The sequence below is a fragment of the Elgaria multicarinata genome, chromosome 17 (assembly GCF_023053635.1).
Source record: "Elgaria multicarinata webbii isolate HBS135686 ecotype San Diego chromosome 17, rElgMul1.1.pri, whole genome shotgun sequence".
Lineage (NCBI taxonomy): Eukaryota > Metazoa > Chordata > Lepidosauria > Squamata > Anguidae > Elgaria > Elgaria multicarinata.
The window spans coordinates 13,904,359-14,048,096 of NC_086187.1; the positions used below are offsets into that span (position 1 = coordinate 13,904,359).

At 46.1% G+C, this 143,738-nt stretch overlaps 3 protein-coding genes across 3 annotated transcripts in view; all 3 read right to left on the bottom strand.

The window, feature by feature from the left end:
* Positions 1 to 9,507: 9,507 nt before the first annotated feature.
* ABCA3 (ATP binding cassette subfamily A member 3) lies at positions 9,508 to 85,963 on the bottom strand. Its single transcript, XM_063143558.1, has 31 exons — positions 85,860 to 85,963; positions 56,733 to 56,825; positions 48,754 to 49,012; positions 46,332 to 46,459; positions 43,496 to 43,661; positions 42,898 to 43,157; positions 41,198 to 41,314; positions 40,754 to 40,874; positions 38,757 to 38,930; positions 38,295 to 38,476; positions 37,582 to 37,728; positions 36,626 to 36,755; positions 35,841 to 35,995; positions 34,772 to 34,927; positions 32,975 to 33,185; positions 30,585 to 30,735; positions 30,020 to 30,118; positions 28,072 to 28,264; positions 27,443 to 27,746; positions 26,047 to 26,320; positions 25,026 to 25,230; positions 23,548 to 23,767; positions 22,021 to 22,179; positions 20,670 to 20,842; positions 18,542 to 18,676; positions 17,542 to 17,736; positions 16,734 to 16,921; positions 15,335 to 15,505; positions 13,841 to 14,028; positions 12,621 to 12,694; positions 9,508 to 10,012 (listed from the first exon to the last, which is right to left on the bottom strand). The coding sequence occupies exons 2-31, from the start codon at positions 56,784 to 56,786 to the stop codon at positions 9,881 to 9,883; spliced, it is 5,121 nt and encodes a 1,706-aa protein (XP_062999628.1). The 5' UTR covers positions 56,787 to 56,825; positions 85,860 to 85,963; the 3' UTR covers positions 9,508 to 9,880.
* Positions 85,964 to 93,560: 7,597 nt separating this feature from the next.
* VRK3 (VRK serine/threonine kinase 3) lies at positions 93,561 to 116,789 on the bottom strand. Its single transcript, XM_063143340.1, has 14 exons — positions 116,526 to 116,789; positions 112,883 to 113,013; positions 110,580 to 110,729; positions 109,103 to 109,249; positions 107,037 to 107,089; positions 105,645 to 105,711; positions 102,983 to 103,067; positions 102,211 to 102,313; positions 101,486 to 101,578; positions 99,925 to 100,057; positions 99,082 to 99,202; positions 98,002 to 98,060; positions 96,230 to 96,378; positions 93,561 to 93,984 (listed from the first exon to the last, which is right to left on the bottom strand). The coding sequence occupies exons 1-13, from the start codon at positions 116,621 to 116,623 to the stop codon at positions 96,230 to 96,232; spliced, it is 1,389 nt and encodes a 462-aa protein (XP_062999410.1). The 5' UTR covers positions 116,624 to 116,789; the 3' UTR covers positions 93,561 to 93,984.
* A 2,901-nt stretch (positions 116,790 to 119,690) lies between these two features.
* The window catches only part of CCNF (cyclin F), a 24,920-nt gene continuing 872 nt past the window's right edge, over positions 119,691 to 143,738 (bottom strand). Inside the window, exons 2-17 of the mRNA XM_063142959.1 lie at positions 139,292 to 139,446; positions 138,395 to 138,501; positions 137,559 to 137,626; positions 136,239 to 136,432; positions 135,197 to 135,250; positions 133,437 to 133,541; positions 132,397 to 132,474; positions 131,574 to 131,725; positions 131,057 to 131,221; positions 129,207 to 129,330; positions 128,283 to 128,463; positions 127,832 to 127,919; positions 125,260 to 125,359; positions 124,287 to 124,411; positions 122,454 to 122,623; positions 119,691 to 120,660 (exon numbers count right to left, since the gene is read on the bottom strand). Of these exons, the coding sequence (XP_062999029.1) occupies positions 120,206 to 120,660; positions 122,454 to 122,623; positions 124,287 to 124,411; positions 125,260 to 125,359; positions 127,832 to 127,919; positions 128,283 to 128,463; positions 129,207 to 129,330; positions 131,057 to 131,221; positions 131,574 to 131,725; positions 132,397 to 132,474; positions 133,437 to 133,541; positions 135,197 to 135,250; positions 136,239 to 136,432; positions 137,559 to 137,626; positions 138,395 to 138,501; positions 139,292 to 139,446 (2,321 nt within the window). The 3' untranslated portion in view covers positions 119,691 to 120,205. The remainder of the gene's footprint in view (positions 120,661 to 122,453; positions 122,624 to 124,286; positions 124,412 to 125,259; positions 125,360 to 127,831; positions 127,920 to 128,282; positions 128,464 to 129,206; positions 129,331 to 131,056; positions 131,222 to 131,573; positions 131,726 to 132,396; positions 132,475 to 133,436; positions 133,542 to 135,196; positions 135,251 to 136,238; positions 136,433 to 137,558; positions 137,627 to 138,394; positions 138,502 to 139,291; positions 139,447 to 143,738) is intronic.

A 143,738-nucleotide genomic window follows, 5' to 3' on the forward strand; every position in this document is an offset into this window, starting at 1 on the left:
GAAGTTTAGAAACCGCTGAGCTAAGCGCTTGGGTGAGGGTGCCAAGTTGGAGACGGCTGCTTCGACGCCTGCCCCACCACCTTACAACCACACAGACGGAGGTGTGGGATCTGTGTCCCCTCTCCTTCCCACCCCACCAATTGCTGCTAAGAGCACCATACCATCACCCTGGAGCTGAGCTAATTCCTGAGTCTGCGTGTGGCCGAACTGCGCTTGGCAGCCTCCAATGGCTCTAACAAAGCTGAGCGTTGGCATTGCGTGCCCTTCTCGCTGCCCTCACCCACATGCTGCTGCCCTGGAAACACCAACCTCCGTCCAGAAGAAGTGATGGCCCAGACTCTTCCGTGCAATGCTGAGTCACCGCCGCTCCAGAATCTTAAGGTTTGCGTTCACTTGGCAAAGGCCTAGCGCTGAAAGAAGAGGCGGCACACCAGCTGCCTGGAGCGGCTCTCCCATGTCCTTCCTCCGTCCTTCAATTTAGGCCAAGAGTGCAAACGGCCCAGTCTTTTGAGTAGCTATTTCACTCTTCTATCAGCATTCAGCTCCAGCAAGCAGAAAGGAGCCTTTGCATTTCAAAAGCAACGTCCGGATTTGATCAAGTTGTGTACGGTTTGAAGTCACTTGAGCATCCTTGATGGGATAGGGCTTTCTGGCAAAAAAAAATCTGAGGATGAGCACCTAGGCACACGTCCCTGCCACCACAATTATTATTATTATTATTATTATTTATTTATTTATTTATTTATTTATTTATTTATTTATATAGCACCATCAATGTACATGGTGCTGTACAGAGTAAAACAGTAAATAGCAAGGCCCTGCTGCATAGTACACAAGAAACACACAACACACAAACTGGTTCAAACATTCCTTACTTGGAATTCCACACCTTCAGATCTGACCATAAGTTTTCAGCTTTTGAATTCTGGCAAAAATATACGTAATCGTTTTGGCTGCTACAAATTAAATGCCTCCACAGAGGGAAAGTCATTTGCGTGTAAAAGTTAAGTTGCTTGGCCCCAGGCGCTTCAGCGAGTTTCTCTTGATAGGGAACCCGGAAAGTGAGTGAATGGCTTCAGATTAGCTGTTGATAAACAGTCTTGGAACCGAGGCTTAGGGTTACCATCAGGACCTGTACATGAATGTCTGTACGAGGGGCCAGGGCTCAGTGGAAGAGCACCTGCTTTGCATGCAGAAGGTCTCAGGTTCGATCTCTGGCATCTCCAGGCGGGACTGGAAAAATTCCTGGCTGTAACCCTGGAGAGCTGCTGCCAGCCAGTGTTGACAACACTGGGATAGATGGAACAAGGGCCTGACTTAGTATAAGGCAGCTTCCTATGTTCCTAAAAAAGCATACCAGCTCAGATGTTGCTCTAGCGCAGGGATGGGGAACCTCTTTCAGCCCCAAGGCTAAATTCAATGGGGGGGGGAGGGGCATTTCAGTGGCAAAGGCAGGGGCATATGTTGTAGCTTAAACCTCTTATTGCCAGCAATGAAGCTTTAGGAGAGGAATTTCAACCTTTTAGCACGGGGGGGGGAATGTACAAGAGCTGGAAACCATCAAACAACCAGGCCACGTTGGGACCCCAGGAAGGCCAAATTTAGCTTCTGGGACCCTGGTTCTCCACCCCTCCAGTGGTGTTTTTCAAGAAACGAGGCTGAAACAAAACACAACGTTGACACTACCCTCACCCACAATGTGTATACACACAGCACACGCCAACCAGCTTAGTACATAAAGACCCCTGGAGTCACCATTTTGAAAATCCAGTTTATTTTTTTTGAATGGAGAAAAATGTTACTACAGCTGACTGCCGTACATCACATTGCGGACGGACGGACGGACACGCACTTTTTGGAGACATGGTCTACCCCTGCGCCCCTTCCTTTCAGAACAACCTGTATCCTCCTAATCTTTTAAAAATAGCCATTTTCATATGCAGACACACGCGCATACAGAAAACCAACGGCAAAAAATAAAAGCAAAATATGGAAAGTATCATAAAGAGGGCACATACATTGGAGGACACGGTTAACGAACAGGGTTTTCGTGGCTTAATTAGTGGTCCAGTTAGCAATTCAGGGCCAAGAGCAGCAAAAGATGGTCCTCTGGTTACGTTTGCCTTCTCAACGAAAACATGGTAATATAGTCATGCGGGGATGGGTGGGGATGCGACGACAAACCTGAGAAATTTCAGAGCACAAACTGGATTCATACACACACACACACACACACACTGTGCAAAAATGCAGTGACTTGTGCAAGAGGAAGTTGTGGAGTAAGCCAAAGTACGAAATCAACAATGACGATAAATTGCAACCTTGGGACGTGGGAGTGCAGTGGTTTTCATACTTCTTACCCTGGGGGAATCTTTTGACTGCCTGTTATGGAGTGCAGAAGTTCCTGGGATGCATGCAAAGAGGCACTTTTGAGTTGGTACTGAGCAAAAAAAGAGTCCAACTAAGCCAACCTGTGTAACAAGTGAACGTGCACCCCGGAAGACTTCTAAATAGGGTCGCCGGTCTCCCCGCCCCACATTGTTATTTTTTTCTGCCCCAGTTTTTCTGCCTGTCACACAGCAACCCGGACATGCAGAAGTTAAGCTGGTGAAGAGCTTTCTCCACTCCGGTGGGGGGGGGGACCTTAAATTGTTGCATCTCGAGCTGTTGAGAAAAGGTGCACCAGCAGTTAGTTGAAGAAAAGAGGGGGAACTCTGCACCTTAAATCCCCCTGGGACGGCACAGGAATATCTTTAATGACAGGCAACCTGTCCTTCAAGGAAGCTTGGCTGCCATTTTCTAACATTCTCATTGAAGAACCCTTACTAGGTTTCCAAGGGATCTCGTGAAGTTTAAAAACCACTTCTCTAGAGCTTGGGTGAGTGGACAGCAGGGTCTTGGAGGTCCGCTGGGAAAATCCATTTCCTCCCAGCTATTGTGAGGACTGTGGCTAAACTCAGAGGGAAGCAGATGACATTGGCATCCGTGCGAATAAAAAAGTGCCGGGACAATGTCCCTGTGGGTTGTGGCTTCACCACACCACTGTTTGGAGAAGAACAGCTGTTTAACGCAGCCGTCTTCAACTGGTGGGTCGTGACCCAAAAGCGGCTCACAAGATCAGTCCAGATGGGTGGCAGCAAAGCTGTAGCCGCCATGATGGGCGTGGAGAAAATTGTGGAAGCAGGAGCCATGTTCCAGCTTGGGAATCCAAGACGGATTTCAGGGTCTGGGCCAGTTAAAGGCTGCTGGTTTGGTGCACAGTACAGCAAAGGCTGGAGCAATCAAATATACTCTTCGACCTTCCTTTCCCCAAAAACACACTTTAAAAGCAACACTCGAAGCCATGCACCAGTGAGATATGATTGGCCACAGTGCCCTGGCGCACACCCACTGTGCGTTTAAAGAATGTGCGTCTGCCTGCAAAGTGGGGAAGAAGGAGCGTTCACTGCTGCCTAAAGATTAAAGGGCTCCATCAGTCCCAAACCATTCCCACCTAACCTGCTCAAAGCAGCAGAGATTGTTTTCTTTGCAGGTGAGCAGCTGGGGGGGGGAAACATGTTATTAGTGAAATCAATAGCACCCAGCAGCTAAAAAAAAAAGCCTGAGGCTCCCTGAAACAGGAGGACGGGAGGCAACAGAAGAATCACAGCGTTTTTATCTTCCCTCTCCCTGAATGCAAAAGGGTGGCGCCTTTTCTGGCAAACCTGAACATGATAGTTGAGGCCTGCGCTGATCGATGAACAGCCAAACACAGAGCTGATCGTCCTTTGGGGCAAAGCGAGTTGCCGGATCCAAAGAGGTTCTGAACCCTTTCAAGGAAGGCAGAGTGGGAGAGAAAGAGAAGGATCAAGCAGCTCTATTTTAGCCGAGCTCGTGCAGAACTTTCTGGTGCCCGGTGTTATAATTCATGGACGCGCCACTTTAGGCCTGCCCCCACCCCAGCTAAGCAGGGCGGGATGTGACCATCAACAACAGAAAATAAAAAAGACAAAGCAAGAAACTGACCACACAAAAAAGGACAGCAGGAAAGTGCTTCAAAACAAAACCAAAATGTAGAAGGAACAAGCACCGTACACAATTCGTTGTGCTGCCGCTTTGAGTGGAGGGCGCTGTAAGCGGAAAGCAGGGGTGGTGGCGGCTAAGAGGGGGACCTGTTGATTGTGTCCGACTTCTACACCAGCGCGGGGGCTGCTCGCTTGCGTCGGACTGCACAGACCATCGTTCCCAGCCAGCTGGGGGATTCTGGGACTTGTAGTCCAGCACATCTATAGGGCGCCAGGTTGGGAAACGCAGCTCCGGCCTATTTGTTCACAGGCAGCTTAGAACGACACAGGATTGGACCGCGTGGACCAGAGTACCTCATGGACAGAAGTCTTGGATGGGAGTGGGACGGTTTGAGTTACCCCGGGGGCGACTCGGAGGCATCCCTTGGAAAATGCACAGTTGGCTTATTTCTAGGAATGTAAGAAGAGCCCTGCTGGACGAGGTCAAAGGTCCAACTAGCCCAGTGTCTTGTAGCCCACAGTGGCCAGTCAGATGACTCTGGGGAGCCCACAAGAACCGCACAGAGGCGCTCGCAGAATTGCTGCCACTTCCCAGCAGTGGATATGGAGGAGATTTCTGCCTCCGGACATGGAGGTTCCATACATGACTAAGAGCCTCCATGCAGCAGAGGCTGGTGTCTCCGATGTCAATGGGGCGGCAAATCCGCTCCAGGTTTCTGTAGGAATTGCCTGTAACAAAGGACAAGAGGGCACCAGTGGAGGCTGGTGGTGCCGATGTCAGCGGAGCAGTGAATCCACTCCGGGTTTCAGTCAAAACTCTAAAGTATGTATGGTGCACCTTGGAGTGGTTTCACCGCCCCACTGACATCAGAGACACCAGCCTCCACAACAAATCGCAACGGAAAAGAGCACGTATTTACCTAATCTCCGTGCAAACGCATCACCACGTCCAGGGGCAGCGAGTTTCGTAAATAAATTAAGAATTTCAATTAATAATCAATTAATTACTTTCTCAGGTCCGGCTTGAATCTCCAGCCCGTTGATTTCATCACCCAAAGCCCCTGTTCATTTCCTTGCTCATTTCTGTCCCTTCCCCACTGCGAGGATATCATTTTTGACGCAGGGCCGCACACTCAGCCGCACCGCAGACGTGTAAGGAAGAAAAGGTTGCTCTAGGGCAACTAGAGAAGCGTTAAAACAAAGCAAAGCAAAATGGCAGACAGCTGTCGGACGGAAAAGCAAATTCCTAGCTCTCCTTAACTCCAGAGTCGGAATCAAGAACTGGGAGCTGCATGCATACCAGAGCATGAATCACATCCATGTGGGGGCTATGCTGTCCCCATGCAGCGCATTTAAAAAACAAAGTTAGCATTGAACAGGAAGCACAAAGCTCGACTCTTCCTCCGTTTTCCTCCAGAACACATATAGTAGGACGGGCCGTTAAGCCTTTTTCAGCCGAATCCCGTTTCGGAAACCCTCTCAAGCACCACATTCCAGTGGTGGGCGGAGCCCAACCAAGGCAAAAAGGAGCAGGCCTAAGAATGCCACTGTATTTTAGCTTAAATCTCTGACTGCCAGTAACTTGCCCTTAAGAAAAGCATTTCGACCTTTTAAAACAAGGGAGAAAAATTGCACCCAAGCTGCAAAACCACCAAAACGCTTCGGTGAAAGGGGGGGGGGGGGGACGGCTATCGGAGGAACTTCTTTGAAGATTTGTAATCCGCGTGTCAGTAACAACCAGAAGCCGTATTTCCTTTGGTCCCCAGAACTCTCGACAATTCAAGCGGTGATCAGGATTAAGCCCCAAACCCAAAGTTGCTTAAGCAGAGCAGAGCTTGAGCCCTTGGTACAAGCCGGGGGGCAGACGGACCATACCCCTCCCCTCCGCCCGAACCACCAAAACTCTGTGCCAAGGCAAGCTGTGATTCACAATCTAGGTCGGCTATGCAAATTCGCACCTGGTTCCTCGTTTGCATAAACCGTTCCAATTCTTTCTAAATCAAGTGGAGGGATGAATGACACAGGATGCTGGAAACACCACTCCCTGAGTCCTGGGAGGCCTGCCCGGCGCACCACACGCCTTCTGAGATTTCACCAACGTTTTCAAGCTTATTTCCCCAGCCCTACGGACCAGAAGCTCGAAGAAAACAAAAAGAAGTGAAAGCGGAGATATTGCAGGTGCAACGCTGCACCCCAGACACCAAATTCTACGCATTGGCAAAGCAGCTGCAGATGTTAAGGAATTACATAACTCAACAGGATGACCAGTTTTCCACAGGCAAGAAGGAGCTTCCTGCCCGGGCCGCCAAAAACATCCCGCTCGGCCCATCAAGCAATCATGGCCAGGGCTGGTTCCAGTCCTCTGAGACCCTTTGGGCGAGACACCGTCAACACCCCCCTCCCTCTGTGAATCTACCTCCTCATTGCCTGATCTTGCTCCTCCTCTTCCTCGGCGTTGCTCCCACTTGCTCGCTGGACAGGCAGAGAGCAAAGCAGCCAAGGCATCTCCTCTCTTCCTTCTCGCCACCACTGTGGTCAGAGCCAAAGCGAGAGGCAGGTGAACAAGCAGGGCGCGATTGTGAAGTGGAAGAGCAAGTCCAGTCCGAGTCTCCGTCGGTGGGTCCCAGCTGGAGAACAGACTGCCCAACCACACCTACTCTGGACGCTGGCCCTGGACACACCATCTCACCGAAACCTTGAGCACCAAGGCCACAAACAATGCACCAATGGGATGCATTAGGATGGGACAACATAGAAGGCCATTTTTCAATATATATATTTTTTGCTAGGTTCATCCTCCAACATGGGCTCCGTCTCATTTTTGGTGATCTAGCAAGCAGCATACGCAGGGCTCAGTGCAGAGCAGATGCTGAGTTAGCAGGTGCGATTCAAGTTTGACAGAGGCACACCGTGGAGCCCACGTGTACCTGGAAATGGGGGGGGGGCAGGTGGTCCACAGGACAGCTGGCCCTACAAAAGCTAGTCGCCAGAGCTTTCCTTTTCCAGCCCAGAATCCAGCCTTACTAAAAGCCTACCCTCCATTCCTCAATCATTTTTCTGGAACGTAATATCAGAGCATGCGTGGGGAACCTCTTTCCCTTTGGGAGAAGGTCTTGGGGGCCACACTCCACCGGTGGGCAGAACCAAAGCCCAAGATACAGCAAATACCAGCAGCATTTTAAAGCTCTTATTGCCGGTAACTTAGTCTTAGGAAAGATGTTTCAACCTTTTAGAGTGGGGGAAAAGCTACACACGAACAAAAATTTTCAGTGGCTGAAGAAAGGGAGTATGACCATCTGGTAGGCAGAATCCTGGCGGGGCAGATTTGTCCCCAGGCACTGAGGTTCCCCCCCTGCGTTCTAGAGGGTGAATTTTTCGAAAAAGCAGAACTGTGGAGTCGGAGTCATGGAGTCGGAAGCAATTCTTGGGTTACTGGAGTCAGAGTCAGTAAAAATGTACCGACTCCGACTCCTAATAAATTTAAATTGTATATAGAGTTGTGATATGTATATTCCCTTGAATTTTATATTCAAATGATACTTGAATCTCGAAAAAGGTTTATGTTACTTATGTACCTAACGGAGTTCATTTCTTTTAAAATGGTCATTTGTTAAGTTGTTTTAGGTGTTCAATTGTTTTTTTACTTTTTTGTAGTTTTGACTTTGATATCAAAGTATATACTTTAGATTTTTGAACTAGTAGAGAAAGTTGTTCCTGATTTTCTTTTATAGTTTCATATCCTATTACTTTATACTCTATAGTCTTTTGATAAACCACCCAGAGAACTTCGACTATGGGGCGATATAAATGCAATTAAATAAATAAATAAAAATATAACCTCATCGTTTTCATTTTTGGGCTTCTTTAATAAATAAAATAAAAAAACCAGAATGTCTTAGCTATAGCCTTCAGACCCGGGCTTTAACAGGTTAGGGTTCTAAAAAGTTGCATGCTTGCAGTTGATGTAGGAAATATATAGGAAATTTATTTCCTATATCAATATATAATTAAAGGAGTCGGAGGTGCCATGAATAAAGGAGTTGGAGGTTTTATATGCTGATTCCACAGCCCTGCGAAAAAGCACCACTTTAAGTCCCCCCAGGATTCTTGCATGGTGACTTATTCCTCCTAAAGGCACCCTGACGTGCTAAAACAGGGAATAAGCGTGGAAATAACTCCCCCCATAGGTTAAACCCTTAGTCTACCAGATGGGGGGCAATCTATACAAATAAAAAGTCATGCAGTCCAAAGAGGAAGAACTCATTTTAGGTATCCCTTAGTTACTTTTCTTAAGCTATATGACAACCCACTCTAAGGCAATAGAAACATCTTCATTTTGAGGATGAGGGCCTAGCCTTAAAGGGGAGAGGTCACCTGCTCTGTTGCCAGGGCAACAGAGATCATCCTACAGGATCCTCTCATTTTGATCACAAGTGCTGGACTACAACGCCCATCGGCCCAAGCCGCAGGGTGCTAGTTGGCAGATGCCGGCAAGCCCCTTGAAGCCCGGGGTGGACATTCCCTCACTCAGACGGGGGCTTTTTCTGGTGGGATTTAAGACCAGCTTAATACACAGGGCAGTTATCTCTTCGTCACTTCCATTCAGTTCCCAACAAGTTCCAGGAGAGAAAAAGGCAAGGCGGACACATTCCTAGGCGAATAACTCCCTTGTGCGGGGGTGACGCGGCCCCACAGTGTGCAGAACGATGCACCAACTTAAGGATGTGCCCCTGGTGCCGAATGGTGCGCCCACTTGGGTCTGGAATGCGTTGCGACATCGAATGGTTACCGTGGGCGCCGAGTTCTCAAAGATGGATGGCTGAGCCACTATGAGCGGCAGACGGAAAAGCAGTCCTGTCCAACAGGCACGGCCCTCTCTTTGCAGCTAGCTTGGCTTGCTTGCCGAGAGTATTCTCAGCGATTCCTAGCCAACGGAAGCTTTTGGCTCTACGTTGTCAAGCAAGGCCTCTTTAAGCTAAACCAAAACCATCTACGGAACTACACCACGTAGGAACACGGTCCTGGTGCTAATGACTTTCGTTAAGAGGAGAAAGGGGGAGAGGGACGTGAAGGTAAGGATACAGGGCACCCCACCGCCAACCCAAAATGGCGCCCGTGGAATTCCTACGAGAACGGCTACAACTCTACACTCAGCCTCATCCTTTTCTGAAAAGCCAACGGCAACTCGCTCCCACCTGCCACATCTGAGCCAGCCCCAGAGTTGGGAAACTGGCCCGCAGGCGTGTTCCTTTGGCCCTCCTCTTGCTCTCTGCCACCCTTAGGGCCTGGACGGAGAAAGACGAGCCCAGCTGGACGGTTATGTCATGGGGAAGAGGATTTGCACAGACAGACGTGGGTCGCAGCCATACTTAAGTGTGCGTTGCTCATGCCCCCGCCCCCGACAGGAGCATGCGGGGGGGGCGACATCATGGACCCCCATCCCGTGGAAGCTCTAGGGAAGAGGATGCAAACGGACGGCGTCCGAGCATACAATACACCGAGTCCTGCCTGCCATCGCGGCACCAGGAGTTGACTACCGGCCCCTGGCCCTCTTCTGTTGGCTTGAAGGTGGAGTGAGAGAGCTGGTAGGATGGGCAGGCCACCTTGAAAGGCCTTCATTCCTTTTGCCCGAGCCGCGCCCATGCCAAGGTACACCGGCACACACGTGTGTGTCCCCCCTCACCCTCCTGATCCCAGTGCCACGGCATGAGCGGGAGCCTCCCCCCCCTCTGTGTCCTCGCCCGCCAGCCGTGAACGTCCATCCTCGGATGCACTGTCGAAAGACATGGTTGATAATATAAATTACTGTCTCTATGTATACTATGTATAGGCAGGTCAGTCCGTGGAGCAGGCGGGGGGGGGGGCGGCCCCCCAGCTCATTTCCCTCGGTCCTCCATGTAGTGCTGGAAACGGGTGAAGCTCATGAAGACTTGCTCCAACGATATTTGGCTGACGGAATAATCCTCCACGTAGTACTTCTCTTTGGCTTTCTCGAGCGCCCCAAAGACCTGCAGGACAGAAAAAACCGGGGGGGGGGGGGGAGAGAGAGAAGGGAAGCAGTTGATGAATGAGGAGCTCCTTCCTTCAAGCAGCACAACCCAAGTGCAGCGGAGGCTGCTGGCTCAGACGTCAGTGAACCGGGCCAGCCCTACCGTTAGGCACTGTCAGGATCAGGCCCATTCCCCATAGTGTGGGGGACTGGGTTTTAGAACCTGAATCGGACTCAGAGGCTGAAGGGGAAGAAGCACACATACACCAGTCTGGACAGGGAGCAGGGGAGGAAATTCTCCAAGACACTTCAGGAGTCAAGGAGGAATCTTCCCAGGAGCTTATCAGACAGGAGGCCCAGGCTCAGAGATAATCCTCCCCCTCGCCCCTGCGAACTCAGTCTCTGTCTGAGGGGAAGGGAACATCAGACCCCAGATCCCGCCACAGGGTTAAGCGGGTGGTGTTGAGAGGAGGTGGGAGGCGCTCCGCTAGGTTGGCCACTTGGCCGAGGCTTCGTCTTAAAGACTCTCCACAAAGGTATTGACTGGTATTGACATTTAAAGCCCTAAACTGTTTGGGGCCAGGTTATTTGAAGGAACACCTCCTCCCATATGTACCTGCCCGGACCTTAAGATCATCTACAGGGGCCCTTTTCTGCGAGCCCCTGCCAAAGGAAGTGAGGCAGGTGGCTACTAGGAGGAGGGCTTTCTCCGCTGTGGCACCCCGGTTGTGGAATGAGCTCCCCAGAGAGGTCCGCCTGGCGCCTACACCGTACTCCTTTCATCGCCAGCTGAAGACCTTTTTATTCTCTCAGTATTTTAACACTTAATTTTAACTTAAACTTAAATTTTACTGTTTTAACTCTGTATTTTAATCTTATATCCATTTTTGCTGCATGGTTTTTATCCCGGTTGTGCTTTTTATACTGTATTTTGTATTTGTGCTTTTAACCTGTTGGTTGTTTTATTATGGTTTTAATTTTTGTGAACCGCCCAGAGCGCTTCGGCTATTGAGCGGTATAAAAATGTAATAAATAAATAAATAAATAAGCCTGTTTGAGGACTGCGGGAAACCATCCAGTCAGTTGATAGGCACCTGCCACCTCTGTTTTACTTTCACCAACAGGCAAATCCTCTTTTCATTCACCTATGACTTTGGCAGGGGTCCCCAGACTTTTTTAGTCATTGAGGCACATTGGGGCTTTGAGACGAGGTCGTGGGTCCTCTCACAAAATGGCTGCCATGGGTAGGGGTTTGCTATTTATGAAGTGACTGTCATGGTGGGCAAGGCCAGTCACAAGAAACGAATATCCCGGAAGGTAAACGTCAGTGGGGCGGTGAATAGGGACGGCCCTACCGTTAGGCAGAGGGACTAAAAGAACCTGAGTACAAGGCAGAAGTCAGGTGTGAGCTCCAAACCACACAAAAAATGCTTTTGAACGCCAACGAAGGTAGTGCTAATGGGCAGCTCTTCACTCTGTGGCATGCAGGTTAAGGGAGGGGGAAGATTTAAAGCATTTTAGGAAATGAAATTAAAATCAGGAGGGGCATGGAAGCTGACGACCACACAGGGAAGCATCTCTGGGCATCATAGAAACTAGTCTGCTGCTGACGGGGATTTTATCTGGCTGGGTGCCGCGTCTTTCTTTCCTTGGCATGTTTTTAAATTCCAATTTTCATTTATTTGCTTTCATGTCACGATTGAATAAAGGCCTTGTTTGCTTTGAGCGCCATTTTGGGGAGGAAAGACGGGATGAAAATAAAGTAAAATAAAATAAAACAATTCATAGCACAATCCTATGCATATGGGGTCGTTGCTTTTTTTAAAAAAAAATGCTTTCATGTTGTGTTTTAATTAAGGTTGTGTTTTTAACTTGTATTTTATGGTTAGCCTGCCTTGATGGGGAGTAAATAAATAAAGTAAAATAAATAAAGTAAAATAACATAAAACAATTCAGGGCACAATCCTATGCATATTTAGATAGAAGTGCTGGGAGGTGGAGGACTTTTTCCCGTCTAAACATACATACGATTGCACCCAAAATAACAAACTAAGAAACAAATTGCTTCCTAGCTCTTCCAGGACTTTCTCCTCCTCCTCCCCAAAAGTCACTTCTTCTTCTTCTTCCCATTATTTACTCCTATATCTCACCACCCATGCACATGCCGCTTGCCTGAGCACCAGGAGCCAAAGGAACTGATTGGTGGCTGATCCAGGACAAATAAAAGGAAGGACTTCTTCACACAGCGCAGAGTTAAATTATGGAACTCACTACCACAAGATGTAGTGATGGCCACCAATCTGGATGGCTTCAAAAGGGGGTTGGATAAATTCCTGGAGGCGAAGGCTATCCAGGGCTACTAGCCCTGATGGTTGTGTGCTACCTCCAGTATCCGAGGCAGTAAGCCTGTGTGCACCAGTTGCTGGGGAACATGGGCGGGAGGGTGCTGTTGCACCATGTCCTGCTTGTTCATCCCTGGCCGATGGCTGGTTGACCACAGCGTGAATAGAGTGCTGGACTAGGTGGATCCTTGGTCTGATCCAGCATGGCCCTTCATATGTCCTTATGAGAGCAGATGGTGGGTTGGCCAGGAGCTCTCCTTTAGCTGACAACGCCTGGCTCCTTACCTGTGCCCAGCTGAGGTTCTTATTGGTGAGGTGATAATGGACCATGCTCTGGTGTTCATGCTTCAGGACACTCCCTGAAAGAGGAGAAGCAAAGAATTGGCCACATCGGTCAACGGCGATGGGAAAGAACCACAGGCTGCAGCAAGCCAAAGTTCGTTTCATTTCTGTTCTGCATCCGGCTTTTTAATGTTAGAGTCCGCATGGAAATTCATGCGCATTTTTGGTGTGGACGGAAATCCGTGTGCCTCTGTAAACCAGTTGCTGGGAAGCAGAGGAGCAGGAGGGCACTGATGCCCTCGTGCCGGACTGGCGGGCTGCCCACACGCAGCTGTTTGGCCACTGTGGGACCAGAATGCCTCTTCTTACATGTGCATTTCTGTACACCACTTACTTGGGCCGTAGCTAGACGGGGCTTTATCCCCGGGATCGTCCCTGTGCGCCCACATGACGCACAGCAGATCCCGGGATCAGGGAGGGATCATCCCTCCCTTGCCCCGGGATCTCGCCCTACCCTTTGGCCCCAGTTTTTCCGCGGTCCTGGGCTGAACCCAAGACCGCGGAACGTGTGGCCTGGTGCTGCGGGTTGACCCAGCTCTGCACAATTCCTCTCAAGGAGCTGGACCCATCGGGGGTAGGGTGGGGGGAGCAGGGAAAGTAATTTAAATTTAAAAACCTACTTACCTCATGCGCACGAGTGTTCGTGCGCTGCTGGCCCTTTAATAAAAAAATGGCAGGCGCAACGCCTCTCCTTTTGAAGTTGTCACACAGCGCGTGTCAACAGAGAAGGGATCTCGCGTTAAACACAACATGAGACCTTCCCTCCTCCGTCACGGGCTAACAGGTAGGTCTAGCTAAGGCCTTAGTATACACACGTGGTTTTTATTTTTGCAAGCTCTTCCCCATAACGTATGCATTTTTGATTGCAATTTCCCCTAACGTACGGACTTTTTGATCAGAGAACTATATCGCAAAAATCCTGAGAACCGTGAAAACCGAAGGACAGTCACGTTACAGTGGCCCTATTCAGACACAGCTTGGGGAAGGGTGGTGAGGCGAACCACAGGGCATGGTGGTTACCGCTAACCACGCCGTGTGGTTCCACCACACGTGCACGGAACCACAGCCCGCAGGTTTCGGCCGTGGAGCTTCCTGTGTTAAAAGAGGAAGAAAAAGGTTCCCAGGCCGGACACCCGGGTCTTGTGAGCCCGACCCCCACGTACCTGGGAAAGTTTTCTCCACAAACGCCTTGAAGGCCTGCAGGTTGTCCTCGTCGTCGCTGTGGGTTTTTGCCAGCAGGGTGTACCCGCTGCCGAATTTGCTCTTCAGGTGCTGAGGGCTGCCCAGGCATTTGAACTGCCCGTTTACCATGATGGCCAGCCTGGTGCACAAGGCCTCACACTCCTCCATGCTGCCGGAAAGAGACAAGAAGTAAAACACAAACAGCCCAGCCGCCCCGGAACGCAAGAAGCGGCCACAGACCCTGCGGGAGACAAGCGGAGCATCTTAGGACAGCAGGAAGACAAAAAGCTGGTTCTGGGACAACCTGCGAGTTATAAGCAATGATGAAGACACAGTGGTGTTTGGGGGAGACTCAGGGAGGACTAGAATGATGGTCTTCCGACACAACCCGCAAGGAACGAACTGCTTCACATCCTAATTCTCAACCCTAGATCCAACAGCTGGCCAGATTCTACAGAAGCGGGGACAGACTACGGGGCCTGTTCAGACAACACGCTAAGCCACAGTTAGGCTTAGCCACAGTTAGTGAGCGCGTTTAAACAGTGGTTATGTAGCCACCAGGGTTAGAAATGGTTCACATGACCCACTAAGCCATAACGTTTAGCTCAAAACACTTAATCCCTGTGGCTTAGCGTGTCGTCTGAACAGGGCCTATAAGGGCATGTCTAAACTACAGATTTAAACTGGTTTCTACTCCAATTAATTGCCCTCCGCTCTCATGCTGTTAGATTTGAATGAATGGCTTCAAAGCTGGCAGGACTGGAACGCGAGACACCTCTCTTTAAAAGTCAAGTCATTTGCATAGCACCGCCTCCAAAGCAAGTGGGAGGAGCAACCCATCCATGGATGACGTCCGCCGCTGAAGGGGAAATCTATACGGTATACACTGGGAAAGTGCATAATTTCGCCAGGGAGCCTCACATTGGAATACAGTATCCCAATTCATGCATACAGGCATGTTATTTATTTAATAGGTGCACTGATTTCCATGTGTTTTTAAATTTGGGTGCGTGTGTCTGCGTTGTGCGTACTTTTAACAGTTTTTGCAAAGGATTCAAGTAGCAGAGGGGGGAAAACGGAGAGAGTTTGTGAGCATCAGAAAGCACAAGGTGTGGAAAGATTTGGCTTTTGGGGAGAATTACGGAAGGCAAAGGGACTCCACTCACTGGCACCTTCAGCCAGGTGACCCCTGACCCTCTATGCCTCTTGCTCTTGGGGGAACTTACTAGCTTTATACAAGATGTTGCACCAAATGGGAATTAAGGCAAGAGCGCTCCACTTCCCCATCTATGCTGCGCTTTTCATTCGTGGTCCATCTTTTATTTGCGTTTGGCCTCACAACAACCCCGTAAGGTAGATCGCTACCATTCCCAGTTTACATACGGGAGAAGAGAGTCTGGGAGAAGCCAAACCAGGAGGGGGAAAACCCTCCTCCCTCTTCCCACCCTGGTAGAGGACAGGGAAACGGTCCCGACCTGTGAGACGTAATAATGATGGACTTCCCACATTCCCGCGTCCTGGCGACTGCATCCCACAACAGGCGCCTGGCCACAGGGTCCATGCCAGTGGACGGCTCGTCAAGGAAGATGACCGGGGGCCCACCGATCAGGGCTATCCCGGCGCTCAGCTTCCGCTTGTTGCCGCCACTGTGAAAGGAGAAGAGGTAGCCGTGACAAAAGCAATTATGGGGGGAAATACGACGGATGTTGCAACACGTCGTTTTGCATTGTAACATGTATGAGGCATGCAGACAGAAGTTAATCTTTCCATTATGAACAGTCTTTTCTGGATGTAACCCCACAATGTTGCTACTAATTTGTTTAAGGGATGTGTCCTTCCATATTACTGAAAGGGTCTCTAAGGCCATAGCTAGACCTAAGGTTTATCCCTGGATCGTCCAGGGGTCAAACCTGTTCACCTAGGTGACACACAGGGGATCCAGTGCTCAGGCAGGGGCGAACCCTGGAGGATCCCAGGAGAAACCTTAGGTCTAGCTGTGGCCTATGTTTCTTATGACCTCAATGCAAATTAGAGAAATAACGTTGCAATCCTCCTGTGAGAAGGAACTTCACAAGTTTTTATGTCATTTTTTATCTGTCCCTTGTATGTTTTATCTTGATTTTGCTGGTCTGCGACCGTAAAAAATAATAATTAAATTGCAATTCCTGTACGACAGGGCTGGGCGAATGTCAGGCTTACAGCACCTCCATTTTCTTTTGGCTAAACCCCCAAGGTCCTCCAAATGGACCCAAATGTAAAATTAAAATGTGGCTTACAGAGGCAGACAGACACTTCAGTTTAATGAACAGGATATCCTCTGGGCGTATGCTTCAAATTAATGAACAAATTAATCCTCTGGGCACCTGCTCAGCCCAGGAAATGTGTTTTCAGTACCAGAATTAAGGCCACGGTTCCTTCAGACACAAACCCAGCCCTGGTTTCCTTCCACGTTCCCTTAGTTTCTGTGACCTAAATAGGGGGGTTGTAGGAGCCCTTTTCGTTTGTTGCTACTGTTAAACAATTGAGGGTCAGAAATCCTAGCTGATCTACTGCAAATAGGCCAGGTATCAACGTTTTAGAATGGGGGGGGGGGGAACTGCCCCAAACTTGGAAACCACTGATCATTTGGTAAGTATGGGGGGGGGGGGGGAAGGGGGCGGACCTGGGGAAAAGGGGTGGAGCCCTCTGGGGAACCCGAGGTCCAGATTTGGTCCCCGGGGCTGAGTTTCCCCACCCTTGTTGTACAGGTTGCAGTTTGGAGAAAATGAAAATCTCTCAAAACGCTGCACTGCGCCCACGCAATCGCGTAGCAATGACCCTCTAACCATCAGCCCACCCAAGCGGCTTAAGAGGCCGGCCGCATTTCCGCCTCACCTGTACGTCCTGACCAGCTTGTTCGCGTGCGGCTCCAGGAGCAACCCTCGCAGCATGTTCTCCACGCAGCTGCCGATGTACCGCTCGGGGATGCCCCGCAACCGGGCGTACATGCTCAAGGTCTCCCTCCCGGTCATGTGATCCAAAAGGGCATCAAACTGAGGGCAGTAGCCAATCCGCTGCTGGACCTGGAGGCCGACGACAGAGCGAGGGGGCGAAGTCACAAAGTGAGCGGCCAACCTACCGACTCGAGCCGGAAGTGTCCCGTCCAACTCTAAGGGCAGCACCCGACGGGGTTCACTCTGCAAACCCTAGCGTAGCTCCGCGGAAGCAAGTGGTTGCAGAGAAGTTATGCGCAACGGGTCGCACAAGAGTTATGCGCAACGCCTCGCCCAAACACAATGCCAAATCGCTTGCGCAAACGTGCACTTAGTTGGACTTCTCTTGCACACTGGTTCAGAACCTGGTTTCCGCCAGCACCAACGTTCTTTTTTTAGTGAATTCAAGGGGGAGTGGGGGGCCGCCTTGGGGGCCGGCAGAGGGCTCAGGTTGCCCACCCCTGTTTTATGCTGCCCACCTTGTAAAGTGCCGCCAGGGGGCTTTTCCTTGAAAGGAAAATACTTGAAGGGCGCAATCCTATGCATGTTTAGACAGGGAATAAAAGTCCTACAACTCCCAGCATGCCTCAGCCAGCATGCTGGGAATTATAGGACTTTTTTTTCTTTTTCTTTCTAAACATGCCTAGGACTGTGCCTTAAATCAATAATAAAAAAATTGTTTCTAAAGCACCGCTCCAGACGTTGGCTACCTTTTTGATATTGGCCAGAATGCTGTGCCCGTCCACATAGGCGTCTCCCGACGTGATGCTCTCGTCCCCCGTCAGCATCTTGAAAGTGGTGGTCTTGCCTGCCCCGTTGAAGCCAAGGAGGCCAAAGCACTCGCCCTTGCTGACCGCCAGGGAGATTCTGTCCACCGCCAAGCACGAGTCCCGGCTGCTGTACACCTGGAAGGGCAAACCACTGGGGTGTGAGGTGGCTGGCCAGGGCTCCTCCAAAAGATGTGGCAACAGAGCCCCTTCCTGGGGACTGGACCTCCTCCAGGATCTGGGAGCTGGGGCTCAGACGAGGTGCTCTCAATCCACAAGAGGTGGGGCGCATCCATTCTCTCACACTGCCTCCAAAATAGCAGCAGGACTGGGACACTGGAGATTTGAGGTCTAGTCCCTCTTCAGCCATAAAGCTCACTGGGTGACTTTGGGGCCATCACTGACTCCGCCTAGCCTACCGCACAGGGTTGTTGTGAGGATCATATGGACCTCGTAGAACACGGGACTGCCCGATAAGAAGAACTCCTAGCTCTCCACAAAACAGGCTGGTTGCCTGCTGGCCAATCCAACTCGCCGTAGGAGAGTAGGTGATGATCTACTTACACGCCGGCTTTAAGTCACCTTCCACTTGGCAGGCGCTTCAAGCTTAACTAGTGGGGTAGCCTAGAACCAATTCTGTCCCAGGGCAACTTCATGCACTGAATATATCTGAGCAAATGAACATCTAATGCTGCCCGTGGTCCATCTGGCCCAGTATTGACTACTTTGATTGGTGCTCCAGAAGCTCCAGCAGAGGGCCTTCCCATCATCTGCAGTCAGACCGTTTATTAGGGACTAATCTTGGGCCCTTCTACATGCAAAGCACATGCTCTGCCACTGAGTTACATGCCCTCTCCAAGGAAGCACAGCTCAACGAGTCCCAAGGGACAGGCCGCCCTGGAACCCAGCTTTTGAACCCCCAGAGGCAGGTCGGAGGCTTCACCTTGGTAAGTTCCTTGATGACTAGGGGACTGTTCAGCGACGAAATCGACGACGTTGGCGACTCCAAAACCTTCTTCCTCTCGTCTGCGACGTCTCGGTCTTCTGGCAGCACAGGGACTCTGTTCAGCAGCAGCATCTGTTGTGGGAAAAGCCAACCGAAAGTAAACAACAGCCCTGCAGAGCTGAGCAACACATTGCAATGGGAAGACGAGGAATTGCATTGGGGCAACATGTAGTCCGTTTATCCGTTCAATGAACTGATCCAAAACCTTTCTGAGATAAAGAAAAGATGCCTCCAAGAACGTAAGAGCAGCCACGCTGGATCAGACCGAGGACCCATCTAGTCCAGCATTCTGTTCACATAGTACAGGAACCCACAAGCAGGACACAAGTGAAACACCACCCTCCCACCCATGTTCCCCAACAACTGGTGTATGCAGGCTTACTGCCTCTGCTACTGGAGCTATCAGGATTAACAGCCACAGACTCTCCAGGAATTTGTCCAACCCAATTTGAAAGCCATCCAAATTAGTGGCCATCACTACTACATCTTACGGCAGCGAATTCCATAGTTTAACGCTGCGCTGTGTGAAGAAGTCCTTCCTTTGATCTGTCCTGAATCTCCCACCCATCAACTTCACTGGGCTCTAATACTATGGGAGAGGGAGAAAAATGTCTCCCTCTCTGCAGCCTCCACCCCATGTGTAATTTCATACACCTCTAGCCTCCTTTTTCACAAGCTAAACAATCCCATCTGTTGTAACCCTTCCTCAGAGGGGAGACGCACAAGTAATTTTAGTTGCCCTTTTCTGCAGTTTTCTGATTAACCAGGCAACATTTTTTAAAAAAATAATTATTGGCTTTTTCTTTTTACAGAATGGTCGCTTTATTCATATGTGAATTATAAAAGTTTGGTCAATCAACGAAACCAGACTTCCCCAACATGGTGCCTTTTCTGGATGTGCTGGGACTACAACCCCCATCATCCCCAGTGAGAAGGCCCATTGGGTGCACTGGATATGGATGCTAGGAGCTGTAATGCAAAACAAGCAGGAGGGGCCCATATTGGCAGGATACTGAATTAAATCAATAGAAAGCCATACGAAGAGCCGGCTAAGATTTATTCATTTATTCAGCAACTCCTTTGGTTCCCGAAACTTCACAAGACCTTGCTCTCACCACTTCAAATCTCTCTTTGCATCCATAAGGGCCAGAAACTTGCTTTGTTTCAATGAAATGAAAGCAGGGATTCCATAGGAAGTCGAACCCTGCGTCCACTTCCACATTGCAGACTTGCAGGGTCTGTCGCCTACAGACAGAGATGATTTATTTATTTATTTATTTATTTATTTATTTAGAATATTTATATACCGCTCTCCCCATTGAAAAATTTCAGAGCGGTGTACAAGGTAAAATGAAAATAAAAACTGAATAAAACAGTTAAAACAGATCTTAAAAGAAGCAGATACAGTGACCCCTGGCTGGACATTAAGGAAAGGCTTCCTGGAATAATGATGATTTCAGGAGGCGCCGAAAAGAGTATAAAGTTGGCGCCTGCCTGACCTCCAGAGGCAGGGAGTTCCATGGGAGGGGGGCCACCACGCTGAAGGCTCTTTCCCTGGTGGACTCCAATCGGAGGATGGATCTATGTGGGACCACCAGGAGCAGGCCCTCGGATGACCTCAGTGACCGGGCAGGTTGGTAGGGGAGAAGGCGCTCTCTCAGGTATCCTGGTCCCAAGTGGTTTAGGGCTTTGTACACAAGTACAAGAACCTTAAACCTGGCCGGTAGCGAATAGGCAGCCAGTGCAGTTCCCTCAGCAGAGGAGTTACATGCTGGAAAGGGGCAGCTCCAGACAACAGCCGAGCTGCAGCGTTCTGCACTAGCTCCAGCTTCCGGAGCAGCTTCAAGGGCAGCCCCACAGAGAGCGCGTTGCAGTAATCCAATCTTGGGGTTACCAATGCCTGTACCATCATGGCCAAGCTATCCCTGTCCAGGAGAGGCCGTAGTTGGCGAACCAACCGAAGATGGTAAAAGGCACTCCGAGCCGTGGCGGCTACTTGAGCCTCCAATGACAGGAGGAGTTTTAGCTCATCGGCCTCTCAGATTTCCTTCTGTTCAGTCCTTACCCACTTCCGCCTCCGCCGCATGCCGCAGACTATGGTCCTCACTCTCCAAAGGAGGTTGGTCTCGATGAGGAAGAGGAGGAGGAGGAAGAAGAGCCCTTGCACGGCCATGGCGGTCAAGTATTTGCCAATCCCGGGGCTCTCCCAGGCAAAGTAATTGGGTTGGTAGGTGATATCTGGAAGGTGGGAGAGAAAAGGTGGGAAGAGGAGGTCCGAGATAAAACAGACAAGTTACTTCATCCATATCAGAGCTCTTAAGAACTACGGGAGCAATCCTATGCATGTTTAGACAGAGTCCTATCGTTCCTAGTATTTGCGTACATCACCCTTGAATCCTGTAGGTGAAGGGCTACAATCCTATGCATGTTCAGACAGAAAGCCTAGAATCCCATGCATGTTTAGGCTACAATCTTATGCATGTTCAGGCTACGATCTTATTCATGTTTAGACAGAAAAAATGTCCTACTGCTCCCAGCATGCTCCAGCCGGGGAGTTGTGGGACTTTTCTCTGTCTAAACATGCACAGGATTGTGCTCTAAGAGTAGTATCTAGTAGTGGCACAGCACTAATGGTGTTGCGTTAGTACAAAGGGGGAAAGCAGAGATTAGCCACCCCAAATTTTTGTGGCAAATCTCCATTTCCCCCCTTTGCACTAGTAAGCGCCAGTGACACCACGCTAGCGTTGGTTTATGCCAGCGCAGTGTCATTACCACTAGCGCCATTCGATACTACTCTAAAGACACAACCCAGCCCAAAACAAGCAGGGTTTTTTAAAAGTCCCAATAACTTCAATGAGAAAAAGTTAAGCGTATCTTGTGCTCCCCGCTATGGAAATCAATAGGACTTAAAATGCTTAAGTGTGGCTAGACTGTGTCCTAACATATTAGTGCTAGAAGATTATTTTATAGCAAGGGGGGATTGAGAAAAATGGGGAGAAATTATTTTTATTTTTTTTTATTTTTACATTTATAGCCCCACCTTCCTTTCCTTCTTAAGGAACCCAAGGCAGCGTACATAATCCTCCTCTCCACTTTTATCCTCACAACAACCTTGTGAGGTAGGATGGGTAGGAGACTTGTGACTGGCCCAAAGTTACCCAGTGAGCTTCCCTGGCCGAGTGGGGACTAGAACCAGGATCTTCGGACTCCCCAAACAGCGTAATGGTGCACACTAAAAAAGAAGAAAACCCACCCCCTAGATAGAGTGGATAAAAGTGAACTGGGTAAAGCAAAGGGTTTAAGCCCGTAATTAATGACCAATTAATAGAATTTCCTTCCAACAAATTTCTGTAAATTCAAGGGGAAAGTTCTGACCTGCCACACAGAAGTTAAAGATGATGATACTGGATACTCACTAAATGCTTTGCAGATGAAAGAAGCTTTCAAAGAAGAGGTGCAGAACTGAATGAATTCGTAATTCTGGTAGAAGTCGCTGATGCTTTGTCCCAGGCAATAGTTGGGCAGGATGAGAAAGACTTTATCCAACGTCGCCGAGAGATCCACCAACCCAAGCTCTAGAAGACAAAGGGCATGTCTACACCAGCACTATATCCCGGGGTCATCCCGGGATCGTTGCTGTGCATCCAAATGATACACAGGGGATCCCGGGAGCAGGCAGGGACAACCCCTCCATTTTCCTGGGATAACCCTTAGGTGTAGAAAAGGCCAAAGTGGGGAAGTCAAGGAGCCAGCCTTCATGTGTCAATCTAGAGGAGATGTATATTTATGCACCCATCTGCCCTGTTCCTATCTAGAGTATGGCGACCATATGAAAAGGAGGACAGGGCTCCTGTATCTTTAACAGTTGTATGGAATTTCAGCAGGTGTCATTTGTATATATGGAGAACCTGGTGAAATTCCCTCTTCCTCACAACAGTTAAAGCTGCAGGTGCCCTGCCCTCTTTTAAATCTGGTCACTCTTTAAATCTGGTCACTCCTGCACCTTTAACTGTTGTGATGAAGAGGGAATTTCACCAGGTTCTCCATATATACAAATGACACCTGCTGAAATTCCCTTTTCTATGCAACTGTTAAAGATACAGGAGGACCCTGTCCTCCTTTTCATAGGGTCACCCTAGTTTAACAGCCCATTTAAAAGCAAAGGAAGAAAGGTACTAGTGTAACTTCCTTACAAGGAGAGTTCCACAGGTAGGTGAGGTGTTGCCGCAGGTAAGCCCTATGCCGCGTTCTCTTTAACCTAGCCTCTCTTGAGAGTTGGATATACAGAAGGGCCTGTGAAGATCTTAGACTACACGCAGGTTCATAAGGGGTGAGATGATCTTTCAGATATTCAGAGCGCCAGTGCAGTTGATACAAGAGGGGTGTAATATGGTCAGCAAAGTGTTTACCCCATTTTTCACTAGCCTGACTTTCCAAATACTCTTCAAGAGCAGGCCCACATAGAGGGCGTTGCAGTCATCTAAACAGGAGGTGATTAAGGTGTGGATCATTCACTCTTACGCCAAGGTGGGCGGGCTCTGCATCACCACTCCGACACAAAGTGGACGGCACTAGGGATAGGACCTTTTTTGTGGTGGCACCCAAACTCTAGAATTCCCCTCTAGAGCTTTCATTTGCTTCCCTCCCAATTTTTTCCTCGCAGTTACCAGTGCAAAATTATTCTAACTGCCCGAGCTATTTAAGAGGAAGGCTTTGGGGATGTCTCTATATATTTTTGTCTGCTGCTATCTTAGGCATAATATGTATCGAATTTTAGCCTTGGTTGGGCCTTTTCGTTTTGCTCCGTAACGTCGCATTGCGGCGACGTTCACAGACCGTGGGAATATAAAAACACTGCAAATAAATCAACGAACAACGGACGTGAAACTGAAGCAATGAGGACGGCGTTGACCAGGAAACCTTCTCCACGAACAGACCCTTACCTGGGAAGCTCATGATCGTGACCGCCAGGAAGGTGGCGGTGCCTGAGAAGATGTTGAAGATGGTGAGGCGTGTGTAGGCCGTGGCTGCTACGGAGAAGAAGAAGCTGAGCAGGTACATGAGAGGGATGATGGCCCAACTGTAGAGGAGAAAGATCTGCATCACATCGACCAGGTGGTTGTCCTCGGTGAAAGCTTTCACGCTGAAGGCCTGGAATATCACCTGGAGGGGCAAGCGATAGAACTACAGTTAAGAACACCGAAAGCTGCCTTGTACTACAGCAGATGTATTCATTTATTCATCCATTTATAGCATTCCTACCCCTGCCCTTTAGCCAAAAAGGCTGCCAGAGCAGCTTACAAAGGCAAGTAGCATGACCAGGGCTGGGCAGAGGGTAGAGGGCGGGGGGCAGTGGGGCCAGTTGGCATGGGCCTACGATTTTGAGGGGGGCCTACTCCGAGTCCCCCTGGGAAAAGTTGCTTGATTTCTCTGTTGTTCATGATGAAGTTGCCCAAAGAAAAGCACGTAAAGCATTTCTGAATGTGAAGAAGCGATGTCTTATATACATCTTGAATAAAAGTGCTTGCCATGACCTTTTTTTAATAAATCGTTCTAGTTCATATGTATTTAGAACTGATTAAAAATACTTAATGAGCAGTTTGAAACGGGGCCTACATTTCCCACCTGGCCTGGGCCTACTACCAGCTTTGCCCGGCCGTGAGCATGACGGTCCCTGCCCTCAGGCTTACAATATCAATTAAGACATGACGCACAAGGAAGGAGGGATAAGGAGGATGTAGATAATTAAAAATGTTTTTAAAAGCCTCTTTAAAGAGACGGTCATGGTGGTCATTTACTCCCTCTCCCTCTCCTGCAAAAAGAGCAGTTGGTTAGGAAGGCCTCTGGGAGAGGAGGAGGGGATATTTATTTGTCCAATTAACACTGCAATGAGAATGTCAACACTGGCTGATTAGTGGTTCTCCAGCAGGGCCGGCCCTACCCTTAGGCTGAGTGAAGTGGCCGCCTCAGGCAGCAGATGCGGTGGGGCAGCAGCGAGGCAACACCGCTTGCCCCTACACCCCCTAATCTATCTTACTGTCCTTAGTTGCGATGGAAGTAGCTGTGCCATTGCCATGGTTGAAGTAAGATTCAACTATCACTCTGGTGAACTTCTGCGTGCGGGACAGAGGGCGGCCATTTTATCCTTCACTTCAGGCTGCAAAATGTCTTCAGCCAGCTCTGTTTCCCAGGGACTCAGGCAGAGAAGGGTCTTTTTCCCATCACCTGCTACCTGACCTTTTTAGCTAGACCTGCCGGGACGTTGTGTTAAGAAAGAACATTCCAGTCTCCTTCTCCAAATTTTCAACATTCTTTTCAACAAAACTGGATCTCTAGAATTCTTCTATTTATGGAGATACCAGGAAAACACTTTCAGCCAGTTTCTAACCCAATTGCTGACGTTGTTATGACACTGACTTACCAGTATGAGGATGCAAGGAGTGAGGAAGTTGATGAGGTCCCACAGGAGAGCTGAGAGCCAGAAATTGATGACGTAGACCCCGCTGACGAACTGCACGTGCTTGGCCTTGATGGCCCTTTCGCTGACTAACAAGAGCGCAAAGGTGCTGGACAGGGAAGCCATTCCGTAGAGCAAGTTGATCGCAATGGCAAATCCCGTCTGGCCTCTGGCGGGACACGAAAAAAGACAGCCGGGTCAGACGGATATTTGTGGTTTATTTTGACCTGTTCAAAGAGCTCGGGGTGGGTGTCAATAATAGAAAGGAAAGAGCCAATCAGAGTGATATCGAGTCCAGGGGTTTATAATGCAGAATGCGAAGATCGCAGGAACTCCTACGCTAGCCAGCCTTGTATCCAACAATTCGCAGAGTTGCCAGAGGCGACCAAATATTCCACGTAGGCGAGTGAGCAGGCTGGTGGGATGGATTATTCCATCTCTCCTCTGACAGTCTCTTCCAACAGAAGGCTTTTAAAAAACCAACCAAAAAACACACTTGTCTGCTAAGAGGTTAGTAAGACGGTGTTTCCATGCTCAGGACATGTTTTGAATTTTGAGAGATTTCACTAATTTGCAGTATCTGCTAAACGAGGTAGCTGTATGTTTGGATGTATGAAGCAAAAAAACGAAAACACTTGAGAGATCTCATTCATTTGCAGTATCTATTAAATGTGCTAGCTATATGTTTGGATTCATGAAGCAAATAAATAAATACTGCAGCTTTGAGAGATCTCATTCATTTGCAGTACCTGCTCAATGAGCTAGCTATATGTTTGGATCCACGAAGAAAGGGAATACTGCAATGGCTTTTTAGTAAACAGGCATTCCTTTCTTTATTGGAAATACAAGGCCTGTGCAGTTGCAAATTTCCATCGCGTAATTTAACACACTGCGATATGTACTATTTGTGTTACGTCTATATTTTGGAAAGAGAAGATGAATTTGTATTTTGAAGAGGGGGGAAAATGCGGACGCTTGGACTCACTCCATGAGCTGGTCCTTCGCCGTCTCCGTCACGTTGCGGGGCTGTGGATAGTTAGCAACTGTGATGGAAGCGTTCGGGCCGGCCAGGAACTTCAGCAAGGCGTTGTCTGCCAGCAGCAGCGCTGCCGCGGAGGAATGATATGCCTGGTTGTTGAAGAGAGCCATGACCCGTATTCGGTCCTCCGTTTCCTCGAAAGAAGCTGCTGCAATGTAGTGCTCATTAAAGGCACCGCCCTCTTCGGATGCGCGAGAAATCAGGTATTCCTGGAGGTTACCTGCAATGACACCAGTTTCATGTATACGTCTTATTCCTTCCATGGAAAGAAGAGAGGTGGGTGCCTATTAAGAAGAGGGCCTTTTCTGTTGTGCCCCCCCCCCACAGTTGTGGAATGAGCTTCCCAGAGAGGCTTGCCAGGCACCTATGCTGTGGTCTTTTCAGCACCAGGTGAAAACCTTCTTATTTTCCTAGGCATTATAGGATGCAATCCTATCAGGACGGCCATAAGCCCCTGAACGTGGAAGCTTATGGCCACCCTACGCAGAGTGGGAGGAGCAGTGGAGGCAATGACCACCTCTATCCTCTTCCTGCTCTGTGTTTTGGGTAGATGGGCATCTTTGGCTAGATGGGCTCTGTATTTTGGCTAGATGGGCTCTGTATTTTGGCTAGATGGGCTCTGTGTTTTGGCTAGATGGGCTCTGTGTTTTGGCTAGATGGGCTCAATGGAGGGAAGGAAGCTGGGGAGGCCTGGGGACACACTGTAATCCAGCCTCCCCAGCCCCCTTCCCTCCCCCCTGCCGGCATGTATCCATTCCCTCCTCTTCAAGGTGCCTTTGTGTGCTGACTGCAAGAGGGAAGAGGAGTGAGTGGGGAGCTTGGATTCTTGGCTCTGAGGTTAGAATGCTGACTCCGATCTCGGATCTAGGAATCCGAACTATCCTATGTCCTCCGCCCTCAACAAGACTCTGTCTAGGGGCCACAGGACTGCTAACTTAGTCTTAGTTGTGCCAGGACACAGAATAATGGGCTCAAGTGACAGGAAGACAGATTCCAGCTGGACATCAGGAAAAACTTCCTGACTGTTAGAGCAGTACAACAATGGAACCAATGACCTAGGGAGGTCGTGGGCTCTCCCACCCTAGAAGGCTTCAAGAGGCAGCTGGACAAGCATCTGTCAGGGATGCTTTAAGGTGGATCCCTGCATTGAGCAAGGGGTTAGACTTGATGGCCTTAGAGACCCCTTCCAACTCTACTATTCTATGAGTCTATGATTCAGTTTCTCTGTTTTAAATCCATTACTGTATTTTAACTCTTGGCCCTGCAGCTAGGTTCCATTTCGGTTTTTAATTTCATTTTCTTTCTCTGCTTAGTGTCACCTCACCCTGGTCCCAAAACTCACCCACCACCTCCAACGGCTTTTGGTGCTGAGCGGCAATCACATCCTTATACTGTGCCGCCAACCTCTGAGCCGCGCTGGGTCCTTGGGAGACCGAGAACGGCACCGTCGTCTGGCCGTACGGATTCAACGTCAGCTTCAGCAGCAAAGAGTCCCGAGGGCCCGGAAAGGTCTTGGCCACGACCAAGGCGAAGGCGGTGAAAATCAGAGGAACCAGGAACTGGCCAGCCACCATCTTCCAGTTGCGCCAGCTGTACATGGCCCTCTTCATGAACATGGCATAGAACTGCTGGCAGCAGAGGTAGAACTGTGGAACGAGAGGGCAGGCAAAGGATACAGGATGAAGGGCGCGGGCCATGGACAGACCATGTACGTTTTGGAGTGTTTGCGAGTTCTTTTCATTCATTCATTCATTAATTCATTAAATCTAGGGCTCATTCCTATGCATGTTTAGACAGAGAAGAAGTCCTACAACTGTCCACCCATGGCAGGAGAAGAGACACGTGTCTGCATGACTTGTCTCTGGGTGGTCTTGAGAGGAAGAACGGTTTGCCTTTTTTGGGTGTGTGGGGGGCGTTGCTATGTTTGCAGACCCTGCCAGCTTCCACCCCGGACCCCCGCTCAGAGCTCACCCCCGTGTTCAGCTTAATGTTGGAGCAATCTTCCGTGATCAGAGCCCCGCTGTCGTCCGTCATGTCCGTCATTCCGCTCAGGCTGCTGGAGTCGTCCACGGCCCAGTCGTTGGACCGCCGTTCGTGCTGGTACTGCAAAGCTGGCAGCTGGATGGCTTGAATGTCCATGCTGGAATCGACCAGCTTGCCGACTCTGGAAGAAATTGACTGAAGCCGTTGAAGTGAACAGTGGCCATGCTGGCTTTGAAAATATACATAATCAAGCCACCCCAGAGGATGAAGCCTTGGCGTGTTGAGGACCATCTTTCACTTAAAACACCTCTGTTGTAGATGTGTCTGTACAGAGCCTTATTTGTTTGTTCATTTATTACATTTCTGCACCGCCCAATAGCTAAAGCTCTCTGGTGGTTCACAAAAATTTAAACTATAAAATAGAACATGATAAAACATCTTATAAAACCATTATTATTATTATTATTATTAATAATAATAATCTCTCTTTTCTCACTCGTGGTGGTTTTTCTAGACAGGCATGACGGGCTTTGCCAAGTCATGCTGTCCTTTACTGGCTCAGAAACTTCCTGTTATTGAACGTGTTTTAAGTACGCCTGGTTTCTGGATGTTGGTGTGGATGTATTTTGATAGGTTTCTGAAGGTTTTCTGTATAGTTTTTTGATGTGATCCCAGTGACTGCTGTTGTTGCTATTTTTTATTATTATTATTATTATTATTATTATTATTATTATTATCATCATCATCATCATCATTATTATTACCCCCTTTCTTAAAAATGACCAAGGCATCTTAAAGCAACATTATTAAAAACGTACAAAATACAAAAGGGCTAAAAACAATTTTCAGTAAAAGATCCCAACATGGGAGGCCCACTAACAGTACAGACTTACGATGGTTAGACAGAAAAACGTCTTCAACTGGAGCATGATAGGAACTGTAGAATTCTTTCTCTGTCTAAACATGCATAGGATTGCACAGTAAGCAATGTCAACTGGGGCATACTGAGAGTTGTAGGATTTAGTGTGTGTGTGTGCCTAAACGTGCATCCAAAGCGATGCTGGCTGGGGCATGCTGGGAGTTGTAGGTTTCCCCGGCCCCCTGTCTAAACAAAAAGGGTGGGTTCCTGCATTGAGCAGGGGGTTGGACTTGATGGCCTTATAGGCCCCTTCCAACTTGACTATTCTATAATTCTAAGGTTAGGGTTGTTCTCTAAGCAATGCTGGCTGGGGCGTACATGGAGCTGTAGGACATTGGATAAGCGATGCTGACTGTGGCATGCTGAGAGTTGTAGGACTTTTTTCCTGCCTAAACACGCGCAGGCTTGTGGTCTAAAACATCGGAATCATAAACGTTAAATCTTTAAAACAAAATAAAACCAGAATAAAAAGCCAGAGTAAAACCCAGCAGCAGTGTAAAGATCTAAAAACGCAATAACCCATTTAAAATCAAAATTAATCCTTAATTAATGGCTCTCGAACCCCAGCCATGGCTCTCTTCTCCTCATTCATAAGACACTCACGGCCCTTGAGTTCTGTCCCTCCCTTATTAGTTAACTTGTATTAAATGAGCCGTGTAACAGCTTTTAAATCTCGGGGGGCCTCAATAGGAGCATAAACACTCATTTTATCAAAAGCTCATTTCAAATATTTTATTACCTCAGTTTTAGACTTTTTAAAAGTAACGTTTTAAGATTCATGCATCTCTGTTTCGTTTTTAACACAGGTGTGAAATGGTCTGAAGACTTATTCAATAAACTTTTGATCGCTAGTTAAACTTATTTTTCAAACCGCCCTTCCTCTTAGACACGCACAATTTCACCCTGGCCTCTTGCACCCATTTTATTCGCCCAAGAGCCCTGTCAAGGACGTCTGATGTAAGAGCGGTCAGCTTGACATCGTCCGGCAAGCTTCCCTGTTTTTCCCCGGAGACTTACCTGAGGAACACCTCCTCCATAGTAGTGACCGAGGCTCCGTAACTGGCAATGCCCAGTTCTTCCCGCCGTAATTCCAGCTCTGTGAACAGGGCCTCAAACCTGGAAGAGGAAGGACGTTGAGACAACTTGGAAACAAGGAAGATCAGCAGAGCCCTACCTTTCACTGCAGTGTGCACCGGCAGTGCTACCAACCCTATGGGTGAAGGCAGGGGCGCAGAACCGAGGCCCTAGGGGGAAAATGTGGCCTGCCTCGGTCCCAATCTGCTTTAGGGTGGATTCCTGCATTGAGCAGGGGGTTGGACTCAATGGCCTTGTAGGCCCCTTCCAACTCTGCTATTCTATGATTCTATGATTCAATCCGGTCCTCCAAGAGACCCCAGACAGTCACACCCCTTTCCCTGTACACAACTAAAACTTTAAATAATCTGAGACTTCCCCCCCATAACTTTTAAAACTTTACGAACAATTTAAAACTTTTTTTTTATTTTTCTATTTTTAAATTAAAAGCATAGTCAAGTGCAGGTGAGCCTCACGCATCTCCAGGGGTTACAGGGGGCGACCTTACCTGTGTGTGCTCTCTTTGGGCAGGATGAAGGAGAGCTCTGCTCCAGCATTGCTTTCCAGGGTGGCTTTGGGCACGTAATGGTGAATGAGACGGGAGATTTCCTCAAGGTTGCAGCATAGCTCCTTCACCATCACCATGTGGTATCCTGCACCTGGAGCATTGGGGAGAAGATAAAGAAGACTCTCGCTCACCAAGATCGGAAGCTGGCTTATATGAAGTCCAATCAATGGTCCATCTAGCTCGTCACTGCCTAGACTGCCTGACATCGCATCTGCAGGGTTTGAGACAGAGATCCTTGCCAAAACTACCTGGAGATGCTGGATATTGAACCTGCGACCTCATGGGTACAAAACCTGTGGCTTGCTGCTGAGTTATGGACTTCCCCTGAGAAGCACCCGACCTGCTGTGTGCAAGCAGGTCATGGCAATTGCAAGATTAACGTTGCCAAATCTGACAATAGCTCTCTAAGGTCTCAGACACAGACCTTTCCTAGTCCTATCTGGAGATGCCAAGGACTGAACCTAGAATCTTCTGCCTGCAAAGCAGGTGCTCCACCACTGAACTACAGCCCTTCCCCAACTGTTAAGAGCTTAGGCTCAGGACTGCAATACCTGGCAGAACAACGCTCCAGCCCTAAATCTCCCTGGACAGTACGATCAACATCTGAGGCCTTCCACCGAGTGCCACCTCCAAGGGAGGCTCGGAAAGTGGCAACAAAGGACAGGGCCTTCTCAGTGGTGGCCCCCCTTGACTGTGGAATGAGCTCCCCAGTGAGGCCCACCTGGTACCGGCACCATCATCTTTTCAGCGCCAGGTAAAGACCATCCTCTACTCCCAGGCATTTCATGGTATATGATGAGGCATCTATCTATGCCTTCTATTTTAGAACAGGTCTATTAGAAAAAAACACTGTTTATTCAAATTGTATTTAGCTGTTTACATTGTTTTAATTTTTTGTGTTAAAATTTTAAAATATTTTTATTCTAAAGTATTTAGAATACAGAGTATTAAATACAGAGTATTTTGGATTTTTATGAATTGTCATAAACTACCCGGAGATTTTTGTCTACGGTAGTAATACAGAAATAAAATGAAATGAAGTCAATAAACAGAAAGCTGACTTACACTGAAGTCAGACCATTAGTCCATTGAGCTACGGGGTCCCATCCTACCCCTTCACTCGCACTCAGGGGCAGGAACAGGCTTCTCTGTGTTACCATGAAGGGCAGTACAAAGCCAGACTGGGGAGGGATGATGGCCATGTGGCACGCCTACCCAGCCGAATTTGAAGATGTCTGGCTGTTACTATAATAATGTATTTGTTTTATATGTTTTAATCAGTTTTATGTATTTTATAATATTTTTGTATTCAATGTTGTTCAGAGGGAGAGATGGGTTATTATTATTATTATTATTATTATTATTATTAATTAATTAATTATTATTATTATTATTTATTTATTACATTTTTATACCACCCAATAGCCGAAGTTCCGAAAATGATATAGGTTTAAATACTGATTTAAAACAGCAAAGTTTAAATTTAAGTTAAATTAGGTGTTAAAATACTGAGAAAATAAAAAGGTCTTCAACTGGCGACAGAAGGAATACAGTGTAGGCGCCAGGCGGACCTCTCTGGGGAGCTCATTCCACAGCCGGGGTGCCACAGCAGAGAAAGCCCTCCTCCTAGTAGCCACCTGCCTCACTTCCTTTGGCAGGGGCTCGCAGAGAAGGACTCCTGTGGATGATCTTAAGGTCCAGGCAGGTACATATGGGAGGAGGCGTTCCTTCAAATAACCTGGCCCCAAGCCGTTTAGGGCTTTGAATGTTAGTACCAGCACTTTGAATCGAGCCCGGACCTGGACTGGCAACCAATGAAGTTGTAAAAGGACTGGCGTGATGTGGTCTCACTGGCCAGTCCCTGTTAGTAAACATGCTGCCCTGTTTTCTACCAGCTGAAGTTTCCAGACCGTTTTCAAAGGCAGACCCACGTATAACGCATTGCAGTAATCCAAACGAGAGGTTATCAGAGTGTGGATAACTGTAGCTAAGCTATCTCTGTCCAGATAAGGGCGCAGTTAGTATCTCAGCCTAAGCTGATAAAAGGTGCTCTTTGCCACTGAGTTCTGGATCAGTTCTGGATCCAAGAGCACCCCCAAACTACGGACCCGATCCTTTAGGGAGAGTGCAACCCCATCCAGGACAGGGTGAACATCACCTCGCTGAAATCCTGCTCAACCATTAAGGGTCCAAGAGTCCTGTCCTCTTCTGCAGATGGCCACCCTTCTTGCGTGTCAGCCAACAAGGCCGCCATCTCCGCCTGCCTGCCTTTTCTACGTAGGTCGTCTCTAGCCGAGGGCCGTCATTGGCTCCGGGAGGATCCTCCTTACCGTATTTGTGCTTGAGGAAGAGCGACGACCCGCAGCACTGCAGCTCCCCGTTCGCCATAATGGCAATGCGGTCCCCCAGCAGATCCGCCTCGTCCATGAAGTGCGTTGTGAGCAGGATGGTGCGGCTGCTGCGCTGCTGCTGCAAGAGCTCCCAGGTGGCTCGGCGAGAAACGGGGTCCATGCCGGAGGTCGGCTCGTCCAGCATCACCACCTGCGTGGGGCAGACGACAGGGCCTCAGGGCTTTGCAGGCGATGGGAATGGCGCCAGGGCTAGGCAGGGCCGGGCACTGGCCCAGGGCTCACACCTCAGCAGGGGTCCATTGACAAGAGCCCCCTGGAACGGCTCCTCTTCACCATCGCAACCTGCTAGTTTATTTTATTTATTTATTACTTGAGACTGCACAGAGATCTATTTGAATAGAAACACTGTAGACCCTCTCCTTAAAGACCTCTTCGCTGTGAGCTAAATTTAAAGCAGCCGCACTCCGGAGCTGGCTAAGAGCTATCCGTGTAATTTCCCACAATGCCCCTAATGCTTGAGGTAGCTTCACTCCTGGGAATTGTGGGAAATTAAACGGCTGCTCAAAGCCCCCGCTGGTTGACAAGGGGAGAGCAGGGCTGGGGCGTCGGCAGCTGCTTGAGGAAGCCAGGAAGTCCAGAGCTTCAACGACCCCGTTCAGACGACACACTAAACCACGGTGGTTAAGTGTTTTGAGCTAAACACGACAGCTTAGTGTGCTGTGTGAACCATGACTTAGCATGTCGCGTGAACCATTCCTGATCCTGGTGGCTACCGAACCACGGTTTAAACATGCTTGCTAACCATTTGCTGCAAAAGGGTTTTAGCTGCCTAACCATGGCTTAGCTAGGGTGACCATATGACCGGATTTGCCCGGGCTTTTGATGACAGATCCGGGAGAGGGAGGGGAAATCCGGATTTTTCCAAAGAGCAGCTCTGATGGGAATTAACAAAAATGCTTATAACTCCGTCATTTTTTAAGATAAAGACATGAAACTTGGCACGATGGTAGCTCTTTGGAAGGGCTTTAGTTATACCAAATTTGAAACAGATGCGTTCATCCATTGATATTTTAGAAATTTTTTAAAAATTGAGGTTTTAAAATGATTATTTTTAAAATCATCATTTTTAAAGATAAAGAGCTGAAAGTTGGCACCATTATAGCTTTTAGGTAGAGCTTTAGCCATACCAAATTTGAAACAGATCTGTTCATCCATTGACTTTTAGGAATTTTTAAAAATTTGAGGATTTTTTTAAAAAAAATAAATGTTATTTTTAAAGATAAAGAGATGAAACGGCACCATGATTGCTCTTAACAAGGACTTTAGCTATGCTAAGTCTGAAAAAGATCTGTCCATCCATTGAGTTTTAGGATTTTTTTTAAAGTTTGAGGTTTTAAAATTATTTTTTAAAAATAATTTTAACATGGCGACCATGTTGTCCTCCTTTTTGGTTTCCAAAATATGGTCACCTTAGCTTAGCGTGTCATCTGAACAGGCCCACTGTCACACGTAAACAGAAGGAGCCCTCCACACAGCAACCTAACATTTCCCTGCAGCTTCCAACTACAGGAGAAAATTGTCAGGGACAGACAAGCAGTCTTTCAGGGGCCTTTCTCTGTCATGACTTATCCTCTCATTGAACTATCTCCCTCGTTGACCAGAATGCAGGAAAGGTGCTTTTTTCTAATGCGGTCTATTTGTCCATCATCTCCGGTATTGTCTATGCTAGCCGTTGGGAGTATAACGAAGAAACACAGACATATTACTCAAACTTGCCTTGGAGTCCCCAATGAGTGCAATGCCAATAGAGAGTTTCCGCTTCATGCCTCCGGACAAGGCCTTTGACAAACAAACGCGTTTCTCCTGTAGATTGAGGATGTAAAGGATGCGGTTGATCTCCTCTGGGTATTTCTCGACGGGGAAACCTTTCAGCTGAAACAGAACAGAAATTGGGAGGGGGGGGAAGAGTTCACACAAGATCTGGCTTTTTGGCTGCTTGAATTTAAATGCTTAAAAAGAAAACCAGGTTTCTAGCCCTCATTGTCGGGATTTTAAAAAACACAGAGAAGAACCCACCCACCCCTGCAAAAAATCCACAACTATGAGAGGGGTATTGAGATCCTTTCAGCCCGAAGACCGAATCCCATTTTGGAGAAGCTCGTGGGAGTGGTATTCTGTTGGTGGGCGGGGCAAATTGCAAAAGTGGCGGAGCCCAAAAGTCCAGCATATTTTGGGAGGGGAATTCTAACATTGGGGGGATGGACTGGACAAAAGCCAAGAAACTATCACAAATTGGTGATCTGGATTGGAGCCACCTGCGGGTCCCAGGAGGGCCGGATCGGGACCCCAGTTGTGCCGGATCTTGCCCCTGGGGCACCTCTACCCCCAACATATATTACCCATATCGTCCATCATCCACAGAACGGAAAGGCTCACATGTGTTCACAGCCCGAGGAGGTGCGTCTACTCGTAGCCCACAGTCCTCCAAGGTGAGAGGTTAAGTCTAAATTTGAATCTGCCCGGCATTCACTTTTTAAGCAATTTAGGATGCGACCCTCTGCATGTTCAGGCAGGAAAAAAGTCCTACAACTTCCAGCATTTCCCAGCCAGCCACGACATTTTTCCTGTCTAAACTTGCGCGGAATTGCGTCCTTAATTGTCATTACCCATGGAAGGTCTACTCGTTACCCACCCTACGCAAGAAGAACATTCGCTAAACACTCATACGAACCCACGCGTACCTTGCCTCTCCAGGGCTTGCAGGCAAGCAGCAGCTAGCAGAACAAACGGACGCGGACAGAACCGAGCGACAGAAAGGCTGCAACAGCGATCAAAAATGACTCACCCCAGAGTAGAAGTGCAGGTGCTCTTCCACCGACATGTGGTCGAAGAGGACGTCATGCTGAGGGCAAAGGCCAAGACTTTTCCGGATCAGGACCATGTCCTGGGAGATCTCGTAGCCGTTGATGTAGGCCTGGCCACTTGTGGGAGGATACAGCCCTGGAGAAGGACATCCAAAATAAATATATATATATAAAAAAAGACACCCAAGGTATTTTGCTGCTAGAGCCAGAATAGCAGATGGGGCTTCCCCACCCACCCAGGCCAGGTTCGCATGACCCGCCAGCCCACCATGGCTTTATTTACCCGTGGGGGCTGTCATCTTGTGCCAGACACTCATGGGTATCTGGTTTGGCGGGTCATGCGAATTCTGGCTGTTTGAGGGTTAGACAACTCTCAAATAACCCATGGCTTGTTTTAGGGTTATCTGAGGGTTGTCTAACTGTCATAGAACCTTTGCCGCGCCAGCGGGTGCTCAGCACAACTCAACAGCCCCCATGGGTAAATTAAGCCTCAACGGGCTGTCATGATGTAGGAACACAACCTAGGACTATGGGGGTTTGGGGATGGGTATCTGATGCTAGTTTAGTCCAGGCTCAAATTAAAGCCAAGCCTAGTTCCAACAGCCCAGAGAAGCCAAGCGTAGGGAAGATGTGGCCCTCCATATTCTGCTGGACTACAACTCCCATAGTCCTTCACCATTGGCTATGCTGGCTAGAGCCGATGGGAATTGCAGTCCAAGATCTGGAGGGCCACCTGTTTCCTATCTCTGCAATAGCCCAACCTCACCTGTGAGCATGGACAACGTGGTTGTTTTTCCCGCCCCGTTGTGTCCCAGAAGAACCGTGATCTGCCCCTCGTACATGTTCAGAGTCAGGTCCCGAACGGCTTCCCTGGTCTTGTTCCCTACTTTGAACACCTGCGGACGGGATAGAGGAAACCAGACACTTAGATGCTCTTTCTATAGGTGCTTTTACAAGAGCCATTCAGAAGCTCCAAGCCAAACTAGAGGCCAGATTAAAACAGAAAATAAAACGGAGGACCCGCCTCCTGCATTCATGTCCTCTGAACCCTAGACAGTGGTTCATCTTAACTTGGTTAGTGAAAACAACCCTGCTTCGTAAACTGAACTTTGCGGCTGGCTTGTTTCCAGTAACCATAGTTAAGATTAAAAACAGTTTGTGTAACTCTAGTTGTTGGAGAAGTGGCTGTTCAGCCATGAAGTCAGCAGCTTTCAAGGGAGAGGTAAGCTCAGCCAGTCAGGGCTCTGGTCGGTTTGATGGGGGCGGGGCCAAAAGGGCAGACCAGAGTGAGAACTTTCTCCTTTGCTCTTACTGTGGTCTGCCTGAGGCCTATATATTTATTTATTTATTTTTATTTATTTATTACACTTCTATACCGCTTCCATAGCCAGGGCTCTCTCTCTCTCTCTCTGCTGTCACCAATATTTCCTCCTAATGTCGTGGATCAAAGAACAATTAAACAAATGAGGAACCAAAATAGCAAAAGCACAAGTGGTACATCGAGGAAGGCTTCTTGAAAGAAAGATGTCTTCAGCAGATGCCCAAAACAACACAATGTTGGTGCCTGCCTGATCTCCAGAGGAAGGGAGTTCCACAGAGAGGGAGCCACCACACTGAAGGCTCTGCTCCGGGTGGGCTCCATGTGGAACTCCCAAGAGCATCCCAGCTGATGACCTCAGTGACCAGGCTCTTTTAGGAAGGTAGTAGCTTGAAGGGACCTACCTTGGACAGGTGCTTGATTTTAATTCCTGACACCAGATCTGATGGCTCTTCTTCTATGTACTGGCTTTTTAGGGCCTTCTCTGGGTCTTCCTCCTCCTCTTTCTCTTTTCCCAAAACTGTCTGAGGACTGCTACACCAGTATGATGGCTAAAGAGAGAAACAGAAAGGTATTATTATCATCATCATCATCACTTCTTCCTACAGAATGTTGTTGTTTGCAACCAATTTAATTCCTGTTCATGAACGTTCCGGGGGGAAGTCATTAAGGTTGCAATCCTATGCATGTTTAAACAGAAAAAAGTTGCACAACTGGCATAGGATTGTCTGCTTATAGATTATATCCCACAACAACCCCAAACCCAGAGACGGCTGAGAGAACGTGTGCATGGCTCAAAGATTTAAACATTGCTCCCAAAAAAGAGTGTTACATTGAAAATCTATAATAATAAGGGAGGATGTATGTGCGTACGTCTGTCAGTGCCTTAGTTCCAAAATTGTGAAATTGAGACACCTGAAATTTCGCACGCCTACTAAGATGACTCTCAGGATATGCACAACCCATAGTTAAACCATACTGCGGGGTTCGCACAGAGCAACAAGCCAGGATTCAACAATAACCACCAATTCAACAACCACCCATGCTCAACCTGTAGTCTGGGTTGTTGTTACGTGTGAACAGGACCATAGGCTGACCAGTGGCTTTCTGGACTCACCAATAAGAAGAAGTACCAGGGCTGTGGGATGCCATACTCTCCCGGGAACACGGCCTCCACGTACCAAGCCACCAAGCCGTAAAGCACAGAGTCCAGCAGTAACATCCCCAGCACATGACCCACAGTGAAGTTATCGTCCACGCTGACCGGCTTCATCAAGTCCCTCCATTGCACCCCAGTGCCTGGAAAACAGAAAATCCTGTTTTACTTCTGACAATGGGCAGCAGACCACACTGCCGCCCCTGCGAAGCTGCTAATGCATTAAGTTCTTAAAATACGACCATATATTCTTCCCCTGCCCATCCCTGTCTCCACACACACACAGAGCCATGCTTAAAGCTACACACAGCCCCAAATCCAGGGCAACTCGACAGCAAAACAAGCAACCGGCCAAGAGGTTGAAATCCTGGCCAGGCCCCCGAAGAAATCGAGCAACGGAAGAAAAACGAAGAGCCAACTCACCTTTGCCTTCAAACATGCCGATCAACTGGGCTCCCATGGCCATGGCGACGTTGGAGAGGAGGCAGGACGAAAGCTTCTGGTCGTGGGTCATGAGGTCATAGCGTGGAGAGATGAAGAAGTAGGGGATGTAGGAGAAAAAATAGAGGAATCCCCCGGCAGCGGCAGCCACATTTGCTGTGAAGGCAAAGGAAATTGTGGGAATGGAGAAACAACATTCAGAGAAAAACAGTGACTTTAAAAGTTAAAGCAGGCAAACCTATGCATGTTTAGATGGGGTATGCTGCGAGTTGCAGGCCTTTTTTCGGTCGAAACGTGCAGAGGATGATGCCTTAAGAAACGTATTGTGAACTCTGGTTTACTGAAACCACAATCGCGGCCCAAAAACCAGCACACGAGGCTAGATGAGGAGGGGGCAGGGCTAGGGAGGAAGGCGCCCCATATCTGAAACAGGCCATTGCATGCCCAGAGTTTTGCACGTTCTTGCAAGTCTCCTGGGTTCTGCAGCGCCCAAGAGGGGCTTGTGGCAAATGACCCGGTCAATCCCCAGCCCTCCTTTACTAGAAGCACGGCTGGGTCCAAGTAGGGAACAAAAGCCGTGAGCTCTCATCTCCTGTGCATACAGTACAGACGGAAGCTGCAACAAAATGTCGCACTGTGTGGAATGCTGAAGGGTTCCAGCCAGCCATGCCCTTTTCGAGGATGCTCCATTACATTTCCCACCCACCCCCAGTATTCCATTTCTTTCTTTTTTTAATATAATTTTTATTATTTAACAACAACACATAATAAATCATATACAAACATAACATTCCTCTTATTCCTTAGCGATACATTCTACTTCTTAACTAACTCACATTAATAAGTGCCCCCCCCCACCCTCGGGATCTTATTCTAGTTTCCATAATTGCATCGAATCTTCTGGCGGTGTTCCTCTCCCTTTTAACAATACATGTTCTAGGAAAAATGTCCATGTCTCTTCAAAATCATTGTTTTTTATTATTCCCCTTCTAAATCTAATATTACATGTTAATTTATCATTTATAGCAATATCCCATATTTCTTTATACCAATCTTCTATATCATAATCTCCTTGAACCTTCCAATTTCTGGATATCATTAACCTTGCAGCTGTTAACAGGTAGTATTCCATTTCTGTCCCCTCCAACAGACGGTCAGCAAGCCGTGACCAGTGAGCATGCTCAGTCCTCTTTGGGGTGTTTCTCTCTCCCCTTTAGGGCACAATCCTGTGCATGTTTAGACAGCAAAAAAAACCCAAGCCCTACAACTCATAGAATCATAGAATCACAGAATAGCAGAGTTGGAAGGGGCCTACAAGGCCATCGAGTCCAACCCCCTGAGCCCACAACCTCCCTAGGTCACCGGTTCCATTGTCGTACTGCTCTAACAGTCAGGAAGTTTTTCCTGATGTCCAGCTGAAATCTGGCTTCCTTTAACTTGAGCCCGTTATTCTGTGTCCTGCACTTTGGGAGGATTGAGAAGAGATCCTCGCCCTCCTCTGTGTGATAACCTTTTAGGTATTTGAAGAGTGCTATCCTGTCTCGCCTCAATCTTCTCTTCTCCAGGCTAAACATGCCCAGTTCTTTCAGTCTCTCTTCATAGGGCTTTGTTTCCAGACCCCTGATCATCCTGGTTGCCCTCCTCTGAACACGCTCCAGCTTGTCTGCGTCCTTCTTGAATTGTGGAGCCCAGAACTGGACGCAATACTCTAGACCAGCCTTCCTCAACCTGGGGCGCTCCAGATGTGTTGGACTACAACTCCCAGAATGGGGCATTCTGGGAGATGCAGTCCAACACATCTGGAGCGCCCCAGGTTGAGGAAGGCTGCTCTAGACTGTTGTTCCCCGCCAGCCTAAGCTCAGGAACAATCATTCAGGCAGACCATTTGCCACGAGAAGCGAATGCAAACAAGCAAATATGAAGCTGATTGGTTTCGAGAACTGACGGCTCTTTTGCCCAGGCAAGGAAACACTGCTCACCTTTGGAGAAGAAGGTGCTGACCATGAAGCTGAAGGAGATGGTGGAGATGGAGAAGACTGCCAGGAAGGTGAAAACCAGAGTTGGGTCGCTGTTGGTGAGCACCGCTCCCTGCTCGCTCACCTGCAAAATCAAAGCTCTTCCATCAGCCCTGTTATTCGCTCATCGCTCATCAACAGCGTACAGTGAGAAGAAACCAAAAGACGGAGGGAGAACAGCAAGCATGGTGAAGTCCCTCCTCCATGTTGTGAATGTGTACAAAATGCATACCTTTTGTTGAAGTACGTATGGAAATATGCATGAATTCTCGTGAGAACTTGAAATTCGCAAACTGACGCCGAAACAGAACGGAGTAAACTTAAGAGGGGGGAAATGAGAACCTGGGCGGAACTGAACTTGACAGATTTGTCCATTCCTAGTTTTAGCACCCACTGGGAGATGCTCACCTTGACGGAGAAGAGCACAGTGACAAAGAAGATGGACACCAAGAGGAAGAGGAAGAACATGAGGAACCAGGCACTCCAGTGCAACCAGTTGCTGAGACCCATCATCCGCATGTACTCCTGCGGACACAAAATCGAACATGACACCATGAGAAAGCAGATCTAAGCCACCGTTCTCCTTACAAGGACTCCTTCTCGGCGTTACTCATCTCTTGAATCCCGTAATACTTGTAGCTCATCCAAGAGTGTCGTCTCAGGCAGTGATAAATGCAATTGTCCTTTTGGAGAGGAAAAGGCCACACAGCAAAGAGGCAGAACTTAAAGCATTGGATACTGGATTCACCCAAACTAGTCCTCTAATCTCCCAGAACCAGTTGCCTCTCTAGCTCTGGTTCCCCATAGAAAGGAGAGCAAAGGGAGGCTGCCGTCAACTCTAGAATCGCTTGCCCTTCCCTACACATACATAAGTAAGAGCGTGCAGGTATCTGTCTTTCGATGTACCATGGCCTGACGCCTTGCTTATCTTCAAAAACATAAGGACTAGGACCTTGGAGATGATTGGGGGGTTTTAAATGAAAGCTGAGATTATCAGATGATCTTTAGTCCTTTAGAAGAGATGCCCGAATAAATAGCAAAGTCTGTCCTTTTTCAGATGCTCATTCTAGCTTTGGTCTTGGATAAGAACGTTTCCCCCCACCTTTGGTGTCTGTTTCTCCTGCCCTTAAAGCAGGCGCACCTGGCTTGTGTAACTCTCCAAGCCAAACAGAGCCCACGAGCCACGCATACGTTCACCGGTAATGTCTATGTTCTCCACAGGGCCGGCCCTACCACGAAGCGGGAGGGTGCGGGCACAGCAGGCGGCAGAGTACGGGAAGAGCGGCGCTTCCCCCCTCCAAAGGCTCTGCCGTGTCTTGGCCCTGCCAGCCAACTGCATGGCAAGTCAGCCGCTCCTGCTCACCTGCGCCCCCCGCTCGTTTGCCTCCCAACTCACTAGCCCCGCTTGCCCGGCTGCCAGCCGGCTGACTTCATTTTTTGGGTGCCTGCATGTGAGCCCACCTTGCTAGCGTGCCGCCATTAAGGCGCGTCCGCCCTAAGGAGCCGCGAGCCCCTTCTGAGACCAGTCACGATGCTTTGCCCAACGCACAGCTCCTGAAGGCGAAACCAGCTTAAGGACAGCGTGCTGGCGAGGCAGGGGCGCATCCATGCGCCAAGAAAAGTTAGCTAATTGGTGGACGGGCGGATTGGGAGGGAGGGGGCGGTGGCGGCAGCAATAGCAGATCCCTCCATCAAGCGGTGATCTGCCTCGGGCCAGGTCAGGTTCTCCAACATGAACCTGTCAGTGTATTTAGATCAGAGATGTTGAACTTCAGTGTTAGGTATTTTGGGCTAAGCCAGATTTCAAGAAGCCCCACCACGCCTTAGCGCTCTTTGCAAACCAGGCCGTAGAGTTCTGCTTTTAAAAGAGGCAGCTGGAGAACCATCTGTCAGGGATGCTTTAGGGTGGATTCCTGCATTGAGCAGGGGGTTGGACTCGATGGCACTGTAGGCCCCTTCCAACTCTGCTATTCTATGATTCTATGATTCTAAGACAGCCAAAGCAAAGATTCTCCGCATTCCGGAATGCCAGATCCCAGAGCCAGTATTTGTTTGGCGAAAGGGCAGAATACGCACAGCCGGCCGGGAGGGCTCCGCGTCGCGTTTACCTTCAGCTTCTTCTCCTTCTCGTGCACCACAGCGCGGACGATGTTGAGCGAGGTGTAGGTGAAGCTCAGCATGAGCAGCAGCGGGAGCTGGTTCTGAATGGCCAGGAGGAAGAGGTCATTCACGTACGGCGGGTAGGGGAAGCGCCGGACCACCACGGTGACCCTATCGAGGAGCTCCGCGGCAGAACCGTTGGTGTGGTACTGCATGATGGCCTTGTCCACGGCATGCTGGATTGCCAGGAAACCTTCCCGGAAGTATCCTATGGAAGCAAGAGCCGGGAGTCAGAAAGGCCTGTTTGAAGAGGCCCCATTCTACTGAGTACAGCCGGGAGTGCCTGCCTGCTCTGCCAACGTATTGATTGATTTACTACATTTCTATACCGCCTAATAGCCGAAGCTCCTCTGGGCGGTTCACAAAAATTAAAACCGCAAAGTGCGGCATAAAACCATCTAACAGCTTAAAACTACCCTATGAAAGTACAAGCAGCATAAACGCTGGCAGCAATAATAATAACTAAGGCAGCTCCCCCACATTTCTTTGTCCTGACGAGAAAGTGCTCAACCTTCATTGTGAATTCGCAGCTCAGATACGACTTACCTGGCGTCCCTCCGTCATAATACTTGGGTTCTCGGGGGCCGGGTAATTGTAACAATGGGAAGAGGTAGCTGGTGTGCCAGTCTCGGTCCCGGTTGGGGTTCAGTCCGGTCTGCTCATCTGCAGGGGCGTTCCGAGGGCTGTATTTGAAACGTAGCCGGTAACTGACCTGCAAGAGCGGAGGAGAAGGAAAGGGAAAAAATTAGCAACACCATCAAAAGTTCTGGAAAATGGTAGAAACTGACCTAGGAACTAGAGAGTGAGAGAAGGTTCCATGGGTGAAAGAAGCTGGAAACGGCATCACTTCACACCACAGGCAGACAAGAGCTATGGTGCCACCCTCCGACAAGAGGCTCAGAGGGTGGCGGCAAGAGAAACAGGGCCTTCTCAGTGGTGGTACCACCCCCCCAATATGGAATGAGCTCTCCACTTAGGCCCTCCGGCGCCAATACTGACATCTTTTCGGCATATGATTGGTCATGTATGCCAGTCACCTAATTTTATTGAAACTGCTTTCAGCTGTCTAATTTGTTTTAAATTTTGTACATAAAGATTTTTATGCTGTATTTTTATGGGTTTTTTTAATTATTATTTTATGAACTGCTGTAAACTGCCCAGAGAGCTTTGGCTATTGGGTGGTACAGGAAGGAAATAAATATCAATATCATCATCATGATCATCATCATCTAAGTTGTTTGTTATCAGGGCAACCAATTTGTGTCCAACGAAACATCACGCAAAATACATCGTAGCGGACTTCATCTTAACACAACTACTCTTCTAGGATCTCCAGCTTCTACACTCTGGAAAGGAAACCTTCACAAATCAGCTGTGACTTTAGAGCAGGAAACCTGCAGGTCTGCGGCCCAAATTAAGCTCCACCTGGCCCTTTGCATCTCCCCAATAATTTGGCCCAAATCAGCTCAGAATAAAGCAACAAAGAGGGATAAAGCATCTCCTGTACACCAGCTGCTCCCTCCTTGAAGATCATAGAATCATAGAACAGTAGAGTTGGAAGGGGCCTAAAAGGCCATCAAGTCCAACCCCCTGCTCAATGCAGGGATCCACCCTAAAGCATCCCCAGCAGATGGTTGTCCAGCTGTCTCTTGAAGGCCTCTAGTGTGAGAGAGCCCACAACCTCCCTAGGTAACTGGTTCCATTGTTGTACTGCCCTAACAGTCAGGAAGTTTTTCCTGATGTCCAGCCGGAATCTGGCTTCCTGTAGCTTCAACCCATTATTCCGTGTCCTGCACTCCGGGATGACCGAGAAGAGACCCCGGCCCTCCTCTGTGTGACAACCCCCCCAAACATTCGAAGAGCGCCACCATGTCTTCCTTCAATCCCCTCCCCACCAGGCCAAACACACCCAGCTGTTTCAGTCTCTCCTCATAGGGCCCTGTTTCCAGACCCCTGACGTCTGAACACACTCCAGCCTGTCTGCATCCCTCCCGAAGTGTGGAGCCCAGAACCGGATGCAACACTCCAGATAAGGCCCAACCAGGGCCGAACGGAGAGGAACCAGCACCCCACACAACTCAGAAGCTACACCTCCATCATGTTCTTGCGAGAGACAGAGAGAGTATTTATAGATAGGCTCCTTAATGCAACAGCTGAATGTCACTGATGTTTTCATTGTTTTATGGGGTGGGATTTTACAGATAATTGTCTTTAACGGTTTAAAATTTATGTTTGAATTTGGGTGTATGAAGCCTTGAGTCTTTTTTTTTTTTTGAGAAAGGCATCTAGATGATGATGATGATGATGATGAAGAAGAAGAAAATAGAGAAAATTATACACCAGTGGCCATGGAAGTTAAAGAACTTTGGCAACAGAAAAAGGTCACAATTATTCCATTAGTCATATCAGTCACCGGCATCAAAAAACTATACAGAAAACCTTCAGAAACGGGGCCTGCCAAAATACATCCATACCAACATCCAGAAAGCAGGCTTACTTAAAACATGTTCAGTAGTCAGGAAGTTTCTGAGTCAGGAAAGGACAGCATGACTTGGCAAAGTCCTTCATGCCTGTCTAGAAAAACCACCACGAGCGAGAAAAGAGAGGTGGTGGTAGTGGTGGTGGTGATGGTGATGATGATGATAATAATAATAATAATAATACACATGTATATGCACCAGAATGGCTTTGCATATCACTGTGCAGAGAGATACATTTCTTATTAAGATCTGCATTCACAGCTGCAGCCCACTGGCCAAGTTAAATTGCTCTCCTAGCCACATGGGTATTTTCCAGTTCTCCAACCCTGATTTTATTTATTTATTTATTCATTTATTTATTTATTTCATTTATATACCACCCCATAGCCAAAGCTCTCTGGGCGGTTTACAAAAGTTAAAAACAGTAAACATTAGAAAGTATACAAAATTTAAAAAACATAAAAACAACAGTATAAAAACAACAGTATCCGTTTAAAAACAACAGTTCTGGGATCCGTTAAAAAACAAACTTAGCATTGTTAAATGCTTTTAAGTGCCTGGGAGAAGAGTGTTGGTGCCAGTGTTGCCTCATCGGGGAGATCATTCCACAGTCGAGGGCCACCACCGAAAAGGCCCTCTCCCTTGTTGCCATCCTCCGAGCTTCCCTTGGAGTAGGCACTCGGAGGAGGACCTTAGATGTTGAGCGCAGTGTATGGGAAGGTTCATGTTGGGAGAGGCGTTCCATCAGGTATTGTGGTCCCAAGCCGTGTAAGGCCTTATAGGTTAAAACCAGCACCTTGAATTGGGCTCAGAAACGTATAGGCACTAAACATAGAGGTTTAGTGATTGCCGTTCATCAACTTGAGACATGGAAGAGGCCCGCCGCCCACAGCACTCCTCACCTGCAATGGCAAGGGCTCCTGACTGTGAGCAAAGCAGCGTTCAAATACCAGTCCAGCCAACACGTTGCCGGAGTGATTGTCAATACGGATGTAGTCTTCAAAGTTTTTCTCAGATGGGAAGCCATGAGCTGCGAGGAAAATGAAATCCACAGAATGAAATCGAGGAGCATCCAAAGTAGTTCATTCAACACTAGACATCGTCCCATCCAGACACAGGATGTAAGAATACCAGCCCCACTGGATCGAGACCAAGGATCCATCTAGGCAGAATTCAGTTTCCAGTAGCAGCTATCCAAATATCCTCTAGCAACTGTTACAAAGAGATAGAGTGGCTCTGGGCCCATCCAGGATATTTGAAGGATTATCTCCTGATCTACTATCATCTTCGGAGGCCCTGTTCTACACCCCACGCCCTGGTTTGGTGTGCACCTGGGACAGGGTCTTTTTGGTAGCTGCACCGCAACAGTGAAACAACCTCTTGAAGGACTTAATGTTGGCTCCCTCATTTATTTATTTATTTATTTATTACATTTCTATACCGCCCAATAGCCGGAGCTCTCTGGGCGGTTCACGAAAATTAAAACCATTCAAAGTATAAAACAACAGTATAAAACCATAATATAAAATACAATATAAAAGCTCAACCAGATAAAAACAGCAGCAATGCAAATTTACAAATTTAAAACCATGTTATTTAAAATTTATAGATTGTTAAAATGTTGGGAGAATAGAAAGGTCTTCACCTGGCGTCTAAAAGCATATAATGTAGGTGCCAAGCGAACCTCCTTAGGGAGCTCATTCCACAGCCGGGGTGCCACAGCAGAGAAGGCCCTCCTCCTGGGAGCCACCTGCCTCACTTCCTTTGGCAGGGGCTCACGGAGAAGGGGTCACGTTCTTGTGCTTTAAACAGGCAGCAAAGACTGTTTGATTTAGTCAAGCTTTTAATGCTATTGTTACTTCATAGCACTAACTTGCATTTTAATTGAAGCTCTTTGATTTGATTTGGTTTGGTTTGGTTTGGTTTGGTTTAGTTTGGTTTATGGTTGTGCCCCTGTGTTTATTTTTTATGATGTGGAGTGTTTAAATGGTATGTTTAATTGTACATCGCCCTGGGTACCTGGTAGGCAGAGGGTGCAAGTCTTAAGAACAGCTATGCTGGATCAGGCCGAGGATCTAGTCCAGCACTCTGTTCACATAGTGGCTAACCAGCTGTTGACCAGGAACCCACAAACAGAACATAGTGCAACAAGCACCCTCCCACCGATGTTCCCCAGCAAATGGTGTACATAGGCTTACTGCCTCGGATACTGGAGGTAGCACATAGCCATCAGGGCTAGTAGCCATTGATAGCCTCCTCCTCCTCCAGGAATTTATCCAACCCCCTTTTAAAGCCATCCAAATTGGTGGCCATCTCCACATCTTGTGAATTCCATAGTTTAACTACTGTTGTTTATTCATTCAGTCGCTTCCGACTCTTCGTGACTTCATGGACTGAAGAGTCGGAAGCGACTGAACGAATAAACAACAATAGTTAAACGATGGAATTCACAAGATGTGGAGATGGCCACCAATTTGGATGGCTTGTGTAAAATCACCCTTCCTTTTAACTGTCTTGAATCTCCCACCCATCAGCCTCACCATTTCAAATCTCTCTTTGCATGCATAATGTCTCTTTGCATCCCAAAAGCTTCATGGGATGAACTCACTGGGTTCTAGTATTATGAGAGAGGGAGAAAAATGTCTCCCTGTCCACATTCTCTACCCCAGGCATCATTTTGCACACCTCTATCACGTCTACATGTATTAAAGAAAGAAAATACATTCCTTAGCTCAGGAAAGAACCTATTTCACTGGACGACCTTGAGATCTAGTATTATGAAAAGGGGAGAAACGTTTCCCTCTTTCCACTTTCCTCACCCTGTTCATAACAGTGTGATTGTATCATGAATTCCAGCCACAAAATTTAAGTTGCTTTTCCATGCCGTTCTGGAATTTCGTGGCTCATGTTCAGCTAAAGCAAAGGTGCAGAACCCCAGGCCCGGGGGGCAAATCTGGCCCTCTGTGGGGTCCCAGATGGCCCCACCCCTTCCCCTGGCTCCACCCCCTTCCCTCCCAACCACCTATCGTTTGGTGGTTCTCCAGCTTCTGTGCAGTTTTTCCTCCACTGCAAAAGGCCTCTTCTAAGGGCTTAGTTACTGGCCATAAGAGCTTGAAGGTCAAACCTACTGGTGTTTTGGCCCCGCCCACCACCAGAATGCGGCCCCCGAGAGCTTCTCCAAAATGGGAATCGGCCTGCGGGCTGAGAAAAGTTCCAAGTTCCACACCCCTGTGTTAACGCACGAGAAATTATGCTCCAGGAGAGGGCCTCTGTACACAGATGGAGGCAACACTTGAACCCAGCCAGCCCTGCTTAGTTTCTCACCTTTGATATCGATATCGAGCGTCTCCACCGCTTCCTCAACGATGCGCTTCACAGCTGTGTTGTTGGAGGGGACGTACGCCAGCTCCCAGGGGCCCGGGTGCCAATAGAAGAAATTGGGCAGCTTATCCACCTGCACGTTACGGAAGATGGTGGCGTTGGGGTGGTTGACGGAGTGCACTCGGTGCCGAAGGGCAATGAGGATCGCAGCAAACAGCAGCGGCAGGCAGATCTCGATGACCGTGACAAAAATTTGGCGTTTCTGCAGAACAAAGCAGGGGGAGCCCATGTTCAGCTCGACACGAGAGGATGCAACTGAACTCCTGTTAGCGTGTTGAAGTTGCCGGGTCACAAAACCATCAGTGCTTCTCCACAGGCCAAAGTAGAGCCTCCCGTGCCCTGATCTGGCGGTCAGCTTGTGCATGCGGCCCAGGAGCTGAGAGCATGCAGGACGTGTGTTTCTGCAGGCTCACAGGGTTCGTTTACTACCATATTTAAAAAGGGTCCATTTATATACTACTACATTTTTGTAGCTGCCCTATGGCGCACAAGGTTCTCACAAAGGTTTATTCCAACTTCCCCAACCTGGTATCCTCCACAAGTGCTGCAGTGCAATTACCATAGTTCCTCAAATGCCTGGGAATTATGGGAGTTGCAGCTGAACGGATTTGGACGGCACAAGGCAGGGGAAAGCTGGTTTATCCAGAGACCCTTCACACATGGAAACTGATGCAAGATGCTGATATGGATCAGGAATTGCTATCCACTCTGGATCCAGATATGAATGCACAAAGGAATTACCTTGATGCATCACAACAAGATCCATCCAATCCAGCATTCTGTTTCTGCAATAAATTAACCACCAGTTTATTGTATATCGTTTTAAAAGCCAGTTTGGGGGCAGTGACTTCCATGCTAGTCATGTACACCATTCTTTTGAACCCAGGTACCTTTGCACCTGGGAGAGGCATGCAGGTGGTTCCAGGTTTCCATCCTTGGCATCTCCAGGTAGATCTTGCTGTAAACCCTGGAGAGCCGCTCTCCGTTAGTGTCACCAGTACTGGACTACACGGAACAATGGTTTGATATAGGCAGCTTCTATGTAGATGCAATCTAGCCTAAAGTGCGCTGTGCAGGGATGCTTTCAGATGAGGCTTTTATAGTACCATCACCATGCTTCTAACATGGAATTTTATGGGGAGGTCCAGACAACATCACCTTCCATTTGTAACCCTCTCATGTGTCATGTTCTCTGACTTTGATCCCTCTTTCTCGTTCAGAGGAGAACTTCGCAAAACCAGACAATGTGCCTTTAAGCTCCTCAGAGAGGGTGAGGTTAAGAGCAGACCCAGATCAGCCAGGCTTCCTAAGGCCTCTGCTTGTTGCTGAGACAACAGCTCTTTCTGAGTGAGATCCAACCAGCATAGTGCTGTCCATGGTCCTGACAGAGGCTGCCTTGGCATCCTGCGTCATCAAACTTGACTCTGCTTTGCCCTTTTGGTAAGTGCGACTGACTCAGATCAGCTCCTTTGGGAACTTTGAAATGAGCTAGACAGGACAGTGTGTTATTTCACTGCCTGTTCTGCCTTTTTCTTTATCGCACCCACACCCACAAACCCATTGAGGAGGAAAAGATGGAATAGCTTCAGGAAAGCAATAAATGGGCAGTTATTTGCAGGGGGTCAAAGCATCTCTCTCTCTCTTATGGGCACATCACATTCTCTCTGCAGTCAAACCCAAATTTCCTGTTATGTGGCAGCAGGGAAAAAACCGGAGCTGAGCTCTACTTGTGCTCTTTTATAGCAATTGCTGACAGAACTGTGGACGTGTCTGGATCACATGTTAACCCATGAAGAAGAGCTGCCCATCTGCCTCTTTGTAGATGCTGCCTAGTCTTGTGGGCATATGATCAGGAGCTTGGCAGTAGTCTCATAAATACCATACTTTATTCTGCACAGTTAGCACTTTTCATACTAGCAAGTCAAAGTTATGCGGAAGACGTTAAACATGTCCCGAGCGGTGGGCTTGGTTGAAAGACAGTGATTTTCCCATGGGAATTAGGGAAAACAGGTTTGGGTAAAAGACTGTGAATTTCCCATGGCCACCACGAGCTTTGTGACCAAGCCGAGATTTGAAATCAAACGGCTCCACAGTCCAGAACACCATCCACTATCACTTCGCCGGTTTCACACATATACTGTTGGAGAAATTCACAATGCATTCAAATGAATTTAAATTTCTATGAACCCAGCTTGCGGATTCCACAGCAGACCTGCTTCTTCCAAATCACACAGTGGAATTGTGGCCCGGGATTTTTCACTTTGGGAAGGGATTTAAGCTAATTTGTTAATGCGCGCTTGCACAAACGCTCCGATGTGCATTAGTTAGCGTGCATGAGTGGCGTGGCGTTAATGTGCAGTGGCGCTAATGCGCATTAACGCAAGTAGGACAAAGTTCTGGTTAAAAAAAAAACACCTTGATTCTGTCCATGAGTGGACAATAGAGTGAAAAACTCCTGACAAGCCGCGAAACTCAGACGGAATGGATTTAACAAAATTCGTACATTCCTATTCACCCATAAATGTGCCATCTCCATTAGGGGAAGGACCAAAGTTCTGTGGCAGAACTCATGCTTTGTATGCAGAAGACTCCAGTTTCAATCCTGGGCATCTCCAGTTAAAAGCATCTTAGGCTTGGGAAAATTCTGCCCAAGACTTTGGATAACCATTGACAGTCATAGCAGACAATCCTGGTCTAGAGATGGACTGATGGTTTGACTCAGAATAAAGCCGCTTCATTATATAAACCTGGCCTCCGATATGGTACAGATGGGGCAGGCGGGCTGTGCAACCAATACACTATGTGAAAATAAGTCCCTGCCCTATGACCTGGTAGATGTCCTTTCGTGGCCCTTTGATGTGTAACAGTAGATCCATTTACATCTGACAGGTGAAATAGGAGAAAAGCTAGAAGAGCTTATAGGATCACTGGATTAAGCCAGTGTCCAAACTCTTCAGTAAGCCCCTTTAATGAGCTGGCAAAGACATGATCAGTGTTTAAAACAGAAAAAAATAGCAAACAGCACCCACCCACCCCATTGGCTGCATTCACACGCGCAAAGTCTTACACGAGTTATTCAGGAGCAAGCGCTTGAGTTCAAAATGGTCCGCAAGAGTTTACTTTCTTCAATTTGTTTCCTTAAGAAGGTTCACATTCAAAGGAATCATAGGAGGGCATCCCAGAGTTTTCCTGTGCTCTGCTTTCTAAACAGGAAGTAGCTCACTCTGCAAAGGACAGAGGAACCCTGGGAAAGGGCGGGTGGGTGCAGAAGGCCCTATTTTGGTAGCATTCAGATCAACGGACTTCTAACTGTCCGTGTTTTCTGGTCTCTGATAAATCACTATTCCCATTTTTTTTTTTTTTTGGTTTTTTTGTTTTGCAATGCCTTGTCAAAATTGTATTAATGCAATTTTCTAGATTTGTGATTCTTTCCAAAGAATCTATCTAAGGTCTGGAGAAGTGAAATCTCCAAGGGCCAAACTAGACATGACGTTAAATGCAACTTTGTATGGTGTTGGGTGTCTGGCAAACAGCACCTGGAGGGTGGTGGTGTTTGGGGCATTCAGAGACAGACCGCAAAGTCCAGCAACAGCATGGGGTGGCCCTAGAGTGTCCTCAGATACAAGTCTTTCTCTACAGAGACCCCACACCAGATTACATGAACCTGCTGGGAATGATATTCCATTAAAGCCAAAGAGGCATGCTTGGATTGTTATCTATTGCTTATTCCTTAGCTTTGCCAAACCTTAGGAGTTCAGAAGACACCAAGCAGACGATGAACAAATTCCCGTTTTCTCTCTCTCTCTCTCTCTCTCTCTGCTCTCCTGATGTCCTCTCTTCAACCCTGCCCCCATCCCTAGCCCATGTCTCCTCCTTGGTGAAAGGGTAACGACACTTCTCAGAGCTCCTCTTTCAAAGAAGAGGTGTCCCCCCCATGTTGAGGGAGAACCATTTCCCCAGGCAACGTGTAGATCCCTTTGCATAAGTGTCGCATTGCAAAAGTATGGAGACGGCTCATTTTGCTCAATCAGCAAAGTGAAGGATGTCAAACAATCCTTAAAACACAACTCAGAGAGCAGCTGCTGCATTTGTGTGTGTACGTGTGACAATTTTCCAGCTGCAATCATTATTGGGACCCCAGCAAGAGCGGAGGGGGGCGTTTAAACCTTTCCGCCACTGTTAGGATCCTGATGAAAATGCTCTTTAGAAACTGCTATTTGCCCAGGGAAGAATGCCCCCCGCCCCCCCCAAAAAACAGCTTTTTGCATTTTAAAAAATTGCACACATTAAATGCAAAGCAACACCGAAGCCGCTTCCAGACGGAGAGATCCAAGTGCTAACAATCAGAAGGCATTGTGCAGCTGGTCTCTCTTTTCTTGCTTAACAGATTTTATGCAATAAGAAAAAAGATGGAAGAAGTGTGGGGCTGTTATGAGTGGAAGATGACAATGGCCTTAGCTAGACCTACTGGTCTAGCGGGACGGAGGAGTGAAGATCTTGCAATATTTTTATTGCGAGATCTCCCCCTCTGTTCGCATACGGCATGCGCCAACCTCAGAGGGAGAGGCATTGCACCCGCCATTTTTTTTCTTAAAAGAGAAGATGCGCACAAGCGCTCGTGCGCAAAAATTAAGGGGTGTGTTTTTTTAAAAAAAAAATCCCCGCTCACCCCACCCCACTCCCAATGGGCGCAGTGTTCCTGAGGAGCTCTGCGCCTCGTGCGTGGGTCACGGCTCCTCGCCAGGAACTGGGATAAACCATGATGCCAGGCCACACATTCTGTGGTCTCGGGCTCAGCCCAGGACTGCGGAAAAACCGGGCTCAAAGGGTAGGACGAGATCCCGGGGCAAGGGAGGGATCATCCCTCCCTGATTCCGGGATCCCCTGTGCATCATGTGAACGCGCAGGGATGATCCCGGGGATCGCCCCGGGATTTCACCCTGTCTAGCTAAGGCCAATATCTCAATACACACATTCGTATAATTTTACATGGTTCTGTGTCAATGAACGTTATTTATGTTAGCTAGAGATTCAGAGTTTATTCTATATGCTCTGTGTTTGTGTTACTGTTATGTAAATGTCCTGCTACCAACTGTCACTGCAGAGGCCACCAGTGAGGGAGGAAGCAGCAGCCAGGCACCTCTCCACTGTGCCTGGGTCCAGCTCCAGCTGAGAGCCCCCTCCCTCCTGCTACCAACTGTCTCTGCAGAGGCCACCAGTGAGGGAGGAAGCAGCAGCCAGGCATCTCTCCATCGTGCCTGGGTCCAGCTCCAGCTCAGAGCCCCCTCCCTCCTGCTACCAACTGTCACTGCAGAGGCCACCATGAGGGAGGAAGCAGCAGCCAGGCACCTCTCCACCGTGCCTGGGTCCAGCTCCAGCTGAGACCCCCCTCCCTCCTGCTACCAACTGTCTCTGCAGAGGCCACCAGTGAGGGAGGAAGCAGCAGCCAGGCATCTCTCCACCGTGCCTGGGTCCAGCTCCAGCTGAGAGCCCCCTCCCTCCTACTACCAACTGTCACTGCAGAGGCCACCAGTGAGGGAGGAAGCAGCAGCCAGGCACCTCTCCACCGTGCCTGGGTCCAGCTCCAGCTGAGAGCCCCCTCCCTCCTGCTACCAACTGTCTCTGCAGAGGCCACCAGTGAGGGAGGAAGCTGCAGCCAGGCATCTCTCCACCGTGCCTGGGTCCAGCTCCAGCTGAGAGCCCCTCCCTCCTGCTGTCCCCTGTAACTGCTGAACTTTCCAACTAAGATTGTAGTGCCTGAATTTGCTTTCCTTTTCCCCCTCCTCCTCCTCCCTCCCAATCCCGTTTCCTTTTGTGTCATGTCTTTTAGATTGTAAGCCTGTGGGCAGGGACTGTCAAGAAATACTTTTGTAAGCCGCCATGAGAGCCTTTTTTGGCTGAATGGCGGCATAAAAATACTTTAAATAAATAAATAATAATAAATAAATAAATAAATAAATGTTACCTTCCTATCGATATCTATTAGCTTTGGTCAAACGTTTGCTTTGTGATTGTCTGATGACCATCTCTACCTATAAAGCTGAAAGTACCGTATTTCTTCGATTCTAAGACGCCCTCGATTGTAAGACGCACACTAATTTCAGTACCACCAAGAGAAAAAAACACCCTAAGACACACCCGCGATTCTAAGACGCACCCCGTTTTTAGAGATGTTTATATGGGGGGAAAAGTGTGTCTTAGAATCGAAGAAATACGGTATATACAAATAAGAAATCTAATGTGAGGTTAGACCCTGAAGTGCTGCTTTTGTACTGCTATTCCCTCTCTGTGTGGGGCTTCTAGTATTTCTGAAAACCACAGGGCCTCCATTTAATCTTCTCCGTTCCCCTACTCCCCGCTTTCAAGTCACCTCATGGCCGACATAGGAAACCACGTTTTGACACAAAGCCAAAGATGCCAGCTGCATATAAGCCAGCAAGGTTGTCCTAGTTTTGTTATCTAGCATGCATAACTAATCCACATTTCAACCGTTGCCTAATGTAACACCATTTCCTTAGGGATTATGGGACTCCCATCTTTACAGCAGAGGAGGTGGGGTGAAAATATAGGTTTGACGTTTCTGACACAGCACTGAAGGCCTGCTACGACCTTCCTCAAAAAAAAAAAAAAAGTCCTGCATTTCCCAGCATGGCTGGGGCATGCTGGGAGATGCAGATCTTTTTTTCTGTCTAAACATTTTTATTTATTTTTAATTATTATTACATGTATATCTAGTCTTTTTTCCCCTTTGCAAGGATCCAGAGATGGCTTACATAGTCCTCCTCCTCCTCTCCATTTTATCCTCACAACAACCTTGCGAGGTAGGTTAGGCCGAGAATCAGTGACAGACCCAAAGTTACCTAGTGAGCATCATGGTAGAGTGGGGGTTGGAACCTGGCTCTCCAATCCAACGCTCTAACCATTCAGCACACTGGCTGTCAACTTGCATGGGGGGAAAGCCTCAAGCAGCCCATAAAAGACAGTGTGTGCTCAGTGACGGCAGAACGCTGGCTGACTGACTTGGAGGGAGGGGGCAGGATGTAATGAAGCATTGTGGAGGAGGGCACGGCTGGCCCACTAACTGGAATTGTGAACAGCGCTGCAGACGGAAACATTTTGTTGCAGCGCTGGTTTTCCACGTCAAGCTCCACTTTTCGATGCCAAGCTAAGGCCATCCCGTTTCTCCATGTTTTTAATGGCAATTAATATTGATGAACTGCAACCTACTTAGTTATTCTTTTAAACGCCTGTGTTTTTCTTTTTCACTGCTGTTAGGGTCTATTTTTAATGATCTACCGTTGAGATTTCCCCCCAAAAATTGTAGTGGATTTGCAAGCCATCTAGAGGATTATACCACAACAGCGAAGCAGGGATACACATTTACGAAACAAATAAATACGGTCAGACCTACGGCAAACCACGTAATAGAAGGCTGGCGGCCTGAGCTCAAGTTGGTGGTCAACATTTCTGCAGGCAGGCTGAAATAACCAGATTCCTTCTTGATGCTCTCTGAATTCTAAGTTTAAATCAGAAGCAAAGGAACTAGCCCTCAGGGTTGTACCGCCACTTATTATTATTTTTTAATTATTATTATTATTATTATAATTCCGGAAGTGAACACACAACTTAAAAGAGAGAAGCACAGATGCACCCACAAGCAGACAAGAAGTCTGGAGTCTTCATCTCTGTTCTCCATTGCCACCCTCCTGCTCACGGCTACAGGTAGAAGTATGAGCTTGAAGCTAAAACAAGCTGGTACTTTTAGTCACGCCCCTTTTGCTTTTGGCCCCTCCCACTGATGGAATGCGGCCCCTGAGTGCCTCTCTGAAATGGAATTCGACTCTCAGGCTACAGCAGGTTCTGCATTCCGGACATACAACATTTGCTTGGGTTCTCTGAGCGGCTTAAAACAAACGGCTTACCTGCAAGATGTAGTTCTTCCAGAGAAGAAGCCCGAACTGCCGTAGCAAAACCATGCTTTCCTCGGAAAGGGAGAGGCACCACCATCCAGGACTCTGCAGAAGACAACGATTAGAGCCATTAATTAAACATACAAAGCGCATCCAGAAGCAAGCAGGTATCCATGAAAAAGCATTGCTTGTTTTCTAGAAAATGAAACGGAGGAGGGCTTTGGAGAACGCTCAAGGCAACCTAGAACATGATCTTCCTTGGGGGGAAAAATAGGGAACAAAATATTCCAGCACGTACAAGGAGTACGTGAAGAACAGCTAAGGGGGGAATTGATCTCTGCTTTTCTCCCTTCGTGACAACATAGCTCCCCGGAGGATCCCAAGCTGAGGGAGATTCACACATTTGAAAGTTTCTAATGTAACGTGCTGTCAAAGAAAGATGCACACGGTTGTATTTATTATTTTATTTTATTTATTTATTTATTGCATTTTTATACCACCCAATAGCCGAAGCTCTCTGGGTGGTTCACATAATTAAGACAAAATTATTACGTTACATTTATTATTGCAGGTAAAGAAGCAACAAGCAAGCACTTTCTCCGTTGAATCCAGCCATTTCAAATGAGACATTTATCTGGTTCAAAGCACACTCTGTGTTCATTCTATCACAGAACACATTTACAGCAGCAGCAGCATTATTGTTGTTATTTATTTATTATTATTATGGTGCTATTATTGCAAGCTTTTATTTCAGCTCAGTCTTAACTGGGGATTGCTTTTTCGGTACTACGCATGCAATTTTTTTTAAAAAATGCATGTAGCAGTACAAGGCTTAGCATCTCTACCTGCCTGATAAAGAAGTCCGTGCAAAGCACCGTGAAAATCACCTTTGCGCAACCATTCTTCAGGTGTGGAGGCAACAAAAGGCATCCGTAAAGGTAAAGTTCAGCACCCGCTTCAAAAACACATAGCAACAGTCAGCCCAGTTGACACAAGAGATGAAAACATTTAAGCTCGCTCTCCAAAATAGCACATTTAGCCAGTAAACCTGCTGTTGGCCCTTGAGCCACACCACTAAGTGTGGCTCCAATGAGTGTACACACACACACACACACACACACACACATACACAACACAGACACAGACACACACACACAGAGCAGTGCAAACCCTCCATTGCCCCTGTCTCATACACATACACACACAGTGACACTTCAACACATTTTGACACAGGAGAAGATATGAGACATTTATGTGTTTGAAGTCACAACTCTAACCTCCTTCTCGGGGTTCGACACTCCCCTCTCTTCCTCCGGCTCAGATGTAAGGAATTTGGACATCCAAACCCGACAAACTGTGGCTAATCTTAACTATGGTTTGTTTGAAACAAGCCAACTTCAAACTGTGGTTTATGAATAAGAACATAAGAAGAGCCCTGCTGGATCAGACGACGGATCCACCTTATCCAGCACTCTGTCCACCCACCAGCCAACCAGCTGTCGACCAGAAAACCCACAAATACAACATGAGTGCAACAACACCCTCCCACCCATGTTCCCCAGCAACTGGTGTACACAGGTATACTGCCTCTAATACTGGAAGGAGCATATAGCCACTGATAGTCTTCCTTTTAAGCCCTGTAATTGTGGAGGTGGGGGGAGCGGAATGATCCAGGTTTGAATCATTCCAAGGCAGTGATCCTTGGAGAACAAGGCTCTCCCACACTAGAGGCTTTCAAGAGGCAGCTGGACAACCATCTGTCAGGGATGCTTTAGGGTGGATTCCTGCACTGACCAGGGAGTTGGACTCAATGGCCTTATAGGCCACTTCCAATTCTACTATTTTATGATTCTATGAACAGGGCTTCCAAGTCCATCTCTATTTTCATTTGGAAAATATTATCCAAACTGGGAAAAGGCCTGAGGCCTTCTCTCTCTCTCAAAACTAATGTATTGACCCATTCCTAGCCATGGTAGCTACATAACCACAATTTAAACATGCTCACTAACCTTTTGCTGCAAAAGGGTTAGCGGTCTAACCATGGCTTAGTGCGGCGTCTGAACAGGTCCAGCATGTTGGACCTAGATTGGGGTGACCTGAGTTCAACTACCTGTGACCTTGGATGAGTTCACCATCTCTCAGCCTAACCTACTTTACAGGGTTGTTGTAGGAATAAAATTGGCTAAGTTTGTTGAGGATTTAGGCCACTTCCCATATGTTATCCCAGTCATTCAACCACCACCCATATAATATAGGTCAGTGTTATTATCCTCAAAATACAGAGTGCATATGACGATGCGGAGTAATACTGATTTTCTCATACTGTTAAACTATCCTTTCCCAACCTGGTGCTCTCCAGATATTTCTGGACTACAAACCCCAGCATTCCTTACATTGGCCATTTTGCCTAGAGCTTATTGGAGTTGACATCCAAAACATCTGAAGGAGGGTACCAGGTTGAGCGCTCTCAAATACTACACTGTGATTGTTCTCACTACTAGATTGTGATGGAGGGAATCACTCATCATTAGTAATAAACCAAGAGATATAAAGAACGTAGAGTATTAAGTTAAGTTATTTAGGTCTCTCTAACTGTATTTGTGTCTTGAATTGCTACTTTCTTTAAAGAATCGTCGATGGAATAAAGCTTATTAGTATATTTATAAATAGTAACACACCCACACCCAAAATATGAAAGATATATCTAAACAGATACGGGTGCAATCCTATGCATGTTGAGACATAAAAAAAAGTACTACAACTCCCAGCATTCCCCAGCCAGCATGGGGCAATTTGTTAAGCAACAAATCCGTGGCGGTGCAGAATGAGAGCACTCAGCAAATATAAATTGAGACACATCGTTCCTTGCCGATTGGTAGGGAACATTAGGTCACAGCTGGCTTGACTTTCATCGAGAAAAGAACAACAGAAGTCAGTGGAGCTATTCATCAGTGCTTAATGACCAAGAAGGGGAAAGCCTACACATTTCAAGGAGGGGCTAATAACAGGGGAAGAATCTATAATACCATTCCTAATAACAGGCTTGAAACACAACAGGCTGGGTTCTCACGTGACGCTAACCAATGGTGGCTGGCAAGGTACGCTACGGTGACCATATGAAAAGGAGGACAGGGCTCCTGTATCTTTAAAGTTGTATAGAAAAGGGAATTTCAGCAAGTGTCATTTGAATGCATGTAGCAGCTGGTGAAATTTTGTCTTCATCATAAGAGCTAAAGCTGCAGGACTCCTGCCCTCTTGACCAGATACAAAAGAGACGAGGGCACCTGCACCTTTTAAGTATTGCTATGAAAAGGGAATTTCCCCAGATGCTGTCTGCCTACAAATGACACCTGCTGAAAATCCTTTTTCTCTACAACTGTTAAAGCTACAGGAGCCCTGTCCTCCTTTTCATATGGTCACCCTACGCTACGCTGGGTAGGTGGTTAGGCGAACAACCTTGCTGTGCTCGTGTCAGACGATCAGGCAAAGGAGCTACATGGGGTAGTTTGTTTCACACATGCCCTCGTCCTCCTGTAGCCCTCCCACCCGGCTGGGCAGGTATCCCATCTTCCTTTGCAGAAGAACTAGAGATTGTTTGAGAGGCGCAGAGTGTCACCGTTTTTGTATTGAGCCGCTCTTGTAAGCGATCTCTGTAACCCACGCCAGCGCAACAGAAAACACACTAACCCACAATATGTAAAATAACCCTTACTGCAGACCATGGGTTCTCAGGGTGGCTTTTTGGGAGATATAACCCAACAGGGATGGTGGTTGGGACATCTCTCTCTCTCTCTCTCTCTCTCTCTCTCTCTCTCTCTCTCTCAAAAAAAAAAAAAAAAAAAAAAAAAAGTATTTTCCACCACAGATGGATTATTCCAACACCTTTATTTTCCGACTGAACTTCCCTCTGGCATGGTCCCAATCTGACCCGGTATAGCAATTTCTGGGCAATATAAAAATGACTTTCCCCCTCAATATAGACCAAAATTAGTCCTATATCCCTCCCTAAGGTAGTTGAGGAGGGAGGGGAGAGAGAGAAAGGATGTTTCCATTTTGCAGCAGCTGTGTTTCCACATACTAGGAGTAGGCTACAATGTTTATTTCCCCAAAAAATAAAAATTCCAAAGCCTCTTGTGCGAACAGTGCTTAAGAAGCCAGAAATCCTAGGGACCACAATAGGTTTGCTGGACAGCATATTAGTTGGACGGAAATGGACCGGGAACCAGTGAAAACAGTGAAGCACTGGCTACCATCATGTGCTTATAACATTCATTCCCAGTTAACAGGTCCTTTTACCATTTTTGGAAGTTGGGGGGGGGGGAACCACAGGAGATCCAATCACATGGATACTGGTTTGGCCCCGAGTTTTCAACATTCAGGAAGGATTTTTTTTAACCTGGGAAAACATTCAAGAATGCAATGCCCCACCAGAATACTTAAATGGCCCATTCCTTGGAGGACTATACCATCTGTTTCTTCCCCCAGAGTGGTACAGTTGCACAGTGATACAGAAAATGCAAAGTGGCATCTAGGTACAGTTCTTTCTAGAGTTCTTATCAGATACAGTGGGGTACACTGTGAACAATGTTAAGAGGCATTGTTTAATCATAGTATTTTTCTGTCCCTGTCTTCTCCCTCAAACTGTTCTTCTCATAGCCCAGCCAAGTTATAAAATCAGCTTTTGAGGTCCTACTTGCAGGTCTATCTGTAAGAAATATTATGCTGATAGGTATGGGGGGGTCAGGGATTTTTCAATCGTGGCCCTGCACTTGTGGAATTCCCTCCCTTTGACTGCTGGTTTTAAGAGCATTCTTAAGGACATTTTAATTCAACCCGCACTTTATTCATCATTGTGTCTTGCTGAGGTTTTTACTGCTCATTTGAAAAGGGACACCGTGGATTTTAATTGGATCATTTTTATACTGTTACATTTACTTTGAAGTTATTCTGTGCATGGTCATGTGGGTACAATATGCCCTGGCAGGCAGTTTATCCATCTTGTAAAACAGCAAAGATGAGAGAAGATGCCAAGCTCTTCCCAAAACAAAGGAGCAGCAATTTCCCTGTGCCCTCTGGACATCAAAGAATCCTACTCTCTGTCTTACACGCTGCAAAAGACTAGTTCTCTTTATAAATTCAAATGGATACTGCAAACCAACAAGAAGCTTTAAATCACTTTTCCTCATCAGAAAACCAAAATGCCCTCATCAAAGAGATGAACTTCCAGAGACAAAACCTCCATAATCCCGCCCTGAGCCTCAACATCTCCCACGGCGAACACTCACAGCATCAAAGGAAACCAGACGATCAATGAAAGGGTAACAAATGCACCATCTCTGATCTCTCCTGCAAGGCGAGGACGTTATGGAGGCATCCCTAGGCCTGAGCCCTCCGAAAGGATTTGATTGGCATGGCACTTTGCACGGCAGAGAAGAGAAGCAAGACAAATCAGGGCAGCCCAAGAAATTCCAGCAAAGACAAGGGAAATGCACAATTCGATCAGGCAATCGGGCCTATGAGTACAGTCGTGTGAAAAAGAAAGTACACCCTCTTGGAATTGTATGATTTTACATATCAGGACATAATAACAATCATCTGTTCCTTAGCAGGTCTAAAAATTAGGTAGATACAACCTCAGATGAACAACAACACATGACATATTACACCGTGTCATGATTCATTTAACAGAAATAAAGCCAAAATGGAGAAGCCATGTGTGGAAAAGTAAGTACACCCTTACTGCTTCCATAGGAATTAAGATGCTAAGTAGCAGACAGATGCTGCTAATCAAATGCCCGTGGTTAATTGATCATCAGCAAGTATGTCCACCTTTATAAAAGTTGAAGTTTTTTCAGTTTGCTGGTCTGGAGCATCCAGGTGTGTGTTAACACAATGCCAAGGAGGAAAGACATCAGCAATGATCTTAGAGAAGCAATTGCTGCTGCCCATCAATCTGGAAAGGGTTATAAGGTCATTTCCAAACAATTTAAAGTCCATCATTCTACAGTGAGAAAGATGATTCAAAAGTGGAAAACATTCAAGACAGTTGCCAATCTTCCCAGGAGAGGACGTCCCAGCAAAATCACCCCAAGGTCACGTGCAATGCTCAGAGAAATTGCAAAAAACCCAAGAGTTACATCTCAGACTCTACAGGCCTCAGTGAGCATGTTAAATGTTAAAGTTCATGACAGTACAATTAGAAAAAGACTGAACAAGTATGGTTTGTTTGGAAGGGTTGCCAGGAGAAAGCCTCTTCTCTCTTAAAAAGAACGTGGCAGCACGGCTTAGGTTTGCAAAGTTGCACCTGAACAAACCACAAGACTTCTGGAACGATGTCCTTTGGACAGACGAGACCAAAGTGGAGATGTTTGGCTGTAATGCACAGCGCCACGTTTGGCGAAAACCAAACACAGCATATCAGCACAAACACCTCATACCAACTGTCAAGCACGGTGGTGGAGGGATGATGATTTGGGCTTGTTTTGCAGCCACAGGACCTGGGAACCTTGCAGTCATTGAGTCAACCATGAACTCCTCTGTATACCAAAGTATTCTAGAGTCAGATGTGAGGCCATCTGTCCGACAGCTAAAGCTTGGCTGAAATTGGGTCACACAACAGGATAATGATCCCAAGCACACCAGCAAATCTACAACAGAATGGCTGAAAAAGAGAAGAATCAAGGTGTTGCAATGGCCCAGTCAAAGTCCAGACCTCAACCCGATTGAAATGCTGTGGCGGAACCTTAAGAGAGCTGTGCATGAACAAATGTCCTCAAATCTCAATGAACTGAAGCTATGTTGTAAAGAAGTTACAAAATTCCAAAATTCCTCCACAACGATGTGAGAGACTGATAAAGTCATACAGAAAACAATTACTTCAAGTTATTGCTGCTAAGCTATTGAATCATAAGGTGTACTTACTTTTTCACACATGGCTTCTCCATTTTGGCTTTATTTCTGTTAAACAAATCATGACACAGTGTAATATGTCCTGTGTTGTTGTTCATCTGAGGTTGTATTTACCTAATTTTTAGACCTGCTAAGGAACAGATGATTGTTATTATGTCCTGATATGTAAAATCATACAATTCCAAGAGGGTGTACTTTCTTTTTCACACGACTGTATATCCACACTACAAACCAATTTGTATCATTTAAATCAGTCCAGACCTGAGACCCACCTTGGACCCCCAACTTGCAACACGGGATCCGCGCCCAATATTTCTCCACGCCCAACATGGTGGCAACAGCTTTGCTGTGACCCATTTGGACTGACCTCACGACCCACTTTTAGGTCGTGACCCACTGGCTGAAGACCACTGGTTAAAATGATATAATGCTGTAGCAGTGGACTCCGTACGTCGGCAGGAGTTGGATTACATCAGTGGTTCCCAAAGTTTTTCAGGTCACCGCCCCCTTGGTTCCACAAACTCATGCCCAGTGCCTCCTACCGTACCCAAATCATTATTCAGAATAGTGGTTTTCAACAACCCACTAAGGAAGATAATAACAATAACATTCAAACCAGTAACAATTAATTGAATATTTATTCAAAATCCAATTACATTTTTTTAGTTTATTCAATTAAACGTAATTGATGAACTTGATCCAGTGATATCATCATTTCAAAGTCTGATAGTCATTTAGCAAGAATATTAGATATCACATTTAGTAACTAGGGTAGAGTACCTCGCTATTCTGTAAATTCTTAATGTGATGGATGGGCTTGATGAAGTGATAGCAATTTCCCAATGTCTGGTTTAAAGTCACTTAACATGAGTCTTGAATCACCACATTTAGTAATCTGGAATTGATTTCTTTGCTTGGAGAGAAGTAGGCAGACTACACTAAAACCACATTCCACCAAATATGATGTTGGAAATGCAACCAGGAGCTTCTGAACCGCTCTCTATAGTGCAGGATAGCGATCAGAAATTTCCTTCTGTAACCAAAAGTCCTGGTACAATTTCTTAAACTTTGGCTTCAGCTCAATGTCATTTTGTAGCTCAATTGGCCCCTTTAAATGGGAAGCACCCGCAGCAGGCTTGCCGAGGGAGGGAGGGAAAAGAGAGCAAACGCCTCTGTTTTGCAGCCGGTGTGGCGGGGCACACCAAGCAGGGTATGTCTCTTCATTAGCGTTTTGGTGCTTTTGAAACATTTCAATTCACCATTAAAAGGACTCTTCTTAAACAGTATTAATACATGTGTGGATTCTTCCCCTATATGGCTTGGGACCAAACTACCTTCTCCCATAAAAATGTCCCTGGTTTTTAAGACCTTCTGGAGAGCTGCTTCTCGGAAAAGACCACCTCGAGCGCCCCTTTGCCTCTAAACGCCCCCCCCATGCAATCCCACCCACCCCAAGGGGGTGGTACCGCCCCCTTTGGGAACCACTGATCTAGTGGGAACATAGTACTGATGCCACAGGAAGTAATATTTCAGAGCCAGGCCACTGGGAATTCTGTGTTCACACACACACTCACAATGGAGCATTACACATTTCAACTGTTATTGCTTCCCCAAAAGAACATTGGGAATTGTGATTTGGTGAGGATGCAAAGAAATCCACAACCTTCCCCTAAAACGGCAGTTCCCAGGATTCCTTGGGGAGAGGGAATCACTCTTTAACTAGTTTAAGAACAGAAGTGCCCTGCTGGATCAGACTAAGGGTCCATCTACTCCAGCACTCTGTTCCTACAGTGGCCAACCAGCTGTCCACCAGGGATTCAGAACCAGGACATGGGTGCAACAGCACCCTTCCACCCATGTTCCCCAACAACTTGTGCACACAGGCTAAGTCTCTAGTGCAAAGAGGGCTGGTGGTTCCGATTTTGGTGGAACTGTGAATCCATTCTGGGTTTCAGTCCGAACTCTAAAGGAGCTATTCAAGGAGCCTAAAATAGGTTCAGCACCTTGGATGGCTCATTTAAAGCTCTGGCTAGTTCTGACTGACTGAAATCAAGAATGGATTCACAGCCCCACTGAAATCGGAGCCACCAGCCTCTACTGCTCTAGTGTAGCTATGTCCCAGTTCTCACACCCTTATTGCGGCCATTCAGCAGCCCAGTATCATTACCTGGCACTGCTGGACAGCTGCCCAGTGCCCTCATTTAAAACAACGGGGTGTGTTTCCCCCCCCACCCCACCCCACTGACACTCTTCAACGAGCACAGGCCACTAGGTCTGAGAGCCACGGCCATTTCAACTTCCCACAATGCCCCTGGAGCAACACTACATTGGAGGCATTGTGGGAAATTAAAATGGCGGTGGCTGACAGATCAAGGCAGTCACTGTACAGCTGCTGCTTGCTACTGCCACCAGGGCAGGATCTACACAAGTGCTTTGAAACGGTTGGGACCCATGACACACTCCACATATAGTTTTCAAAACGGTTTCAAAGTGTTTTATCCTGCGTGGTGTAGATCTGGCCCAGGTAAGTTTGTTTGTTTGTTTGTTTGTTTATTTATTTATAACATTTATATACCGCCCCATAGCCGAAGCTCTCTGGGCGGTTTACAAAAGTTAAAAACCGTAAACATTAAAAAGTATACAAAATGTTAAAAACATCAGAAACATAAAAACAACAGTATCCATTTAAAAACAACAGTTCTGGGGTCCGTTAAAAACAAACTTAGCGTTGTTAAATGCTGTTAAACACCTAGGAGATTGACCTGGCGCCTGAAAGAGAACAGTGTTGGCGTCAGGCGAGCCTCATCAGGGAGATCATTCCACAGTCAGGGGGCCACCACCAAAAAGGCCCTCTCCCTTGTTGCCATCCTCTGAGCTTCACCCATGGGGAACCACTAACGTAATAGGGAGTCTACAAGAGCGTACTTTGAGAAATGCCCCCTCGAACCCAGAGCCAGACCTGCTTTTGGCTGTACCACTTAGACCGTCAACATTATACCATGGTCTCATAATAACCTTTATAAAGACCCACTTGCACTCAATGTTTTCATCATTCCATTCTTTCCAATTTATGCAAACCTAGGATGAATCATGCGTCATCTTCTCATAAATCTGTATTTATTCAAAAGTAATCAAAGGCTGCACTCAAAAGCAAACTCCGTCGCATATGTTTCCCGCCCCCTCGTCCATGAGCTCAACTAAGCTTTTAAAACACACATTTGATAATCACATTTCTTGCACATGCTTTGCCAACATTTCTAACAGGATTTCGTCATTGCAAAAGGAAGTTATATTTTAAACAGGCGGACTTATTTTTTAAAAAAAATATTCAAAATGTAGAATTAACCTATAAAAGAAATTTACATTCAGTTGATTTTTTAAAAAACAACAGATAGCTATAGCTTGTACTTACCCAACCCACCAAAAAATATGCAGCATTCTTAATTTATTTTACATCATAGAAAAATTGAGCATTAGAAATCCCACGCTGGCCCACTTTCTTGGCTTCTAAGATTTTAGAGGGCCTTGTCCATCGGGCCACAATTTGCAGGTTTAAGGACTAGAAACTTCCTTTCTCAATGAACAATGCAATTTTCTGGATTGCAAAAATCCCTATTCCAGCATTTAAGCAAAGCCTATATGATTTGTTTGTACAGCACCTACACTGTACTCCTTTCGTCACCAGCTGAAGACCTTTTTATTCTCTCAGTATTACTGTTCTAACGCTGTATTTTAATCGTATATCAATTTTTGCTGCGTGGTTTTATCCTGGTTGTGCTTTTTATACTGTATTTTGCATTTGTGTTTTTAACCTGTTGGTTGTTTTATTGTGGTTTTAATTTTTGTGAACCGCCCAGAGAGCTTCGGCTATTGGGCGGTATAAAAATGTAATAAATGAATAAATAAATAAAATAAATAAATAAAATCCACCACTGTTGTTGTTGCTGGTCTTATTGTTGGCTTTTATTGTTTTCCTTGCTTTTTTTGTGCTTGCGATTTGACTGCTTTTACTGTTTTAACTGTTATGTATTTTATTGCTGTGAACCGCCAAGAAATGTTTTTTTAAAAAATAAATTAATAAATAAATCCAGCATCTCCCAGTTCACCGGCTCTTACAGCGGGCTTTACAAAGATCAGCCAATACGCTGTTATAAGGGACAGATGCATACATCTCAAGGATGCATCCAGACACTGACTTCCACATTCTCAACGCATCCCTTGCAAACTAACCCTGAAACGTAGAAAGAAGCTGCCGTTGAACCACAAGCTGCCTCCTTCCACAGCTTCAAAAATGACGAATTCATGCAATCTAATTCAAATTATCTTTGCTATTTCCGCAGTTACATAAAAGATATAAGGGAGGTTTTTTTAAAAATTATTCTGAGCTAAGTAGCCATTTCTCCACCTCATTAGAATACAGGAAATTGCATTATCCCAGGTCACTTATCTGTCTAGCCCAGTATTGACCCCGTTCAGACAACACGCTACACCATGCTGCTTAACTACAAAATGGTTAATGGAATGCTTAACCATGGGTTACGGTGTCGTCTGACACACGTTTTCCCTAACTATCTGCCCCGTTAACCACAGCTGGTTAGGCTCACTAAGGAAAACTTAACCACAAAAGGGTTAAAAGTGTTGTCTGCAAGCATTCTGCATGTGGTTAGTGTTAACCACAGCTGAACATGGTTAAGCTAACCACAAAGCCCAGAGTGTCGTCTGAACCAGGCCATTGTTTCTACTGACTGGGAGATGCCCTCCAGTATCTCCAGCAAAGATCACATCATTTTCGACCTGATCCTTTTAACTGCAAACGTCAGGGATTAAATCTGGGATTTTCTACTACTGAGCAATGGCCCCTTTCCTTCCAATACCAACTCCCCTTGGGACTCCACGCATCTGGCAGATGGCATGTAATAGGTAAAGAAGCGAAATGTCCAAAACAGGAGTTACCTCTGGAGGGACCCCAGGAGGGAGGGATTGGTAAGAAATGGGTCGAGTTAAGAGTGACTGTAGACCAGGGGATGTGGCCTTCCAGACTGCATTGGTACTACAGTTCCCATCGACCCTAGTCATGCAGGCTGGGGCTGATGAGAGTTGGAGTCCAACAGCATTTGGATCCAACAGCATCACCACCCTTGCTGTAGATCTTTTAAGGGCACTGCCATGGGGTATTTCATATGTAGCCAGGGTATAAATTGAATAAAACTGCATGCAATCGACCTGTTTTCCTGCACAGATTGATTGTGCTCCTTCCAGCATTGCAGTGAGTCAGCTCAGAAGATGTGGGAGATGTGGGGGCGGGGGGACACTGCTAGTTGGATTTAAAGCCTGAAGGTGCTTTACTGTGGGAGACGACAAGCGTGCAGAGCCAAAGAGAACCTGTATCGGTACAACTCTCCTCCTGGCCTTCTGCCCCCACTAAGCCTCTGAACAAGCAGATACCTGGCTTTTTATCTGCTATCTTAAAAACAAGTTTTGTTATCCCAAACCGGAAGCATTATATCACAAGTGAGACCTGCAACAAAATGTTACAGTACAGAGGGCTCCTGTTCAGAATTCCAGCCACCTGATTCCATTCTCCCCATTTCCTGTGTCCCACCCACTCACACAACAGCCAATCAGCATTCCCTGCCAACTGTGCAGGCTTACTCCTTATTGGGCTGTTTGGAGGTTTCTTTTCCTTCTAAGGTTTCCCCACCACCACCAGTAAAGAAGTTACCCCAAAATGTGCTGACTCCATTTTCGCTACCTAAGGACCAGAATTCAAGTATCTGAGATCACTATTAGTCTATGTGACTTAGTGTTGTTATTGACATTTGTTGATACTTTATATGACCCTTGATGTCCATGTTGTATATCAATCCACATCGGGGCCGGGGGACCGATCTTAAATGGCAATGGCTCATCAAGCATCATGGCTGGCAGCCACTCTCTGGAGTCTTAGGTATACTCAGGACTCTCAACGTTCTTTCTCCTACTCTGAATATCCTTTAACACAGGGGTAGGGAATCTTCTTTTCTGTCAAGGGCTGCATTACCTCAGGGATAATCTCTTGGGGATTGCATGCCAGTGGTGAGAGGAGATGAAGCTGGTGATGCGAGGGGACAAGGTTGCCCCTTCTCTCCCTTTCCCACGGCCACCCTCTTTCTCTCTCCCTTTCCCACGGCCACTCTCTTTCTCTCTCCCTTTCCCACGGCCACCCTCTTTCTCTCTCCCTTTCCCACGGCCACTCTCTTTCTCTCTCCCTTTCCCACGGCCACCCTCTTTCTCTCTCCCTTTCCCACGGCCACCCTCTTTCTCTCTCCCTTTCCCACGGCCACTCTCTTTCTCTCTCCCTTTCCCACGGCCACTCTCTTTCTCTCTCCCTTTCCCACGGCCACCCTCTTTCTCTCTCCCTTTCCCACGGCCACCCTCTTTCTCTCTCCCTTTCCCACGGTCACTCTCTTTCTCTCTCCCTTTCCCACGGCCACTCTCTTTCTCTCTCCCTTTCCCACGGCCACCCTCTTTCTCTCTCCCTTTCCCACGGCCACCCTCTTTCTCTCTCCCTTTCCCACGGCCACTCTCTTTCTCTCTCCCTTTCCCACGGCCACCCTCTTTCTCTCTCCCTTTCCCACGGCCACCCTCTTTCTCTCTCCCTTTCCCACGGCCACTCTCTTTCTCTCTCCCTTTCCCACGGCCACTCTCTTTCTCTCTCCCTTTCCCACGGCCACCCTCTTTCTCTCTCCCTTTCCCACGGCCACTCTCTTTCTCTCTCCCTTTCCCACGGCCACCCTCTTTCTCTCTCCCTTTCCCACGGCCACCCTCTTTCTCTCTCCCTTTCCCACGGCCACTCTCTTTCTCTCTCCCTTTCCCACGGCCACTCTCTTTCTCTCTCCCTTTCCCACGGCCACCCTCTTTCTCTCTCCCTTTCCCACGGCCACCCTCTTTCTCTCTCCCTTTCTCTTGGACATGCCTTCTCTCTCAGCCACGCCTTCTCTCTCACCCATCCTCTTTCTTTGTCTCTCTCTGCCACCCCCTTCCCTACCCCTCTGTTTCTATCAGTACTTCCTCCCTTTCTCCCCACCCGGCAGGCTGCCTGGGGAGACCAATAACTCTTGAGCTAATTATTTGCAAACCGTTGCCCACCCCAGCATTAACTGAGGGCAACACCAAATTTCTGTCCCCTCTGTCAAGACCTTTGATGCAGTATAAGACAAAAAAGCTAGCTTGATCAGGAGGACTGACCATCCAGGTCAATCTCACATTGCTAGAAAAGTTATGGGCCATCTGTCGATAAGGTATAATTAAAAAGTTTTCTTTGCTCTGTCTTTGTTTTGCTTTAGAATTTTGCCAACTGCTAATTGGTTAAGATGCTACTGTGTATAAACATACCTGCTTTTCACACTGCCAGTAGAGAAGTTCTTTGTCTGTGGGACTCTCGCTGCTCAATAAAACAGAGTTGCCTTTCAATCAAAGTGGATTTTTATCCTTGACTCCTCCAACTAGCATGGCTGGGAGTGGCCAGGATGAAGAATTGCACAGGTTGGCCAAGCATCCCGGACACATTTCTCCCCTGAGCACACCCTCCTTCCATCGCCCTCTCCCACAGCAATCCAGCTTTCTCAACAGCAGTAATACGCTGATGCCGTGGCCAGAAACCCAGAGGCTGCTATAAGAACAAGCACAGCCTCATCGTTCCACTCTTAATATAACACATACAGCAGATCCGAGCCACACAGGCAGCTCTTGATGGAACAGAACAGACCGTCTCTCCGCCACGAGGAAGAGCAAGTTCAAAGGAAGCTTCCAAGAAGCCAGAGACACCTTTTTTAAGCCCTCGCCAAGTCCCTTGCTCTTTTGATGTACCATTGCCATAGGAACCAAGGCTAGAAAAGGCCGCCAGCTCTCCGCGCAACGGAGGCAGACGGCCTGGAGCATTGGGGATTTCGTTCCGACTTGCACAACCCGCACCAGACAGCCAAACGCTGCTGGAAGTCCATCCCTGCCTATTTTAGCAGGGTCAGGGCCAGGGCCTATCAAGGTTGGGGTGAGGTGGAATAGAGGGGAAAGGTACACACTTGTTTTGAAATGATTTTATCCCTCAGTGCCGTATAACTTTAGCTCGGGGGTGAAGGATCTAAGGTCCTTGGGCCAAATCCAACCTGCCTCAGACGTCAACACACCTAAGAAAAATATCTTGTAGAGCTGGAAAAAGGGCAGAAAAGAGCAATTAAGAAGATCAAGGGGCTGGAGCATCTCCCCTACGACGGAAGGTTGCAGCTGGGATTATTTAGCTTGGAAAAAATGGAGGCTAAAGGGGGACAGGATAGAGGTGCATAAAATGGTGTGTGGTAAGAACATAAGAAGAGTCCTGATGCTGGATCAGACCAAGGGTCCATCTAGTCCAGCACTCTGTTCACACAGGGGCCAGTCAGCTGTCGGCCAGGGACCAACACAGCAGGACATGGTGCAACAGGACCCTCCTATCCTTGCACACAGACTTGCTGCCTTGAATATTGGAGATAGCACACAACCAGCAGGGCTACTAGCCCTTGATAGCCTTCACCTCCAGGAATTTATCCAACCCCCTTTTAAAGCCACCCAAATGGGTGGCCATCACTACATCTTGTCGTAGTGAGTTCCATAATTTAACTCTGCACCGTGTGAAGAAGTCCTTCCTTTTATTTGTCCTGGATCTCCCACCCATCAGCTTCATGGGATTGATCCCTTTGGGTTCTAGTATTTTGAAAGAGGGAGGAAAATGTCTCCCTGTCCACATCCTCCATAGCATGGTGTGGAGAAGGTGGGCAGGGAGACATTTGTCACCCTCTCTCATCGTACCAGAACCCAATGAGGTCATCCCATGAAGCAGATTGGTGGGAGGTTCAAGACAGATAAAAGGAAGGAGTTCTTCACACAGTGTGCGGTTATACTATGGGATTCACTACCACTAGATGTAGTGATGGCTTTAAAAGAGGGCTGCATACATTCCTGGAGGAGGCTATCAGTGGCTACTAGCCCTGATTGGTAATGCTTCCTCCTGTATTGGAGGCAGCATGTCTATGTACACCAGTTGCTGGGGAACATGGGCGGGAGGGTGCTGTTGTACTCATGTCCTGCTTATGGGTTCCTGGTCGGCAGCTGGTTGGCCCAGAGTGCTGGACTAGATGGACCCTTGGTCTGATCCAGCAGGCCCTTGGTCTGACGTTCTTTTGTTCACATTAACAAATGGACAGGAACAGAGGGCAGGCCGGGAGGACCACGCATCACCAGAGCAGGACTAGAAGCGCTAACTGCAGAGTTAAGTGAATGCATCCACTGTAACACTGCACCTGCATCACCTTGGAGTGTGTATTTTGGGGGGCGTGGGTCCCCATTGTTTCTTTTATGGCCTTTGAAGCATCCAGTATGCATATCAGCTTTCACAAGGACAATGAAGTATCACATGACCCACATTGGCCTATCATTGTTAAAGAGATTTCCCAGTCTGGATGTTTTCACTATACTTCCTTCGCTAAAGAGCCTCGTGTGGCACAGAGCAGTAAAGCAGCAGTCTCTGCAGATGAAACTCTCCCCACGGCCTGAGTTCGATCCCAGCGGAAGCTGGTTTCAGGCAGCTGGCTCGGGTCAACTCCGCCTTCCATCCTCCCGAGGTCGGTAAAATGAGTACCCAGTTAGCTGGGGGAAAGGTAATAATGGCCGGGGAAGGCAACGGCAAACCACCCCGCTATAAGGCCTATTAAGAAAATTTCAGCGAAAGCTGGCATCCCTCCAAGAGTCAGTAGTGACTCAGTGCTTGCACGAGAGGTTCCTTTCCTTCCTTCGCTAAAAGACCATTTTTCCTCTTCCCTTCCCAACGTTCTTTCCTCATGTGCCGTGCCTTTTGAGATTGTCAGCCTGCGGGAAGGGACTGACGTATTTTACTGATTGCATGTAAGATGCTCCAGGGGGGCTTCTGGCAAAGAAGCACATTTAATTCCTGTTTAAAAACATTCAAAGAGGTCAGCAGGTGTATTTCCATCATCAGGTCATTCCACAGCTGAGGGGCAGTGAAGGAAAAGGTCCTCTCACATGTGGCCACCATTTCCACATTAGGGGCGTTCTTTGCAGTGGCCCCACACCTTTGAAACAAACTCCCATCACAGGTCCGCCATGCACCATCCTTGAGGGCTTTTAAGAAGGCCTTGAAAACATTTTATTTTACTGTGGCCTTCTCGTGATGTGAGTACTTTTCTTGCTGCTTTTGCCATTATTGTTCTTGTTGGTTTTATTGCTGACATTTATTGTCTCAATGGCTATTTTATTGTGTTTATGTTTTTATTGGTTTTAATATTTTAACTGTTTTTTTGTATGTATTTCGTTGTTGTAAGTTGCCTTGTGAGGGCCAAGAAACATTTTGTAAATCTAAATTACATAGGCATCCACAGCAGATAACCCTCAGAAGAACTTAAGTGGTGGACTGGGAGGAAGTGCTGAAATGCCTAGGACCCAGACCGTCTAGTTCAGTGGTTCTCAACCTTCCTAATGCCGCAACCCTTTAATACAGTTCCTCATGTTGTGGTGACCCCCAACCATAAAATTATTTTCGTTGCTACTTCATAACTGCAATTTTGCTACTGTTATGAATCGTAATGTAAATATCTGACATGCAGGATGTAGTTTCATTGTTACAAATTGAACCTAATTAAAGCATAGTGATTAATCACAAAAACAATATGTAATTTTATAGTGTGAAATATTTATTTCTAATTACAAATAAATGACCATCGGAAATATGTGTTTTCCGATGGTCTTAGGCGACCCCTGTGAAAGGGTCGTTCGACCCCCAAAGGGGTTGCGACCCACAGGTTGAGAACCGCTGGTCTAAGGCCTTAAAGGTAATAACCAGGACCTCATATTTTGCCCAGAAACAAATTGGCAGCCAAAACCATGAAGGCAGAGGAGGAGTCAACTCTGATGTTACATGACCTTGGACTATAAACTGGCTGGAGGCTGTACGAGGTGGTTCTTTCCCCCCTTTTTTTAAGGGATCCTTGAAATGCCAGCAATTATGAAGAAAGAGAACCTTCACTTGTGTCGGGGAAATTCCAAGAATTTCGTACAAGTTGCACCTAAGACCTCTAGAACAGAATGAACACAGGACGCTTTGTTTTTGAAGTACACACCTTCTTGGTAGATTCAAGAGCCTTGGGGGTTATTTCAGAATAACTACAGAGCAATCAAGTCAGCTTGGTTCTGCTACAGACTTTCTGCCCGGCCTTGAGGAAGGGACCTAGATGATTTCACATATCAAATGAGAATGTGGTCTCACTTCCCCTCCAGCTAAGCAGCTGACTCCTTGGGAAAGACACAACCTTGTACTCTCGGTGTGTGGTTTTTATTTTACTGTTGTCCTCGCAATACTATTGTTCGAACTGGATTGATCTGCCCTATATCACCAGTTAAGGGCGCAATCGTATGCAGGTTTAGGCAGAAAAGTCTTACAACTCTTGTAGGCCCTTTTTCTACGCTGGCTGGGGAATGCTGGGAATTGTATTTATTTATTTATTACATTTATGTGCCACCCCACAGCCGAAGCTCTCTAGGTGGCTCACAACAGTTAAAAATAGTAAACATTAAAAAGTATACAAGATTTAAAAAACCATCAGAAACATAAAAACAGTATTAAAAAAAGTATCCTTTTAAAAAACAACAATTCTGGGGTCCATTAAAAACAAACGTAATGTTGTTAAATGCCTGGGAGAAGAAAAAAGTCTTGACCTGGCGCTGAAAAGGTAATATTGGCGCCAGGCAAGCTTCATTGTAGGACTTTTTCTACGCTGTCTGGGAATTGTAGGATTTCCCCCCTTCTAAACCAGCAAAGGGTTGCACCCTACGCTGTTTTGTTTGACCATTAATGGTCAAAAGGTCATCAGTATCAGCTGGCAGAGAGATTATAGTTCTGGCATCTATTTCTATCCATTTATTTAAGACTGCTAGATAAACACAGCAGCATGTGACAGTTGTGTGAATAAAAAGAAGCAGGTTGAAACATAGACTTTTGGCTTAGTCCTTCAGCCGTTTTTGGACAAACTCCCTTGGGCAGACTCGCCTTCCATAAGGGATGTTATTGCCTTCTGTCCTGCTGGTAGAACAGGTTTTGCAGGTTTTCAAAGAATTACGAAAACCTGCAGGTTTTCAAAGAATTACGAAAACCTGCACAAAACCTGTGAAGAGAAATAATAGGAAGATGCATGTGAGCATCACAGAAGGCTCGTTGCCTCCATCATATACCACCTCTAACTCGCTCGAAATATATAAGAAGAGACCTGCTGGATCAGATGAAGGAACCATCTAGCCTAGCACTTTGTCCACACAATGGCCAACCAGCTGCCTGTGGGAAAACACAAAGCAGGACACAAGCACAACAGCACCCTCCCGCCCATGTTCCCCAGTAACTGGTGTACATAGGCACCCTGCCTCTGATACTGGAGGTCGCATACAGCCAATAGGTCTAGTAGAACATCAATAGCCTTCTCCTCTTCAAATCTGTCTAACCCCCCTTTAAAGCCATCCAAATTGGTGGCCATCCCTATTGTGTTGTGGTAGACTTCGGCCATAGCTACATCTAAGGTTTAACCCTGGATCGTCCAGGGGTCAAACCTGTTCATCTAGGTGACACACAGGGAATCCAGTGCTCAGGCAGGGGCGAACCCTGGATGGTCCCAGGATAAACCTTAGGTCTAGCTGTGGCTTTCATGTTTTCAGCAGCATAGCTATGTATTACTGCATAGAGTCAACAGCGCACTGCACAACCCACACAAGGCTGTGATCATGGCGTTGCCTCGTTCCCAGGGCCATTCCGTCCCTGCGTTATGGGGCCAAAGAACATGGTGAATATATCCAGGAAGAAAGGACATATTCTCCTGAGCTCTCTTATTATCCAACGGCTTGTGTCTCATGCTTTCTCACACACACATGTACAAACACTGAGCTTTCAAAGGGACAACAAAGTCATCACTGTAGCTGCAAAGTCAGCATCTGGTGCACAGCAGACAAATCTCCTAAACAGACGAGGAAGAGATTAAACCTGTCAATCGCAGGGAAGTAGGTGAAGTGCTCTGAGGCCAAAACAAACACAGAGAGCGAGAGCAAATGGCTGAAATACATGTCACCGCTCTCGGAGAACAGAAGGGCAGGATTTCACATTGAAGCCTCTGCCACGCAGGGCCAAAGTGCACGTTATTGCTGCATTTAACGTGAGCCGTTTGGAAGACAAAAGGAAGTTTTTGTGGGCAGCCCGAGAGCTTTGGCTGTTGGGCAGTGTAGAAATGCAACAACAACAATAATAATAAGAATACCACAGCGGCAGGTAGGGTGTAATCAAGATCAGGACCATAACGAAGAGGGAATTCTATATATGTTTACTCAGAGGTAAACCCCAGTGCGTTCAATGAGGCCTCTTTCCTAGTAAGTCCGTTCAGGACTGCAGCCTTAACACAGTAATTATCTGTCTACACGATACATTTGATAATGCTCTGCTAAATCACTTTTATCACTGAAGATTTACCCGTGATAAAAGTGATTTATCAGACCAATATCAAATGTATCACGTGGACAGATAATTGTTACGTGTCAAATTTATTAAAAAGTGATTTATCAAACGAATAACAAATGTATCATGTGGACGGATCCTGTACACTACCCTGAGAAAATATATGAAAAGCAGGATTTATTTTAAACCAGGTTTTCAATCAACTATTTCCCCTCTGTATTATTTTGGTTTCCCAGCTCTGGAACCCACTGGAAAATTCTGACTGCAGCTCTAACTGGTGGCTTTCCTTTGTGGCAGCTTTGGGCTCTCCCATCTTCTGCGCCTTCGTTACTGCAAACACTCACAGCACGCGCGCTGTGCAAAGGCAATTGCTCAAAGCAAGAAGACAGGCTTTTGCAGCAGACAGAACTCTGGAGCAAAACTGCAGAAATCTACATTTTCCCATACTTAAACCACCCAGTGTCGCGGTATCAAGACTGCTCGTCCTGAAGTAACCTGCAAAAGAGACGCCTGCCAGAGAAGGATGAGGCGGTGGCGCACGGAGTTTCTGGGGGCAAGGGACGCATCTGAGAGCAGTTTGATTGGAAATTACAAAACCATGTGGGAAAGCCACAAAGAGTGCGGATACTTGGCGGACACTTGGCATTGGAGAGCAAAGAGAAAACGAGCTGAGCGTTGACTTCTCCAGACCAGTTCCATCCAATTCCCAGAAGAAGAAGGCCTGGCCCGGCCCAACCCAGCGTTTAAGTTAAACAACCTGGCCCACTTTTTTGCTCCTGACAAAGGCTCTTTATATCGCCGGGGGAATCATCTGCTCTTAAAAGCCCACTTCTCCTGCTGTTAAAATATTGATTGTTTCATCAACACCCTCTTCGCAAGGCTCAAGATGTTTGCTATGTTGTGCAAGCAAAGCAATCCCACGCTCCTTTGATCTCTGGAGTTGGGCCTTCTCCGCCTGAGGTCTGCAACCCGCCCTGTTCTAAGTGTACGGAGACATCTGGGTGCTTAGGCCCAGAGCGTTGGATGGGACTCAAGCCCATTGAGTCCAACAATCCCTCACACTCCTAACACGCATCCAGATTTTATTTACGCAACCCAGGCACAGCATGGCGCGCCATGAGCGAAGCCAGCACAAAATGTACCGCATGACGCTGACGAAGGAACAAAGGACGGCAGGCGATTCACGCAACTGAGACAGGCATCTACGTTGCAAGGGAAGCTGAAATCGCCTCTCCCTTTTCTCCCGCTAAGGGTGCTTCCAGGCGGTGGGCTCCTTGCATGAACACTCCGAAAGCATTGTGCAGTGATTCCGTCTTTTCTTCCTTGGGCCATGGGCACTAGTAGCCCTTTCCTGCTTTTTTGCTCCTCAGTCTCCTCACTAAAAGGCTCATGAATAACAAATGTGGATCACCCCTCCTAAAATTGCATATGGCGTGGCCACGCCCCCTCTCTCGCACATCCTGATTGGCCTCCTCCATCCCATTCTCCCTCCCCCTTGGCAACAACAGCCTAACTGGGTGGCTGCACTCCACCTTCGCAGCACACTAACTGGCCCAGCGGAGCTGTCCATCAACCCGTTAGCAGAGGGGCTACCCTGCCTGTTTTGGCGCGAAGTACATTAGTTGCTATTAAAGCTCAAGCTATAAACTTTTTCGAAGCCTCTAAATTTTCTGCACATCTTCACTGCTCGAGCTTCACTTTAAAAAAAAAATGAGCAAAATCGGTTTGGTCTGTCTCCAGAAATCAGCCTTATGCTACTGTATTCTTTTATAAGATTTCTTTTTCTGGGAAGAAAAAAAGATGGAAGAAGCGGAGAGAAAATATGGGAGGGCTACAAATGGAAGACAATGGTGTCTGGGCCTAGAGACAGTTTTCTCCCTCTCTTATAATACTAGAACCCAGGTTCATCCTATGAAACTGATTGGTGAGAGAGTTGGGGCAGAACAAGGAGAAGCGTGTTCTCAGGATGCAAAATGATTATTTTCACAAAGTTTATTTTCAGGACAGATAAAAGGAAGGATGGTGGTGGTTTTGTATAGATCATTTTACTTTTTAAAGAAGATCATTATCATATTTTAAACGTTTATTTCATGAGATGCCTTAAGTTTCTCCACAGTACGCAAAAGGTGGGGAAAGTTATACATTTTTAAAAATGAATCCCTGGGATAGATCCAGACTGAGTCATACTGGCAGCAGACCCATCAAAACCAATGGGACTTAAGTATGACTAGGGATGTTGGGGGAATCTGTTTTGGGGGTGGAGCTCAGTGTGGTTTTGCTAGCTCAGCCCCCCAGACTCACCATTGAGAAGCGTGTTGTCTTAACTGAACCAGTGACAATTTAAAACCAGCCTACTCAAGAATACAACACAGATCCAGGGATCAGGTGGAGAAGTAAAGATATGCTACAAAACAGCTGACACAAGCCCAACAGCTTAAAGGAATTCCTTCCTGGCCTGGGAGAAAGAAAGATGAAAGGCGCATGTATCAAGAAGATGAAACGTAAAGAACAGGAGCTAATAACAGGAGCCCTTGTAACTGCAGCCATGCTATTAACTGAAGAATGAGTAAACTACCACCAATTAAGGAATGGAAAAGTAAATGGTTTGAACAGATTTCAATCACAAACACCACACTGGTTCTTACATCTTCGTAAATACACTTTAGGACTGAAGTGCACATTGACAAACTATAAGAATTCAAGGAGGACTGTGGAAACCTGATCAATGTATGAAACACTGATTAACTTTCCCCTATGAGGAAAGGTTACAACAGCTGGGATTGTTTAGCTTAGAAAAATGGGGAGTAAGGGGAGACATCACAGAGGTGTACAAAATGATGCCTGGTGTGGAGAATGTGGCTAGGGAGACGTTCTTCTCCCTCTTCCATATTACGAGAACCCAATGGGGTCACATCCCATGAAGCTGATGGGTGGGAGATTCAGGACAGATAAAAGGAAGGAGTTCTTCACACAGCACATGGTTAAACTATGGAATTCTACTGTAACTATGGCCATCAGGGGATTGGAGAAATTCATGGAGGAGAAGGCTATCAATGGCTACTGGTCCTGATAGCTAGATGCCACCTTCAACATCTGCGGCAATATGCCTCCGTACACCAGTTGCTGGGGAACATGGGCAGAAGGGTGCTGTTGTACCCGTGTCCTGCTTGTGCGTTTCCTATGGGCAGCTGGCTGGCCACTGTGTGAACAGAATGCTGGACTATATGGACTATTGGTCTAATCCAGCAGGCCTCTTCTTATGTAGCTTTCATTAATGACTGGTGGTGATGAACTCCACATTCTCATGCTGTGTTTAAAAAACACCAATTATTTATTTATTTGAATATGGTATTTATACACCACCAGGAATGCTACACCATGGTAATTCCAGAGAAGCCATGCTTATCATTCACCAGCTGCCTGCTAGTAAACACTTCCCATTTAATAATAATAATAATAATAATAATTCTTACCCGCCTCTCCCTCTGGATACATTGGCTTCCACTTGGTTCCTCCCATCAGCAGGAGTGGCAAAACTGACCAGGAATTGAAACCTTTGCACAGCCTTCCCTGAACTGGTACCCAACAGGTGTTTTGGATTTCAACTCCCATCATCCCCAGTCAGTATGGCTAATGCTCAGGAATGCTAGGAGTTGCAGTCCAAAACATCTAGCAGGCACCAGGTGGGGGCGGGGGTGTGTGCTTTAGCATGACATCTGAACTGGGGCTCCAGGCTTGTCATACTCTTACAAGTAAGAATCACAAACTAGGGTTTGTTCTTGGTTTATGATTCCCGGCTTGTTTGGTGTGACAAGCCAGAAGCCCTGTTTTGGACGGCATGTTGATGTTTCCATTCCCAGTTAGTTTAGCCACTTCTGCTAGCAGAAGAAGCTATGCAGGAGCAAGCGGGCTGCATGCACCTGCACACGGCTCATGAACAGTAAACAAAGATGCTCTGGAATGCTGGGATATCATTGCATGCAAACTCAATCTGCCTGTGTACGCCAGTTGTTGGGGGACACAGCCAGAACGGTGCCACTGCACTCATGTCCTGGGGGGAGGGTGTTACTCACAGGCAGCGGGTTGGCCACTGTGTGAACATAACAATGGAGGAGGTGGACCCTCTGCTGGCTGGGGCATTCTGGAAGATGCAGTCCAACACATCTGGAGCGCCCCAGGTTGAGGAAGGCTGTTCTAAAACATGGCTTACATGGCCTATGTAAGATACAAGAATGAAACCCAGTGTATCATAGTGCAGGGGTGTTCAGCCTCTTTCGGGGCCTCAAAGAAGTTCTTGGGGGCCACATTCCAGTGGTGGGAGAAGTCAAAGGCAAAAGGAGAGGAGCAAAAATATATAAAAAATACCAACCAATTTTAGATTAAAGTCCATGCTGCCCAGAGCTGAACCTTAACAGAGGCATTTCAACCTTTTAACTGGAAAGGCACTTCAACTTGAGGGTTGGACCCTCAGGCCCATGGTTCTGCGCCCCTGGTGTAGAGGACAGGGTGTTGGACTAACATTGGGGAGACCCAAGTTCGAATCACTGTTCAGTCACAAAGCTCACTACCTGATCCTGGGCCACTTTTTCTTTCTCTCTAAGCCTAACCCACCTCGCAGGGTTGTTGTGAGAATAGAATAGCAGGGCAGGAAATGCGTGCTGCTCCGGGCTCTTTAAGAGGAAGGACAGGATGAAGGGGGATAATCGAGAATAAAACAATTAAATCATCATGTTAAAACGATCAAGGCATATACGCCAGCAACAGCAAAGAGGAAATTGCAGAGAGCAATGTTTTCAGAGTAATAACCCTGAAAATCTTGCGCAATTTTTACAAAGTGTTTACAGTTGCCGAAAGGAGATGTACATAATAGATAACCTCGGGGGTGGAGTGGCGGTGCCAGGTGAGGCAATAACGTCTTCTGTTTTATTGGATCGACTTGAACACAAATAAAGAGAGACAAATGCAAGGAGAAAAGAGATAGCACTGGAATGGAGCAAAGCTCATTTGGGTATAAATCCTCGCTTATAAATGCCAACACCATCAGCAAACACATACTCGGGTACGGCCCACAGACAGCTTAGAAAGAAAACATGGGTTTTCCAAGACTATCTGGAAACTTAAACTGTCCCAAATGAACAGTGGCAGGCTCCAATTTTCCAGTCGTGAAAACGCTTTTCACATGCTCCGAGTTGTTCAGCTATTGCAGGACCCAGTCCAGGCCTTCAAACCTGAATTGCTGAGCTGACCAGCACTGTTTCAGCACCCGAAGAGAAGGAAATCCAGGCGCCATCTCCCACAGATATGGGACCAAATCCACGCGGACATGACACGATGCACATTCCGACAGAAATGAAGAGGAGCCATCCAAGGATCTGGGAGCAAACATGTAGCTCAGCTCCCCAAGATGTTGCGTTGCTCAGGGTTCCCCTGGGAAGAAGAGTCACTGCTGCGCTCTTGCGCAGTTGCCGTTCATTCTGACAAGGCATGCTGAGAGATCTGACTCAAGATCAGGTAGCAGGGGATGGATAACAGCTGCCAGTCAGAGTCAGTGCTAGACTAGACCTTGGGGTCATGTCCACACCCCCAGGCCTCCAAGGTGCTGGTTTGAACCTAAAGCCTTATGCGGCTCAAGACCGCAGTACCTGACAGAACTTGTCTCCAGACATGAACCTACCCAGACACTACCAACAACATCTGAGGCCTTACTCCCAGTGCCTCCTCCAAGGGAGTCTTGGAAGGTGGCAAAAAGGGAGAGGGCCTTCTCAGTGGTGACCCTCCCCAGTATGGAATGCTTTCCCACTGAGGTCCGCCAGGTGCCAAGACTTTTCAGCACCAGGTTAAGACTGCCTTCCACTCCCAGACCTTTAACGGCCTATGATGGAGCATTGATGTCAGTTACTTTTATGGGTTTCAGTATCTTGTTGTAACTGTTTTAGGACACAATCCTATGCATATTCAGACAGAAAAAAGCTCCTACAACTCCCAGACTTCCCCAGACAGCATAGGAAAAAGTCCTAAGTTTCCCAGCATTCCTCAGCCAGCATTGCTGATGATGGCAGCATGACCCACGATGGCAGCATGACTTCAGTGAGTTTAAAGTGCAGAACTGTGCATGCTCAAAATATTAAAGCAGTGTTGGTAAACTTTTGTTTTTTCTAAAGTATCAGAATGTAGAAGCAATTCTAAAGACTAGAGTGAAGGTGGGTGCAGGGGGAATATTAGTTCTGTGCTTCATAATTGGAGTAATAGATAAGGTCATCTAAAGAGCCCCCACCCGGCCCTGAGGTCAAGGGTCCAAAATTACCTAACTGTGCCATGTCCACAGTAGATAACATTGGCTAAGGTAGATAAATAGTCAGTCCTTCCTATCTTCCTCTGTCTGTAGTAGCCATCTCACAGCAAGACTAGCCACTAGACATTAAGAAAAGATTCTAAAGCCAGGTCCAGAGGAGATTTGGCTCTGGCCGGGATCTTCTGGTCAGGCTTCCAGACCGACAGTTCATAGCGTGGCCGATCAAAAGAGTTTTCCTCTTTAACGGATTATGGGGTTTTTTTGGTAAGAAAAAACCTTTGGTAAGAACGACGGTGTCTGGACTCCTGCAAAAATTCTGTATCTGGGACAGGTTTGTAGCACAATAAAATCCTTCTCAGAAGGCACCTGAAGGAACAGAGAGCTTTGACTCTTGGGCAGTATAGAAATGTAATTAATTAATTAAACATAAAAATGTGCCTTATACCACACTGGATTATTATCCAGGGGTAAGCCACCTGGATGATGACTCCCACAATCCCTGGCCATTGGCCATGATGGCTCAGGTTGTAGCCATCTGGAGAGCACCACGTTGCCAAAACCCTGATCAAGCCCAATCTTGTTTGCTCTAGCTGGCAGCCATCTTTGGCCAGAGAAGAGCCTTTCTCCTTCACCTGCTACCTGATCCTTTTCCCCTGGAGATGCCAAGGGTTGAACTTGGGAGCTTCTGCAAGCCACAGTCCCTCTCCTCAGTGTTACGGTCATGTATGAAACACCTCCGGTGCACAATTCACAGGTCACCCTTCCGGGACCCCCTTCTTACAGAAGAGGCATATCCCTCCACCCACCATATAAAAGATAATAAAATCAAGAACTTAAGAATATAAGAAGAGCCATGTTGGATCAAGCCAAGGGTCCATCTAGTCCTACACTCTGTTCACACAGTGGCCAGCCAGCCATCAGCCACAGACCCGCTAGCAGGACACGGGTGCAACAGCACCCTCCCACCCATGTTCCCCATCTTTGATACTGGAGAGAGTACATAGCTATCAGGCCCAGTAACGATGGATAGCCTTCTCCTCCAGGAATTTATCCAACCCCCTTTTTAAAGCTGTCTGAATTGTTGGGCATCACTACAACTTGTGGTAGCGAATTCCATAGCTTAACTCCGTGCTGTGTGAAGAAGTCCTTCTTTTTTGAATCTCCCACCCATCAGCTTCATGGGATCACTCCAGGTTCTAATATTATGAGAGAAGGAGAAAAATGTCTCCCTCTCCACATTCTCCACACCAGGCATCATTCCGTACACCTCTTTCATGTCTCCCCTTAGCCTCCTTTTCCCCAAGCTAAACAAACCCCAGCTGTTGTAACCTTCCCTCATAGGGGAGATGCTCCATCCCCTTGATCATTTTAGTTGCCCTTTTCCCAGCTCTACCATATCTTTGTTGTAGATGTGGTGACACCTAAAGAGGCGAGACCCACCAACGATACAAACAGTTCTCTGCATCCCGCTCGAAACGCAAAGGCCTCCGATCTTGGTGGCCGGCAACCCAGAGCACCTCGTTGTACAAGCCCAGCCCAGGCGGCCACCGGCCCAGGCCAAAGAAGGTTCACCTGCAGGTGGAGCTGCCGCAAACTTCCTTTGTGTCAGCCCAGGCCCAGAACCCCGAATTTCCAGACAGGGACTGAGCCCATTTCCTGCCAGGGGGCGCCTTCCTCCAAAAGGGTGCCTCGGACCCGGACAGGGCAAGGCAAGGGGCGGGTTTGGCGAGCGGGGGATGCGGTTCTCCAAAGCAAGAGGAGGCAGCCGTTTGGAAGGGGGCGATGGTTCACGCGCTGTGGAGGAAACACGTTCCTCTCCTCCAGCCCCGGAGAAGGGAGCTCCCGGCGCCTGGGGCCGCGGCCACCTCCTGCAGCCTTTCCCGGCGTCTGCGGGGCTTCTTTCGAGGGAGAAGGAGAGGCCGGCCAGCCAGCTAGGCCCCGGAGAGAAGGGAGGGCGGAAAGCCAAGAGGCCGGCAAGAGAAGGCCAACCGCGGCTGGGAAAAGGGGCGACGGCAAGGCAGGAGCCCCATTCGGGGAGGCTCTTTGTGCGCGCGATGCCGGCCATGAAGGGTGGGGCTGCCGGAGAGAGGAGAGGAGAGGACGGGCGGGGGATCGGGGCCTTTTGTGCGCCCGGCCCGGGCCAAGGTGGGAGGGGAGGGGAGGCAAAAAGCCGGGCGGGGTGGCGGCGGCTGCCCCAGCCTAGAGCAGCGTCGACGCCGGGCGTTAAAAGCGGGGAGCAGGGAAGCGAGCGGCCGGGCGAGGAGCCAGCCCCAGCAGCCACCGGGGAAGGAGGCCAGCGGAGACTCGGGGCCGGGGCCAGGCTAGCGGGCGCGGGGAACGCCGGCCAAGCTGCCCGGCACCGGGGAGGCGCATCCAGGCGGGGAAGGGGCGCGAAGGGGGCGGCCGGGGCGGCGTCCCTTACCGGCTCAGCACAGCGCTCCGGCCCCCGCAGCTGACGACTTCCCTTTGGCGGCTCCTGGCGCTGCGGGCTCCGCTGCCATCCCGGCTTTCTGGCTCGGGCCGGGGAGGCGGTCGCTCGTCGCCAGCTGATGCGCCCGGGCGCCGCCTCCCGTGACGCCAGCAGGCCGGTCGGCCGGGGAAAGAGGGCGGCGAGCGAGCGGGCGGGCAGGCGGGGCCGGGGCTCCGCCCCTCCGGCGGCAGGGCCGTCCTTCCGCAGCTGCAAAGCGGGCGCGCCCACCGGAGAAGAGCCCGGAGCCCGCCCGGGCTAGAGCGCAAAAGGGCCACGTGCGAGCACGTGCGGCTCCTCCGGCGCGAGGGCTCCCGGGGGGCGGATCCGCCTGTCGCTCTGCCCCGCCCACCCCGCCGCGGTCTGATGGCGAGCGGGTCGATGCCGAAGCCCACGCGAGTAACTGCAGCTCGTGCAAAATGCAGCGGCCAGATTGATTTCGGGGACCAGAAGGTTCGACCACATAACACCTGCTCTGGTCCGCTTGCCCTGGCTGCCTGTTCCGAGCCCAATTCAAGGTGCTGGTTTTGACCTATAAAGCCTTGCATGGCTTGGGACCACAATACCGACGTGAATATACCCAGTCACTAGTTCAACATCTAAGGTCCTCCTCCGGGTGCCTACTCCAAGAGAGGCTCAGAGTGTGGCAACAAGGGACAGGGCCTTTTCGGTGGTGGCCCCCAGACTGTGGAATGATCTCCCTGATGAGGCTCACCTGGCACCAACGCTGCTGTCTTTCCCACGCCAGGTTAAGGCTGTCCTCTTTGCCCAGGCATATGGCAGCACATCTTAATCACCCACATGTTTAGTTTTTAACAGGTTTTAAAGCTTTATGTGTGTATGTTCTGTGTTTTAGAGTTTTAAATTTTGTATATGTGTTTTTATCTCAATTTTAGAATTTCTGTAAACCGCCCAGAGAGCCCTGGCTATGGGAGCGGTATATAAGTGAAATAAATAAATAACTGCGCCCATTCCAGAAATCCAAAGTCAGGGGAGGGAGGGGGGGAGACCTGGTTGGGTGCGGGAGGGGGAAATGGAGAACGCAGAATAGGGCCAGGGCCGGAGTAAGGTGGGTGGGGGTAGACGGCAGGGGCTTGGGGTCACCAGCAAGCAGGCGAAGCAGAATGCGGAAATTGGATGGTCATCTAAGGCAGCAGTCCCCAACGTTTTTGGCACCAGGGACCGGTTTCATGGAAGACATTTTTTCCACGGACTTGGGGGGGGGGTGTTGAGGGGATGGTTTTGGGATGATGCCAGCACATTACATTTATTGTGCACTTTATTTCTTTTATTATTACATTGTAATATATAATGAAATAATTATACAACTCACCATAATGCAGAATCAGTGGGCGCCCTGAGCTTGTTTTCCTGCAACTAGACGGTCCCATCTGGGGGTGATGGGAGACCATGACACCCGAAGTGTGTTGCTTATGTCCAGTCTACTCCGTAATCTCGTTTTAGTTGTTGTCAATGCAGAAATTGCATTGTTGTTAATGAGAACGCGGCCCAGTTCCTAACAGGCCATGGACTGGTACTGGTCCGTGGCCCCCTGATCTAAGGCACAGGTGGACAACAGCAAGTAGGGATGGATCTCTGGGTGACGTTACAGTACGTTGGCAAGGTTTTATGATTCCTAGGGCGCAATCCTGTGCATGTTCAAACAGGGGGGGAAATGTCCTAAAACTCCCAGCATGCTGCAGCCAATCCTGTTGGCTGGGGAATGCTGGGAGTGGTAGGCGGATGGAGCAACTCTCCTGTGAGGGGAAATTACAACAGCTGGGATTGTTTAGCTTGGAAAACGAGGAGGAAGGGGAGACATGATAGAGGTAGTGGAGGCTGAAGGCTCCAATGTCCTTAGGAGAGATGTAGGAAAAATGTTGATCAAGGAGAGTTACTCCAGCCCCTTAATCATTTTAGTTCCCCTTTTCTGCATTTTCCAACTCTGTAATATCATTTTTTTAGATGCAGTGTGACTAGAGCTGTACACAGCGTTCTAAGTGCGGTCGCACCATAGATTTGCATAAGACAGTATGACATTGCCAGTTTTATTTTCCATTCCTTTCCTAATTATGCCTAGCACGTACTTTGCCTTTTTCACAGTAGCAGTGCACTGGGCAGACATTTTAATTGAACTCTCCACTACAACCCGAAGATCTCGTTCTTGGACAAGCAGAGATTGGTCAGCCATCTGTTAGGGGTGCTCTAGTTCACCCTTCTCCAACCTGGTGCCCTCCAGGTGTGTTGGGCTAGGAACAGAGGAATGTAGGAAGCTTCCTGATATTGAGACAGACTCTTGGTTGGTCTAGTCCAGTATTGTTGACACTGACTGGCAGCTGTGGTTCTCCAGGACTCTTCCCAACCTTACCTGGAGATGCTGGTGGTTGAACATGGAACCTTCGGCATGAAAACCAGTGCTCTACTGCTGAGTCATGTCGCTTTGTATAGTTCCACATTTCCTGCATTTCAGAGTGTGAGACTATACAGCCTACAAAGCCCCCTCTGATTGACAATTTAGCCATATATCATGCCACTGAGACCAAAAAAAAAATGTATGGCATCTACGGACTTCTTAAAATCTGCTAGAATCATGGATATCAGTGTGGTTTAGTGTAAGAGTGTTGGACTGGGACTCGAGAGACCTGGATCCTAGTCCCTATTCAGCCATGAAGCTTACTGGGTAACTTTGGCTAGTCATTGACTCTCAGCCTAACCTACCTCACAGGGTTGTTGTGAGGGTAATATGGAGAGGAGGAGGACCATGTAAACCGCCTTGGAGTTTTTGCAAGAGGAAAAAGGGCGGGATAGAAATTTAATAAATAAATAAAAATAGTAAAGAGGTTTTATTTCTATTTGAATGATTAAATACAGCACTAAAGACAACTCACTACTGCCCCTAATAGCAATTAATCGGCCCCCTTATTATCCTAAATGGCAGCATAAATATTTCTACAAAGCAACTCATCTTACTATTTCTTCCTTCTTCGTCTCCTTTAAAGATACTTGCTGTCACCACTTGCTGCTTGCAGAAGCCCTATCACAGCAGCATATTTTTAGAACCAAAGGCAGGATTGATCTCAATTCAGGCACACAGTCCTGCCTTCTTTACAGAAAACGATGCACAAACGTCATTTATAATACATAGGGCTGTCGCCTGATGAAAGATATCATGAATTGATAAATGTCTGAGCCTCCGTGTGCAATCATTTACCTGGGTGTAAGACCCATTGAATTCAGGGGGGTGTACATCTGAGTGGACGTGCATTGGACTGCAATCCTAGGGATGTCTACAAATAAGCCCCATTGAGTTCAGTGGGTCTTAATCCTAGATAAATGGGCATAGGATTGATTGCAGCCATAGTCATGAAGGAGGAGGGCCTTCTCTGCTGTGGCACCCCGGCTGTGGAATGAGCTCCCTAAGGAGGTTCGCTTGGCACCTACATTATATGCTTTTAGACGCCAGGTGAAGACCTTTTTATTCTCCCAGCCAGGTGAAGACCTTTTTATTCTCCCAGCATTTTAACAATCTATAAATACATTTTAACTTGGTGTTTTAAATTTGTAATTTTGCATTGCTGCTGTTCTTATCTGGTTGAGCTTTTATATTGTATTTTATATTATGGTTTTATACTGTTGTTTTATACTTTGAATGGTTTTAATTTTTGTGAACCGCCCAGAGAGCTCTGGCTATTGGGTGGTATAGAAATGCAATAAATAAAATAAAAATAAATAATAAATAAATGAACCAATCAATTACATTTGAAAATGAAGACTTAGAGCAGCGGTCTTGAACCTATTTCAGCTCGATAACCAAATTCAATTTTGGAGAAGCTCTTAGGGGCCTCTTTCTATTGGTGGGTGGGGCAGAGGGCAAAGGGGGCATTGTGCCCAAAATACCAGCTTTTTTTTTTTAGCTTAAAACTCTTAGGGGCCTATGCATGTTTAGACAGAAAAAAGTCATACAACTCACAGTAACTGCATGCCATGCATTGGGGCTGTGGGGGGATTTCTTTGCCACAAGTGAGTGGGGCAGAGGGTCATCACCCCAAACACAGAGCTTCCTGTGGCTAAATCCATCATTTCCATCCTCCTGTGGTCACAGTGAAATGAGAGAAGCAAAGCATCTTCTGGCACGGGCCCTTCCGGGCACGTCTTTGACTTATGGGCTGCACACATTTTGAGTGCCCCGCGGCAGAACAGTTGTTTGTCTTGGGAAAACTCTCAATTCTTGAAGTTCCATAAATGAAAAAGGAATTATTTCAGTGAAGTTCAAGTAGAGAAAGTTGAATGTGTTTGAAGGCGAGCAGGTGGGGTGGAAGACTCAGGAAGAGACATTCAGCCCCACCCCAAATAGTTCCGCACTTAAGTTCCCCATTAGAAGGAGTGATACACAGTTATCCATCGGATAACTGTAAGGCATTTTTACTTTCACAAGAGTTTAAGGGAGGGGTGGTTTAAATTTTAATGTGGGTTGAGGGTTTTTAATGGGATTTGTTTTGTTTTATTGTAAAGCACCATGATGCCAGAAATGGTGAGGTGGCGCTATAAAAATGTTTTTAAATAAATAAAATGAATAAAATCTTCACAGATGTAGCACCAACAGTAGGCAGGAGGTGGCAATATGTTGCCACACATCAATATATATTGGGCATGAAGGATTTCCTACACATTTAAAGGAAATGATTATTTTAACCAATGTTTAGCCTGTCTTTAAAAACAACAGAGTTGTTTTCTGCAACTTTTCATTCATTTGGAAAGTCTCTTGAATGAACCATAGTTGTCTCTCTCTACAAAAAGTGGAAGGTAAACAATGAGTACAGCGGTGGCAGAGTTGTAAAGATTTCTGGGGCCTTTGTTTTAAGTCAGTCATGTCTAGACAATAATTTCCTGCAGGTTACATTCTTGTGTACTAAATTAGAAACCTAGAAGCTAGAGAAATGGAGTTCTTCCCAAGTCACATGTTATAAGGTGGACTGGAGATACTGAGAGAGGAATACTTTTGTGCAGCCTTCCCCAACCTGAGACGATGGGCTCTTTAGTATTTCACATCTCAAGGGTGTCAGGTTGGGGATGATAGGACCTGTAGTACTTCATATCTCAAGGCCATCAGGTTGGGGATAGCTACTCTTGGGTGTATATCAGCCCTCAACCGGAGCCTGAAAAGAAAGCAGGTTTTTTTTACAAAAATACACAAAGTGGCAGCAGAATTAGGGATGAACCATTATGCAAATCGAGAGATTTCCCCTTTGTTATTTAATTTATTGATTTAAAGCATTTTTATAGCGCCGCCTCACCATTTCTGGCATCGAAGCGCTTTACAATAACATATAAAACAATTCCATTAAAACCCTCAACCCACATTAAGACAATTCCATTAAAACCCTCACCCTCAAACCATTAAAAGCCCTCAACCTCAATTTAAACCACCCCCTCCCCAGACTTGTGGAAATAAAAACGCCTTACAAAGGCGTCTGAAGCAATTGAGAGTGGGAGCCTGTCTAATCTCCAGGGGCACATTGTTTCTTAACCGGGGGCCAGCCACTGAAAAAGCCCTGGCCCCGGCACATTCCAATTTGTAGCGGGGGACCATCAGGGCGCCCTGCCCCTGAGAGCGAGTCTGCCAATGGTGAGACACAGGAGAAAGGCGAGTTCTCAGGTATCCAGGACCCAAGCAATGCAGGGCTTTATACATGGTCAACAAAACCTTGTAGCGCACCTTAGCAGCCACCGGCAGCCAATGGAGCTCTTGAAGGACCAAAGTGATAGAAGACCACTTCGGGAGCTCTGTATATTGCTTTCTAGTGAACCATTGTGGCCTCCTGGTTCTCAAATCCAGCTGTCTCCAGCTTGCTGCTGCTCCTGCTATTTGGGCCTGTGCTGTGTGGAAGCAATCCCTGCCATTTGGAGTGAGGTGCTGCATTTTAACACATAAAGGAGGCTATAAGACCAGTACATCCAGCATCCAAACTTGCTTAACACCACCATTGTAAGCTGGTGCCTGACTGTGCAGCAAGAAGCACCCATGCAATTACTACTACACTTTGACGTTGTAGGCGGTGAGGCACCTGGCAAGGGAGAGGGCAGGTACAATGGATACTAACACATTCAATGGAGTGCCAGAGGCCTTCCTCATGTGTTGCTCCTTCCGAGCCAGTCCAGGCCCCTTACCTGGAACGGGGGAACAGAAGTGGTTTTGTTTGTGTCTGGATCTCCTTGGCTCTGAAAGCTTTCTGCAGAGCACCTGCTGGTGTCATGATCCACTAGTCCAGGATCTAGTGGGTGCATAGTCTTCCTGGAAAAGAGGGTTTTTCACTTCCTAGAAAAGAAGAGCAGACGTGAAGAAGCACAGGGACCTCTTGTTCTTGCCCATTGGAGAAGCAAAAAGCTATTTCTTCTGTTGAGCTTTTTACCCCAACAGAATAACCGTACACTTTCTACGTACAAGCTGTGAGGTTTGCAAACTTCCTATTGGCAGCTTTTATTCACACAATGAAAGAGTTTGCAAACATTCTATGACATCACAACAGCTCAACCTATCATTGCCAGAAGCTTCACTTTACCGCTTGACAACACTGATTCTGGAACATTCTTACTATAATGCAACCAGCAAAAGAAATACAAGTTTTAGTGTTGAAGTCAATTAATTTGAACTGGAGAACCACGGGCATCGCTGCGATAGAATACTTCAAGCAATTGCCAAGCGCAAGAAGCATCCGTGAGCACTTAGCATGGTTCTTAGCAAGGCTTACAATCTGATAGCTATAGTTCGGTCACTTGTTTTAGGATGTGATGGAGACATTTAGTCAATTGGAGTGCCCCCTCTCAGTTCTGAGACAAGTTGAGCTTGTCGATGTTCTGCCTCACTCACCATTTCTCCACTGATTTTTCTAACTCACCATCTTTCCCTGCTTCCTGTGAACAGTGGGGCTCACAGATGTAAGAAGAGCCATGGTGGATTAGACCAAGGGTCCATCTAGTCCAGCATTCTGTTCGTACAGTGGCCAAACAGCAGCTCATGGGAAACCACAAGCAGATGTTAATGCAACAGCCCATGTTCCCCAGCACCTGGTGTACATAGGCGTAATGCCTCTGATACTTCCTTCTCACATCCACCCAATTCTTCACAACAACCTGAAAACCTGCAGAGATCAGTCTACTCCTCATGTTGGCCAAGCAACCAACATTCTGAATTTTCCTCTAGCTGGAAACATAGGCATTTCTCTTAACGTGTCTAGTGGCTATAAACGAATCACATCAGAATAACAAATAGAAGTCCCTGGTAGGAAAGCAAGCTAGACAACTAAATTAGGTTGTCCTTCCACAATAAGGCACTGCAGGAGGCAGCGTGGTTGCCTAGAGACAAGACTCTAGGGATTGGCTTGGAACCAGTGACACAAAAAATACTTTGGAGACAGTCATGTAAAACAGGAAGGGGGGGGGAATGAAATCTTCCCATTCTACTCCCAACGCTATTCCTGTTACATGCAGAGGCACCATAATGATTAACCAGGATCAAACAACAAGACGATTTAACATCCTCATCCCCAAACACGACAATATATTAACAAAACAAAAAAAAAACCAGAATGTTGCAGCGTGAAGAAAGGGAAGCAGCAACCTTGACCTCCAAGGCAGCTTACAATAAAATAAAATTAATTCACTGTTACGATGCTTTATTAAAAATAAATAAGGCAAAACTACGAAGTGGTGATCAATATTGAAATGGTAAACAACTTAAAAACAACTTGGGTTTTTCCCCACCTCATCAGGTTTAGTGCTTCGTATCTATGATAACATCTGGGGCTGCTAAAAGATTTTAAAATGGTGCTCAAATAGGAACCTTCCAAACAGGGATTCAGGCTTCACATTAGCTACTATTCATCGAGTTACGTAGCTGGATAGAGTTCGAGTCTATAAAAAAGTCACACAATAATGTCCTAACAAACAGTTGCAAGTCATTTCCTCTCCAGTCTGAACGTCAGGCATAAAAAAACCGAAATGGAAAGCGTGCTCCCATCTGCTCCAGTGTGAGGACATCCCAGTGGGCTTGACTGTGCAGCAACTTTTCTCGGCTTCTGCCCTGCAAAGCAGAATATGACTCATTACTCTCGCTGCTCATTACTCTAGATATCCAGCTTCTATGTTGCTGGAAGCCTAAAGGAAAGAGGAGGCGAATCTCACAGCATAACGCCAATAAGTCACCCGATGACACAGGTTGGCAAACTGCTCAGAGAGCTTTGGCTATTGGGCAGTATAGAAATGTAATAAAAGAAATGAAATTTGTATCTGTTCTGATAGATAACGGGCACCACAGCAGGTCAACGTTCCCCTAAATCTAGCACACAACCTAGCATGACAATGAAGACAACATCCGCTGCACAGTGTTAATGTTACGTGGTCCCTATAGCCACTGACTGTTTTCAAGCATTTTCCAGGCATTTTAGAGACCTCGTCCTAGGTTATTATGGCTGTAATATTGATTCCTGGGCTGTTTATTGTTTTGCATTACATTGTATTTTACTCTTTTACATATTTGTATTTTGGTTTATATTTTTAACTGTGTTTTAAAATGGCATTTTAGTTTTTAACTGGTTGTAATCACCCAGAGAAGATTGGTTATTGGGCAGATTAGAAATGTATTAAATCAATAAATAAAATAATAAATGAGCAAGCAATAGTAGAAAAGGAGCATATGTAGAAAAATCATACCCCATGGCAGAATTAGTGAAAAGAATGTGTGGTTGGTTTTATTGATCAGAAACAATCTCTAGGTACTTAATTTCCATGGTATAATTCTATGGTGTGTGGTGTGCAGTTCTGCGCAAATTTGGCTGTAATTTGTGCAAATTGCTCAGAAATCGGCGCGATTTGAAAGACCGTATTCTCCCTTATGAGCCTGCCCGTGCTTTAAGATCTTCTGGGAAAGCCCTTCTTTCAGTCCCACCATCTTCACAGGCGCGCTTGGTGGGAACATGGGAGAGGGCCTGCTCGGTGGCTGCTCCGGTGCTTTGGAACTCTCTTCCCAGGGAAGCTAGGCTGGCTCCCTCCTTGATGGGCTTTCGGAAGCAGGCTAAAACTTCTTTGTTCCAGCAGGCCTTTGGAGAGTAATTTGGTCCTCCAGCTATGTTAATGACTTATAATTTTGTTGTGTATTTTAACTTCTTCTTTTTTTTTACACATTTCTTTTCCTATGTTTTAAAATGTATGTTTTAAACTTTGTAATACCGCCTTGTGTAATACCGCCTTGAGGCCCAGTATTGGGCGAAAGGCGGGATACAATTAAATATAATAATAATAATAAAATAATAGCAGAACTTGTGGGGGGAAATGTGCAAAATGCCTGGAAAACCTGCAAAATGTTCTTACTCACTGCAGACTGAATTGAGCACCACAGTGGGAACAAGAATGATGTCTGGTGGGGAGGGGGGGAACCTAGGGAAACCTGGCAAACTCCACACCCCAAACGGAGTTCTTTGACATCCCCAACAGAAAGGGGTTACTAACAAAAGGCCCCCTATTCAGTAGTTGCCTAGGCAGAGACAGATCAGAGCAGGAGTATCAACACCCAGATTTTACCATCCACGCTTCCTGTCTCTCTAGACGTCTCTGCACAAGACCAAGACTAGTCTCCCCACTCACGAGGGTCTACAGCAGCCTTGACAGCATGACTCACGTCTTAGACTGCTTAGAACACGAATGTACAGATGTAATGTGGAGGGTGGGGAAGAGAAGAGTGGAGTGGTGGGTAGGAGGGGGCTCTTAAACTCCCCTGCCTTTTACCAGTGTTGAGCCTCAACCAGGTGAAACGTGGTTGCAGGGAGGAATTGACAAGGGGAACTAGTCAGTGTCCTTCTCCTGTCTGCACTTCCCACGTTAAAATTGCACTTTCCACTTTTCAGCTGTGCAGCAGAGCCACAAATGACATGTAACATTACTCATACTTTTTTAAAAAAAGGTCTTGCTTAAAGTGGACCACCTTTATTTTAAAGGAAAGCCGCTGTGCAAGGCCCTGATCTGGATTGGGACCTTGCACCAGTTTTCTACAAAAATTCCCCCACCCAGATGCTATTTGCTCCTGAAGGTGCTGCTTATGTAGGCAAATAGCAGTGCAGGCAGGAGGGCCGGGTACTGGAAAACTTACAGCTGTTCTGCCTTCAAAATAAAAGTGGCCAGCTTAAGCATGCTGTGCAAGAAGAGTGAATAATACAACGTGTAGTTTGTCCCAAACACAGGTTTTTGCCACCTCCATCCCTAGCTAAGGCCTGTATTTCCTGAACTGAGAGGGGCGGAGGCTGCAGAGAATGCAGCCAGTCTCAGAACCTTACCTAGGGTGCCACCTTGAGGTCTACTGAGTCATAGGCAGACGATTTCATAATCTCGAGAGGCTTCCTCAGGACTGTTCGTAGCTCTTCATAGTCTGGTCTCTCTTCATATTCCAGGGGCATCACTTGTAGCAGGTAGCTCTGCAGGGCTTCTAGAAGGGATGTTATTATGGATGTCAGTAAGGCATGGTTGGCTCCTACAAGGCAGGCCCTCTGGCATTCCAACCTCCCCAAATTGCTGACCTGGATGGAAAGTGTCCCATTTCTCTAACTCAGCTTGGCTGTGTGCTCATAACAGTTCACAGAGACCAAGCACTGACCCCACTGAGATCACAGGAAAACCAAGCAGGGGAACCTGAATGTATTCCTTATTTATCTATTTATAACATTTTTAACCTGTCTTCCTATATAAAAATCATTCAAGGCAGCTAACAATTATACCAAAGGATTTTTAAAACAAACAAACAAATAAAAGATCAAATTATAATAAAACTAAAATTACTGTACAATTCAAAACAGAATGAACACATCAGCAGTAAACCTCCCCCACCCACCCCCTATATTTCAAAAGGGAGCACTTAAAAATGCCTGCTGGGGAAAATGAAGTGTAACCTGCCCATCAAAATACCACAGGGCCACAAACTTTGTCAGGCAGAATGCTCCAGTGTCTCAGGGCCACCACAGATGAGGCCCTGTTCCTTTTGCCCACCCACCATACTTCCAACGGCATGGGAACACAGAGCAGAGCTACAGTAGACGATCTAAAGGATTGGGGCTCACATGGACCCACATTAGCAGAGCTGGAAAGACAGGTCGAGTCCTCTGGTCCCAGCCTCAGGATTTGCCCACCAGAGCACGACGCCACACAAACCAATGTACTACATTGCAGGGTCTGTGACATCAGGAAGAGTCGAGGGAAAGAACAGGGCAGCAGTACAAGACTTGGTGCTGGCGTCTATCACACTGCCTATTTCTGTGTGCAAAGACATTCGACTCCAGCACTGGTCCTAGCCAGCAGGTGGCCTTTCCATGGAGTTAAAGCTTTCAGAATCTTAACCAGTCAGAGCAGAACAGCTCGCTCGACTCATTATTCTCTTTGTCAGCTCATACATGGAAGATTTTGTCTCACAGAGAAAGCACCTGCTGATCTGTCTCAATGAGAGGTCTGAGACACTGCCTATTTGCTATGTGTAAGGAGTTTAAAAATATGACATTGACTACAGCAAGCCATGTTTAGGAGAGTTTTGATGGCCAAGCAGCGGTTGCAGAAAGAAATGGTGAAGGTGGGGACCAACTTATAAATAACAGAGTGATTATGCGTGTAGTAATTGAGATTCAATCATTCTAGACAATGGGAAATGAGAACAATTCACCTGGACAACTCTCGGATTTGTTGATGCACAAAAAGCAAGTCTGAAATCTCAAGAGCTTGAGTTTCAGGTACAAAATATCTAGTATTGCATAGTGGCTAACCCAATCTTCCCCAACCTGGTGCCCTCCAGATGTGTTGGACAGCAACTCCCATCATTAGCTAGACTGGCTGGGAATGATGGGACTTGTAGCCAAATACATTTGGAGGGCACTAGGTTGGGGATGATTGGTCTTCAGTGTTGGACTGGGACGCAGGAAACCTAGGTTCAAATACCCAGTCGTGGGCAAGTTACTATTTCTCAGTCAAACCTACTTCTCAGAGTTGCTGCAAGGATTAAAATGAGTTAACCCCACTCATGCCATACAGAAACCCCAAATGAAAGCAAAAACAAACACATCTGTACCTGGAATTGTTCTCCAGCCAAAAGACAACCTTGGATGCTTGATGACATCTGCTTTGTACCTACAATGACAGTGACAAACAGATGACCCCAATAAGACTGAGCTGAGAATTTTGCACTGACATTTTTATTCCATAGGAAATAACAGAATCATATGTTCAGAAGGAATCTCAAAGAACATCTAGTCCAAACCTCCGCTCAGTCAGGTTCTGCAATGCAGGATGCAGCTACAGCATCCTTAACAGATGGCCATCCAGCCTCTGCTTAAATCTCTCCAATGAAGGAAAGCCCACCACCAGTTTTTCCCCATTGTTGAACAGCTCTTCCTGTTAGGAAGTGTCTCTAACGTTTAGCAGAAATCTCCTTTCCTGGCATTTCCACCCATTGGTTCTAGCTCGGCTCCCTGGAAGCAAGGTGGATGCCCAAAGGGCATATATGCTAGCCAGGCTGTCTTATCTGTTGCACAAGTGTGATATTTGCTCCGGACAACAGTGCTGCAATCATTTCCAAGCAATCTGTTACTAGACATCTTTCTGGTGTTGTCCCGATCCTAGCAGCTATTTTGCCAGTCTAGAAAATGACGGCACTTCATGGTAGTTGTAGGGTGCGAGATGTGCTCTCCAGCCACTTCTGGACTGAAAAGTAGGGGAGCACTGAACCAGTAAGGAAGCTGAACCAGAACCCACTATCTTGAGTGCCTACATGACAATGGGCAGTATTAAGAACCTAAGAAGAGCCCTGCTGGATCAGACCAAGGGCCCATCTGGTCCAGCACTCTGTTCACACAGTGGCCAATTAGCTGTTGAACGGGGACCAACGAACCAGGAGTTGGTGCAACAGCACCCTTCCACCCATGTTCCCCAGGAACTGGTGCACACAGGCTTACTGCCTCAGATACTGGAGGTAGCACATAACCATCAGAACTAGTAGCCACTGATAGCTGTTGCAACCTGCCGAAGGAAACCTTTACTGATAATGGTTTGAATACCATAACATCATTTTCAGATCTATGAGCAGTTTCCGTTTCTAATTTATGAGAAGCAGCATTTAAAAACAAGGGCTTCTCCCATGCACCACACAAACCTCTCCTTGCTCTGCATGACCGCAGAGGGATTTGTCACCTCATCAGACCAGGGAAGGAAACCACACAGCCACTTCACTAGACAGTAACCCAAGGATTCGAGATCACTTCGACGGGATGGGGCTGATAGCGCAGGAAAAGAAAACACATCCAGGTAAGAAACATCAAGAGCAGAGTTCAAGAACTACACTCACAGGGGAAATGGAGACAGGGTACAACTTTATTGGTCACAGCAACTCACATAAAGCATACTCGCTCACAGGGCAAGTTGCCGCCTTAAAACATACCTCAATTTTCCACTGTTTATTTCAGTTTTGATGTGCCCTAAAGTGTCCAGACAATTAATAAAGTAGCACTTCCAAAAGATAGTCAGTTTCACTGTCTCATAAGTGTAAAGCAGCCAAAAACAATTCTCTCTATAACCTCCACTATGTGGATTTAGTGTAAAAAAAATTGATTGGTTGTACTTGAAAGCAAAGCACTTGATTTATCTGCATATTATCAATATCTCAATTTTCTGCGATACTAAAGGAAAGGTAAGACAAGTCACAGTTTAACTAACAGGACTATAATAGCTTTAAAAAAAATTAATGTGCCTTTCACTTGCAGCCTTTCCAAATTAATAATGGTTCGTAGTGATTAGTCAGTGAAAGCTTTAACTGATTACTGTACAAATTAGAGATTGCAGCCCTAGTAAGAAGTGTGGACTTGGCTTAGAAAGCAGGCCAGGGAGGAGTCAGCTCCTGGATAGACAGCATCATTTAGGGCACAGAGGAAAGACGACAGAGGTCAAAATAATGACTTGCACCACATACACAACCTATTCTCATGGCATGAAATCTCACCGGCTCCTTTGTGGCTATCCAGGCTGATGAACTCTAAGGTGCCCTCATGAGGAGTCCTGCTGCCCTCACGTTGAGACACATGTTTTCCCCCAGGGCTGTATCGGAAGGCAAAGCAGTAATTTGCCAGGGTGACCTGAGTGGAGAGTGAGGCAGTGAAGGTCAGGTTGCTACAATGACCCAACAAGAAAAAGATGAAGAGCTACCAGCCTGGTCTGGTCTGCAAGGCACCTTTTAATCTAGTGATCCAGTATCCTTAGTTATTATCCTGTGCCCTGAAACCTCAATCCGTATCTCCGCAACGCCCTGGAAGGCGCTACGGTCAGAAAAGGTTTAGGCAGCAGGTGCAGTTGCAGCAACCTCTCCCTCCAGTAACCCCTTCCTTGCTAAGCAGTAAGAGTGTAAAGACAGCTTGTTTCTTCCTTCTCTCCGACAAGCACCTTTCAGCAAACAGGCAGTGTCTGCTGACAGGAGAGGGAAAGAAAGACATGCTTTGGGCAGAAACAACTGGTTATCCTCAGTGAGAGAGACGGACTTGCAGGGCCTGTTCACACATCACGTTAACCCATGGCGGCTTATAAGCTATGCACAATACCGTATTTTGCAAATAGCCTGCTGTGCTCCGACAAACAGACAGGCAAATAAGCTACACAGAGTATTTTATCTTCTCCCAGCTTCCTTTGCAGACCTTCAAGCCTTTGCTGGGTCTCCTTTCTCTGCCTGTGTGCAACAGGGGAGGGGGCTCTAACTCCTTGAAAGTTTGCAGAAATAGAAAGAAATTTAAGGTTCCCCTTATGAGGAGTCCCCACATGCTTTACTCCTGGATAAATGCACTGCTTTGCATTTTCATGGAAAAGTGAGGATTTATCCAGGCATGAAACGAAAGGTTTGCTTCCCTTCCCACCTCTTCCTCTGTTGAATTGAGGGGTGGCCTGACTGGAACGGAGGGATGTTAACACTGCATCAAAAATGGGGGCTCCAACTCATTGAACGGTTGCAGGAATGGGACGAAATTTAATGTACAGGTTTCCCTTGTGGGCGACCACTGCATTACACTGCTGGACAAATGGAAAAGTGAGGCTTTATCCCCACGTGAAACCATCTTAGATATGCGCGGGGGGGGGGGGGGGAGAGGGGGACTTATTTGGAATTGGAGACACAACTGAATGTGGCAGGAGAACAAGGCTGTTCAGAGACTGCTTGGGAGGAGCAGAGCAGTGGCAATGTTCCTTGGCTGCTCTTGCCAAGCGGCTCTACAGGTGATCTCCCATCATAGGTAAAAAAAAAAAAAAGTCTTACTGCAGACCGTGGGTTCCCAGAGTGGCTTATTTGGGGGAAATAATCCACTGTATTTGGGAAAAGAGATCACAGACAACACACTAAGCCAACATGGGTTAAATAGACTATTGTGGTTTACTTAACCCATTGTGGGTTAGCGTGACGTCTGAACCCAATCTCAGTCTCTTATGTCTACACTTGGGGAAACTCACTAGAAAAGATAATAATGTTCTCCTACGCTACAGGAACACACTGCAGCAGCATCTGCCCCTACTCCATTTCTTACCGCAGTAAGATCAGCCGGATCCACATATATGTTTTCGGCAGTGATGTCCCCATGCGCATACTCATTCTCATGGAGGTACTCCAGCACATCCAGCTAAAAGCAAAGATTAAGGCAGAGGCGAAACATTACCCATGGGAATGCCTACATTTCTCAGGGTCACTGACCCATGGCCGCTTGCCCCAGAATATTCTCAGCAGGGGGCGGGTGCAAGGAAATTGCCATCCAATCCAAGATGCGCATTTGAAACATCCAATTACTAGACCAATCCGATAAGCCACTCTTCTCCCGTTTGAACAAGTCTGTACACCTCAAATCGACTGACAATGAGCTAATTGCTCTAATTGGGCAGCTCTTCCAGGATCAGGGATGGCCACCCAAGTCCTAATGCGCAAAGAAACTCAGGCATGGCACAGCAGTGTATTCCTATCCTGCTTCCTTGGAAGTCCGGTCTGAGGATCAAACTTAACATGACAACACAACCGCATGCAATGTTCAGCTGGCAGCTGCTTCTACACTGCAAATTGCCCTGACAAGCACAGCTCTTTATGGAGGACAGAAGGGATGGAACTGGTGCTTAAGTCACCCTGGTTTCAGCAGTAGGGCAAACGCTGAGACCCCCTGGGCCAGTGGCAAAAGCCTCCATTTTACAGCTGGATGAAGGTCAGCAATAGAGGTTTTGGAGAAACCCTCTTCCACCGTTCCCCTTCCTTTTTGGCATCCCATACCATTCTGATTGCAAACTGCAAGGCAGCTTTCTCCGTCATCTTGTTTGCACAGTCATCCAGGATTGATTGAAGGGAGCGACCCAAATCAGAGAAGACCAGGAACCTGCCAGTCAAAGGAAATAATGCTGTACATGAATTGTGCATTCTGTTAAAGGTTTCCACCCACTTCCATATGAATTTAAGCCCCCAGGCCTCCGTCAATGCATAAGTTAATTCCTCTTCAGCTTCAGTGATAGCTGACAGAAGAGCTACAAGTAATTAGGTTATGAAATGGGAGGCACGTCGTTTATTCCAGATGACTTTACTGCAGCGTTATGGTCGTGGCCTTCCAGGGCTAGATGACCTCCCTCTCCGAGTTAGAATGTACAAAATTAAGCATTGCCCAAAGGCAAGAAGTGGAAGCGTACAAAAAGAGAAGGTGCAGCAACAAGGAAAGGCTAAGGACAGAAACAGGGCTTCACGGGGCAATCCAGATCCATTAAAATCAATAGGTGTTTTGCCCTTCTGGAAATAAAATAGTAGGTGGATGAAGAAAAATTACAGATTAGGCAATAAGAAAGGTCAGAGCACTGGAAGGGAAGGATTGAGGCTCCAGCCAGTTCGAAAGGAAGCCGATTGGGGGTAGGAGAAGAAAAGTTAAGCGATGACAAAGGAAGACAATGAAGTGAGTGCAAGACTGGGGGTTGAGAGATGAAGGCACTGGACAAAAGAGGGATGTGGGCAGTAAAAGGGGAGATGGTACACAGGAACTCCCTAGTCAACGCTGCCTCACCTGTAGCTACCATCATGGAGACCAAAACCAATGCAATCAGGGATTCCCAGCAATGGTACTGAATGCAGTTTCTTCCATTTCTCCACTGCAAGAGGAAACGAAATGTGAAAAGTGAGACTTGCACGAAGTTTGAGAAAACGGAATTAAACCCAGCCAACTCCCAATATGAAGCCTTTTTTCTCTCCACATCAAATCTTTGTATGTAGGTATGAGGACTGCAAGGTTATGGGTTTTTTCCCCCTTTTACAATGTCCTAAACTTCCACTCTCATACATTCTGTTGATGTTCAAAAATCATAAAATAATAGATAGTAATCATTTGCCACCGCTAAAACGATCACTCATATATTTCTGTTTGCCCTTTTGATATTTGGTGGTGACTCCATTTGTCCTAAAAAATGAAATAACACTTTACCAGTAGCATACAGCACAACAGAGTTTAAGCACAGGTAGATGCAGAAGATTCAACTCCAGAGGTCTTTTACTAGTGATAAAAAATAGGGTAATGCTTAGGAAATCATGTCACCAGGAATTAAAAACATAAAAGTTGGCATTTCTAGAAAGAAAGCTCTTTACTCCTTGTGGACAGGACCAATTCCTGGACATAAAATTTTGTAATTAAAGCCGTATTCAGGCATTTGGACCCTGAATAGCAGGAGCATATGAAAAGGAGCACTCTGACCCTTGCCCTCGTCATGTTTGTTGCCCCAACTTGTGGAAGGCAACAGCTTGAGAAAACTTCTCTATCCATGGAGGCTTTCCATGAGAGCCAGGACACAGATTTTCCAGCATTCAGGCTTGCGTGCAGAGCCTCCATGGATACAAGAGTCTCTCCTCTTCAGACTGTAGCCCTCTACTAGTTGAGGACGACAAACGCAGCAAGGGAGAAGGGTGGGGCTGAAATGTTCCTTCTCCTAATGCATTTGCTCTATTCAGGTTCAGAACGCTTGAATCATCATCATCATCATCATCATCCCACCTTTTTTCCTCCAAGGAACCCAAGGCAGAGTACATAATCCTCCTCCGCTCCGCTCCTGTGAGGTGGGTTGGGTTGAGAGTCTGTGACTGGCCCAAAGTCACCCAGTGGGTTTCCATGACCGAGTGGGGACTAGAACCCAGATCTCCCGACTCCCAGTCCAGCACTTTAGCCACTACGCCAAACTGGCTTAAGACATTTTCAAAACCAGATCTCAGGGCTGAGGAGACAGAAAGCCTCCACTGTCTGAAAGCACTTATCATAGCGGAGACTTCTGTTGCACCTGCAGAGAGCTTCATAGGCAGAAAGCTAGCACTACTGATACGAAGGCTAAAGCCTAAAGTGGGCTGTCTTGGAGACAGGTCAAAGGCCTCCCCTATGCCAGCCTAGAGATGGCATAGGAAAATTCTTCTCCCCCACAGTTGTAATGGGAAAGGGAGGAGGGGTTAATTCACACATACCTCTTCTGGTTTTATGTGATTTTTAAAGTTTTAATTTGGACTGTTAGATCATGGTTTTAGTTGTAAACTAAAACATCTCTCCGGGCAGAGAGCCTAGGCTGATGGGCAGTATAAATATGTTTGTTGTTGTTGTTTATTCGTTCAGTCGTTTCCGACTCTTCGTGACTTCATGGACCAGCCTACGCCAGAGCTTTCTGTCGGCCGTCGTCACCCCTAGCTCCCCCAAGGTCAAGTCTGTCACCTCCAGAATATCATCCATCCATCTTGCCCTCGGTCGGCCCCTCTTCCTTTTGCCTTCCACTTTCCCTAGCATCAGCCTCTTCTCCAGGGTATCCTGTCTTCTCGTTATGTGGCCAAAGTACTTCAGTTTTGCCTTTAGTACCATTCCCTCAAGTGAGCAGTCTGGCTTTATTTCCTGGAGTATGGACTGGTTTGATCTTCTTGCAGTCCAAGGCACTCTCAGAATTTTCCTCCAAGAATAAAAGAAACAGGAACAAAGGAATCTACCCCAGAGCAGAAGCGCCTCTGCACAGCCAAAAGAACCGGTGACTGGAGTCCTGTCTCTTTAACAGAGAAAGATGGTCAAGAATGGGTGGAGGCACATGGCACCTTTTCCACTAAGTCTTAGGTGGGAAAAGGGGTCCTCAAAGATTTGTTTTGGTCCACATTTCGAAGCGAACCAGCCTGAGCTGCCCCTCCTGGACTAATGTGTGAAACAGAACACCGTTATCCTTCCAGATTTTGCTCTTGCCTGAATTTTGCAATGCAGTTTTCAGCTCACCCCACCACCACCAAATGTATATAAAAGGCATATCTTAGGAGAAAATGTATTTTGAAATGCATGTTTTTGTGAGAAAACAAATGTATATTTAAATATCCATTTTTGTGTGGATTGAAAACAAAACACAGATTAAGGCAGAAACAGGATGTAACAAAGGTATGAATGAACAAATGTGAAACTGACATGAGCCAGAAATAAACTGTCCTGTCAATTTCTACATGAAAAACTACTCTTGCGTTCCCAGGTGGAGCTTAAGGTATTGTAAGACGAGGTCTCATGACAGCGTGTGAGGGGTAAGTGCAGCAGAATATCTCCTGGGATGGCTCAGCTACCCGGCTCTCCACATTAATCACTACAGTACAAATGTTTACTGGCTGAAAATATCACCGGGCCAAAAGCAGAGACACACAAATCTGTCACCCTAATTACTCCAGGGAAGTCTTGCCTGTGGCTTTCTTTGCAGCGCGCTGCAAGAAGTTCTGCTCATTGAAGACCCTTCCATCTTTGGCATCCTGGGAAAAAAAGGAAAAGAGAAGGTGGCACCAATATACTTTTCACTGCCTCACCATCACTGCTGCTCTCACTTTGATTCTGACAAGAAAATTGTCATCTTCACTTATAACTTCTCTAAGACTCAGTAGTCTTTTCAAAGGCAAGCGAGGACTTCCATCCCTGTTTCACGGATAGAAAAAAACAAGATATCGGAGAGAAATGTCTTCAGCGACACAAAGCATATGTAGGATGTAAGGCTAGAATGACGCTAGGAATGCTTTCCCTACAATTCATAACTAACAGCCAGCACAGTTAGTATCCTACAAACTTGCATGTAAGGACCACCTATTCCTTGGAGGAAAAAAGGCAGAATATAAAAACAATTAATTAATTAATTAATTAATGATGGTCTGGATTACAAAGAACTTTTTATAGGGGGAAATTAGATGGCAATTTAGAATTTTGTTTAGGGTGTATCTTTCAAAAAAGGAAACAGGGATGTATGTCAGCCTGGTGATAACTTCTATTGTTGTAAGATATTCCAAGAAAGCTGCTGTGGCTGAGTGGAACGCAACACCATTTCTTATAAGTTTGGAGTTATTATCATTTTATTATTTATTGCATTTATATCCCGCCTTTTTCCTACAAGTAACCCAAGGCAGCATATATAATCCTCCTCCTCTCCATTTTATCCTCACAACAACAACCCTGTGAGGTAGGTTGGGCTGAGAGTCTGTGACTGGCCCAAAGTCACCCAGTGGGTTTCCATGGCCGAGTGGGGACTAGAACCCGGATCTCCCGACTCCCAGTTCAACACTTTAGCCACTACACCACACTGGCTCTGTGTTTTATTTGGTTCAAGGTGCAGACAGCAAGTCTTTGTTGTTTGAACACAGCACAGAATCAACAGAGCCCACCCAACTCTTTATAACTGAAAAGATGTACAACCTGAGCCCTTGTACTGAAAAGGTTTCCCACTTCAGTCATTGACTCTGTTCTCCCTTGTTTCAAGCCTAGTGCCTGGCAAACTGCAAGTCATAGCGTCATTGACTATCTAGAAGTCAAAAGATCTTTGTAGTACACACAAAATAGGCTGCTTATGGTTTGCATGCTCCTCAAAGGATGGTGGAGTTACTCTTGCCCTCTGCCTTCCTCACTCTGTCCTGCTTCCTCTGTCTCTCTGTGTGTGATCTTATTGTTAGAGTCCTCTCATGTGTCACTGATTACTGGAACCCTCTGGGAGGGGTAAGTTCTACGTCCTCTTGCTATGTTTGCCTTTGACCTATGTCTGGTCAAGCCCAGATTCCGGTTCTACATTACACCTAACACAGAGATCTGAACTCACAAGTTTGAGGGAGCATCTCTGCTTTTGAGGGCAGGTTCCAGATGCTGACTTTGCTGTGAAAGGATGAAATAAATGAAGGTTATAGTTAGTTAACACAGGAGATGTGCATTTCATTGCTTTTATATACAGGACTGAAGAAGGCTCAACAGTGCTCCAGTAATTCCAGTCTCTCACTTTGACATACTGGAAATACTGTCCCTGAAGCTTTCTGCGTGTCAAGTCCCAGACTATTTTAGAGCTACAAGGTTTCTGTTTGTTTGTTAGCAAACAGACTCCACCTCTAGAGTATATAGGCATTGTGGTCTAGTGTCACAATGCACTCCAAGTACTATGGCCCTGTTCAGATGATCAGTCTATGCTTCATAAACTACAGTGATGGAACTGAGCACTCCTTCCCTCCCCCAGTTGCACATCAGCGCTGGTGCAAAGATCCTGGGAATTCTGGTTTAACGTCAGTTAACAAACCAAGAAGCTAAGCCAGGATCACATCCCTAGCGAAACACTAGGGAACAGAAAAAAATATCTGCATAATATGCTGAAAGAGCAGCAAGTTTGGATGATGAAGTCCTTGACATCTAGCACTCTTTAGATATGACATCTCATTTGGTCTATTGCAGATTTGGTGTCCTCCAGATGTGTTGGACTACAGCTGGCTGGGGGATGCTGGGAATTATAGGGCAATACATCTGGAGGGCACCAGGTTGCAATAGGATGATCTATTATAACCACAGAGATGGTAGGAAACTGTTGGCACAGACTAGGCACACATGATGTCAGCAGCACAGCTCAGAATAGTTGGGGGGGAAACACAACTCGCTGAGCTAAAACAGAACACAGTAAGACAAGGGTGGGATAAAGACTCCCATATGAACCTACACTGGCCCTTCTCCAGGTGACTTTGTCATTAGAGGTTAGCTGCGTGGCGGTGGGAGAGAGCCCTTTACATATTGATTCCTTGTTTATGGAATCTCGTTTATAAAAACACCCGCCCTAGGTGTCCACTAAGTTTTAAGTGTTAAAGGTTAAGATGTTCTTATAAACGGGATACTGGTTTTTTATTTGCTAAGGGGAGGCTTTTTATCTGTTTTACTTCTTTTTTTTTTTTTTACTGGCTGCGTTCAAACATCACAGGAAGCCAAAATTCCTGGTTTTAAACCATTATGTGAAGTTGATGTACGAATCCTGGCTTGTTTGGGATTAACCATACTTCCTGGTTCACATGCAATAGGAAGCTATGGTTAAGTCTAGCTCATTGGCTTGTTTCTCCGCTTGTGCAACGGGCAAAGGAAGGTAGTTGCATAGAAGTGCATCATGCCACTCATGCATATACTGGCTTATTAAGTCGGATGGTTTAGCTTCCTGTGATGTATGAGTATGGCCAGTGTCTGATGCCACTCCTATTTATTTATTTTTTGCTTCTGATGTGCTTGATTTATTTTATATCCAAGTATGTATTTACAATGGCCCTGTTCAGACAATCTGCTAAGCCCTGATGATTAAGCACTTTGAGCTAACCACGTTTGGCTTAGTGTGTCATGTGAACTGCATTTTTCCTGACTATGGTGGCCACATAACCATAGTCTAACCATGCTCACTAACCACTTGCTGCAAAAGGGTTAGCGTCACTAACCATGCCTTAGTGTGTTGCATGAACAGCCCATTATTTTTTGGTTTTAGTAATATTTTATTGAGAGGTTAATTTTATTTTAAATGTAAAAGCAGGATGTAAATGCTTTAACAACACAACATGTTTGAAATACCGTATTTCTTCAATTCTAAGACGCACTTTCCCCCCATATAAACATCTTTAAAAACGGGGTGCGTCTTAGAATCGCAGGCATGTCTTAGGGTTTTTTTTTCTGCTGGTGGTACTGAAATTAGTGTGCGTCTTACAATCGATGGCGTCTTACAATCGAAGAAATACGGTAATAAGTCCACAAAAATTGTACGAGTCATCTGTAGGTATAATTTTTAACTTAAAGGCAGCTTCTCCCTCAGAAAGTGGGGCACAGAATAGGAGGCTATATTCTCTCCCCAATAAGTCATCACGTGAGCACATCTTATACCTTCATATATCAGCCCATGGTCACTCTGGCTCAGAAGTTTTCTAAGAATCCACTGCTGGTTGTTCAGGTCTGTCAGGATCTCACCCTCTGGGAGAGGTCTCACAGAGGCAATCCTGTCCTTCTTGGGAGATCGGGGACTAGGCTTTGCTTTACAAGGGAGACACAAATATTGGTTATTTGTAGACTTCTACATTATGCGATTCAGGGCAGGCAGCCATGCTTCTCTCTCCCTGCCCCCAACAATAGACTAAAATGGAAACTGTATTAACATTCCTGCTCTGATCAACAAAAACTGCTAGCTCAAATTAAGTCTTAAGGCCTCCTGAAAAGAACCGAAGCTCTGGTGTTGCTGAGTCTCCCATCCATCGCTCAAGCACCAACTACAATATCACTATATCCTTGCTGCTGTCCCAGTGCACATTGAAGCCTGTACCGCCTGTACTTCCAAGAGGGAAGTCCCTGAAAAGAACATTCCTCATTAAAAGATACTTCCTGTAGCAGAAATGTTCAGTTATTGTTGCTGTTTAGATGCAACAATATCCTTCCCTCCTTGTCCAACCATTAGTCCACATGAAAGTAGCTGGAATACTATAGTGGCAATGACTGAGTACAATTCAGGAAATTCAGCCCGGTTTGAATCTCATCTCTGCCAAGAACTCACCAGGTAGCCTTAGGCAAACCTCTGTAAGCCTCCTATCTAAAATATGGGCATAACAACAGTCATCTAACTTATAGGGTTGTTGTAGTGATTATAAAAAGGCAATGTATAGGGAGTGTTTTGAACGCTAGCTTAAAGGGTTATATAAATGTTAATGCTAATAACAATATGCCTGCCCTAGCATAAGTACACTGCTAGCACAAAAGGCAAGGCTAATATCTGTCTTTTTGAGCTGCAATAGTGCTGGACTGGAACTGGTTTCAAATCCCTGCTCAGTTATGAAGCTCAGGGTGCGCCCTTCAGCCACTCACCGTCTCAGTCGAATGCCGCTCGCAAGGCTGTCATGAGGCTATTAAGAACCCCACACACAATGCCCTGAGTTCTTTGGAGGAAGAGTAGGATAAAGATGTGATTTTTTGATAGTATATGATAGTAAGGTATTATAATGTTTTTGTATTAAGTGATTTTGATTTGTGTTTTGTTGTTTCAATAATAAAATAAAAAATGTAATAAATAAATAAATAAATAAATAAATAAATAAAAAGATGTGATTTTTTTTTAAAAAAAGAAATGAAAAGAGTGCAAGCAGAGCAGAGATGGGGACAAGACACTGTTAAGTGCAGGCTAAGAAAGCTAGTGTTAAGGACAAGCCACTCAAAAATTGTTAGTGTTAGTCTTTGGGCTTTAAACATGGAGTGCAGAAAGAGAAGACAAATTTTAGGCGTCTGTTTAGGAATTCCATAAGTGGTGAACCAACCACAAGCAGTCATGAGCAGGCAAGTACTGCCTGCAATGCTACTCTTACCCACAAATCCTCACCTTTTGCCTTTGAGGATATGGTAGCTGCTGAATTCTGTGCAGGGTCTTGTTTAAATGAAACAACCGCTTTTTCTTTGCTTGGCGAAATTATTTCCACCTTTTTCTTTGCAGGAGATCTTTGCAGCGGATCCTGGCTTTCCTGGTTTAATGCTGAGCAAGACAGAATGACAAAGGCGTTTACAGGCAGATCATGTGGAACACGCCGGCCCAGTGACCCCAGCAGGGCACATCTCTATGGCTGGGCTACCAGTGCTACAGACCAACAGCTGGCCGACTACCTGCCCATCCACAGCGGCAGCCAGCAGGGAATGAAGGGGAGCAGGTAGCTTGGCAAGCAGTGGTGAATGAAGTTCTGAAGAGCAAGCTGCTATCTTCATTATGGCGGCCCCACACTTAATGTGCAGATTAGGGCTGTGGCCTGGCATAAATAAGATGGTGGCACTGGTGAGTGCAGGTGTGCAGCCTGAACTCCACTCAGTGATGGTGCCGAGCCATAACCACCACAAATGGGTGGGCCGACTATTTGCCTGCAATGCAGACGGAGGGGTGTGGAGGTGAGGTTGGCGGTCTGGCAGCAGTGCTGAGCAAACCCTGGACAGCACACCCAAACTTGCCAGCGGCACTGCCTTAGTTATGCCAGCCCCACCCCACCATGCATACATTTATTTATTTATTTATTTATTAAACTTATATACCGCTCCCATAGCCAGGGCTCTCTGGGCGGTTTACAGAAATTCTAAAATTGAGGTAAAAACAAGTGTACAAAATTTAAAACTCTAAAACACAAAACATACACACATAAAACATTAAAAACCGATTTAAAAACTAAACATGTGGGCAATTAGAATGTGCCGCCATATGCCCAGGCAAAGAGGAAAGTCTTAACCTGGCGCCGGAAAGATAGCAGCGTTGGCGCCAGGCGAGCCTTGTCAGGGAGATCATTCCACAGTCTGGGGGCCACCACCGAAAAGGCCCTATCCCTCGTTGCCACACTCCGAGCCTCTCTCGGAGTAGGCACCCAGAGGAGGACCTTAGATGCTGAACATAGTGACCGGGTATATTCACGTCGGGAGAGGCGTTCCGTCAGGTATTGTGGTCCCAAGCCATGTAAGGCTTTATAGGTCAAAACCAGCACCTTGAATTGGGCTCGGAAACATCCAGGCAGCCAGTGCAAGCGGACCAGAGCAGGTGTTATATGGTCAAACCTTCTGGTTCCCGAAATCAATCTGGCCGCTGCATTTTGGACGTGCTGCAGCTTCCGAATGGTCTTCAAAGGCAGCCCTACGTAGAGCGCATTGCAGTAGTCTAACTTGGAGGTTACCAGAGCATGGACAACTGAAGCCAGGTTATCCCTGTCTAGATAGGGGCGTAGCTGGGCCACCAACCGGAGTTTGTAGAAGGCACTCCGTGCCACTGAGGTCACCTGAGCCTCAAGTGACAATGATGGGTCTAAAAGAACCCCCAAGCTATGAACCTGCTCCTTCAGGGTGAGTGCAATCCCATCCAGAACCGGTAGAACACCCTCCATCCTGTCAGCGGAATCACCTACTGACAGCATCTCAGTCTTGTCTGGGTATGGGGCCAGCAAAATTAAGACGGTGAATTTGGGCATGAAGCCACAGCTCAGTGCAACCACTATGGGCCTACCTGCCTGCAAACAAGGCAGCCAGGTGACTCACGGATGGCCCAGAGGCTGTCCTGTTTACACAGCCCAAGTTCCCACCCAAGATTCGTAAATGGTTCCAACTCTCAGGCCTTAGCTAGACCTAAGGTTTATCCCGGGATCGTCCCGGGGTCGTCCCTGCCTGCTCCCAGGATTCCCTGTGTGCCATTTACATGAACAGCATGACCCCGGGACGATCCCGGGATAAACCTTAAGTCTAGCTAAGGCCTCAGTCTCTGTTTAACCAAAACGACTCTTTCTGAGGTTGCAGTCCTAAACACAATTACCTAGGAGTAAATCCCACATAATTCAGTGAGACATACTTTTTGAGTAAACATACTTAGGCTTGAGCTCATGTTGCAGTTACTGACTTCATAAACAGTGAAATAGTCCTGATCAATGGTGATTGGCAAAAGCACTTTTAACCAGGGGCACATTACTGCATAGGAATAACAAGCGTGAAGCTGATAGAGGATATGATTTTTGCTCAGTCTGGACTTTAGAGTTTGGGAGACAATCCCTGCTGCAGAACTTTAACTCCTCACTGCTAAATTGTGTTGCCTGTTGGAAGCTTCCACTACATCTGTTTGGCCTTCAGATAAAGAAACGTTTCTCATTTTGCAGACATCTACATTCATACCTTTCAGCGAAGGAGTCGGAGTGATCTGCATAGGCTCCTCTTCTAATAAAGGCAGTCTGCCCCCACAGGAGGGGCAGAAGTTAAACGCTGCCTCTACCTTCTGTCCGCACTGTGGACAAAAATTGACCATTCTGGAAAAGTAATGGAGAAGAGGAGGGGGAAACATACAGAGAAAGCTGTAAGTGCCAAAACAGAAAATAATAATAATGTGAATTTGGTAGCTGCATCAGTGAACATCTTGATGGGACGCCATACAATTAACATCAGGCCAAATTATTTGCTTTAATACAATGGAGGAAAATAGAAGCAGCTATGACAAAATAGAAAAAAAGGGAAAGATATGCTTTGAGCTATAATGTCACCCACCATATTTTTTTTAAAAAAAATCAAAGTCCTTTACACACTTAAAATGTCCACAAACTAACTCTGCAACTGGACTGATTTTGTTAGTGTACATAGTGTTTAAGAGCATGAGCTATGAAGAAGTAGGCACTCCCTAAGACAGGAGAGGGCTATTTGTGGACTTCCAAGTGTTTTGCCCTATGACTCCCATAAATCCTAGCCAATCACAAAAAATGGTGACAGAGGGCGGGAGTTTAAACCAGAGCAAGCCCAAATGGAGGTTCATAGGCACAACACTATGGATCGTGTCTGGAAGCTAACAGGCCATCGGTGTAGCTGATATTGAACAGGGATGTGTGTTTAGACTATCCTTTTCCCCTTAGGACAGAAGCAATTGTACCAGCTGCTGCTTCTAAACTTCAGGAGCAGAGCGTAGTGGTTTTCAAATTATGTTCTAGGAAATGTTCCCTCAAATCAACTTCGTTGGATAATTCCGAGTTCAAATATGAGAGGAGAAAAATCCCTATCTATACTCTCTACCCCACTTATGTTATACGCTTCTATCATGCACACTATTGTCTTTTTTCCAAAACAAGGTGACCTGTAGGACTGCTTCCTCCCAGATCTTCCTCCTGGATCATGAGCTCATTGTAGGAGGCCCTTGTCTGAGTGCCACTGTCAAGTGAGATCTGGTGGGAGTATCCCTAAAGAGGCTGGTCTAGCCCCAACTTCATATTCTTTTGGTATAAAGCAAAGGCTTTTTATTCTCCCGGGTTTTTCAGGGACTTTTAATGGATTCTGAAGTTTTGGATTTTAAAAGTTTAAAGACCTGTTCGCGTTTAATTGTATTGCTTTAGAGTGATTATGGTGTGCTTTATACAGTAACTGTATCTTCATTGTTCGTATGGTACTACAACAACTATGTATGCCACCCAGATAACTTTGGTTATGCAGTGGTATAGAAATGCTATTAAGGGTGCAAGTCTGTGCATGTTTAGACTGAAAGAAGACCTACAACTCCCAGCATTCCCTAGTCAACATGCAGGAAATGTAGGACTTATTTCTAACTAAACATGCATAGTTAAACATGCATAAATAAGGTGTTAGCATACAGAGCAAGGCCTGAATAAGTGGGGAAGGACCACACATAAATAAATAAGGTGTTAGCACACAGAGCAAGGCCTGAATAAGTGCGGAAGGACCATACAAAAGCAAGCCGACCTTTAAATAACTCATCCCAAACTGTTTAACCCGACAAATTTCAGACAGTCCAACTATCAGTGGAGCAAAACACATCATATTTCAAGGCCCTTCTTGTAACCAGTTTCATCATGGCAATCTAGTCACATTATTTTAATTTTTTTTAACACTTAAATACAGATCTGGAAAATACATCTCTGTGTTGAGACCAAACAAAATATTTATCTGTGTTCCCTTCTGCTTTTGATGTTAACTGATGCTACTGTTATTTATTATTATTTATATACCACCTTATTTGCTAAAAATCCATCAAAGTGGTGCACAATAGTTTAAAACAATAAAACTGTTAAGAATTTCAGAACTGATAAGCTGTTCCTTTCAAGGTTTTATTGTGATTTTATATCTTAACATCCTATTTTTATAAACTGCCTTTTACCCAAAACAAATTAAAATGATTCATAATAACAGCATTTCAAATCTAAAAACCCAAAGGTAAATAAATAGCCGAAACAGCAGGATGACATATCTGCTGCTGCTACTTCTCAAAATTACAATCAGTGTAGTCCTTTGCTGCATTTATTTTGAAACCAAGTCGAATTTATTGAAATGCTTTTAATTTTGTAAAACAACAACAAAAAACTGCATACATCTTATTTTACTGACTTGTTTTGCTTATTACATTTAAAGCCCACCTTTCCTCCAAATAGCTCAAAGACATGATTCTCCAGTCCCTATTCTCTCCACATCAACATTGGCTTCCAATTCACTTCAGAATCCAATATAAACTTCTCCTGTTAACCTTCAAAGCTTTTCACTGTCTAGCTCCTTCCTATCTCTCCTCTCTCATCTCACACTATTGCCCGCTCGTGCTCTTCGCTCCTCTGATGCCATGTTTCTCGCTCTACTTCCCTTGCTCGGCTTCGTCCATTTTCTTCTGCTGCCCCTTACGCCTGGAACGCTCTTCCAGAACATTTGAGAACTACAAGTTCAATCGCAGCTTTTAAAGCTCAACTAAAAACTTTTCTTTTTCCTAAAGCTTTTAAAACTTGATGTTGTGTGGACTTTATACTGTTAGTTTTACCCTACCCTGTGCCTGCTTACCCTACCCTGTGCCTGTTGGCATTCTCTTCCCCTCCTTATTGTTTTACTATGATTTTATTAGATTGTAAGCCTATGCGGCAGGGCCTTGCTATTTACTGTTTTACTCTGTACAGCACCATGTACATTGATGGTGCTATATAAATAAATAAATAAATAAATAAATAAATAAATAAATAAATAATAATAATAATAGAGAGAAAGCGGGACTGGCCCATGGTCACCCAGTCAGCTTCATGGCTGAATGGGGATTTGAACCTGGGTCTTAAGCCCCAGCCAGCAAACCCAATAGCCAGGGGTTATGAGCCTTCTCATCCAAAACACCTGGGTGGCACTGAGTTGCCAACGCCACTGCTTTATCCATTATACCACACTGCCTCTTATTTAAATAAGAAAAACGGGATAGAATAAAACAAAAATACATAACGGTAACGAGGACGCCATGTTGCACCACCAACACGCCACTTTCAGATCCAGCTGGCCCACTTCCCCCGTGCCAGTTCCCTTCCCCGCTTGACACGGCCCCAAATCCTCGCCTGAGGCATTTTGACCCCGACCCCATTCCTCTGGGGTCGACCCCACAGAGATCAACGAGGCTTCCGCTTTAGTAAAAACGACGAGGAGTCCAGCGTCTCATGGAGAGACTAGCCCACTGGCAGTGCAGTCCTACGCAGTCCTACTCAGAGGAGCCCCATTGCATCCAATGGGGCTTACTCTCAAGACAGGTGTGCTTAGGTTTTGCAGCCTTCGAGCCATATTGAAAGTGCTGGTCATTAAAGAAGGTGCCAGGGAGCAACTCGCCGTTTTCGCCATGACTGAAGGGCCTCAATCCTGTGCAGGTGTAGACAAGCAGCGGGGGGGGGGGGAATCCTACAACTCCCAGCATGCCCATGCTGGAAGTTGTAGTACTTTCCCCCCCTGCCTAAATCTGCGCCCGAAATCGGCTCCGTCCTCTAGGCCCAACCGAGCCTCGCAGCCGAGGCCTCCTCGCGTTCGTACGCACCCAGCGCCAGGGCTCGCCAGCGTGTAGGTGGTGGTGGCGGCGGCGGCCTCTTCGGCTCCCAGCCGGGATCTCTTCCGTCCTCCGCCGAACCGCTTCATGCCGCCTTAAGCCCAGCCTGGCCGGAGAGAAAGAAGCCCCCCTCGCCCCCCACACTCAAGCGTCCTCCTGGTCCCTCACGGGCCCAAGCGCGACAGCGGCGGCGGCGACGACGCCATGAGGCGCTTTCTGTTTCCCTCAGCTCGAACCCCCGCCCGGGCAGGAACCGCTCTCGGAACTGCCTGGCGGCATGAAGTCCCTATTGTCACTACTAATAGAAACGCCCTGAGATGTTCGGCTGTTATTGGCGTCACCCACAGAGCAATCCTAGGCGAGGCATGTTTACTCTGGAGGAAGCCCCATTCTGTTCAACGGGGTTTACGCTCAGGGAAGCGCGCTTCGGATCGCAGCCCTCTCAGCGGACTTTAAAGCAGGGGGATGATTCGCATTGCATAGGCAAGAATCGTTGGCTCCCACTGGTTGAAACAAGAGCAGCAACAAAATAAGCCCCTCCCTCTTAATTTAGTATTAATTATATTATAATAATTATCCTCTAAGAAGCCACTAAGGCAATGAACAATTTAAAACAAAACAGAATAAAAAAGGACATTTTAAACCCAAAAATATTATAGTTATGTTGCCAAAATGAAGAATAGACCCACTGATGGGTGTTTTTTTTTTGTATAGGAAGACTGGGCCTGTTCAGACAACACGCTAAGCCATGGTTAGGCTGCTAACCCTTTTGCAGCAAATGTAGTGTAGTGGCTAAGGTGTTGGACTGGGAGTCGGGAGATCCAGGCTCTAGTCCCCACATGGCCGTGGAAACCCACTGGGTGACTTTGGGCCATTCAGAAAGTCTCAGCCCAACCAACCTCACAGGGTTGTTGTGAGGAAAAAATGGAGAGGAGGATGTATGCCGCCATGGGTTCATTGGAGGAAAAAAAGGTGGGATATAAATGCAGTAATAAATCATAAAATGTTTAAACCATGGTTAGCCACCATAGTTAGGCGTGGTTCACGTGACACACTAAGCCATGTTTTGCTCAAAATGCTGATTCCACCGTAGTTTAGCGTTTCTTCTGAACAGAGTCCCGAAAAGTTCCATTCAGTTCTCTGGTACTCAGAACAAATTCTTAGTCCTTTGCATTACACCCTCGTTGGAGACTCCCAAACTTCTACAAAATCACAAAGCAGATCCTGCAAGCCTGAAGTCTTTTAAGTTTCAGGGTTGTACCCTTCAGGGATATTACAGGGCCCATCTTTGAATCTGCAGCCTTTCCCCCCCACTTCTTTCCAGAAGGTAGGTACAAGTAAAAGCATGGAGGTTCGGCTTGCGAAGTAAATGTAGTCCTTCCTTGCTGTGGGTTGAATAATAATTTTATATATTTACAAGTGCCCTAGCTGAAAATTAATCCCAGGACGGTTTACAAGGTGTTTTCTTAGAAATAAAAAACCAAAAGTAAATCAACTCTCCCAAGCATCCCCCACCCTCTAAAAAGTAGCAGCAACTGCTGGCTCTGACGCAGACTGCAGCATGCATGGAAGAGTTCCCCACCCCTCCCACTTACCTGCTAAAAATCTCAGAGCTTCTATAAGCATATCGCCTATTCAGGGCCAAAGATAGAAACAGATAAATTTGATCTTCTGTGTCACATCTACTGCAGTCTTCAGTGAGAGGAAAAGTATATTTGCAACAGCCCTTTGTGCAGTAGTCCCCACCCTTTTGGGGTGGGTTGAGCACATCTGAGACGTTGAGAATCTCATGGGTGCTCTCACAAAATGGCTGCCATGGGGGTGGGACAGGTTGCCTATTCATAAAATGGCAGACATGGCTCGTCACAAAACATTCATTTCCCAGAAGACAAACTAGTGAGGTTATGAAAAAGTAATTTATCCAAGAATCTAAGTACAAAGCAGAGGTGGGATCTGAACTCTAAAACACAAAAACACTCTTTTGAACCCAAATAAGGATGATGCAGGAGGACAGCACTTCACTTTGCAGCAGACCAGCCTTAATGCCAGGTGTTAGGTGGAATTGATGCTTTCTTTCTAACTTGCCCTTACTTCTTCTAGTTTTTCACCCACTATGCTTCCAGAAGCTGCAGATGAATGTCATCCCAAAATGTAGCTTCTTCTCTAATGCGGCAGTGATGAGAAAGCCATGTCTACTGAGGTACCCATGCAACTGTTAAGGTAACAAAAATAATCCCCACATATACATGCTTCAAGTCAACATCTCAGATAATCTTTATCCACAAATAAAGTCAGGAGTCAGCTTATAGATATAAAAAAATGTTTTTATAAAAAAAACATAATCACTAGCCAATATGAGCTGTCATTGACATTACCTTCTTTAAAAAGAAATAGTTTAGCCTGTCCAGTGACTAAGATATATGATCTTAATTTCCATCATCAAAGTTCTGTGTAGTGAGAACTTTTTCCATACAAGCTGCAATTATAGCAGAGGCGGAGCCTTAAAAACATTGAGACAGTTGGGGCCAATATTTTTATGCATAAAGGAGCAGGTAAAACCAAAGAAAGGGGGAAGGGAGGAAGAATATCAAAAGAGGATTCCAAAAGGCAAATAAAAATGAAAAAAAATTAATCAAGAATGACATCCAACCACATAATTGGCACAGAACACATTTTCCACAGATCACCATTTGCCAATGGTTCATGGGCAACCATGGCTTAATATGCAAACAAAGGCAAAAATAGCACCTAGCCTTTTTTTTTTAAAAAAAAAAACAGTGGTAAACAGAGACATTGCATTCCTTAGTAAACTGCAGTAATGCTTTTTAAGAGTAACAAAAGCAATGAAGAGGCAGTGCAGATCTCAACTGGCATACCAAATACAACCATGGCCTCAGGCAGGGGAGCTAGCTACTAACAAGGCGGTGTTAGCATTCACCCTCTCCAGACACTTAAGATTAAGGCTGAACTGAAATATTTGGCCTAGTTTTATTTAGGACATTGGGAGTGGGGGAGAAATGCCCCAAAGATAAGGGGAAACCATTCAGGGGAGTGTTACTTACATTTGGCGAAGTGGCCAAGGGTTGGTTTTTTTCCTCCACTAGTAAGTTTTTGATACGCCTTTTGCATCCCACCCCCAATCCCTGCTATTCTTCACAGGAGGCAAAGATCCCATAAAATTGGGGTGGGGGAGGTATTAGCTCAGTCCTTTGTAAGATGGTGATCAAATCTAGCAGAGGTGGAAGGGATTAGGGTAGAGCTAAATCTGAAGCCCTGTTCAAGATTGCTTGACCATGTCATTTGGCACAACAGAATACAGAATAGGAGGAAGACGTGGCAATAGTGTTATTTGTTCACTGCCACTTACCCCCGACAGCAAGTTTACACAGCCACGTTGTGGAGGACAAGTAAAACCACAATTATGTCGGCTAGTGCCTTAAGCCTGAGTTTGGCCACAAAGCACACCACCACGAGATGAAATGTAGGGAAGAAGACAGAAACCTTGGGAAAGGTCTCAAGTAAACATTACGGGAGACCCGAGTTGCACAAGTCATGAGCCCCAACATGGAATGTAGCCTACAACCTTGTACAGCGCCCCCACCAGAGAGAGGCACAATAAACCTCCCCCTGCTTCAGAGACACTGGGCACTAAAGTAAACAGCACTGGGCCATCAGAGACTTAAGAAGCCCAAGTTCATCCGCTCCTCTTCATTAGACTCCGCCACATTTTTCCGTTTTGCTTGCCTTCTGCCAGATCTAACAGAGGCAGAGCATGGAGAATATTCTGAGTCAAGAAGCAGTGATAGGCCTTTGTTCTTGGCAGGGCCCGGAGGCTGCACTGAGGTAGCTTTGGCAGGTGCGCCGAAGTTGCAATTGATAGTGGAAGTAGGGCTGGCACTGTTGACAGAGGAATACCCAGAGCTGGCATCATTGGGAGATTTTTGCAGGGCGTGGCATGCAAACCACATCCGCTCACCCCCCGGCTGGTCATCATTCTTTAAGTTATACATAGACCCCTTTTCGTTGATGCTCTCCTCATCGCTGGACTCTTCGCAGCAGCAGCTGTTGTGCTCTTCAGGGTCCATACACACCACAGTTACATCCAGAACTCCAGAAGGAACTGTAACTATGTAGAAAAACCATACAATTAGGTGGTTGAATGAAGCCTACTGAAACCAAGACTAACATTTGTAGCATGTTTTAAATAGGGATGAGTAAGGGTTTCATTTCAGTTTGTTTCCAAGAATAATCTTTTACAAATTTCACACATTTCTCTACATGAGTGATGGAAAGAATTTGTGATTTCGAAAAAGCCCTAACCAGCATAGACAATTGCTGAGGGATAACGGAAGTTGCATTCTAACGTCACCTAGAGCAGTGGTTCCCAATTGGTGGTCCGTGGACCCCAGAGGGTCCGCATAACCCACCCAGGGGGTCCGTGGCACCATTCACATATTCACCATTCATTTCTGGAGTCCACTGAGGACGAATTCCTACCAGAAGTAAAATATAACATCACTGAGCACCTGCGTGATTTAGTGACTAGCTTCAGAGATTACTTTCCTGCACCTAATCCTGAAAAGTCATGGATAAGGAATCCTTTTGAATGTGGTGATGTACAACAAGCAAGATGCACTCGTTGACATGACTTGTGATGGTTCATTGAAATCATTGGAATGAGCTCCCCAGAGAGGTCCACCTGGCGCCTACACTGTACTCCTTTCGTCGCCAGCTGAAGACCTTTTTATTCACTCAGTATTTTAACACTTAATTTTAACTTAAATTTAAATTTTACTGTTTTAACTCTGTATTTTAATCTTATATCAATTTTGCTGCGTGGTTTTATCCTGGTTGTGCTTTTATACTGTATTTTGTATTTGTGCTTTTAACCTGTTGGTTGTTTTATTATGGTTTTAATTTTTGTGAACCGCCCAGAGAGCTACGGCTATTGGGCGGTATAAAAATGTAATAAATAAATAGATAAATAAATCATTTTTCAAAGAATATAGACTGGACCAATTCTGGGTGAAAGTTTTTCCTGAATATAAGAAGCTAGGTGAAAAAGCTTTAAAACATCTTGTTCCCTTTTGTTCCACATATCTTTGTGAACAAACATTTTTGACATTTTGTTGTTATATGAAGAACAAGCATAGAAATTGGCTCGATGTTGATCCAGATTTGAGATTAAAAGTAGGAAATATTGAACCAGATGTGGAAGGGATTGTTCGGGACAAAAAGAGGCATGATTTCTCCCATCACATTTAGGTTTAGTAGCTGCTAGACATGTCATAATTTGTTCAATTGTAAACTAGACGTTAGTAAAATTAAATTCGTCTTTATATTCCTGACTAAATCATTGTCATTTTTGCATGGTAATATCACAAACACCACAAATTTTATGGTCTGTTTTTTAGTATACCTAAAATCCTTTGCTTATTAGGGTCTACCCTTTATTTTCTCCAAAAAATTGCTTCGCACAGGTAACTACCATGGAGAGAACAATTTTTTCAGAAGTAGAGGGCTTGGCATTTGAAAAACAAGGGGTCTGCAGTACTTAGCTAATTGGGAACCACTGATATAGAGGGTTACACGTTCCCTCTCCCTGCCTTAGACTGCACCAGTGTAGGCTACAGGTGAAGGGTCACATGTCTGAATGTTCCCCAACCTAAACAAAACCCCACTAAACCCTCCTTGCATGCAGAAAACTAGCATGTTAGGGAGAAAGCGAAGCTAAACCCTTGTCACCTCATCACACTACCTCTAGGAGATTTTGTTGCTTTTGAGGGAAAGCATTCAATCAACTCCAAGTATTCCAGCTCTAACGTTTGACTGTGTGGCACAAGTTCAGCCCACAGACACACCCCAGCATCACCGATGGCTACAGCAGCAAAGGAAAAAGGCCAGGGTGGGGTAGCTTACCATCTCCTTCTTTCTCGCCTTCACTTTCTTGATCTCCTTCATAACCAGAGCAGGAATCCAAGCTCCAGTCCAGGAAGTTATCCAGAAGACTTTCCTCCTGGTTGGACAGTTCAGCTGTGGGTGTAGTGACGAAGCTGCCCCTGTCTTCCTGGATGCTGTCTTCTCTTCTCCTGTGGCCAGAACACAACCATTAATAACAGATTCTCAAAAGAGTCGAAGGAGGGGAAGAGAAGCCAGATCTGCCTTTCCATAGTCAGGGCTTGAAATGCAATCCTAAACCCATTCCACTTCTTTTCAGTTAACGTAGCTGAGCCTGGCTTAATTGGAAACAAAATGACAGATACAAAGGAAAGCCCCCCGCCACTGCCCAAAAGCCAAGAATCATAAAGCAATATCAATGGGACCCATAGCAAATGAGAGGTGTATTACTCCTATGAAAATGTAACAGTGGAATAAATTACGATAAAGAACACATGCTGTAGCCAAAAATCTCTTGTACGTATATACTGTACATATACAATGAATCCCAATTGTGGACCAGATCTCAGATGACAAGGTCTCTGGATTAGTCTGTTTTGTTACTTCATCAGAAGCACTTGACATTTTCTCATGGAAGGCAGCTGAAAATAACCCTCCGGTTGCCTGAATCTCTCTTCCAAAGACTTTTTACGTGATAGAAATCATCCAGAATGTCTTAAGAAGGAGTACTCCCCCCAAACGACTTTATTATTCCCCAGAAGATACAATATGAAACTCAATTCAGAGGGATGTGGAAATCTCTTCAAAATGGAATATGGTTCAGGGCTGCTGCTGCTTTATTTGAAAACGATAGCAGGGTTGCTTCTCTATTTTGAAACAAACCATCTCACTTCCATTTCCATCCTTCTCCCACTCCGAGTATTGTCCACTGTACATTTATTGGAGAGGCCACAAAGAAAGGCCAACTGGTCATCTTTTCCTAAGGAGGCCTGAATTGCAATCCATGTGTTTACTATGCTGCCCAGTACAGATGGGTAGCAAGAGGGTTCTATAGCTCAGTGGTAGAGCTTTGCATATAGGATTTCCCCCAGTTCAACACTGGCCATCTACCAGTAGGGCTGGTAAAGAGCCAGGGCTGAGACACCAGAGAGCTAGCTGCTGCCAATCAGCATAGACCAGGAGTGAGCAACTTGTGGCGTTTCCTCACGTGTTACTTGGGGTTTCCTTTCCTTTTGCTGGCTACCAGCTGTATGGCCTAAACTTCCATCGGCCCTAGCCAATGGCAATAGATGATCTGAGTTGTAGCCCAAAATCTCTAGAGGGCCACAAGCTACCCACTCCTGGGGCAGGCAATACTGAGCTAGACAGACCAAGCTCCTGGTTCCCTATAAGGCAGCTTTTGACAAGTTGAACAAGCAATACAAAGACGCACCTGTCTCCTGAAAGAATGGTAGAAAAGGATCTTATAACTCCATTACTACAAGGAGGCATATGCCAGAGGATAGAGCTTTACAATTTTGGCTGGCCTTGTTGGCGAAGCCCCTTGGGGCAAGGGTGCACACTAAAGGCATCCAACCTGCCTTTAGGCAGCTGAGTCCAATCCTCTTCTCCACCCAGGCTTTCCTTTGCCTGGGTAGCCAAAGGTCTTCACCTGGGCCACAAAGGTGTCGAACAATCCCCAACCTTCCTTCCCAACTCTGGAGCTGGGAGGAAGGTTGAGCATTTGTCCCGCTCACCAGTGGGTGGTGCCACACTCACCACGGCGAGCAGGCTCACTGAAACCTGCCAGAAGACGTGGGAAGTATGCAATGGAGATTTCACCGTGCTTGATTAGAACAGAAGAACTGAACTTGCCTTTTAGTTCTTTTTCCTGATGGAGAAGTGAGGAAAGTTTCCACTGTGTTCATGTACAAAGAGTCAGGCTCCGGATTCTCCTGTTTCACACCTAGCAGCGAGCAGAGCTGGCTGTAACTCATCACCTAAAACAGAGAGCCCAGTGAGATAGTATTGCTTCACACACACCGTCTGCTGCAAAAGCAGTCTGCCATTCTTTGCCCCCCAATTCTTTAAGGCTCTCCCTCAAAGGTACTAGTAACTAGGGTAATCTTATACATGTTTACCTCACCAGCCCTGTAGGCAATATTCTGATGACTTATTCTGTTGATGTTTTTTATTGTATTTCTAAAAGGTGTATTTTGACGTTACTTGTAAGCCACCTTGGAAGGATTTGTATCCTGAAAGGCGGGATATAAATAATACGTGTGCATATGATTGCAGCCTTAAATCAGATCAGCTAAAGTTTTCATTCAGGAGTGGGCAACTTGTGGCTCTCCAGATGCTTCAGCCTACAACTCCTATGAGCCCCACCCAACACAGCCATTTGTGAGGGTGTTGTAGGCCAAAACATCTGAAGGGCCACAAGTTGCCTCCCCCTGCTTTAGTTGATTAAAATCAACATGGGCCAATGGGGTTGTAAATAGCTTCTGGTCTGGTACCGTAAAACAGAAATAGTAAAAAGTAGCCTTGCCTTCCATCAGTTAATGGTAGATTTTTAATTAAGTTCAGTTCTCACATTCCTTTCAGTATCTACTCAATAGAAATTCTAGAAATATGCATATCAATTCCATTGACTAAATTTTAATTATTCGACCAAATATCAGCCACCAATAAAACTTGTCTACCAGTGTTACATTTAGGCTGCAATCCTACACACACTTACCTGGGAGTGTAAATCCCACTAAACTCAGTGAGGACTACTTTTGACTAAACAACACACATATGACTGCACTATCCGCTTCTCACTCCCCAGGCAAAAAGCCCGACGTACCTCTTCCTTGCCAATTTCTTCATAGCGCTCATCTTCAAATCGTTGTTTTACAGCAGTAAGGGACACCTGCCTATAATCTTTTGGCACATCCTCATGGAAGCTAGGAGAGAGAGAAGAGCAACTTTTCAGATGTTAACCAGATAACTTTTGCAGAACCGCCAAGAAATATATAGGACCAATTGGTAATTGGGTTTCAAATTCCAATTTTAATAACTGGATTTCAAATTCCAGTTTTAATATCAACAGACTCATTCTCAGACCGATCACTATTCTTATTTTATTTGGAGGTGTGCATTGAAGAGGAACAGAAAGTATCTGTAACTCTGCCTGCCTTCTAATGCCTAATGTTCTAATGCCAACGCTGCTATCTTTCCGGCGCCAGGTTAAGACTTTCCTCTTTGCCCAGGCATATGGCAGCACATCCTAATTACCCACATGTTTAGTTTTTAATCGGTTTTTAATGCTTTATGTGTGTATGTTCTGTGTTTTAGAGTTTTAAATTTTGTATACTTGTTTTTACCTCAATTTTTAGAATTTCTGTAAACCGCCCAGAGAGCCCTGGCTATGGGAGCGGTATATAAGTTTAATAAATAAATAAAATAAATAAATAATGTGGCAGTTTGATCATGTCCCTAAGATCACAGCTTCCCTTTTTAACATTCACATCAGCAGCAAAGAATTACCAGAAGACCCTACGAGGGTAACTACAGATTTCCTTAGACAAGAAGCATCTGTTACAGTCTGACATCTTTGACATCTTATCATTATGGATCAATCTGCATTTTCCAAACCATCCTTTGGAGGCCTTACAATCGTGCATTCTGAGACAATTAGTTTCTTCCCCTTTATTACAAGCTAGAGTTTCTTTTGCATCGGAACCAACAATCTATGGCTTGCGTTTGCCCTCCACACCAGGACTGTGAGACAACTTTAAGAAATAGTTTGCAGGCTAAGCATGAACCATAACTTGCTGAGTCAGATGTTAACAGCAACGATGGTTTGTGCTAATGAGGAAATATCTTATTGGAGAGTGGGAGAGGGGGCATGGGAGCCCAAGGTACAACCTTCCAGAACAGGATTTGGGGGATCAAACCAGGGTGGATTTTATTTAAATCAATTTGATTTAAATCACTACTCAAAAAGACTCGATTTAATCATGTGACTCCCCCCCAAAAAAGTGCACTCTGTTCATTGAATTTTTCAAAACTTAGCACTTTAAGGGGTTGATTCTGTGTACATAGATTTGCAAAGGAACAATGGGATTGTGATCTCTGCAGACACAAATTCACAGTTTTGAGAACTGTAAAACCAAGCATCTGTGATATTATCTTCTAGATAGAAAATTGCCCAGTAATCTTAGAGAAACCTCTGGAAGAGCATGACATTGTGAATGGATTAAGGGAATTCATTTACCAAAAAATTTAAACATTGCATGAATATACAGCCTCATGCTACATAATTAAAAACTAATCCTTATTTCATGATGAATAACCTTTGGACTATAATGTATCTTAAATACAAAACTATCTTCAGATAGATTTTTCCTCAAAAAGCATTTTATAAAAAAAATCTGATTTAAATCAAAAAATCCAATTTAAATTTTAAAAAAATCCAATTTTTAATTTTTTAAAAAATAATAATTGATTTTTATCCACCCTGGATCAAACACATTACCCTACATATCCATGATTATCAGCTAATTTACATCAATTAGTAATAAAGGTCGTGTCTTAAACCAAAGTGAATACACAAAATGGGTTTAAGAAAATTAATGCAATACAAGGTTCAAATGGAGCTACCACCATATTTTGAAGTGGTCAAGAGTGAAGAGCCAGCCAGGGGAGAGTAAACGGAGTCATGTAGGGCTGTTGTATGGAGTCAAAGGGGGCTGCTTCTTCGCCTTTAACAGCAGCCTATTATATTAAGCAGGTGAAGCTCTTCCCTCCATGGCAGGAAAAGGTTCAGCCAAGCTGGAGGGTGGTGGGGAGAGAACTGTGTGCATACACCATGCAACCCTAGGCCCAAGTCAAAAGCAAGACAATTCTCCCTCCCACCCCCTCAAATGTGAACAGCAGAGATTTGGGCAGAGTTCAGTCTCTGAGCTAAATCCAACTGCTATTCTGACAAAACCTCTGGGGTGTGGGTGTGGGTGTGTTCATTCAAGAGAGAGATGGATTCAGGAGCCCTGCTAAGAAGCCCTTTGCTGACAGCTTGGAGAGAGGATGAAAGACATAATGCAAACATAATAAGCAGAACATAGAAAACCACCCTGTATCATGTTAGACTATTTGGTCTTCTAGCTCATCCCCTGGTAGCTGGGGATGATGGGAGCAGCATTGTACTGTCTACTACAACTAGCAGCTTCTTTCCAGGAAATCAGGACGGGAGGAAGGAGCTGAACTGGGGTTGTCCTGGGGCCAAAAGAGGGAAAACCAGACGGGGCCCATTACTCTCAGAGGTTACATATAGGAAGCACAAAGTCTGCTCTGAGTGCACCCATGGCTATTTTGCAACTGCTGGACAGACCAGTTCATTACTGCTTGCTCACACACACCCTGCCAAATGTTTTTACCATTTCTTGTGGAGACTCAGCGCACAGGGCGTCAGCTCTTCAAGGGAAAATCCCGTGCTTTCAAATAATTGGCCAGTCCAAGGACGAGCTGGAGAAAAACAAAACAAATCACTAATGCTGCTCACCAGTCTCTGGACAGCAGAGGTTAACCCAAGTCAGTCGTCATGGCCATTGATACCTTCAAATAGGCTGGATCTAGATTCAGCCATAGACGGAGTAAACTCATTGAAATCAGTGGAACTTAACAACTAACTTAAGCCCCATCAATTTCAACGGATCTGCTCTAAATATGACCAAATCTAGATCCAACCCAATATACTGACAACTGATTGAAGAGCTCTCGCGGTCCTCCTTGCAGTCGGCTCGCAACATGGTTCAGCTCAACCCGAAAATAAGAGCCGTCTGAGAAGCACAGGGGCCCAAATAATTCAACAGAAAAAGTGCTCCTCACCTTGCTTGTGCAATACTTTTGCTAGCAGTAAAGCCGCTGCAGCCAAACGGGCCGGAGAGTACATGCAAAGGCCTGTGTTTAAGAGGGAGAGTTCACAGATGAAGCTGTACAGGGACACAGTTCTTCTTTCCAACGGGACTAAGTTCAGCAGCACCTCTTTGTAGTCCACAATAGTCGGAATCTTGAAAAGCAAAAGAATACGGAGAGTGTCAAGTCAAATATGCTCATAACCCACACAGCATTTAAGCAGTGGAAGCTGGTGGCTCCAATGTTTATGGGGCAGTGAACCTGCTCTGGGTTTCAGCCAGAACTCTAAAGGAGCTAGCCAAGGTCCTTCGTTTGAGAACTTTTCAGCTTTCTAGAATGGGGGGAAACGGCACAAAACCCGGAAACCCACCAAAGGATAACGGCCTCCTTTCAACAGGCACAGGTACTCTAGCTATTTATCTTCATGATGGCCACCAACTTGGATGGCTTTAGGAATTAAACGAATTCCTGAAGGAGAAGGCTATCAATGGCTACTAGGTCTGATGGGTATGTGCTACCTCCAGTATCAGAGTGGGTATGCCTATGTACACCAGTTGCTGTAGCATCATGTCCTGCTTGTGGGTTTCTCACAGGCACTGTGTGAACAGAATGCTGGACTAGATGGACCCTTGGTCTGATCCAGCAGGGCTCTTATGTTCTTATTCTATATACCATGAGCACGGAAGGCAAGAGGAAGCTAACAGAAAAACGGAAATATAAGATAAATGACCTGCTTCCTAGAACACAGCTAATCCATAAGGATAGCTTATGGAGTGGCAAGTTAACATACAAATTGCTTTGCTGGATCAAATTGCTCTGCCAAGATCTATCTAGGCAGCATCCGGATTCTGATAGCAAGAGCTAGATGAGAGGCTCTCAACACCTTTCCAGGCTTACCCATATCTTCCCTTCAAGGGCAGAGATGATCTCCCCCATCATCCTGACAAGATCTTCATATTTGTACGTGTTGTCTGTTAACCAAACAGCTTCCCGTATCGTCAGAATCTCTTTGCAGATAAAACTGTGACAAACAAATTGATTAGCATCAAGGCCCAAAGACAGAACAAGAACAGTACGTTCTGCTTATTCAATCCACACCAGAAATAAACAACAACAACAATAATAATTCAGAACAATCAGCTGAGATCATAGAAGTGCTGACCTGTCGGTCTGATTTCTAGGGTTAAAGAGAACATCTGGAAAATGAAACAGTCAAGTAAAGACCATCAGAGGGAGAGGAAGCAGCAGCCAGGCACCCTCTATCATGCCTTGATTCACCAGCAGTTGACAGCCCCCTCCCTCCTGCTATTTTAGTTATTTAGTTATATTTATATGCCGCCTTTCCTCCAAGAACCCCAAGGCAGAGTACAAGATTCCTCTCCCCTCTATTTTATCCTCACAACAACCCTGTGAAGTAGGTTAGGCTGAGAGTCTATTATTATTATTATTATTATTATTATTATTATTATTATTATTATTATTGCATTTTTATACCGCCCAATAGCTGAAGCTCCCTGGGCGGTTCACAAAAACTAAAACAATTCAAAGTGTAAAACAAACAGTATAAAAACATTATATAAAATACACATTAAAACAAATTATAACATACCATACATGATTAAAACATCCTGAAAACATTCTAAAATTTCACTGGATAGGCCTGCCGGAATAGATCAGTCTTTATTGCTTTTTTAAATTCTAAAAGACTGTCAAGTTGACGAATCTCCTCCGGCAGGCCATTCCACAGTCTGGGAGCAGCAGAAGAGAAGGTCCTCTGGGTAACAGTTGTTAATCTAGTTTTTGCTAGCTGAAGTGGATTCTTCCCAGAGGACCTGAGTGTGTGGGGCGGATTGTACGGGAGAAGGCGATCCCGCAGGTAGCCTGGACCCAAACCATGTAGGGCTTTAAAGGTAATAACCAACACTTTGTACTTCGCAGTGAGCTTCCTGGCTGTGCTGTGACTAGAACCCGGGTCTCCCCAGTCCAATCTCTACCCCGCACTGAGTCATGCTACCAATTACCACTGCTGAGGCCATCGGAGGAAGCAGCTGCCATTCCATTGTGTTTAGACCCAGCCCCAAACTGTTGACCTTTGCAACTAAAAATTTAGAGTTTGAATTTGCTTTGTTCCTCCTCCTTCCCAGTTGTCTTTCCTTTTGTGTCATGACTTTTGAATTCTAAGCCTGCAGGTAGAGGGACTGTATTATTTCTTATCTCTGTAAACTGTTCTGTGCACCTTTTTGGCTAAAGGCCGGAATAAAAATGCTTTGAATGAATCAATAAGTAAGACCTTTAACCCCAAAGCATGTGTATTAATATAGTGCAGTTCCTTTTGGTTCCAGTAATAATCAAATGCTCCTAGAATCACAGCAGACTGGGTAGAATGGATTCCACAATTCCTTTTTGGATTACCTGCCTTCAAGATGCAACTGGACAGCCATCTTTCAGGTATGCTTTAAGGTGGATTCCTGCACTGAGCAGGGGGTTGGACTCAATGGCCTTATAGGCCCCTTCAAACTCTACTGTTCTGTGATTCTATGATACAGTCCACCCATTCTCAGCACAGACACTGTAATTTAGTTCACGACTCCAAAGTTTCCACAAAAGGTAGCAGGAAACATCGTTAGTGGATACTGCCACAATATCCCGAAAACTTTGCAAACAATGACTTCTCCCCAGAGGTGCAGCCCTCATTAAACTAGCACCAACTAACCATCTGTTCCATTCCCAATAGTTACAGTACTTACCGTGTACAAATAACCATGCATGCAATTCCCAAAAGCTGAAGACGAGCCCGGGGCACAGGTCTTATTTTCAAGTATCGGTCGACACACCCCACTGTCATATGGAGACAGAGGCTTGAGAAATCCTTCATAGTGGCCACTTCTACCAGCCAGTCAATTAGAATGTATCTAAAACAAGAGACACAACCAGACAGAAATAAAGCCAGTGCAATGTTATTGTTAGACAGATTTTAATATCCACACTCTGATCAGAAACGACCTAATATATAACATATTATATACACAAACACACACACAGTGTTTTGGCGCAAGTATTTTGTTGCCTTCCCCAAAATGAGAGATTCAAACTCCCAAAAAGAAAAGGACCCTTCCACCAGTAACCCGGCAGGCTGCAAGTCATCCTATGGAGCACTGCAACAGCCAAGTGTCTGACAAGAGCTATTTAACACAGCTGATGGCCTTTTCTGCTTTGGCAGATCCACTCCTTAGGACCAATTAAGCTGCTGGACTCCATCGCTACCTCATGGTTTCATTCATTCCCTTCTGAACAGTGAAGATGCTCTGTTTGCTGAGAGGAACGGAGGTCTGGAAGAGCTGAGACACCGTCTCGTTGGAGGCTTTCATTTCCAGCCCTAATTGGTTTCCATTTCCACCAGTTTTGGCTAGAGCTATCTGTATAACAGAGAAAACAAACCAAGAGGGAATTGCTCAATTTCAGAAAGCAAGGAACAAAAAGGCTCATGCCGTTCTGCCAAAGACAGGGACATCTTTTCAGGGACGCCAAGAACACAAGTAATAGAGTCCCCCAAACGTGGGGGAAAGCAGGGCTGACATCAGGACCTGGCACTGCAGCACAGGTATCCAGTCCCCAGCAGCCTCAGCAACAGCTTTGGTTCTCCCTCCTAGCTGTGCTCCCAGCTATAGGCTTATCTGGAGGCAACAGCTAGAAAGCCTCTCGCCATTTTAAGTTTTCCCACAATGCCCCAAAGCGCCCAATGTAGTGTTGTCCCAGGGTATTGTAGGAAATTAAAATAATAGAAGGCATTCCAGATTCAGCCACTGCCAGGAGGGAAGCTCATTGACCAGTGGGAACCCACCATTGGCAGGCCCTTCTCCAAATCTAGAGATGGTGCTGGAGGAAATAAGGGATTCCCACATTAGGGACAGATCAGTATTAATTCTGAATCATTTCATTAATAGCTGTTAACGAATCAGCTGTTTTACAGAGGTGTGGACTTGGCTGTGTTAACTAGAAAGCGAATGGGACAGACCCTGCTTGGATGGAGCTGTAAAGGAAAGTCTGCTCAATGCAAAAACCTCAGATACAAGAGTGACCATCTTACCTGGGCTTCCCAGGAGCCCTTGGCTGCATAGTCCCTGAGTTTCCTGAGGCTCTGTAGATATCTACCGGGGTCAGACATCTACAAAGAGAGGCAATCATAATACAACGCAGGCTGAGCAAATGACAACTGCATGTTTCACATTACTAACAGAATACTTTTCCTTGCGTCATTCCTGTACTTGCAAATTTGAGGACAACTGAAAACTCAGAATTAGACTAGGACACCAAAGAAAAATCTTACTCCCAGCACTGCTACAGCATTGGCTTGAAAGATGAGCAAGTTATATACAACTGTATTCTATCAAGGTTCCTAGCTCATTTTCGAGCCCAATTCAAAGTGCCAGGTTTGACCTATAAAACTTTGGAAAGCCTCCTCCCACATGTACCTTACCTGTGCCCTTAGGTCCTCCTAAGGGCACAGACCCTCCTCCCAGTGTCCCCTCATGCTGAAACTTCAAGGGTGGCTACTACAGACAGGGGCTTCTCAGTGGTGGCACCCCTATTTATGGAATGCTCCTCCCCAGGGAAATCTGCCTGGCAATAGCATTGTTTTCTTTCTGTCACCAAGTTAAGACTGTTTTTGTTCTCATAGGCCTTTTAAATCTTTGGAAATCCAATCTCTATTACATATCAGTGCTGTAACACCCTTTTTTTCTTGATTAGATTAGCTCCTCGTTTTAAACCATACTTTATTGTGTTGGCTTTGCACTGCATTTTTTTAATCACAATTATAATTGTGCTGGATTTGCATGGTCGTGTTTTTACATCTTTGCATTATTACAATTTTATTTTAAAATAATCGTAAGATGCCAAGAGAACCTGCTGCATCCAAAAGTCTGCTTGCCAGGGGGAAAGCGTCCTCAGACACCAAACATCCTAGCCTGATTCCTGTTTCTTCCTTCCAGTCGTATGCCCATCCATATCAACTGCCCAAGAAAAGTCTCATCTCTTACTAGGAGCCATAAGTCCCCAGGCTTTGTCTGGCCCTTCCAGCCTCTTTCATCCACTAGTGCAATACAAGAGTCGCAAAACGACACTCACAGCAGCTTTTCTGTTATTTTCCCAGAGGAGGTAGGAACTGTGCAAGCAACCCTGCCTCGAGGAGTGTTCAAACATTTCAAAAGCTTCTTTTCTCTTCTCTTCATCCTAAGGGGAAAAAAGGACAAAAACAAGTGTTTGGATACAGTATCGTAGTTATGTAAGCCACCAAGACCCAACCGGTCATTTTAACAGTCTCGGATGCAAGCTGCTCCCAAGTTTTAGCAGCTCCGACAATTTAGAAGTTGACAATTCAGGGGGAAGCTGCGGCGTAACTCATTTGGGCCAGAGGGTTCCTTACATGCAACAAATTCCAGAAGGAAGGCCTTACTGCTTCCCACTCAGAGAGCTAAAAAGGATACTTCTAATGCAGGATGATGGGCAGAAGTCAGGCTTGGAGGACTACTCAATTTCTTACCAGAACTTCAGAGATTCACCAATCAGAGCCTGATGCGAAAGATTTACTTTTACAGTTAAAGAAGTCTAAGCTCAGGAATATACTTGGGAGTACCAGAACTGATCAGAGTTCACAGTCCTTTCACACAAGAATCCACTCCTGGTTATCCCACACTTCCTTAATTTCAGCAGTATAATTTCGTAGAGGGGAAGGGAGTCATTTTGTGGCTGCCGTTAAAACAACTGGAAGTCATAAATCCTTGCCTATCTATTGAAAATCATAGAATTATACAGTTGGAAGGGGCCTACAAGGCCATAGAGTCCAACCCCCTGCTCAATGCAGGAATCAATGTACACGGGGGTTCCCTGGTAGTTACCCTTCCAGAAAGTGACCAGGCCTAGACCTGCTTAGCTTCATCAAGGTTGCAGCATCCCATGCCATCACTTCGACGTGATCTACCTCCTGCCCATCCCTCTTCTAACACAAGACTGGAAAACTGGGCAAGATAATGTTTCTCATATCAGTGGAAGAGGAATCAAGGAATTTAAAACCTTGAGCCTGGAAGCAGACTAAGAGTAGCTTGTTTTAATCTTTCATATTTGGTTTTATTAAGTGTAAACGTAAGGCGCTTCTGTATCAGGATTCTGCACATTCATTTCTGGTGCTTGGCCCTTTCATGCACTCCCACCACCAATTTCCCTGCCCACCCCACTTCTCAAACCAAAACAGCGAATAAATATCAGTTTACAATAAAAAGAAGCCTAACAAGTCAAACAATTTAAAAATGATATAGGTGGGACTGGTTTTAGTAATCGCTACCAGATCTAAGTATCCCCAGAGCTAATCACCACAGCTCTACCAGAGCTATGTATTAGCACATGCAAAGTCTTGTAAAGGAGAATTATTTATTATATTTAAAAGTTACTATGCCACTAATGGCAATGGAGCTGATGTGGCCAAAATGGCTAAGCCAAAACCCTACAATTGCCATTCAACAGGCATTGCACTGCTTGAAGCGTTAACTCTCTGAACTACATTAAGATAATGGTCAGTGTACACTTTCAAAAAGTTCTGCCCCTTTTTCTTTTCCAGTCCAGAAACTTCCTGTTCCGTTTGCTCAGACTGCATTCCGCAGTGTCATTCTCCCATGATCAAGCCAACCATTAGAAACAGAATAGCAAGCCAAAACCAGATCTGTCTAGCTTTTCAGATCCTGCAATAACTATCATTTAGGTAGTTTAACCTGATCAAGAGAGCAGATAACCACTGCCACAGTGACATGACATTTGAGGCACAGGACCTTTCACTGATTGTTTTAAAAAATAAAAAAATCACATGGTAAAACAATACTATTAAGAAACCTTACCTCAAAGAGATTTAGAACCTTAGCAAGGCAATAGAGAATTGATCCTCTCTGAGACTAAAAAAAAAACAGGGTGAGGGGGGAGAAAACGTATTTGTTATGAAGAGAAACAATTTCTGGGCATGATGAAAGCTGTTGTACATAAAAAAAGTTTCCCCTTCAACTTCCAGAGATGGTTCAACTCCCAGAGATGCTTCAACTCCTCGTTTTTGCAAATGAACCTGGACATACACTCAAGTCGAGGTGTTTGATGGGCAGAGCCTGGCCACTCAAGCTGTGGCTAAAACTGGGACTCCCAAGTTCGATTGCAGAGCCTGAGCAATTTAAAGTTAATTGGAAGGAGAGAGAAATGAGACCACTATTTCTGGTAGCCTCATACCTAGCATCCCTGGGGAAGAGGAAAAATGCAGCCAGCTGGCACAGGAGAGAGAAACGGAGAATGCAGGACCAGGAGTGACTTGAATGCAGGACCAGGAGTGACTTGAAGAAGAAGCAGATAACAGGGCCTGTTCAGGACGCCAAAAGCCGTTTTTCTCCAGCTTCTAATTGACTGGGTGTGGGAGATAAACTATGTATGCCCACCCCTGAAATTCCAACTCAGCCCCCCTCTGGATCAAGAGATTTCACTATTTTATGCAGACTAAATTATATTGTGAGACATCTTTGTACCCATAAGACACTTAAGGAAGCAGACATTCTCAAGATGCTCTACTGAGCAGCAGGCAACCTGGTGCTCTCCAGATGTTTTAGATGACAACTCCCATAATTCCTGGCAATTAGTCATGCTTGGTGAGGTCAACAGGAGCTGTAGTTCCAAAAATCTAGACAGCAGCAAGTTGCCACTCTAGCTGGCCGATACTAAACACCTGCAACTTCTCCAAGTATAAGGTAACTTTCCTGAGTACAAGATACCTAGCCTTCGCCACCATGGATACTGAGTCATTATGTCCCTTTCCCTGCTAAATGGAAGCTTGTCTGCATTAATAACAGAGAGAACAGAAATAGCAAGGTCAACGTCTAAATGCCGCAAAACAAGCCAGCTTACTTTTTGCTGCTGACACTCCGCTTTGAGGCTCTCGAAGACGACAGCTTTACAACAGCTTCCACTCAGAGACCAGGGCGGGCGAATGAACAGCCAGACAAACGGCGCAGCGCAGGTGTTCAAGCGCTCCGTCAGGCTGAAGAAACGAGAGGCTTTCAACCCGTTCACTTCTGCACGGCCCTCATCAGCAACCGATACTGAACAAGTAAAAAAAAAAACGCCCCACAAAAACAGAACGATTGTGGGGTTGTTTGGTTGAGTTATTTTCTTCAAGAATACAGAATGAAACTTGGGACGCAAGAAACCTGAAGGCTCATGCATGATCAAAAGCTGTTGTTTTGGCACTGCAGTAGAAGTTCAAAGAGGTACATCAAATACACTCTCCTCAATGGAAGGCCATGGCATAGGTCGCTCTGCGCTCTTAATGAGGCTTATTTATTTATTTAGGGTGAAGAAAAGAATCTTGTCTGAAACTCTGGAGAGCAGCTGCCAGTTGGTGTCAACAATACTGGGCTGGATGGACCAATGGTCTGACTCAGTATAAGGCAGCTTCCTATGGAACTTGCCCAAAGCCATCCGGTGAGCCTCACAGCCATGTGGGGACTAGAACCTGGGTTTCCTGAGTCCCAGGCCAACAATGTGATCACTACACCACACCAGCTCTGATAACAGAAAGTAAGAAATGCCCACTCAGTATCTTTCAGAGTTCACCGTGGGTGTCAAGAGAACATCCCTGTACAAAACTCGGTAGAGGAATATGCTTAATATCAAGTTAGGCCGCTGGTCCATTTAGCTCAGGGATGGGCAAATCTTTGCCTTTCAAGGAAGTGATCTGGTGAATAATCTGTCAGGGGCCACGTTCAACAGTGGTCAGGGCTAGAGCACAAAGGCTAGAGCTCTAAACAAAATAATTATGTGGTGGGTGTCTTTGATAGGAAGTGCCTTTATTATTAATTATTATTAGAAAGATATGTATCCTGCCCTATATCATTGGGATCTCAGCGCTACGGACAGATAAAATCAATTCAACAGTTTAAAACAGTAAATAATACATACAGCTAAAAACATATTAATCAAGCTAAAATCAATAAACTTCAAAGCAATAAAAACTATTAAAACAAGCTTTAGGCAAATTTAGCAACGTTTTAACTTGGTACCAAAACAAAGCCCAGTGTCGGGCACTGGGCTGCCACAATAGAAAAAGCATACGAGCAAGCAAGACTATACTTGTGTGTAGTCTACTGCAAACTCCTTATCCTTTAGTGACACCACCCTCCGAAACATTTGACATGCCTGCATGTCAACATGCACTCCGGTACTTACAGCCTTCATTGTAGAGGTAGGCTATGCCAAGTTTCACAGCAGCTTCGAAGTTACCCTTTTCTGCAGCCCTGAGGAAATAGGATTTTCATTTAGAAAACAAATACAAAAACCACAGGGTGTTGAAAATTCTGAATTTTTACCAAAAACAGATAGCTTAGAACCAATTCAGAAAGTTTGTGTTCCAATATTTTCCACTTATCCCATTGGCCCCTGAACAGCCTTCTCTCAAACACATCAAGGGCTTGTTCAGACAACACACCGGGCCATGGTTAGGCTGCTAACCTTTGCAGCAAATGGTTAGTGAGCATGTTTAAACCATGGTTATGTAGCCACCATGGTTAGGAATGGTTCATAAGACACACTAAGCCATAATGGCCCTGTTCAGAAGACACTTTAAACCACGGTGGTTAACCACCATGGTTTAAGGTGTCTTCTGAACAGGGCCAATGTTTAGCTCAAATGCTTAACCACTGAGGCTTAGCGTGTCATCTGAACAGGGTCCATGTGTGTGAACCAACACCCAACCCATAGGACATCACCAATGCTCTACAACAGGGGTTCAGAACCAAACATGGCCCTTTGGGGCCCCCACTGGGCCATGCCCCCTTTCCCCAACTGTACGATGGTTCCCAGCTTGTAATGCCTCTCCTAAGACTTAGCTACTGGCAGTAAGAGGTTTAAGCTAAAATATGCTGGTATTTTAACCCTGACTGCTTAAAATAGCACAGTGAAGGGAGGGGTTGGCCGTCACCATCTCCTGATCATAATCCACATGTGTGATCTTTGTACCTCTGATCCTCCTTAACCTTGGGATTTCTCAAGTTCCTATGAATTACCTCTCAAATATTTTCAAGTTGCTCAGAGAAGGCCATACTTCTTGAAAGCTTGCACAGGCCCAAACACTAGCATGGTTATCTACAAGGTACTTAAGATGAGAGTGGACCTGCAAGAGAGATCAACAGATTATTACAGCCAAGAAGATGTCAAAAAAAGAGGCAGCCTGCTCAAAGTCAATTACTGCAACTCCCATAAGAACATCAGAAGAAGCAGGTTGGATCAGGCCAATGGTCCATCTAGTCCAGCTTTCCAAGCAGCTGCCTACAGGAAACCCACAAGCAGGACATGAGTGCAACAGCACCCTCCTACCATCAATAAGCATGAAGGGCCAAACTAGAGATATATCAAATACATGGATTAAAAAGGCCACCTTAAACAGATTCATACATTTAAATTATCATCAAGCTTGGCCCAAAAAGGTAAAGGAGCTTCAGACCGATTTGGCCCAATCACCAGCTGCTGCCCCCCGCCCACCCACAGGAATTACCTGAAGCCTCTGTTCCCACCAGCAAGCCACCCATCCTCCAGGAGAGATGTCATCTTTAAGGAAGATGGCAACTTCCAGCCTGCCGTAGATCTATTGTTGCAAGCTACGGCAGCTGGAAAAGGATATTCTTGGCCACTGTAGTTTGCAGCAGTAGATCTACGAAAGGCCAGATGATGGCTCACCTAGAGGAGGTCGCAAGCAAAGACTTCAGATAAGGTCCCCCGGTTGGGGGGCAGAAGTTCAGGGGGAGAGCGGTCCTATGGACTCCCAATTGGCCTCATGCCTGGGAAACTGCAACAGCTGACCTGCTTCGGACTTGGAACTGAAACCGAAATGGGCAGGTCAGTTCCAAGGCACCCCAAGTGGAATCAGAGGGGCTGTGCATAGCCCTAGTAGAAAGAGAACTTACAGCTCGGAGGGAAAGGAGATCCTCAGCAGGCAGCCCCTTAAGAACGTGGAAGAGAACATCTTCCGGAAGGCACAGCAGCGTGAGAACTCGGGGTCTCTTCCTCAGCTTTCGCTTTGAAGGGACCAAGAAGCACCTGGAGCATCTACAGTGGATCACTAGAAACAAGCACAGACATTTCATCAAAGCAGAGCACTAGAACGTAAAACCATGCCACAAATCAGCATATAAGCAGTTGGATTTAGCAGAATCACATGGTCTCTCCAGCAGCACCATGTATTACCATTTTTCTCAGTGGCTATAAAGCAGATCCAGGGTGAAATATCAGGGTACATTTCAGTCATTCTTATTCTGGCATGTAAGGGCCAGGGCCAGAAAGTATTACCCAAACAATTCAGGTGGTATATTGCAGTGTAGATCACTTCCATCCCCACAATTCTAGCAAGAATAAATCTACAGTAGAGTTGCCATATTTTTAACAGCCCCGTACCCCCACCCAAAGGAGCCTGCATGTCTTCTAAGTTCTCCGCATGTGTCAAAGGATGCAAGGGCAGGGCTTGGGGGCAGAGAGCGTTGGCTATGGGGCGGTATATAAAAGTAATAACTAAAGCCACAAGGAATGGTTGGCTAGCAAATCAGGCCAATGCTTGTGGATCCCCGCACCTACCGTCTGCTGAATGATGCTTCTTCTACCTCCATGGGCCCCTCCTCTTCTTGCCTCCCTGCTCTGCCTGGCTGCCCAGCATTTCCTAGAGAACACCTCTGTTCTCTATCCCATTCACCAGCTTCCTGAGATCATTAGCTGAAATCCACTTAACAAGATCCACCAGTGTTCTCTGCTGACTGCTTAGAATCTTTTATCTACGTGCTGAAGCCTGAAAGAAGTTTTAAGTGCCAGAACTCACTTGCTTTCTCCCTCTCCCACGAACACACACACACAGGAAAGGTTTTGCAACTGTGCTGGCAATTAAGTGAGCCCTAACCTTTAAATTGGCTTAATACAATTTTAATTGCATAGTGTAGATGTGTTCTAGCCCATGTTCTAAGGTGTTTAACACTGATTTTTTTTTAAAAGGAAGAGAGAAAAAAAGGTAAAGCGTGCAGTGGCTTGTATATTAGCTTGAATCCATTTGATACTGAGAAATGTAAAGGAAACTCCAAGACCTAGCTTGAGTTCAGATGACTGCCTTGGACTTTCTTGTTTACTTTAGGCATCTTTATCTCCCACCACTCCTGTCCTCTTGTTAACTGGGAATATTAATCCAATGGAAAAATTCTCAGACAACTTGTTCTTCAAGTTACTGGAAAATTTATATCGCCAGGTAGAAGTCTGGAGTAAACTTTCAGCCATGTTTGGGGTCAGCACCTAACAATCTACTACAGATGCCAAGGAATAGAGACTTCACACATCTTTGCTTGATAAGGCTCAATGAGTGCAGAACTTTCTCCACAACCCCATGCCTATTTACATAGAAGTAAACCCCACTGACTTAAATTGTACTTATTCCCAATTAAGTGTGGATAGGATTGCAGCATTAATATATTGGCAGTCCTGGAACAGAATGAATAGGAAATCAACTACGCCTCATCCCTAGAAGTGTTCATCTTTGCATCCCGATAATCAACCAATACCTACAATGCAACATGTCTGCGCTGTTGACTAAGCTCATTTAAAAAAATGAAATGATAGACACACACTGGATCCACCAACATGGCTACTAGCTTATTTACTGGTTAGGTTTTAAAGATAATGGAAGTGCTAAGCAAAAGACACCTGGCAATTCAAAGTAGGTTTTGACCCATATTTTAGTTCTTTACATGAAGCAAAATACATGACATTCTGATCACAAACTCAACCCACGCTACCGTTGTAGAACACACAACTATGTTGATGAAATAATTTGTATATACCACAGTTGTGGTGTCTTTGTATGCCACTTTGAAGTGTATAAACAAATACCACTATTTAAAAACGATTAATATTGATGTTAAAAGTTTGCCTTCACACAATACTTGTAAGAATAATTTAAAATTGTATAACTCTAGCTAGAGGGAAATGGAATGCCAACTATTTTGTTCAAACTAGAATAAATTAATTTTTTAAAAGACTTTTCACAGTTCCAAATTATTGGTTGGTTTTCAGGAGCTTATCAGTTAAGAGCACTTCACACATTAGTCCTTTCCTGCATGGGAAGCTCTGAAAAAAGTCTTATTCCCACATATATGCATTTAGCTATCTATGCTTGCACGTGGTGAGAAGCTGCAATTGACCGTTACTTCCTGGCAGACGGTCACCCAATAGAATACATGAATGTAATATTCACATGCAACCGTCTTTATGTGGGTTCCACAGTTCTTCCTGTGCAGAAAATGCATGCAGCACAACCCAACCCAGGAGTGCACTTTTCCAGTACAATCCTATACAACTCTAGTCAGAATTAAGTCCCACAGAGTTCAATGGAGCTTACTCCCCAGTAAGTATGTACAGGACCACAGTCTTAAGGCTGCAATCTTTTTATGTACTTTGGGAACACAGTGGGACTTACTCCTGAGAAAACATGCTTAGGAATGTGCTGATCTCATGGACAGCAATTCGAGATATCTACAGTGCAATCCTATGCACGTTTACTCAGAAATAAGCCCCATTGTGTCAATGGAATTTACTCCAAGGTTAAGTTCATACAGTATTGCAGCATTGACCTTTCTGACTGAAATCAATGGGACATGAAAACTGCTCAACTTCAGCTGGCTTTTGACTGTAGGGCATGAAGCCGCCTTTTCATTACTTTTAAATAGTCAAATGCAAGAAAATCAAGTTGTGGCAAAGTGCATGACCAACATAAAAGAACATTGCACAATTCAACTGTTAGATTCAAACACTGGTACCTATTTAGGGAAGTAGAAGTTGTAACGTTACCAAAATACCTAAATTTTATACGGAATTTATTTCCTTTTGCACAGAAAGCAAACCCCCAATTATTTAAGGGCAGTTAAACCGGCTGTTTTCAGTTAGTTCAGCCTGCAAGCTGCATAAAATATCAGTTAAAAATTATGATTTGCTCTTTTTTTTTTGAGTCTGCAATGAAAATGCTAAGAGAATTCTTCATTATGATCCAAACAAATGCAATATATTTCCATAAAATTGCTAAAGAAACAAGGACATTGCTCTACTACTCATTTCAGATGCTAAATTAACCTACACCTTCTCATCTCAATCCTAAGCCTTTGTCTTTTTGTAATAAAAGTACAATGGTAAGATATCTGATGTTTGGAGGTTTGGGGGGGGGGGGAGCCAAGGGTATCCCAAATGCAAAATAAAAAATACTCTCAATTGTCTTTCATGCCTCTGAAAGCTTCAAGCCAATCCCCTCCCCCTGTAGGCAGTTCCTGCCCCACTATAGGCTCTGCTTACTTTTTAAATCCACCCGCCCAAATTGCAGGGGCGCCCTCTCCTTGAGATTTAAATTTAAAAACACACACACACACACACACACACCTTAAAGCCTGGCTGTTGCATTTTTAGCTCTTGCTAAAGCTGTAAAGCAAAAGGTCAGAAAGGAACCTAAAAAGCAATGTGGAGCAAGTTCCGTTTAAATTTCTGGCACCAATCGATTACACTCAAACACTCTGCAAGCAGTTACCTTCACCAATACTATTCCAAACTTCAAGTTATTTGCTAAGGGAATTTGGGGGCAAATCTACATTCTTGGAGGTGAAGGGTTTTAAAATCCAACTTAACTCCAACTTAGAGGAAACCCATTGATTTCAATCAGGCTTAAATTAGTCAAGGCTAACTTAACACCCATTCATTTCGATGGGTCTGTTCTACGTAGGACTTATGTTGGATTTTAACCTATGAGTGCCTCCCTGTAGCAGCCTCCACTTCTGGCGACCTGTCCCATTCATACTTTACCTGTCTCATAATCAGGCTTCTAGGGTTTCTGACAACTTAACAGGAAGGAAGCGTACTGATTGATTGGACGCATATTTATTAAAGGTGCATCGTGATTGATTGGTTTTGTACCCACCAAGAAAAATGGCACTCAAGGCAGTTGTGTTTGCATAGCCACTACACATAAATGTTACACACTTATCCAGCCAGTTCAATATTTACTTGGAAGTAAGCCCCACCAATTTCAGAGCGGCTTACCTCGAAGCAAGCATGTTGAATATTACAGCTTTAAATCCACAATCCCAGGTAAAACACAAAATTTGTGAGCAAGGACTGAATGGGATGGAGTTTTCCTTCACCAAGCATTGGCAAGATTTAAGAGATTAAAGCTGGAGGATCAGAGGGCGGCTGCAATCCTATACCCAGTCACCTGGGAGTCAGCCCCATTGAACTGAATGTGTCTTACCTACTCTGAGTGGGCATGCACAGGCAGGCAGTTTTCAGCCCTACAGCCTAAGCCTCAAGGCAGCCCAGAATGTGACACACGAACTACAACTC

Bases quoted from the DNA above. Each gene is read 5' to 3' on its own strand.
- VRK3 (XM_063143340.1), bottom strand. From the start codon at position 116,623: ATGAAGCGGTTCGGCGGAGGACGGAAGAGATCCCGGCTGGGAGCCGAA. The intron at 105,712-107,036 runs GTGAGTTCAGAT...TTTTTTTCCCAG, and splicing joins AGAGATGCTCCCTCAAACTT to GATGCCAAAGATGGAAGGGT. The intron at 102,314-102,982 runs GTGAGGCAGCGT...TTTGACTGGCAG, and splicing joins CTCCATGATGGTAGCTACAG to GTTCCTGGTCTTCTCTGATT.
- ABCA3 (XM_063143558.1), bottom strand. From the start codon at position 56,786: ATGGTTTTGCTACGGCAGTTCGGGCTTCTTCTCTGGAAGAACTACATC. The intron at 46,460-48,753 runs GTGAGAAACTAA...TTTTCCTCGCAG, and splicing joins GCTCGATATCGATATCAAAG to CTCATGGCTTCCCATCTGAG. The intron at 30,119-30,584 runs GTAAGGTCGCCC...TTCCTCTTCCAG, and splicing joins CCCAAAGAGAGCACACACAG to GTTTGAGGCCCTGTTCACAG.